The sequence below is a fragment of the Gobio gobio genome (genome assembly GCF_949357685.1).
Source record: "Gobio gobio genome assembly, chromosome: 9".
In the NCBI taxonomy this organism is placed as follows: domain Eukaryota; kingdom Metazoa; phylum Chordata; class Actinopteri; order Cypriniformes; family Gobionidae; genus Gobio; species Gobio gobio.
In genome coordinates this window covers 43,691,555-43,835,733 of record NC_137115.1, presented here as the reverse complement: position 1 = coordinate 43,835,733, position 144,179 = coordinate 43,691,555, and the positions used below count along the sequence as shown (strand labels likewise).

General features: G+C 39.5%; 4 protein-coding genes across 7 annotated transcripts; 1 reads left to right on the top strand and 3 right to left on the bottom strand.

The window, feature by feature from the left end:
* Positions 1-28,960: 28,960 nt before the first annotated feature.
* On the bottom strand, positions 28,961-36,543 carry cUnh15orf61 (chromosome Un C15orf61 homolog). Of its 2 annotated transcripts, XR_013817169.1 has the most exons (4): positions 35,909-36,543; positions 35,718-35,824; positions 34,022-34,107; positions 28,961-30,122 (listed from the first exon to the last, which is right to left on the bottom strand). XR_013817169.1 is itself a non-coding variant. In XM_079825116.1 (3 exons), the coding sequence occupies exons 1-3, from the start codon at positions 36,249-36,251 to the stop codon at positions 30,051-30,053; spliced, it is 522 nt and encodes a 173-aa protein (XP_079681242.1). In that variant the 5' UTR covers positions 36,252-36,536; the 3' UTR covers positions 29,405-30,050. The 2 variants fall into 2 exon arrangements, 1 of the variants encoding a protein (XP_079681242.1); XM_079825116.1 differs by lacking the exon at positions 34,022-34,107 and having other exon boundaries at positions 29,405-30,122; positions 35,909-36,536.
* Positions 36,544-36,594: 51 nt separating this feature from the next.
* iqch (IQ motif containing H) lies at positions 36,595-74,603 on the bottom strand. 2 transcript variants are annotated; one of them, XM_079825113.1, is made up of 21 exons: positions 74,468-74,603; positions 74,193-74,315; positions 73,757-73,860; positions 73,601-73,676; positions 73,396-73,515; positions 70,751-70,868; positions 69,632-69,724; positions 68,464-68,651; positions 67,097-67,648; positions 61,666-61,732; positions 61,142-61,225; positions 60,884-61,062; positions 55,567-55,839; positions 55,302-55,496; positions 48,878-48,998; positions 47,838-48,124; positions 43,842-44,012; positions 40,729-40,854; positions 40,579-40,640; positions 40,060-40,168; positions 36,595-37,322 (listed from the first exon to the last, which is right to left on the bottom strand). In XM_079825113.1, exons 1-21 carry the CDS (start codon positions 74,516-74,518, stop codon positions 37,176-37,178), a joined length of 3,246 nt encoding a protein of 1,081 aa, XP_079681239.1. In that variant the 5' UTR covers positions 74,519-74,603; the 3' UTR covers positions 36,595-37,175. The 2 variants fall into 2 exon arrangements, with proteins under 2 accessions (XP_079681239.1, XP_079681240.1); XM_079825114.1 differs by lacking the exons at positions 73,396-73,515; positions 73,601-73,676; positions 73,757-73,860; positions 74,193-74,315; positions 74,468-74,603 and adding an exon at positions 72,295-72,755.
* A 200-nt stretch (positions 74,604-74,803) lies between these two features.
* On the top strand, positions 74,804-80,020 carry aagab (alpha and gamma adaptin binding protein). The gene is made up of 10 exons (XM_079825745.1): positions 74,804-75,011; positions 75,839-76,029; positions 76,111-76,207; positions 76,281-76,370; positions 76,446-76,529; positions 76,831-76,910; positions 77,305-77,395; positions 78,551-78,655; positions 79,231-79,280; positions 79,360-80,020. The coding sequence occupies exons 1-10, from the start codon at positions 74,918-74,920 to the stop codon at positions 79,435-79,437; spliced, it is 960 nt and encodes a 319-aa protein (XP_079681871.1). The 5' UTR covers positions 74,804-74,917; the 3' UTR covers positions 79,438-80,020.
* smad3b (SMAD family member 3b) lies at positions 79,978-103,019 on the bottom strand. Of its 2 annotated transcripts, XR_013817232.1 has the most exons (10): positions 102,574-103,019; positions 89,651-89,844; positions 89,428-89,556; positions 87,951-88,025; positions 87,809-87,859; positions 84,584-84,796; positions 84,359-84,496; positions 84,051-84,195; positions 82,164-82,720; positions 79,979-81,205 (listed from the first exon to the last, which is right to left on the bottom strand). XR_013817232.1 is itself a non-coding variant. In XM_079825743.1 (9 exons), the coding sequence occupies exons 1-9, from the start codon at positions 102,774-102,776 to the stop codon at positions 82,597-82,599; spliced, it is 1,272 nt and encodes a 423-aa protein (XP_079681869.1). In that variant the 5' UTR covers positions 102,777-103,019; the 3' UTR covers positions 79,978-82,596. The 2 variants fall into 2 exon arrangements, 1 of the variants encoding a protein (XP_079681869.1); XM_079825743.1 differs by having other exon boundaries at positions 79,978-82,720.
* Positions 103,020-144,179: the final 41,160 nt, after the last annotated feature.

Below are 144,179 nucleotides of genomic sequence, written 5' to 3'. Positions count from 1 at the left end.
ACAGCGGTCTTTCGAATCGGCTTTGGCCGCGACTCTGGAAGACTTGGCGTTAAGCTTTTCTTTGAGAAAAGAACAAAGAACGGCACTGAGGTCATTCTTAGTAAAGGGAGATTTGTGTGGAGTTTTGCCGACTGGATACGGCGAAAGTTTAATCTATCAACTAGCTCCACTTCACCTTCTTCGTTGCTCTGGTTGGTTGTAGCGCTATCCTATTGCGTGCAGAGGGAATTTGAAAGACAACCGTTTATCCCGCCCCTCGGATTGAGCCCTGCCAATGGTGTGTTCCCAGACCCAACATCTTGATGTGTGACTGGCTTGTCAGGCTATATAAGGACTGAATAAAGAAAAAGAAAGATTCAATAAGTATCTGTCAAACATTGAAAGACTGTTTAAAAAAGTTAATTAAGTTAGAGAATGCCTACGGTTTAATAATCAAGTGTGTCCACTTTGGACTGTGTGAGAAATAGACATTATACATTGGACTGTGTGAGAAATAGAAATTTAAATTATACATTCCCAAAGCTATCATATGGATTTAAAGAATTTCAAGTCATAGAGAAAACTTTATGATCCTTTATGACACATTTTGGAGCTTGACAGCCTCAGTTCTCATTCACTTTAAATATACAGAAAAGAATGGACAGGACACACTTTTCAAAAATTTGCAATCTATGAAAGAAAGTCAGCCCTATACGGGTTTGAAACGGCATGAGGGCAAGTAAATAATAACAGAAGTTTCATTTTTGGGTGAACTATCACTTTAAAGTGTTCATGTACGAGACCCCTACCAGATCTATTCACCTTATTCTATTGAGCAGATGGCAGGGAGACCATCAGTGATGAAAGCTGTCAGTGTGAGGTTAGGTTTACCTCCACCTCTCACAGGGCTCTCTGCATTATCTCTTGAACTTCTAGTCAAGGGCCTTTTAGCTCTGATGGGTTACATTTCCTATGAGCCACAATCAATACCTGTTAAGCAACACTTTCATTTCTTAATTAAATGAGGAGAGAGATATTAATTTTGAAGCGTAAGGAGCCTTATGGTGTCTGACAGTTTATAGTGATTACCCTCTTGCATGTATGCAAGCACAAAGGTAATTAGACTTCTGTCAGCACAAGATGTTTTTCCTGAGCCAAACCGATACAGCCTTTGAGCAACTACGCCATTAAGTGCTTCCGCATCTCTATGATGGCCTACTGACACTTTTTCCACCGTTTTTTCTGCCGGTCTTGTTGCCGGCACACCACTCTTTTATAGATTTTCTCAATTTTTCCACCATCATATGGCACGTTTGAGCACTTTACTTTCTGTATCGACTGAGTTATTGTAGGAAATGTATAATAACTAGGAGTCAAAGGACACGGATACATTTTGTAAAAATTCTTTCATCCCACTTTTCCGGTTAAATAGAGCCATCTTCTTATTAAATCCGAAGAAAATGACCCATGCCGCTGTGTATACCTGGTAACCTTGGGGAATGAATGGACTTGTGCAATGCAGATCTGACTGACAGCTCCTACCTACCCAGGCTCGTCTGACCCCTGCGACGGCGCTCCACTATCCTGGTCTTCCTGTATCTTATTTACAATCTAGTCTGGCCTGTAATGAAAGCTTGGCCATGCACTATTCATGGTCCACTCTAAAAGACCCTTTACTGCACTCTGAACGGCTCAGAGAAAGAGAGAGAGAGGCATATCAGCTCACCATCAGGGTATGATACCATTTGGCCTCAGGTATCAAATCGGCCACCATGCTCAGGTCAGAGCACAGCTCTGAATCTACAGTTAGGCTTCGCTTATATAAAGTATTCAGTATGAGCTACTATTAAGGATCCCTCCAAAGACAATAAAGCATCCGCAGTTTCAATTACAGCAAAGCCGTAATGTTGGCTATGTCTAAAAGCATCTTTCCTTTTACCTTTTCACAGCTTCTCTTGGGCTTTAATTACAGAGTAAGAAAGTGATTAAACAGCCACATCACCAACAATGGAAGTGTCAGGCTTCAAAATATCTTTGTCTCGAGCAGCTGGTGCGCATATAGTAGGTGCGTGATTGTATGCGCACGTCAAAATAAAAGAAGAAAAAAAACTTGCACACTTGTTATGGCCTTGTAATGACACGGCCAGGAAAAATGCAGGTTTAAAGCCCCATAGACCAGTGGTGTGAATTATATTCCAAAAAGGCAATATAGGGCCATATCCCAGATGCCCTATTCTGATACAAATAACTGCATGCAAGCACAACCCTCAGAGTGCTTTGTGTTTTACATCACAGGCAACAAGCACAGGGGTACAAAAACAAATTATAGCCCAGTCAAATGGCAACAGGGGTGAGCTCAGCCAGCGTCATAGAAAATACAGTACATCTGGCTCGATGTCAAGGTCTGACCTACTCAGGTATGCCACTCTCTGGAGGATCGTATGAATACAGAAACAAACTCACACGCAGTCACAGAAAACGTTTATGATGTTACAGAATTATTATACAAATATAATAAAATGTAAATTTATTTAATATACATTTAAAATAATATCAAAGAGATAGTCATTCCAAAGCAGTATGCATTTCTTTCTTCTGCAGGACAGAAAAGAAGCATGGTATGAAGAATGTTGGCAATCAAACAGTTTCAGGTCCCGTTGACTTCCATTGTATTTTCTGTCCATACAATTGAAGTCTACGGAAACCGAAACTTGGGCTACCGACATTCTTCAAAATATCTTCTTTTATGTTCCACAGAAGAAAGAAAGTCATAGAGGTTTGGAGTGACGTGAGGGTTATGTGGGTGGACTTTCCCTTTAAAATACTAAATACAATATATGTATAACAATAAGGAATATTCCAGGTTCGCTCGCTGCAATTAAAATGAAAATGTTGTCGTTACTTACTCACCTTCAAATTGTTCTAAACCTGTATGAGTTTCTTTCTTCTGTTGAACACAAAAGATGTTTTAAAAAATGTTGGTAATCAAACAGTTGACGTTAGCCATTGACGACTTCCATAGTAGGAAAAAAAGTAAATGGCTACCGTCAACTATTTGATTACCAACATTCTTTAAAGGGGTCATGAACTGGCTTTTATTTTGTATGCTGTTGTCTGAGGTCAACTTATGACGTTCGCATGGTTTTTACATTCAAAAACATCATAATGAATAAGTAATAGGCTATTTTGTACCCTGGTTTTGAGCCTCTCTCATGGAACGCTCAGTTTTTATGGGCGTGCCGCACTGAAGACTTGGAAGTAAACGCCCACGACTATGATTGGATAAGCTTTGCATATTATAATGAGCTTCGGCTCCCCCGTGAGTACACGTGAGGAATTGTTTTGAAAGCGTGTGGGAAAACGGCAACCGGAATGATTCGCCAAAAGGGCATCAAACACAAGGATTTATCTCTCATCCACCCGCAATTCTGTTATTTTTTTATTACTTGGCCCGCCCGATCGGTGGACATAACCGCGAACCGTGCATCACTAACACACACACACACACACGCACTCAATAGCCTCACTGCAGAGTCAGACAAATCAGCATAAACAAAACTTCCGGGATTGTATTTTTCCTTCAAATATCAAGTCAAGAGAGGTAACAACGCACATCAAGAAAGGAATTTTATTTCACTATTTAAGAGGCCGGTGATACGTTTTGGTAGCCCGTCTGGAAAACACATAGCCCCGGGACGTTGGGCTTTGCGAGCCCTGGCCCATACATGTCCGAGTCTGATCACGAATCGCAGGACAATGAACCAACAACACCTCAAATAAAGGATTCTCCAGCCTGTGACAGTGTGCTAAGTTATGTTCAGTTAGACACGTACACATAATCAATAGATATCAAACGATCTGTAACAATGCAATACTGTCACATGTAAAAAACTTTTTTTTACTCACATAAGTGTGTTGCTTCATTCATTCATGTGATCTCATCCTGTCTGCAAATCTAGTCTCTTGTTTACAAACGAATCTGTGGTGAAATGAAGGAACAAACGCGCAATGTCTTACCCACGTGGATCTTCATTAAAAATAAAGTTCATCCATGCATTCATAATATTGGAATCTGAACGAAGCTTATGCAGCATGTTTATTTCTTGGAAGTTCAATAAGGTTTACCTCCACGTAGGCCTATGTTATTTTTGGTACATTTCTTGCACGAGTCGGTGGGCGGGGCTACAGAATCAGGCGTTCTTCTTCTTCTGTCGAGGTGGTGTTTCAGGTGAGGTGACGTCACAGCCTGGCACATTCTGAGATCGAGCGTTTGTTAGGCCTGGTGTAAATAAAAGCCTTTATTTGACTAACAAGGACGTTTTCAACTCCGAAACTTACAGGATATTCTTATATCATGATTAACTTTTATATATCAAAGACTAAATGAAAAGTTGATTTCTCAATTCATGATCCCTTTAAAACACATTTTGTGTTTAACAGAAGAAAGAAATTCATACAGGTTTGGAACAATATGAGGGTGAGAAAGTGATGACAACATTTTCATTTCTGGGTGAACTATCCCTTTAAAGGTCCCATGGCATGGCATTTTTCTATTATTTTATAATGTTTCCTGAGGTGTACTTATATTGTTAGTATGACTTTTACATCATAAAATGTCATAATTTAGAAATAAAAGGCATTTTTTCTATACTGCTGTTTGTCCTGTGGCTGAATGCCCTGCTTCAAGAGGCGTGTCTGCTGTGAGACTTCAGTAAAAACGCCCACTGTTGTGATTGGCTGACATCTTTGCATTTTAAATGAGCGGAGGGGGGCGTGGTTTAACGAGGCACGAGCAGGCACGAGCTGCTGCCAGAGAGACGATGGACCTGAGTTCACTTCACATCAGTTCTCAGCATGTCTGAACTGTTGTAGTTACAGCATATACTTCAGGTTATTAGTCTATTTCTAGTCGGAGGGACTGTCACTCATGTCAGAAAGTTAGTAACTTTAGTAAATTATGGATCTGACTGGAGACGCGAACCGTTTAGAACGATTCAGTCCGATTTGGTGAACTGATTCAGTTCACTAAAAAGAACTGGTTCAAAAGAAAGATCGTTCGCGAACCGGACATCACTAATGTACCAGAGACGGAGCTCAGCGATTGCTAACAAAGTTATTTATAGTAACTACTGAGTTATGAGAGCGCTGTCTGTCAGCGTGAGTTTATTGTGTTTGTATATGAGAGTTCTGAATAAACACGAGTCCCAGTCACACAGAGTCCGTCTTCATCATTATTACCAACTTTGTAACACATGCAAAGTACCATTACAGCTGTCGAGATGAACAAGTTAAAAGTAAGTGTTGATAATAGCATTCTTTTTTTAAATAAAATAAAAGCGTCAGTGACGTTGAGTACACAGCGCAAACAAAGACACAACAGCAGTAATCGAATGTAATCCAGTTTATTGTGGGGCTAGGCTGGCTAGCCCGAATATGCTCACGCTTACCCCCCTTCTGCTTAATCTCACGCCGCGTTTGGTGCCTCCGCTGTGGGCCAGATGCAGTACTGGGGGTCGGGGATGTTGAAGGCCACCGGCCAGTGCAGCCCGAGCTTCGGCGTGTGTGAGGTTGATGTTGAGCAGAAACTCATGACTGTATGCACATTTTAGAACCGATAGACGCGACGAGGACGTACAAAAACACTGACTCACAAGATAGAAAACACGAAAACACCGCTCTGTCGGGAGAGAGAGAAGCCGCATTGTGTGCACGAATAATAAATAATTAGCTACACATCAGAAATCACTGATCACAGATCAGAAGGAACTGAAAAAAGACTTCTGTTTTCATTTGTACATCCAAACACTGAGAAACTGCCAGCATTCACTCGTTGACAACACATGATCTCTCGAGCGTTTGCATGGGCGTGCCAGATTCTCTGGGTGGAGGAAAAGGAGGTAACCGTTCCTGCTTGGACGTCAAACCAGGAGACTTCAGGATTGGCTCGTCTGGCCTGTCATTTTCTCAAAGGCAGAGAGAGACAGCCAGAACTCGGGTTTACACCGATCAACATTTCTATCCACTTGGGGACAATATTCAGGCTAGGGGAACTCATATTAATGTTGAAAAACCTCATAAAATGAAAATTTCATGCCATGGGACCTTTAAGTTACAGCACTCGTAGCATAAAACACAAATGAATTTCAACTTGTGTTATTTTTTTTTATCATAAAAGCAAAAATCTGGCTTACAATGAAAGTGAATGGTGCCAAAATTGTCAGTTTCACTAGTACAGCATGTAAACAGTATGCATATTAACATGACTTTATTGTGGAAAAATGCCTACTAACATAACTAGTTATAACCAATTTAAAAATTTGCTGTGATAACTAAAAGAACTAAAACGGTTTAACAGGGACATTCCTTCTTTTAAATCTTCCAAAAAATGACCTTGTATTTATATATAAAGAAAACAAGGTTTGAAATATTTTTTGTATATTATGCCACAAATGCTGTCATTTGAGATGAACTATTAAATCCTTTTCAGCACCATTATTTTCATATAAAATCGGTGAAATTTCATGGCAGCATGTTTCAATGAAAAAAAACTAAAACATAATAAAATCACACGAATCACTGCTTGGAAAGCAAGGCATTGCAGCTTTAAATGAGACAGGGCTATTTCTCACTGCCATAAAGGGACAGTGCTGTGTTGTATGGATTTTCTGTAGAGTTCAATTGAGTGAGAAGTTGTTTGGCTTGCAGTATTGACTTTCCCTGAATGCAGGCTAGTCAGGTGCTTCTGCTCATCTCCAATTATGCTGTCATAAAAAGACCACAGTGCAATAGTGAGCTATGGTGGCAGGTCAACGACATTAAGCAGCGAGCAGAAATCCCTAAAGGTTAATTTTTCATTAATAGACGACTGGTCCGTCATGTCTTACGATTGCTCTGATATTGTTCATGGTAAGGAGGGTAATCAATAATTTTAATCGGAATAAAGCGATTTGGATTGCCGAGATTCAGATGGCAGGGCCAGACGTGACATATAAAGTTATTAGGGTGTGAACACTGTTGATAATAGAGAAGGATGATCTGACCAAACTAAATCTGTGCATGTCAGGAAATGTGCTCATCCCTCAAACTCAAAATCAATATAAGAAAGGCTCTGCTTGGAAATCAGAGAGAGAATTTGATAAGCATTTCACTTATAGGCTGCGTCTTTTGGGTAAAGTTGCAAATCTGTGAATGCTGTGTAAAAGATACACAGACATAAAATTATTTTAAAATTATTGAAAAATAAATTCAATAAAAAAAATTTAAATGAATAAATGTAAAAGTATAAATTGCATTTTATTCGAACAGATGCAAATGCATGACTATAGATATACTTTATTATGACTATAGATATACGGTCTATAAGAAAAACATAGCAGTCATTGGAGGCCTGTAAATTTACTGCATTTAAAGGGATAGTCCACCCAAAAATTCTGTGATCATTTACTCACCCTCAAGTTGTTCCAAACCTGTATGAATTTCTTTCTTCTGCCGAACACAAAAGAAGATATTTGGAAAAATATTGGCAACCAAACAGTTGATTGGCCCCATTTTTTTCTTTTCCATACTATGGAAGTCAATGTGGCCCATCAACTGTTTGGTTACCCACATTCTTCAAAATATCTTCTTTTGTGTTCAGCAGAAGAAAGAAATTCATACAGGTTTGGAACAAATGATCACAGAATTTTCATTTTTGGTGAACTATCCCTTTAAGTATTTTTTTCTGCATATTCAAAAACAATACAGTATAGCATTAAAAATGAACTTAATAAATGTCCATTCCGTATTTGTTTTAAATGATGGATGGTCACTATAAGAAAGGCAATGTAGTGTACTTTAATTGTAAGCCTTTTAACTAAGTTTACCGTTTAGATTACCGATTACCATTTGGAAATACTAAAAATCCATTTTATCTAGCTCTTGCAGACCACATATCTAGACAGAACAAGTCAAATGCAAAGAAAATGCCCACTACACAGCTAAGTGAAAAATAAGAGAGTGTGACATATTACATGAGCACAGACAGCCAATAACAAACCCAATACACCACCGTGTTCCCGTTTCTACCGCCGCATCCTCCCCTGTGTGTCAGATGTATCAAATAACCTATATCAATAAATCTCTTCAAGGTATGAGGTGGAAGCTATTTGCTTGCCCATCGATAGCTGATTTTACCAGAGGATAATCATTTTTTTTCTCCCAGTGGCCTGGCCTGATATTAAGTCGATATCTGCTGTCAGAGTTCATTTCGGCAACAGAGGCAGGACAGATTGTGGCTTGGGAGAGTAGTGACGAGCCTTATCTGATGTTTTACGCAATTTATTTGATGCGTGGGTTCAACAACAACAACAACATAATAAAACTGTCTATCGGCCTTACTAACTGTATTAGTAAAAACAGTAATAATATATAAACATAACAATATGCAAAAACTCTGGGACATATCAGCCCAGCTTGTGTGCACGTGTGAGACAATTCACATCGCCAATCAGTCAAGATAAAGATCTCCCCTCAGCAGCATGAAAGGGGAAGTGAAAAGCGCTAGAGAGAAAAATCAATAAGGAACCACTCATTGAGGAGGCCACATGTGTGTCACTGTCAATAGGAGTTAATAGGCCTGGGTCCATCTCGGCAGACTGGCCCGGCTCAGGCTCACTGCTACCCCCTCCATCACCTCATACTGACAACTTAATACATACTGATAGACTGACTGCTTAATGCCACACCAGCCTTAGCATCTAATAAACAGGCTTGTTTAATAGGCCAGCATTAAGAGACAATGAACAAAAGACGATGCATTTTAGATTAAGGGCACCCTCCTGAAAGTGCAAAAGGTGTAAACAAAAGGGTAATTTGATATAGGTGCTTCTTCAATACACAGATCGGAGGATGTTGTTTATCGCATGCTAGCTTGATCAATTTCAATAAGACCTTATAGCCAAGAGTAGGTTGACCTCCAAAGCAGCACAGAGCAAATGGATCTCCGAGCTGCCGTTATGAAATCTAAATTTAATGCCATTTGTCCAAACAGAAGATAAATGGTAAAAAATTAGCTTGTTAATTGGGGTCTGCGGGTCACATTGTTTGGTCCAGTTACACATTCTCCCCCTCATTAACACCCATTAAGACCTCATTTAAGGGGATCTAATTTTTTAATTGATTCTGGTTTAATTAATTTGTAATTAAAGAGGACCTCAGGAGAAGTTCTGCAAATTTTATGGCCCTTTGAAAAATTACATGTAGGCAGAGTGAGAGTCCCTGAGTTATAATAATATGAATGAAAAATTGTGCACTGATGGGAAATTCGAAATGGAAACAGAGCGGAGCGGAAAATAACATCAAATACCTATAAGGTTCATGATTTAAAAATCTTTATATGCCTAAAATACATATGTAACATGCACAATCGATACTTTTACCACATTTAATCTTGATTAGGGTAAATTTATAATTTTTACTATTTCAAGTTGCATAAATTAACAAGTTACTGACACATCAGTTGTGGTAAACGGAAGCTCAACTGCTGGGGCAGTCGTAACCCAATGGTTAGAGAGTCGGACTTGTAACCCGAAGGTTGCGCGTTCGAGTCTCAGGTCCGGCAGGAATTGTCGGTGGGGGGAATGAATAACCAGTGCTCTCCTCCACCCTCAATACCACGACTGAGGTGAGACCCTTGAGCAAGGCACCAAACCCCCAACTGCTCCCCGGACGCCGCAGCAATATGGCTGCCCTGTGTGTCCGGGGAGCAGTTGGCAGTTGAGCAGTTGGCGCACACACACACAGTTACTGTGTGTGTGTGTGCACTTGGAGGGGTTAAATGCAGAGCACAACACACGTCACTTCACTTCACTTAACTCAAGCCTGTCGCTTGACATGCAAGAACCAATGAGGTTCATTCTGGTGTTATGCAGCACATTTGAGCTTCAGCAAGAACCAATGAAGTTCATTCTCGTGTTACGCAGCACGTTTGAGCTTCAGCAAGAACCAATGAGGTTCATTCTCGTGTTACGCAGCACGTTTGAGCTTCCGCAAGAACCAATGAGGTTCATTCTTGTGTTACGCAGCACGTTTGAGCTTCCTCAAGAACCAATGAGGTTAATTCTCGTGTAACGCAGCACATTTGAGCTTCTGCAAGAACCAATGAGGTTCATTCTCATGTTACGCAGCACGTTTGAGCTTCAGCAAGACCCAATGAGGTTCATTCTCATGTTACGCAGCACGTTTGCGCTTCAGCAAGAACCAATGAGGTTCATTCTTGTGTTACGCAGCACGTTTGAGCTTCCTCAAGAACCAATGAGGTTAATTCTCGTGTAACGCAGCACGTTTGAGCTTCTGCAAGAACCAATGAGGTTCATTCTTGTGTTACGCAGCACGTTTGAGCTTCCTCAAGAACCAATGAGGTTCATTCTCGTGTTACGCAGCACCCTTGAGCTTCCTCAAGAACCTGCTGATCAATGTTTATATGTGAATAAAAGACTAAATTCAATCTGTTCATCATATAAAGCGATCGAGTGTCTTCAGAAAATTTGGACTAAACCGCTCAATTCATATGGACACTTTTTACGATCTCTTTATGAACTTTTTGTCAAAGTGTCTCAGATCATCTGTGTACCGAAGATAAATGATGAACGAAGTCTAACGGGTTTGGAACGACATGAGAGTGAATAATTAATGTAATTTTTAAAAACATTTTTGGGTGAACTATCCCTTTAAGGTAAATGGACTGCATTTATATAGCGCTTTCAACAGACTCATGGCCATCCAAAGCGCTTTACATCTTGCCTCACATTCACCCATTCACACACCGACGGCGGTGGCAGCCATGCAAGGCGCCATCCAGCTCGTCGGGAGCAGCTGGGGTTAGGTGTCTTGCTCATGGACACCTCGACACTTGGTCAGGTGGAACCGGGGATTGAACCACCAACCTTCCGGTTTGTAGACAACATACATGAACCACTGAGCCACTGCCGCCCTATGTACATAAACGAGCAATCGTATAACTATCATTAATAAATAATGTTGACGTCAAAGAGTCAAGTACTGTTTGCACTGAAGCACTTCACTTCAACTGAAGCACAACGCAGCAATTCCTACGAATGAAATATCCAACAACAGAAAGACAAATGTCATAATGTGTTAATGCCTATACACATTCAAAATCACATTCCTTTCCCTTCAATAAGCATACAGAATGAGAAAAGCAGGTTTAAACTGAAAAGCAAATGTGAACAACACAAACCAAACATCTGTTGCAATCTCCTTGCTTCAGGTCAGAAACATAAAGAGGAAAGGAGATCTATACATTTTTAATGGAACATAGAAATGTATAAATAGAGAATGGTAAGTGTGAAGTCCTGGCTCCAATTGACATTTCAATAAGTAGAACACAGCGTTACCGATCCATTCCCAACTTTCCTGAAACAATTATTGAGATGGTACCTTCAGGCCATGTGTGCTCGGCCTCCCTGGAGCCCCAGTGGCTGAAACAGTAATTGACTAAATTGTAGAACACATCGGGGCCATTTACTGTACAAATGTGCTGAAAATGAATCGTTTAAAAAGAAATGAGGGTGACTCTCAAATTAGCAGGGAAAATGATTGAGATGTGGCTCAGGGAATTAGGAAACATGATTTAGAGGTCTGCTAGAGCCTGTGTGTGAGTGTGTGTGTATGCCAGAGAGAGAGAGAGAGAGAGAGAGAGAGAGAGAGAGCTAGAGCGGGCCGTTTTACACACCACACGGGTCTGACTCGTATTTAAACACTGCAGCAGCACTCACACACACCTGACCTGTGCTTAAGCAATACACCATCATGATAATCATCTAGTGAGCACACTGTCAGCTTAGACTGGATTGATAGATTCAGAAATGTATTCCACAAGCCTAATCAACTGCTGTCAAAGTTGCATTTGACCCCGACTCACAACACAGAATTTTTTTCCGTCTAAAACAATAATGCATTTGACCTCAATCATAACTGCAAATCCCATGACACCTTGTCACTTCTTGCTAATACATAATTTGTGCATAATTTCTACCAGCTGGGGAGAGACCGCTACCTAAAAACGTTTACCGCCACCTGAGATATTTCATCCACTCATTTGAAAAAAGCTTAAAACAGTCAACGACAACAAAGGGCAGAGTCACAGATCAAAGGACACAGCCCAAGATTGGTTTCAATGTCAACTGCTGCGAGGTGTTACAAAGTGATCTTAGCTACACATTACAGAGTGTACCCATTTCCTAAGAACAATTCCGATAAATTACACAGTGTGGTAAAGGCGCTGACAGATTTGATTGATTGTCCTGCAGCCAGTGTTGATTTTTGCTTCTTGTCTTTTTTTCCTCCAGCTCCCAGCGTTCTTTATTTCTTAATCATCCCTCACAGTTCTCTGCCAATTAACTGTAGATTTGTGCTCCTTGGTGGCCTGTAGATCTATGTGTAATGGTGTGTTTATGATGAGCACTCTGGCATTTTGGACTGCTAGCCAGATGAAACTACTGTCTCATTATGGATATCCCTAGGTAGTTCATGGTAAACATAAATGCACATTAATCTACATGCACATACTGTATATACATACACAACTATACATGTAGATATACAGAGCTAATACATAAGAACAGGGACTGATCTAAAAGAGACAGTATAACTTTATCTAGCTGTGTTGGGGAAGCTTCTTTAAAACATAATTTGAAGTAGTTTAACTATCCTCTTGGGACCCAGGAAGGATTTTTTAATTTAGTATTTTTTCATGTCATTACATTGTTTAGAGCATAACATTTTTGAAAAATTATATTTTATTCATATGTTATGATATGTCCTCTGTAGTTGACACCAGGACTTAAAAAATAAAACGACATAAAAATTGCATCTATAGGCAAAAACAATGGGATTTATTTTTAATTCACCAATCAATTTGTTTCAGGATTTTTTTTTAAACAAACTTTGTTTAAAGATGATTCTGAACTATGTTATGAAAGATATAACGGAATGCATTGATATACCATTTTACTTTATGCAATATGTGGGTAAAATGGCCATACTTGGATTTTCCCATTCAATACAATGTATCTATACACTGCATCTAATTTGCATATTAATGTGTTCTTGGTGCAATGTAATGAAAATAGAAGTGTAATAATGGGAGTAATAATTGGCATCATTTTCATAAAAATATCTAATATTTCATAGGAATATTGATATGTAATTTATTTCCCTATCACTTGTTGTGTCTCCAAAATGCTTGATAAACATGATTTAAGTCCTGGCGTCCACTATAGTGGACATTTATGAAATCAATGCCCTGTTTTGTAACAGAAAGTCATATTTTGAATAGAAACCCCATAACATTTTCCTGAGATGTTGATTTATAACAAACAATTTGAAAATTAATAATTTCAATTATAATTACAAAATATTATCATATTTCCATAAGAGTGCTAAACATTAAAGGGTTTGTTCACCCAAAAATGAAAATTCTGTCATTAATTACTTACCCTCATGTCGTTCGACACCCGTAAGATTTCGGAACACAAATGAAGATATTTTAGTTGAAATCCGATGGCTCAGAAAGGCCTCCATTGGCACAATGCACGGTACACTCTCAAAACCCATAAAAGGTACTAAAAAACTATTCTCGTCGCTTCATAAAGTTATTGTAGAACCACTGTAGCGAGATGGACTTTGTAACGACGTCTTTAGTACCTTTTATGGGTCTTGAGAGTGTACAGTTCATTGTGCCAATGGAGGCCTTTCTGAGCCATCGGATTTCAACTAAAATATCTTCATTTGTGTTCCGAAGATGAACGGAGGTCTTACGGGTGTCGAACGACATGAGGGTAATTAATGACAGAATTTTCATTTTTGGGTGAACTAACCCTTTGATGTCGGCCGTTTTTAAAGACCAATAAGAAGTTGTTGTCCTGGTGAAACCTCCAAAGATTTGGTATCTCTGCAAAGCCCTGAATGTGCTCTTAACAGGACATCCGGAGATGGATGATGTCAAACTGTGACATGTATGATGTCAGAGAAATTCACTCAAATATAATGTCCACTACAGTGGACAAAAGTCTATACCGGGTTCAAGAAGGCTTTACAACCACACTTGTGTTTTGAATGCTGCAAGCAATAAATATAAAGCTAATTATATAAGAGTAATCAAAGGGGCTTTATGTACACTATAAAAGGATCAAATGTATAATTTAGAGGTGAATTTCATACATTTAGAGATGTATTTTCCTCAATTAGGGTGAAAGTAACACATTTGAACAGGTGAATGTATGCTACAACAAAGCACTCCGATTTACATAACAGAATCACAAACGTGGTAGGACAGGCACTAAAAAAAGTAAATCAGTTAATTTACATGAATCATCTAAACCAGTGGTTCCCCACAAGGGGGCCATCATTAAATTATATATTTTTTATATTAATTAAAACTTGATTAAAATATTTAACACCAAAAAAAAAAAAGATTTAAACCGAACTCATGTTTCTTTTTTTCCCACTCAACTATTATTTTTTTTAAAAACAATACAGAATCAGGATCTTAAATGACAGAATCACAAACATGAATCATGTTTAATTAATATACCAACACTCCCAGTTTCTGTTAAATAAGTAACTTTAAAAACACAAACCATTTCACTAGATTTAATCTGAATTTCCAATGAGAGAGAACCATCCAAACAAACCAATTCATATTTATTCAATACTATCCAACTATTCAATGACAGAATTTCTTCTCAGTCAGCATATTCATTTTGAACGGGTACATCTATGCCAACATCCCAGGTTACTGTACATAACCGAGTTAGTGGGAACTCGAATCAGTCAATTATTTACAAGCATCCCCCAAAAAATCGATTCAGTAAAATGAATTGGACTTTCATTACAAAGAGAGAGACAGAGGACCATTTAGGTGTGTCTGATTATTCCTTCAGCTCAGACATTAAAAACAGCCATGTACTACCTTTGAAAAATCATTGCTACTTTTATTGGTTACTCCCCAACACTAGTACCTAGCATGTCACTCCGGCGTTCAAAATGTTGACCAATTTAAGTCTATCAGTGATGGAGCCGCCCCTGGCTATTTACAGCAATGTTCACGTAATCTTTCTTTAATGGAAAATTTGCTGCTTATCGATCTACACTTTGCAATGCCTGCCAGCCACACTCCAATTATGACAGCTGTCAAAAGCATTCAAGGGCTCTCCATACACCTGATGTGGTCACGGCACGCTGTTTACTTACTACAGATCATCTGATCTGTTTATTTTGATGTGATACAGCTATACTCTTAAAAATCAAGTTGTTTTGGCATTAATAGTTCCATGAAGAACCTTTAACATCCATGGAAACTTTCTAATACACAAAAGGCTCTTTAGATTATAAAAAGTTCTTCATACTAAGGGAACATTTAAAAGATGAAAAGATAAAAAAAAAATTTTTATGCATTTTGGCCATTCATTTACATGACAATCCTTTGAAAACCTTTGAAAACAGATTTCTAAGTGTAAGTTTTTGAAAAAAATACTGTTATCGTCTCCATGTAAATACAGCATAATACACTGTTTTTAGTCATTTTTGCGGATCTGTGCGAATAGGGATCATTTTGACAACATTGTCGTCTGTACATGAAAAATGCAAAGGAAAAACGTTTCCATTTTTAATGCATCGTTGTCATACCCTAAGAAAAAGATGGTTCTTTTAAGAACTGTCCACTGAAAGGTTCTTTGGGGAACCAAAAAAATGGCTTTTAGAGTGTTTACTAGTATCAGGAATCCATCTAGAGTAAAATTTGTGAAGGAAAAAAAAAACCTGTGTATGTGTTTTCGGCGTTAACTCCAGGCCAGAGCTGTGGTTCGCTGGCCGTGGCTATTAGGTGCTGTGATTTGCTATTCCGATCGCGCTCTCTTTACAGCCCATTTCCTCTCCACACAATAACATAAAAGACCATTTTTGTTCAATATCAAAGACTCCAACCGAATAATCACAAGGGTGAAACTGTAACTATTTTACAGGTACCTCTGGGATATCCCCACACAACAGGGGTGTCAAAATCAGCGCAGAGAAAAGTTTCTGCAGGGCAAAGCCTGTTTTGGCATTTGTTCCAACATCTGCCTATAATTACTTAATTATCCCAATCAGTTACCAGCTTTGACATTAACATTTTGCCAAATGCTAAATCATAGCCGAAAGTTGCCCTGTTCTATGCTGCCGTGGTTTTAAAACGGATCATGAAAAATGCATAGATGATAATGTACATGGATACTTAACTAATTGAGCCAATTAAGGTAGGAGAATTGGTTTGAATGAGAGCAGGGGAGACAGTGCCCTAAAGGAACCCGCTCTGACATCTCTGATATACTGCCGTGACTTTCGCTAGTCAGTCATTCAAGCCCCGGGTCATATTTCGGCAGACAAAAGAACTTGCCCTCCATCTAATGGCTTGGTTAAAATCAACATAAAAGCAAGCAGCATGTCTTTAAATAAAACAGAGAACTTCTTCAGGCCTTTCTTCAGGCACGCATGCACTATGAGCTTAAGAGATATACATGGTGTAAAAGCGGAGAGTCATTTTCACTAAAAAGTTGTCTAAAGTACTCGATGGATGGATGGATGGATGGATAGACAAATGATGGATGAACAGAAGGATAGATGGCTGGATGGATGGATGATAGACGGATGAACAAATGAATGAACGATAGATGTATAAATAGATAGATAGACGGATAGACAGACGGAAAGATAGACAGACAGGACGATAGATAGATGGATGGATGGATGGATGAACGATAGATAGATCATGGATGGATGGAAAGATAGACAGATGGATAGATAGAGTGATGGATAGATGATAGATAGATAAATCTTGGATGGATGGACAGATGGATAGACGGATAGATGGATGGATGGATGGACGGATGGATAGATAGAGCAATGTATGTACGGATGGATGGATAGACAGAACGATAGATAGACAGACAAATGATGGATGGGCAGAAGGATAGATGGATGGATGGATGATGGATGGATGGAAGATAGATAGACAGACAAACAGACAGACGATAGAGGGACAGAATGATAGATAGATAGATAGACAGATAGATGATAGACAGATAGATGATGGATGGATGAGAGATAGACGGAGGAACAAATGAACAAACGATAGAGATAGATATATAAATAGATAGACGGATAGACAGATAGAAAGATAGATAGACAGACGGAAAGATAGATAGACAGAACGGTAGATCATGGATGGATGGAAAGATAGACAGACGGATAGATGGATAGATAGACAGAACGATGGATAGATGATAGATAGACAAATCTTGGATGGATGGACAGATGGATAGATGGACGAATGATAGATGGATGGATGGACGGATGGATGATAGATAGAACGATGTATGTACGGATGTATGGATAGACAGAACGATAGATAGACAGATGGATGGATGATAGATAGACAGACAGACAAACAGACAGATGATAGAGGGACAGAATGATAGATGGATAGACAGATAGATGATGGATGGATGGAGAGATGGACAGAGGAACAAATGAACGAACGATAGAGATAGATATATAAATAGATAGATAGACAGATAGACAGACGGAAAGATAGAAAGACAGAACGATAGATAGATGGATGGATGGATGGATGGATGGATGGATGGATGGATGGATGAACGATAGATAGATCTTGGATGGATGGAAAGATAGACAGACGGATAGATAGACAGAATGATGGATAGATGATAGATAGACAAATCTTGGATGGATGGACAGATGGATAGACGCATAGATGGATGAATGATAGATGGATGGATGGATGGATGGATAGATAGACAGAACGATAGATAGACAGATGGATGGATGATGGATAGACCGACTGATAGATGGATAGACAGACGGATAATCAGATGGATGGATAGAAAGAAAAAATTAAAATATGATCAATTACTTAAACTACCATTGGATCTAAAATGAAAAAACAAAACAAAAAAACAATCACCAATTTACCGGAGAAATACAAAAGAAAAGCACAGGCAATATTCACGCTGAATATGCAAGAACATGGATCTGCAAAGGGCCTTGATGCAGAAACACAAAGTCATTGGAGACCCGAGAAGAGATGAACGATTTGGTTGGATTGAGAAACAACACCCTCTAAAAATCCAAATCTGTGAAAATCACCAGATCCCCTCCCCTCCAGCTCCCCCTCAAAAAAGACATATTGGAGCCCTACGGTTGTGATTTCCTTCCTGCTATAGATGCATAAATAAACATAGAAATAAATACACAGAGGACACAGGCTGTGAGTGGCTGGCCAAGTGGGGCAGCTGTTATTAAAAGGGCTATTTATCACTGTCACCCTGCTCAGGTTTCATCCCTATCTGCCCGCCAGCGTTGTCACTAGGCCGCACAGGAACAATGAGGCTCATCCAACCAGACCTAGCCCCACTATTTGAACCCACACAAGCACAAACATATACATAGACTCTCTTTCTTATACATATGCCAAAACTCGAAATGCAGGCTTGCATGAAGGGCTTCATGGCTAGTGCGATGATATGAAATGAACATATGCAATCTATATCTGTCGTAACACACCAAAAAGACCCATTTCAGATCCCCTCCCTCGCACATCTGCGCCTTTTATTTTACGCTCTGTTGACTTATCGATTATGGCAACAATTACCCACTAATCTCTGCAGGTTGTGTTAAGTGAATTCCCCCTTTGTTGGACAATAACTAAACAAGGATGCTGTATAAATGCCTACCTCGTTGCCTGAGGGTTCAGGTCTGCACCCTTCCAATCACATCATTACATTTACATATAGGTAATAAATTAGCAGCCGTGAGACTCCACCCCTCAATTACTTTATCCCTGAAGAGGGACCATGATAGAAGTACACTTGGCTTTTCAGGTCAAGCTTTCATTCTGTTTAATATCCTCATAGACACTAGTGAGCCACACCATTGATTTAAATGTACAGGGTGGTTGTAACTTTTAAATTTTTTAGAGGGATGCGAAGCCAGATGTATCACTGAAGCTGCATATACACAAAAGGTCATTTGCTCCCTAATTTCAATCGATAACACTCGTTTTTCAGGTCTTTAATATTGGGGTTATCAATAAATGGCTCCATTTGGTGGATCTATAGAAAATGAATGCCCACTGCAAAAAATGCTTTTCTTACTTAGTATTTTTGTCTTGTTTTCAGTCCAAATATCTAAAAAAATCTTACATTAAGAAGCATTTACTAGACAAGCAAAAGTTTTTGTCTTGCTTTTGCTTAAAATAAGCAAAATAATCTGCCAATGGGGTAAGCAAAATAATCTTAATTCAAACAGAAAACAAGATTATTTTGCTTACCCCATTGGCAGATTATTTTGCTTACTCAAAATTAAGGAAGTTTTTGCTTAATTTCCTTAATTTTGAGTTATTTCCCCCCAAAACACTTTTTTTGGGGGGGAAATAACTCAAAATTAAGGAAATTAAGCAAAAACTTCCTTAATTTTGAGCCCCCCCCCCCCCAAAAAAAAAAAAAGTTTTGGGGGGAAATAACTCAAAATTTAGTTTTTGCTTAAAATAAGCAAAATAATCTGCCAATGGGGTAAGCAAAATAATCTTGTTTCTGTTTGAATTAAGATTATTTTGCTTACCCCATTGGCAGATTATTTTGCTTATTTTAAGCAAAAACAAGACCAAAAATTTTGCTTGTCTAGTAAATGCTTCTTAATGTAAGATTTTTTAGATATTTGGACTGAACACAAGACAAAAATACTAAGTAAGAAAAGTATTTTCCATGCCTGAGATTTCAAAAAGAAACAACACTGTGCACAGATGTAGAAACTTACTTAAAGGAACACTTCAATTTTTTTGAAAATAGGCTCTTTTTCCAACTCCCCTAGAGTTAAACAGTTGAGTTTTACCGTTTTCGAATCCATTCAGCTGATCTCCAGGTCTGGCAGTAGCACTTTTAGCATAGCTTAGCATAGATCATTGAATCAGATTAGACCGTTAGCATCTCACTCAAAAAATTAACAAAAAGTTTCAATATTTTGCAGATTTAAACCGTGACTCTTTCCGACAGAAAATGATAAGTTTCGATTTTTCAAACAATACTCTCATTCCTGCATATTAATGCTCAAACTCTCAAATGCTGCAGTACCATGGGTGCAGCAGGCGCAATGATATTACGGCAGCAAAGTTCCTCGATTATTACGCAAGAATGAGAGTATAGTTCCTAGCCATATCGGCCTAGAAAATCACAACGTTTCATTTTCCGTCGGTCTTAGTACACGATGTAACTACAAAAGATTTAAGTTTTAAATAGGAAAAATATTGAAACTCTTTGGTCATTTTTGAGCGAGATGCTAACGGTCTAATCAGATTCAATGATCTATGCTAAGCTATGCTAAAAGTGCTACCGCCAGACCCAGAGATCGGCTGAATGGATTCGAAAACTTTAATGTATTGTTCTCATAATTACTAACATTAACTTTTTTCCATTTCCATTTTTCCATTCTCAAGTGATAATATGCATTATGCATAGCATTTTAAAATTAAAATCACATTTGTAGATGTGCATGAATAAAATAATATTCATTATTATAAATAAAATAATAATTAAGAATCACTAATTAAACAAACAAACAAAAAATATTGTATGTTAATGTCTAATTGCAATGGCCAAAATGGAAGGGGAAAAAAGTAAGCATCCCAAGCTCTTTTGTCCTGGATAGTCACAGTCTGCGTCACCTTCATTCATGAAGCTGCTGGACTGTGTAAAGCTTAATCAAGTGCTTGCTTAACCAACTCAATCCTCCTTAATTCCTATTAATTTAGCATAATAGCAATCCTCTCATCTGGAATTAGCGACAGCCCAGCAGAAACCCTTCGGTCTCTGTGGAGCAGCAAACAGTCCAGCCAGCACATTCACATCCAATTGGATATGTATGTACATACAAGTGTGTAGATGAAAATGGTTAAAATTCATAACCCTTGCATAAGACCCCCATCAAGTCTGCTTTACACCTGTATTACATTTTCCTCTTCAATCAGCAGCTTTTGGGTCGAGCGTACGACTCGCACTTCCCATGAGAAGCAGAAAGCCATTACAGAGAGCCAGGGCTCATTTGCAGAAAGATTGGAGATCTAACATCACATTTGAGAAAAAAAAAAGAGAATGAGTATCAAAGTGGATAACAGGAATGATTTATTTCACTTTCTTTCCTCCACGTTTTTTTCCTTTGTAAAAGATTGCTTTTTGCTGCTTGCTCTCTGAAAAAGTGTATTTAAAGTGGATTTCACTGAATGCAACTATGAGAGCTGCGTTGGCTAGGCACGATTCATGCGGTAACTATAAGAATGCATGTATTGGAATGTATAGAAAGCAGATACACGCATATTTCTAAGAGGAATGAAACTTAATCTTGACCTTTAGAAGATGCCAGGGGGAGAAAGTGTGCCCTTGAAACATCAGTACTTTGGCGATACACATTCTAGAGTTGAATCAGTGTAAATAAGTATAACCTACATTATAGGGCTGCAACGACGCGTCGACTACGAAAATACGTCGACGTGCGTGAAATGCGTCGACGCGTCGGCGGCACATTATTTACGTTCTAGAATGGAACAGAAGATCTAGAATAATGGCAGCTTCTGCTCCTGGGCATAGTGAAAATGATCATTTATCATATAAAGCCAGACCGCGACATTCAAAAGTGTGGGAGTACTTTAAACAGAAGCCGAATAAAACTGTGCTTTGTTCGCTCGTAACGCCGGTTTCACACTGCGCGCGGTGTCAGAGCAGGAGCTGTGCGCGTGGAGAGCGGGAGCTTTCACACTGCCAATCAGTGTTGCCAAGTCCCGTTTTTTCCGCGGAATTGGGCTACTTCTACACTGTTGCCGCGGGCTGTGTCTCATGTCCGCGGGTTGAAGCGATCCCAACTATGTGATATTTAGCCCCGGGAATTAGAATTTTAGCAGGCATCCCTGCAAAAAAAACCCCCACATATTTAACCCCCCGAACGCGATGTTTACCGGAGAACCTCCCCGAAACGCGATTGGGCTTGTTTTGGGCTAGTTTTGAGTAACGAATGGGTGGGTTTTGTTGTGAAAACCTGGCAACCCTGCTGCCAGTGTTCTCTCGCGCAGCTGAACCGTGGCGCGTGTATTGCAACCCTATAATTGCAACAGACGGTCACATTTTCCGGTGTTTTTCTCAGACCCCATGTACGTCTCGTGCTTTTATTTATTATGGGCTGCATATATCTCCTGTTAATGCGACCTGGTTCCCCTCTGTCCCAAACACATATGCATAATAACATGCTGTATATAGGTAGTTTGCATGATTAAAGTAACATTAAAGTTAAGATATGCCTCTAGCTTTAATCATTTAAATATGTCTTTGAAGTTTGGGCAAAAACTTCTGGCAGCTTTAGTCGTTGTTTATGCACATGTATCTTCAAAATAGACGACTAGTTATACTATATTAAAACTATGCTGAAAGCTCCTGTATGTGAACCTTTTGCAGATAAATACAAGTGCATTTTCGTTTACTATTGACACAAATCAATAAGTAAATCATACTCAACTACTATAGTAAACAACTTTTCCTAATTAGGCCTACTCTGTATACATTTTATGATGAATAGTATCATTATATATTATGTTTAAAAAGCTTCTTGTGTTCATACATTTCATTATAAAATGGCATACTATGTACACTACCCTTCCTGACAAACAATTAAAATTGTCATCATTCAATGATTTCATGTTAAAATAATATACAAATTCACTACCCTCTTTGAAATACAATAATCAGTAAAAAAGAATCATAAGATTAATCCGGAAAAATAATCGTTAGATTAGTGGACTAATCGAAAAAAATAATCGTTAGATTAGTCGACAGAAAAAATAATCGTTAGTTGCAGCTCTACTACATTAAAAAAACAAGTAAGTGGCTGCACAAAAACAAGCTTTACAACATTCAAGGCCCGTTCACATCAAGAACGATAACTATAAAGAAAATAGCTGCAAGAAGCAATTATCGGGGCCAAGCACAAAGAACACAATAAGCCATGCCAACATGGCTGGGAGCATCAGACCAACTACAACAATGAGCAAGCAAAGACATATTAAAGATGATTTTAGGCAGCATGCGTGAAAAATCAAATACAATCATTAGTAATGTGATTTAATGGTTTATCACGGCTGACCAATAGGTGGCGCTCTTACAAAACTGATGTGGTGCAAAGTTTGGTATCAAAGTGCCAAAGCATTGCAGAGATACAGCCTCCGAGTCATTTTACTCAGTACTCAAGAGTATTATAATAAGTTATTAGCATTTTTGTACATTTCATTATAACTTTTGATCACAAGGTGGCGGTGCTCCGACACTTTTGAGTACTCTCAGGGCATGGTGCCGAAGACACATACCGAGGTTTGTAATGCTACGCTGATGCGTTCATAAAATATAGCATTTTACGACAAAATTCAAAATGGCTGATGCCCAAAAATGGCAGATATTTGTCATGTTTGGCCAAACCCTTCAGAAGTTATAAGCAAAAATGTCGATTTTTCATATCTCCTGGCCACTAGGTGGAACTGCGCCGAATATGTGCAGGTAGTCGGGTCATGGTTGTCATAACACACCAAGTTTGGTCAGAATACGAAGATATAGCCTAGCGTTCATTTTGGCGGACACTTCGTCAAATACATTCGCACGTTATTCGAGAGCAGTTTGACGAATCAACTTGAATTCCATAACTTTTTGTCGGCATGGTCTGAAGATGATCTGATTAAATTTTTGTGAAAATCGGGCAACGGCCTAGGAAAAAAATACTTTTGCTTCTAGCCCTTAGGGTTCAAAAGTTATTAGCATAAACGTGAGTGCAAATGTGGACAGTTGGTGGCGCTAGAGGGATTGAGCTAGAGATTCCAAATTTGCTATGGTGAATGTTCAGACTGCCCTCTATCTGTGTGACAAATTTGATAACTTTCCAACAAGTGGTTCAATGGGCTGCCATGGACTCCAAGAGCGGAAGAAGAAGAAGAATAATAATAGGAAGGCCAACGATTACAATAGGTGCCTACGCACCTTCAGTGCTTGGTCCCTAATAACTATATTAGCGTCCACCTAAGCGGATGCTTGTCTGTCACTTTAAAAGCTTGAGCTCGTTACAGCAGGATAGATTCTGATTGGCTGTCAATGTTTTTATCGTTCATCAGCTGCCCAAAAAAACGTTCTTAACGTTATTCCAACGATATTGTTTCTCTGTTTCGTTTTCATTACAGCTGTGGTGTGAACTCTGCTATTGTTTAATGTTGAGAACAATTTTTAGAACTCGTCCTTGGTGTGAACGGGCCTTCATACTAACTTATTTTAAACATAAACAAGTCGTAGCACTTCAGGTTTCTTAAACTGGCAGACTCCTCCAATAAAACTACAACAGTATCTGAATGCAGAATCAAAAACAAAGCATTAGTTCAGAATATTGTAATAATGCTCTTCTGAAGAACAGATATGATGTAGCCTGTGGCAACAAGGGCATCGCTGCACCCTGGCAGGGGGTAAAAGACAAACTTGGGGCGGGGGGGAGGGGGCCGTCTGGTTTTTAATGACCCAAAACTTTAAATACTGCATAATATATAATAAAATGGAGAGTTCATTTAACTCTCACAATAATTCATGGAGACACCATTAGTATCCATTATTCTTAATGTCAACACTGTAAACAGTAAATATGAGCGAGGCATCTTCCAAGCTCCAAGGGAGAAGCAAAAGCGAAGTTGTAATCAGCTCGAAGGAGAACCAAAAACAATGCATTAAGCTAAATGTTCGAAAATATATCAAAACAGAAAGCATGAATTCAGACGGGATACATTTACACACGGATGTGTCAGTCGGATGATGAGCCATTACCATAAAGCACGTTGCTATCACGCATTCATAAATAACATCATCTGCACTGCGCACTTCAAATGAACAACTTTTTAACGAACTTCTGCATTAATTAACGTTGCATTTATTTAAACACGAACTAAAGAGCGCTTCAGAGACGGCCTTGAGGAATTGTTCTACGCGAATCGTGAATCACTTGCCTGAATCCAGACTTGAAAGGGTCAGTGCCTCGCATGAGTGACAGCCGCTGGAACCACCTGCAGCCTGTAGCTGAAGCAATACTGATTGGCACAGTGGGCATGCTGCCTTTCAGCTGGCCTTTAGAGAAAGAGGGGGAAAAAAAGATGCAGAGAGAAAAAAGAAGAACGGAAAATAAAATAGAAATATACAGCCACTTGTCATCCCTTCCAATCTGCTTAGTAATGAGAAGGCTTTCCCCTCTGGGTAAAAAGATCTGCTTTAATAGATTTTTAATGGCTTTTTCCCCTCTCTATAAGAATCACTCTCAGCACCCAATAGCATGTGAAAAAAGCATCAAGTAATAATTCCAGCCTCAGTGGTGTGAGGTCAGCAATTATAATACACAGAAATCACTAAGGCTTTGACAATTGCACTAAATCCATTTTCATTTTTCACTCTGATAATGCTATGCTCACATGATGCAATAAGGGAAATCTCCATTAAAATACACTTACTATCAAAGGCTATATAGGGAAGACCAGGGATGGTTGTAACACTGGGTCAGTTGTAAGAGCAAAACTTGGAAATTACAGGGATGAAATAACTATCATACACGACCATCTTCCTCCTGAGCTGACAACGTTTCACTTCTTGATTCTAATTTGATCAGGTTAATGCATATTAAATGACAAACTTGAGTCATCTGAATACGATTCGTGTTTAATTTGATATAGCATTTACTCAAAACCATCACCTACTGTAAATGTAAAACACACTCACACATGTTTTATGGAGACTGTAAGTATAGTTTTTTTTTACTGTACTGTATATCCCCTAACACTAACCCCACCCATCACACAGTACTTTTTTATGGATTTTTACATTTTCAAAAAAACTCATTCTGTATGATTTATAAGCTTGTTTCCTCATGGGGAGCAAAACATTTCCCCACAAGGTCCAAATTTACTGGTATTCCTTTTTTTGTGGGGACATTTGGTCCCTATAAAGTAGGGAATAGCAGTACCACACACACGTCTAGTTCGCTATCTTTGTGGGGACTCTCCATAGATGTAATAATTTTTTTTATACAGTACAAACAGTATATTTTATCCCTCTACACTAACCTTACCCTAAAACCTACCCACCGACTTTCTGCTTTTTTACATGATCAAAAAACATAATTTAGTCTGATTTATAAGCTTGTTTCTTCATGGGAATCAAAAACACAAAAAAATGTCCCCACATGGTCAAAATTCACTGGTATTACTATTTTTGTGGGGAGATTTGGTCCCTATAAAGTAGGGAATACCAGGCCCACACACACACACCTGGTTCGCTATCTTTGTGGGGACTCTCCATAGACGTTTTATACTGTACAATCTGTATATTATATCCCCTTACTCTAACCCTACCCCTAAACCAACCCATCACACAAAACTTTCTGCATTTTTACATTTTCAAAAAACTCATTCTGTATGATTTATAAAGCTTGTTTCCTCATGGGGACCTCAATTTAGGTCCCCACAGTGACACGAGTCCCCATGAGTCAGTGTGCATTCAGGTTGAAGTCCCCACCGGGATAGAAAACCATTGAACACACACATACGTTGGGTTTCCATGTTTTATGGGGAATTTCCATAGGCGAAATGGTTTTTATACAGTACAAACTGTATATTTTATCCCTCCACACTAACCTTACCCTAAAACCTACCCATCACAGAAATTTTTTGCACATTTTCAAAAAACATAATTTAGTCTGATTTATAAGGTTGGTTCTTCATGGGAAGCAAAAAAATGTCCACAGAAGGTCAAAATTTTGTGGTATTAGAATTACTTTATTTGCGAGGACCCTTTTGGTCTCCATAACGTTGGGAATACCGAGTGGAATCTCATTTCCAACTCAACGACTCCCGGCGGATGTGGCAGGGACTGAGGAAGACGTTGGGAAGACCGAGTGGAATCTCATTTCCAACTCAACGACTCCCGGCGGATGTGGCAGGGACTGAGGACCATCTGTGCTTTTGGAACTAAATCCTCTGCAGAGGTGAGAGCTGATCCGTTGCTGGTGAACGAGTTAAACTCTTTCTACGCTCGCTTTGATGGTAATCGCGGCAGCGCGACTCCGGCGAGTGACGCGTCAGAGAGAGTCCCTCAGAGCAGCAACAGTCACGTGATCTCTGTCACGGAGGACGAGGTTCGGAGGGCACTCAAACGTGTGGATGTCAGGAAAGCTGCTGGGCCGGATGGTATTTCAGGTCGTGTTCTGCGGTCCTGTGCTGATCAGCTCGCAGGGCTCTTTACATCCATATTTAACGAGTCCCTTGCTACATCTGTTGTCCCCACCTCCTTCAAACGATCCTCCATCATCCCTGTACCTAAGATCAGTAAACCCTCTTGCCTAAATGACTATCGTCCAGTGGCTCTCACATCTTTAGTCATGAAGGTCTTTGAGAGACTTATTAAAAACAACATTTGCTCCTCCATTCCTGACACTTTGGACCCTCTTCAGTTTGCCTATCGTCCCAATAGATCGACTGAAGATGCCATCTCTCACGTCCTTCACTCCTGCCTCACTCACATCGACAGCAAAAGTGGGAACTATGTCAGGCTGCTATTTATTGACTATAGCTCAGCCTTTAACACCATAGTTCCCATTAAGCTAACACACAAACTCCTGGATCTAGGCCTGAATTCTTCTCTCTGCCTCTGGATTGAAGATTTCCTCACTGGCAGACCCCAGGCGGTGAGAGTAGGCCAGTTCACCTCCACCTCCATCACCCTGAGTGTTGGAGCTCCACAGGGCTGTGTGCTGAGTCCCCTGCTCTACTCTCTCTACACCCATGACTGTTTGTCCACACACCGCTCCACCTCTATCATCAAGTTTGCTGATGATACTGTTGTCCTGGGTCTCATCTCCAACAACAATGAGACGGCATACTTGGACGAAGTGGAGCAACTGACATCATGGTGCCAGGACAACTGTCTCTCTCTGAATGTTAACAAGACCAAAGAACTGATTGTGGACTTCAGGAAGAGACAGCATCGGTCATACTCCCCTCTCATGATCAGCGGGACACCGGTAGAAAGAGTGAGTGAGCAGCTTCAAATACCTGGGTGTGAACATCTCCGAGGATCTGACCTGGACTACACACATCCAGACACAGGTGAAAAAAGCCAGGCAAAGACTGTACCACCTGCGCCAGCTGAGGAAATTCAGGGTTTCACCAGCCATCCTGAAAACTTTCTATCGAGGGGCGATAGAAAGTGTCCTGACTCAGTGCATCACAGCGTGGTACGGGAACAGCACCAGTCACGACTGCAAAGCCCTGCAAAGAGTGGTGCGCTTATCCGAGCGCATCTCAGGCTCAGCTCTCCCGTCTCTGCAGGACATCTACACCAAACGCTGCAGAGGTAGAGCTACTAAAATCATCAGAGACATTAATCACCCTGCAAACTCTCACTTCACCCTGCTGCCATCTGGTAAGCGCTTCCGTAGCCTGATGGCAAAGACTGAAAGACTCAGGAGGAGTTTCTTCCCCCAGGCCATCAGACTCCTGAACTCAGTCACGTGACTTCACTTCACCCCGCACACGCATAAACATCCAGTTTAAACATTAACATCCACATACTGCCATTGCACTGCACTTTACGTTCCTATTGTTACTGTGTAACAACCTGTAATAACCTGTTTGCACATCATACTCCTGTTTGCACATTATACTCCATTTGCAATTATACCTATTGCATGCACATCATACTTCTCTATATATAAATATATATATATATTTTATGTTAACCACTTATTTTTAAGTCTACAGTTTCTCACTTATCATATCCACTTATTTTATATTTTTATTTTTATCTTATTTCCTATTTTTATCTTACTTGATTTATTTATAACTGTACTTATGTTAATACTTTTTATTCTAATTTTATTCTATTTCTATTTTAATTTCCCCTTGTGTTCTTGTAACTGTTATTTGCACTGTCCATGGAGCGGACCTGTTTACATTTCACTGCCAGTTGTATATTGTGTATATAACTGTGTATGTGACAAATAAAACTCTTGAATCTTGAATATCAGGACCACACACACACACACACACACACACACACACACACACACACACACACACACACACACACACACACACACACACACACACACACACACACACACACACACACACACACGTTTGTAACACTACCAGCCATTTATTTCAAATGACCTCACAAAATTAAGTTGTTAGACACTTTTTGAATTTTTACCCCATGTTTATGTATATTTTATTACTTATGCAGTTCAATTTTTTTTTTTTTTTATAAAATAATATTTTCCTTTATAATTTTTTTTGTTGTTGAAAAAGTTCAATGCATTTAGAAATGTAAACTGGCCATGTTTTCCAATAGTGGTACAACAACAGCACTCTTTGTATATTGACATTATTTTACACAGTTTATAAGTGAAACGTTTCAAAACAACTTTAATTTGCTGCAGACAAAAATGTGGGGAAACTATTTTGGGGAGGCACAGTTCAACACAAATGAAGCAAAAAAAAAAAAACGGAGTAAGAGAAAGCGTTACCACCATCCACTTCCCTTTACCATATATTGTAGACTTAATACAAAGATATTTCAACGTGAAACTAGATGTGGGCTTAAATAATGCAAAAAGAGCAACTGACAAAAATATAAACAAATATTATTATTATAAGAGATTCACATGCTGGTTTCATTAAGAGATGAAATGACACTCTTAATAGTGATCCTAAGTGATTATAAGAAAATCATTTTCCTCGCTAAAATGAATTTAATCAGAATTCAGGACTGCAGCCAATACTGTAATATCACGAGACACAAATGCAATTAATACATTGGCAGATTTGTGACATTCTTGAAGATGTCCTCATGAATGTGATTCAGTGAGCCGTAATTGCTTACCTTGGTTTGTCACCATCATTTAATGACTTATGACAACAGAAGTTCAATTCCAAACCTATTTGTCTCAGCACCTCCGCTGACACGAGGATCCCGGCATACCTGGAACAGATGACACAAACCGTGATGCAGCTGACATTCCCCTGCTGATGGAGGCACAGGAGCCTGTAGTTGGTCTGGGAGCTCAATGATAACCTTCACAGAATTAGCTGCAGGGGTTATTCATACAATAATTGTTTCTGCCAAACCCATACATCTCCATGTCATCCAAAAATTAATGTGATTTTTCTTGCTAAATAATAGATTATGCGCCACGTAGCTCTGATTTCCCCCCTCATATCACAATCAAATCCAGCTTTTCACAATTTCATTAGTTACCTAAGATGTAAATAGTGTTTGTATTTAAAGATTTCAACTTGGTCTCCTTTATTTGCATGTAATTGAACTTGTTAATACAAGTGCTTAATCCGTCGTTGATTAGTACCTTATATTCAAGAGAGGGTAATTTAGACCTCCAATTACAAACACGAGTCTTGATTGCACGGCCCTTAAAACAAGGCACTGATCTCTTAACATGGCACCGTTAAATTTTCCGTTACTTTACAGTAGCCAATTTGCTGCTCCGTTATCCTAGACCGTTGACCGAGGTGAGGTGTAAGCGATAAGCACCCGCTCAGACTAATGTCGTCTCCTGTGGCTTGGCACCACACTCGTGGACCAGACCGAAAACAGGAACACCGCGACATCGGCTCGAGTTTCTCAGGGCTCGCGTCAGCCTGTCAAAGCCACAAAGGCCTGGCCTGTCACCACGCTGGGACACTCTACTCCTCCTCCAGGTCCGCTACAGTATCAGCGATGAGGAAAAGGTCAAAGAGTCAATGAGGAATTAAGGCATGCTTGCCTGAGCATTCCCCATGCAGCAGTTCAACACTCAAAGATGAAAAGGAAGAGCCAGCCGTTCAGGCTAATAGTGCTGATCAGATTTCGCTGGGTGTCTAAATGATTTCCATTAAGGCCAATTAGCCCCCTTCACTGATGATGTAATATAGGGGCTGCATGCCTGTATGCACCGATGAGGCATAACATTAGGACCACTGATAGGTGAAGTGAATAACACTGATTATCTCTTCATCACGCGCCTGTTAGTGGGTGGGATATATTAGGCAGCAAGTGAACATTTGTTCAAAGTTGATGTGTTAGAAGCAGGAAAAATGGGCAAGCGTAAGGATTTGAGCGAATTTGACAAGGGCCAAATTGGCATGGCTAGACGACCGGGTCAGAGCATTTCCAAAATTGCAGCTCTTGTGGGGTGTTCCCGGTCTGCAGTGGTCAGTGTCTATCAAAAGTGGTCCAAGGAAGGAACCGTGGTGAACTGGTGACAGGGTCAAGGCTCATTGATGCACGTGGGGTGCGAAGGCTGGCCTGTGTAGTCCGATCAAACAGACGAGCTACTTTAGCTCAAATTGCTCAAGAAGTTAATGCTGGTTCTGATAGAAAGGTGTCAGAATACACAGTGCATCGCAGTTTGTTGCGTATGGGGCTGCATATCCGTAGTCCAGTCAGGATGCCGAACTGCCGAAAGAGCCAACAGTGGGCACGTGAGCATCAGAACTGGACCACAGAGCAATGGAAGAAGGTGTCCTGGGGTCCGTTCTTCGTACCTCGCTTAATACATCTGAGATGATTTGACAGTTCCCAGATCTTTTAATCGTGATAACTGATGTCTGGCTAATTCGGTTCTTCAAACGAATTTGTGGATTGGAATAAAATGTCTGGATTAATGTCTAAAATTACTGCGTGTTCTTGTGTTCCCTGAAGAGGGCAGATGTATCGATACTCGAAACCACGATCAACAACGATTGGCTGCCGGCAAGACAGCAACGTAATGACATCATAAAATTAAAAAAGCCACCTGGCAAAAAACTTGACAAATTACACAAAAAAAAAAAAACATGAATATCTGGACCTTGATAAGGAAACAGCTAAATGACCAAACCAACATAAAAGTTATAATAGATAAATGATAAAAAAAATTTTTTTAAACATGATTCCCAATTATTTATATTCACGATTTTATAAGTATTTGTACACCCTTTACATTTTTATTTCAATGTTGTAATTCAATTTTTAATTAAATTTGAAGCAGATTTTTAAAAAGTTTTTTTAAGGGTCAAGATCAAATTATCTGCATCCCCTGCGCTGCATCAAGCCACTCCCATAATATCCGTGATCACTCAAATTAAGGCACGGCTCAGATTGACGTTACAGCATGTGTGTAAGACTCCAATAAAATTATAAAGTAATTATTCTATCAAAAATAAATCGCTCAATCAAGTGGCTGTGTCTGTAGTATTAAGGCCTGTTCACACCGGGACGATTTTCGCACGCGTTTATCGCCGACGTTTAACGCCTCGGGACTAAACAATGGGCGCCAATGTGAGTGTTCACACCGACGCGCAAAACGCCAGGCGTAAAAGCGTCATTTTTAAAAAAAACGCCTCGGGTTCGTTTTTTTATTTTGACGCGGCGCGTAAAAAACTGGCCGACCAATGAGATCGGCGCTTTTGTTCACGTGCCTGGAGCTGCTGAAGTGACAGTAAAACACGACTTGGTGGCGCTCAAGCACAAAACGGTCTTGCCGAGCACGCATTGATACGACGAATAAGTAGTAAGTAGACAAAGAAGAAGATGAACTGCTAATGCTGCTTGCCAGTTAGCAAAAAGTGTGTGAATGGTTTTGTCCATATACATAATATGTCTATGGTTTTGGCAAGCACGTAAATACTGTCTCTCTTCTCCTTCTGTGTGACAAGCGAGTGTCAGAGGCTTAAAGTGCCGCAGCACCATCTTGTGTACCGGGAGCGCATTGACTGAATGTGCACGTTCACTCGGCGCAGCGCCAGTGAAAATCGCTTGGGTGTGAACCAAGCCTGTAGTGCTTCAGTCAGAAATTGAAGCTTTCGCGCCTCGATCGCCCCCCGGTGGCCGGTCCCAGTATAGCTCCTAAACCCCGCCTCTCCATGTATTAGAATGGGCGCGAGACACACTAAACAATTTAATTACACTTCAAATAATTGTTTCCTAAAGATGGTTTCTGTCATTTTAGGCAGTTTTTATTACAATAATTTCATTTCAAGTGTTCGTTTTTTAAATAAGTTTAGTTTTAGTGAGTTATTTGATGCTATAAAAACGAGGGGTGTGACGTCATGATTGACAGCTGAGATTGACGGGTTCTCTGAATGAACTTGTCACTGAGGCACTAACGGACTTTTTTCTGGATTTTTGGGAGGAGATTGGAGCTTTAGCTTTAATTTCTACACTTCCATAACTGTTTATTTCACACCAACATAATGAATTGTTCTGCATCTGCGAGAGTGTGGGCGGGCTTTTGATAATCGCGCCTCTACTTCCTGTTCTCTACTGCGCAACTCCGGTCCCGAGATCGCTACTGCGCAGACTCGGTCCCAAGATGTCAGCGCCGTGAGCGGGCCTATGAAAGCTTCAACTTTGGTCAGTGGAAGTCAATGGAGTCGCGTCGTCCATATTTTTTTACGGTCTATGGTGTGAACACTCAAGACGCGCCGAAAAACGGCACGAAAAACGCTGGCGATAAGCGCGCGCGATATTCGTCCCGGTGTGTACAGGCCTTTATACACAACATTATAATATTATATACATTCTCATATACAGATATAACATTTTTATATTATTATTATTTAAAAGTATTATTATTGCCCCTGGTTCAGTAATGAACTCTTGTAAGAAAGTAGCAGTGGCTGGGACAGATTTTAAGTATCACCTCAAGATGCAATCTAATCCTGTTTACATGAAATAAGCTGCTCCCGAGCAGGTTTAAGTTTACGGACCTGTTGCTATGACAGCAAGTCCGGGATGAGCGTCGAAGAACCAAATAATCCAAGATCATGCCAAATCGTCAACAATCAAATCCAGCTAACTGACTAACAGACCCCTGATCTGTTACTTTGACATGTTCCACCTACCTTAGCATTGTTGCAGACCATGTACACCCTTTCATGGAAACGGTATTCCCTTGTGACTATGGCCTCTTTCAGCAGGATAATGTGCCCTGCCACAAAGCAAAAATGGTTCAGGAATGGTTTGAGGAGCACGAGTTTGAGGCGTTGAGGCATTCCCCAGATCTCAATCCAATCGAGCATCTATGGGATGTGCTGAACAAACAAGTCCGATCCATGGAGGCCCCACCTCGCAACTTACAGGACTTAAAGGATCTGCCGCTAACATCTTGTTCAGATACCACAGCACATGTTCAGGGGTCTAGTGGAGTCCGTGCCTCAACAGGTCAGGGCTGTTTTGGCACCAAAAGGGGGACCAACACAACATAATGTTATGCCTGATTGGTGTATATATTCTGGGAACGAGGAGCACTTTTACGTCATTTGTGTTCAAATATGATGAAATTCTTCATAAGGGCTATTGGCAATTCAATAAAGCCCTGATGGTTTGAACGGCCATTATTCTTACAAGATTTAGTCATCAGACAATGGCTCATTCTAATCAAAATCACTCGGAATTAAGATTAGCAAGACAAGAGCCAAGAGGTCCATTGATTTGCATGTAATACATGATATTATTACATTGCTGCTGCTACTAAGCGAGAAGGCGGCAAGGCCAGAAAATCGAGGCCTCTGATTAATGTGCCCAGCAGAAAGCTTTGAGAAGTCTAGAGGATCAATATGGTAGTTTGTCAAAGCCGATCTCGGAGGTAATGTGACGAAAGATCCTGCACAAGAGAGCTAGCGTCAGCAAAGCACATTATCAGAAATCAAAGCATCCGAGAATGACAGGGGGAGGGGGTTAGGGTGGGCTCTGAACGAAGGCCACACTTCCTCTATTGTAATTAAAAACCATTTTATCAGACCTGTCCTCCAAACAATCCCTCTTGCTTCCTATTGACATTATGCCAGGCAGGGCGTGGGCTCTAATTTGACTTTAAATAAATGAGCTGAAGGTATTTAAAATTCTGCATTAGCTTTAGGGAGGAAAACAAGTGGGAAAACAAGGAGTTGCATAGCTTGTAAACTTCAAATACAAGATGCATCACAATAATGCCTAATAATCCTGATAATGGCATAATGATCCGCATCCCATGTTTGACAAAACCAGTAAATCCATTTTTTTTTTTAATGAGGAAAATGTGGAAATGTCAAATTGCAAAGTAAGCTGCCAATAAAGAAGAGAGACACAATAACCAATTTGATAAATAATGATAAAAGACATGTTATTAAGTATATGCCTGTACAGATGTTCTTGAACAATCTGGTCAAACTTTTAATCAGTGGTTCTGAATTTTGCTTCTCAATTATTATATTTTTTTATGGTCTTTTATCATTTATGTGACTGGCTATTTAAATGGCTTCACTTATTACTCTTGATATATCTTGCTTAGTTAAGGCAAATAATATTGAGCAATATGTTTTATTTTGTTTTTAAATGTTTTTAGTTATTAATCTGATTAATATATATTAATACAAATTGTGTACTGAAGAGAAAACTACAAAGTTGAAAATTAGTAATTTTATTTTTTGTGCAAAAGTGCATTCTAGGCCATTTGCATACATTTTCAGAAATTCTGTATAACAAATATTGGCCTGTGAAACAAGTCATTTTTAAATACTGTACAGTGTGTCTCTTATATTAGAACTGAGCGCCCTCCACCTCCTTGTATGCAAAGTAAACTGTGACAGGTCCTGCAGACGTCTGAACAGTCTCGGTCACACCAACTACCATCCATGAGCCCAAGCCATATGCCAAGCATGGGATACCTTAAAGAAAGAGACGGAAAACATATAAGAAATGTCTTCACAGAGTTTTCAGAAATATCAGATAAAACATGTATGTAAACTGACCAAGATTGATGACTTTCAATGCACCAAAAAACATGTTTTCAAACTCCAGGTTCTGTGGAGGGGCTTTGGTGCAGTGGTATTTGATGAAAGGGAAAGCACCGGTTCTGAGGATGTGGTAGTTCGCTCCCTGCACCTGCCAGTTGAAGTTGGAAAGACCGAACTGGTCGTTGATGACGTCACGGTAGCGCACGCAGAATGAAGTCCAAGGCGGGAGCGCGCGCTGTGCGAGGTGACATGTTAATACTTCAGAGGCGACAGGGCGAAGAGCTTTATTCCCAAATGTGCTGGGGAACAAAGCCACTTTAAGGAAGCCGCTGTGGATTCTCCGCAGAATTTCTGTCATCGCTGAGTAAACCCTAACGTCTCATGCTCGTGACAGCTTGTTTACAAAGCCACGAGATATAAAGAGCGTCAAACCCCAGCAGCGTTGTGACCTTTAGTCAGCTCAAATACAAAACTAGAATCCTAGTCCCGGTTCGGGTGTCAGTGGAGGTTACACAACTTACCGGAGCGCCTTTAAAACTCGTCTGACAAACATTTACATTGCTACTTGGACGAAAGTACGATTAATCTGTTGGTTTTCGCAGGAATTGAACTAGCCTTCAGTGGTACGATAAATATCGTCCCCGGGAAGAAACAACCAAGCGCTTTTTTGTTCCTATTTGCTTTAGCGTAGACACTGCAGTACATAGTATGAATCTTTATTCTCATGCACACTTATTGCCATTCATAATTGGAATTACACATACAATACAAAATAGTAATAGCATTAGTTATAATATTAGGTGTACAATATATATAGTACATTATGTAAAATATATATAGTACATTATGTAGCCTATATTCATTATGCACATTTTTTTTTAATCCAAAACTGATTATTTTAATCCAATTAAAAAATAAATTTGTAGATGCATTTAAAGAAGAATTAATGCATAGTTATGTTTTGTGTCCCTGGAACATAATTCAGGTCTGAACGAACAACTTTCCCCAGTTGTAGTCTCAACCTATGATTAAGAGCTAGGAAATGTCATGAATGGCACATATGACTTAAATGTATGCTGTTCACATTGTTAATCTTTACAAACTAAACAAAAAAGATTGCACAACATTTTAGATCACTATAACAATGTGACCTAAAAAGGTCATAGACAAAATGTTATTGTATGTTAACCACAATACAGCTATAACAGTCCTATAGAAATGTTTGTTGACAGCAACTATGCTGTAACTGAATGCGCAAATGCTATTGTATGATAGGGTATAACTATGTTGATTTATTTGGGGTTGATCTGTGAGGTTTATGGGGTGATAACTGTTCACTTCCGACTGCAGGAATCTCCTTTTCTTCATGAGATGTGGTTTGGTTTTGTATGGTCATGCCCAGGACCTCCTCGATGTCCTTGATAAGGTCCTTATAAAAGCAAACAATAGCAGACATTCAGTATATGTCTGACTACAGATCTTAACATCTAAACACTGAACAGTTAATGAGAAATCCTTTATCAAATTAAGTAACAGTGTGTCGAATACAGCAATTCAGCAAGTGTCAAAGAATCTCCAATTCACTCACAATGTCCACAGTGTACTACGTTTGTATTATGACTTCAGCTGCAGAAAATGGCCAGATATAAAGACTTGACTTTAATAAATGAATACCTTGTGTTTTGTATAAGATGTTAGTATGAAAGAATTAAAAAAAAATTGAGATTGAGATTGAGCAAAAGCTCAGTTGCTTCAAGTTCACTTCTCTTTACCTCAAAATGTGAAACCTTGGCATAATGCTAGTATAATAATACATTTTTGTATTTTCGTATTTTTGTGCAAACAACCCTTTTTTCACTACATTTGTATGGCCTAGTCTATTCATCATTTGCCAATGGTAATATGCTGACAATTGTTGTATCCGCACTCAATTTTCGTTATTTTTGTTCATTATTTAATTGTCAGTTTGTTTTTTGTCTTTGTAAAGCGACTCAAACAAGTTCAAAAAATATGGTGAAACTGTACAAATAACTTGTGATTTCTGTCCTAGTTTGTAGATACATGACCTGGGGTGCGTTTCCCCTACAACAACGTTTCTCACTGCGTAACTACCATAGAACGTTGCATCGTTGAAGAAATCAACTAGCTAGTCACGACTGTTTCCCGAAACCGTATTGTCGCAAATCTGACGTTCAACCACGTTGGTTAATGATGTCACGCATGTGGTGGAGTAAAAAACGCTTTTAATGAATTATTTTGAGATCGAATTCATGCTAGATTTTTTGCTTCAAAACCTGAGGACTAATTCTTATTTTGCTTTATTTCCAGATTCAATCATAGGCTTGTTCTTACGTACTAGAGCACGTCCGCACATGCGCACTCTTCAAAAAGGTGCTTTAAATCTCTTGACAAACTAAAAGACATTAATGACATTTGTATGTATTCTAAATAAAATATATAGATTGTACTGAATGTCAGCTTGCTTATTTTGCTCAAGATAAGGATTTATTAAGTCCACATGTCATGCAAACAAGAAACTATGCTTCTAACCACAGGTCGAGAGCAGTCCTTCCAACCGCTCAAGTTTGCGATGCTGTTTGCGAATGTTCGTTGGAACTATGGTTTCGGGAAACACGACTCTTGAACTATGTTGATAACGACCATAGTTGGCTAACAATGCTTTTGGGAAACGCACCCCTGAATGTGAAACATCTGAATAGTGTTTTGTTGATGACTAAAGTGAAGCGGAGAATATACCATTAGCATATGGGCTTTTTAGTTCACCCAAAAATGACAATTCTGTCCTTAATTACTCTGAAAACCTGAAAGACCTTAGTTCATCTTCGGAACACAAATTAAAGGAATACACCGACTTTTTAGGACTTTAGCTTATTCACTGTATCCCCCAGAGTTAGATAAGTCAATACATACCATTCTCAGTGCCATAACTGTCTGACGCACCCACCGCTAGCCTAGCTTAGCACAAAGACTGGAGGTAAATGGCTCCAGCTAGCCTACTGGTCAATAAGTGACAAAATAACACCAACGTTTTCCTATTTACATGTTGTGATGTGTATAGTTACATCGTGTACTAAGACCGACGGAAAATGAAAAGTTGCGATTTTCTAGACCGATATGGTTAGGAACTATTCTCTCATTCCTGTGTAATGATCAAGGAACTTTGCTGCCATACCATTGCTGCAGTAATATCAATGATATTACACAGTGCCTGAAAATAGGCTTACTTCCGTCAGCATAACCAACGTGACAACCTGCTTGCACAGAAAGCGTGCTGGGGACTATTTTCAGGCGCTGCGTTATATCATTGCGCCGGTGCACCCATGGTACGGCAGCAAAGTTCCTTGATTATTACGCAGGAATGAGAGAATAGTTCCTAACCATATCGGCCTAGAAAATCGCAACTTTTTATTTTCCGTCGGTCTTAGTACCCGATGTAACTATACACATCACAACATGTAAATAGGAAAATGTTGGCGTTATTTTGTCACTTATTGAGCAGTAGGCTAGCTGGAGCCGTTTACCTCCAATCTTTGTGCTAAGCTAGGCTAGCGGTGGGTGCATCAGACAGACTTTTATGGCATGCACGGAGATGAGAATGGTATGTATTGACTTATCTAACTCTGGGGGACACGGTGAATAAGCCCCAAAAAGTCAGCGTGTTCTTTAAGATATTTTTGATGAAATCCGAGAGGCTTCTGAACCATCTATAGGCAGCAATGTCATTGCAACTTTCAAAGGCTCAGAAAGGTATTAAAGACATTGTTAAAATAGTCCATTTGACTACAGTGGTTCAACCTTGATGTTATGAAGCGACGAGAATTGTGCGCAAAAACAAAACAAAAGTAACGACTTTATTCAACAATTTCTTCTAGTCTGTGTTAGACTCCTACACTGTTCACATAGTAAACATAGTGCAGCGCTTCCGGGTTCTACGGCAGAACGCCGCCTCATTATTGGCCAGCTCCTGTGTTAGCATCACACGCATGCGTCGTGGTGCTCACGTGAACAGCGGAACCTGAAAGCGCTCCACTGTGTTTACTACGACAACAGCGTGGGAGTCTGACAGACAATTTTTATTTCATCAAACATTTCTTCATTTGTGTTCCGAAGATGAACGAAGATCTTAGAAAAACATACCCGCATACCTTAAAATTGTTTGTTCCTTGCATATTTGGAGCTGATATTTCCTGATGAATAACTGACAGGTTGTGAGCAAAGGTCAGCAGTGCTCCCTGGAGATTCTCCGAGATTGTTCTGTTAACGACACACAGAAACAAACGAGCTTACTAATGATCCCCCAGAACCATCATCAGAGAAAAACAAAAAAACAATCACCTTGTTTGGCTGTGGGGCTGTAAGGAGCTTAATGAGAACTCTCAGCCTTAAAGAGTGTGCTATTCTTTAGGGAGAAATGAGGAAGGCAAGCAGGGCTTCAATGTGATAGGTATAGGATTTATGTGATGAATGCCTTTAATTCAACTTGGCTGTATTTTGTGCGCTGACACATTTCAGGTTGAGGTATTCACTGCATAATGTTTAATCTGCTCTTGGGAGTGTGCTCAAGGTATAGATATATCTCTAATGGTAATGGGGACAGAGGAAGGGAAAACAGAGCTGGAAAAAGATAAGGGTAATGCGTCTGCCTGCTTCATGTGGGAACTCACAGCATGCCAAGACTTCTTCTATCTCTGCTGTCATGGAGGGCGAACACGGTGCCTTGCCTTGCCTGAAACATTAGCAGAAGCATATAAAAACACTTGCTCTGCAATCAAAGAACTCCAGTTGTATTATTGGGACGCAAGCAGAGGGTTTACCTTGACATCGTAGCCTATGCCCTGCGCTTTGCACATCAGAAAAAATGTGCTGTAATATACCAAAGAAAGATTGGTGTGAAGAAGTCGGGTGCACATCACTGCAAAGCGGCTGGTCACGGAGGTTTGCTGAGAAGAGCACATACGCACAGAGAGTTAGACAAGTAATTGCATGTGATTTTGTTGCCAAAAATTTGACCAGTACATCTAAATGATAAATTGACCTCTCGGGGAAAGCAATAACAGCCACGCTAGAAACAAATAGAAGAGATTCAAAAGCCCACATGGAGAACGGGGCATTAGTCTCACAGTCATATAGGGCACTGGGGAGACCTGGGAGAGTCCTGTGTTATTAGGTTATACCGCCACAGAAAACAAAAAGGTTTCCTCTAAAACCCAACAATGCTCACAGACACGGCAGATAAAAGATGTGTCTAAAAGAACGCCACAGGAGCGGATTAGTTAAGAGTGGCAGGACTCGCAGGACTCGTAGCGGGCATGAGGCATATTCTCGGTGACAGATATGAAGCGGAGGGTAAAGCCCTTGCACGGTGTGTGGGGCATGAGTAATTCCCTTCTATGGAGCTCTGTTTTCAGCTGTCAGACACACTATCCTCAAACAACAATAAAAAGCTTTTCCTGCAGGGTTTTAATTGTGTTTGTAATATTCTAGGCCTAAATGATGGCCAAAGCCAGAGCCATTAAGACAGGCAGGCGGGAGCCGGGCGATATGAGGACATACAAACTAAATGAATGTTTGATAAAATAATACAAGTCGCAGATTAACAAGCGTAAACTCCGGTTTGCCGCTAATAAAGGAACTCTATTGTTTAGGGGCTGGCATCAGGTTGATGAGGTGCTCAGGCATGCATACACATGCATAATGAATATGGTATGCATTATTTATGGGCTGATTATTTAGACTCATCTATCAAAATGATAATGAATTCAGCTTCTTCTAAACACCAATCAGGTCGGAAGCGTAATTACAGCGTTTAGTTGTATTTAACCAAAATAAAACAACAAAGCTTAGCTGGATCAATCTTTATGGATGCAGTGATTTATCGGGATAATATCCAACAGAGGACTCTTATTGCTCTTTGGTCCAGTCTCAAGGAACACATTCTGGATAATGGCATTCTTGTGCTTTAAAGAGCTGAAAGCATCCCAAAGAGTTCAGGGCATTAACCTTTAAAGTGATAGTTCACCCCAAAAATTAAATTCTGTCATCATTTACTCACCCTTGTGACCCAATATGACTTTCTTTCTACTGCGGAACATAAAACGATTGTTATTTATAGCAGGATGTACAAGCTGCCCTTTTCCATGTAATGAAAGTGAATGGTGACCACGGCTGTCCAGCAAGATTTTCAAGGCAAGACTTTCAGTGAATAATGACTTCAATTTCAGTCTTTTCCTCAAACTATCCTACGGCTTAAGGAGATTTGGAATAAAACACACAAGTTGCAGTTAAAGAGTTGGATTCTTATGCTAAACATGGCCAAAATTTTAAATAAAAAAAACATATGACAGAGTATTTCTGTGCCAAATACAAGTTTTTTTTCGAGTATGGCCATGTACGTCATAAATGGCGGAATTCCTTGTATGGGCACTTCTCCCGGATGAGCATGTGCGCACATCAACCAGAGCGAGAGCAAGAGCATGTCAATCATTGAGCTTCATTCGGGTTACGGAAGCAGTCAGCAGCGCTGTCATTTTGTTTTTAGACCACAAAATCAACAATGTCACTAAGAAATGTGTTTTTGGTTCTGAGGGAAAGAAAACCTTGTTCAGCTTCCCAAATAATCCTGCGTTAAGGAAACAGTTTGTATTTCCGGAGCAGCAACGGAGTTCTGCAAGTGTGTTTGTTTGTTCCCGGTCATGAGTTGAAACCGCAGGTGGTGAGTGAAACTGCATCAAATGTCTGTGTTTTGTTGGCAAACGGCACGCAAGTGCATATAATGTAAACAACACAAACGTATAGTGAATCGAAAGCTATCCGGGGATAATGCCATGATGTATTGGCAGAAACTGTGTGTGTTATGTACCCTTTAAGGTTACACTTTATTTAAAGGTATCCGTATTACAGTGTAAGTATACATTTAAGTACTGAGTAATAATAATTAACTACATGTACTTACTATAGGGTTACAATTAGGATTATGGTTAGTTGCATGTAACTATGCACAATTGATAGTAATTACTGTAATAACTACATATGTAACGTGTAACAAGGACACTGAAAAATAAAGTGTTACCAAAATTAAAATGCATTGGATGCATTAAATCGATCAAAAAGACAGTAAAGACGTTTATCATTACAAAATAACCAATTTCAAATAAATGCTGTTCGTTTGAACTCTATTCATCAAAGACACAAACTATTAAGTGGCACAACTGTACATTGATAATAATAAGAAATGGTTCTTAAGCACAAAATCAGCATATTAGAATGATTTCTGAAGTATCATGTGACTGAAGATTTGGCGTAATGTAGCTTTGGCGAACATAAGAATCTTCTTTCAAAAAATTAAGTCAGGGGGGCTTGATTTTCCTCATATTGTGGCAAAATAAATTTTTATCCCAAAAATCATTAGGATATTAAGTAAAGACCATGTTCCATGAAGATATTTTGTACATTTCCTACCGTAAATATATCACAAATGTATTATTATTAGTAATATGCGTTGCTAAGGACTTCATTTGGACAACTTTAAAGTCTCAATATTCTCAATATTTCGATTTTTTTGCACCCTCAGATTTCAGATTTTGAAAACATTGTATCTCGGCCAAATATAGTCCTATCCTAACAAACCATACATCAATGGAAACGTATTTATACAGCTTTCATGTGATGTATAAATCTAAATTTAAAAAAATTGACACTTATGCTGCGCGTAGGGCACAAAGGGGGGGCACCACAGGAAAATGCTCTCAAACACCCCCAACTTTTTTTACATTTTTTTTTTATCTCTGAGGTTATTACTAAATAAAGTCTTGAATATCTGATAAATGTTTTAATACCATATTTCAAATCCAGTATATAACAATCACATCATCCTAATGCCAATAGAGAGAGTGGATATTTTACTTGAAATAGAGATAGAGATTCTTACAACTTTGCTCTTTACTCCTGCATGGCGTACGGAAGACTTCACATCTCTGACTATTGGAGAAGCCTCTAATTTGCTGGTGTGGCAGTCCAGCGTCCCCCTCGTCATCATCAGCATCAGCTGGGTCATGGCCAGCTGGTTACTGTAGCCCAGGTCCAGATCAATAGCCCATACCTAAATACAGTACAAACCAGCACACACAGACAAGTCAGGAGATCAAACACATAAATCAATTCAATTATTTTCAGCCAATAAGTAGACAATGACAAACATTTCAAAACAAACATACAGATGAACAATCAGAGCTCAGATTTAACAGGCATTGTGTGTGAATGAGAGAGAGATAGAGAGAGAGAGCGAGAGAGAGAGAGAGACAGAGAGAGACATACTGTGTGTAAAGCCCAACTGGAGACTCTTCACATCTGTATGGTTAATGGCATCATTATAAGGATATTAAGGGGTCAGGCCCAGTCGTGGCCTTATGCTTAAACAGGGCTAATTTTCCCTGATAATAATCTAATAGCTATGCCCTCTCTTCAAAAAGTGGCAAATAAATCACCACTGAAGGAGTTGTTAATAACTAAGTGGCAGTTGGCTGACTCTCCTGTCGTCCCTATTTGTCAACCTAAACGCTGCTGCCAGCAAATGCAAATGGTGGCCCGGCTGCTGAAATCACTTTCTGATCACGGTATTGTACTCAACGTTCACACGCTCAAATATACAGTGCACTGAATCATCATCTTACATCGGCTTTAATTCAATTGCAAGCACAAATGAATTTCAGTATATAATAACTAAAAAGAGAGAAAATAAAGGTTTTTTTTTCTGTTGATTTTGTCCAGAAAAATATTCATTTGTGTTTTTAGCTATATAAGAGAAAATTACCTTTACCTTAATCTTTTGCTTGCAAAAGTAGTTAATTCAAAATGTGAGTTTTAAAGCTCTTTAAAAACCCTGTCTGAAATAAGCCCATGTAAAGGAATCAAGTAAAGCAATGACCTTTGAAAACAGGACTCAGGACTATAGAGCTGAATTCATCCAGTAGTCAGTGCCTCCTGTCCATACTTAATACCTGTGCTTGTGGGATAGGTGGGACCATTTAGCCAGTCGGTAGAATCAGCCAAGCCTGCTTCATTGTCAACCTCAACAAAGGCGCTTGATATATACGCCCAGATTGTACCTGTCTTCTATAGCCCCTTCACTTTCATTAAAAACTGCAATCTTGCAGCTGAGCCTCCCTCCGCACACAATGTGAGGCAAGCCTGCAAGGGCAAACACATGCGACCCACCTCTCCCCCACACATACAAAAAATACAGACTGCTTTTAGCAACAGGTTTGAATGTAAATTGATGTTTAAATAGAGACAGGTTAGCACTAGTCTGGCAGATCTGTCTGCCTCTGTGCCAGGAGAGATGGGACAGTGATGTTTGGATTTATCCGCCTGAATTCCTTTTGTCGCTTTTAATTGTGTGTGCAGTTTATTCTCAGTAAGACACGCTGAATAAAATTCATCCCGTGCCTCTGTGAATTCACAATATAGAGAATCCTGGTGCTATTCAATCAGAAGAATGCAGGAATTACTTTCATTTGCAGGACTAAAAGCCATTCTATTGGGAGTGTATATGATATTCAAGTGTGAAATTTTCTGTGGAAAAGTACATTCCACCTCGATGAGTAATTTATCTAAAAAAAAAGCTGCCGTTCTCTGCCTTCCAAAGTCAATCATCTATTTTAAAATCACAGCATGCCAACTGAGTCGATGATTAAAACAGCAGTATATGAGATTCATTTGAAAATATGTCTGTTCTATAGCATTTCATACTAGAGTGATACTGTGTTAAGTAAACGTCATAAGCTATTTTTCTGAGCCCTAACATTTCAAGCACATACATGAGTGATTAGAACTCTAAGATTTGGCTTACACCAAAACGTCCGTCCATCTCCATACTGGCCCTCCAACATTAAGAACAACTGAGACGAGGTCTTCTTTTTGAAATAGTGATAGATATAGTGAATTCAATGCGAGTGTGTTCTGCCACCCTCTAGTGGCAGTGGAAATTGTATCGCTAAAAGAACAATGTGACAAGACATATTTCCATCTTAGGCCTGCCAGCAAGGATCATTGATAAAAATCACAGTACTCTAATTAATTATGCATCATGTTGCCTAGTTATATAATCACTTCTTTGCTCACTAATCATTTGCACTATGTACAACATTTCCACAGGGGATATTAACATTCCATGACTTAATAAACAGACCCAAATTTAGAAACACAAGTTTTGAAAAATGACTAAATCAATATCTAACACAGTAAGGTCAGTGAGGTCAAAGCCATTTAATTTTTTCCACATTAGACTTAAATTTATTTTAATGTATCCCCTCCCTTTTCCCCCACAGAGATTTTTCAGTTGTCATGTCATTTGGCAGAGATGCAAAGCAAACCATTCACGGTCTAAAACGCAAGGAATGCTAGTTAGCCTCCTACTGTTAGGGGTGGCTCTGCACTGTAAAAAAAAGGTTTATTTAGGTAACCTTAAAAACGAGCATCATGAGGTCTAAATTAACTGTTTACAGCCTTGCTACATTAGCTTATGCAGTCCACAAATGAGGTATAAAAAGCTTTAGATTACGGCATAGTACATAATCCCTAAAATCTACTCAATGTGGTGTCCTAATGTATTTTTATAATGTAGAAATTGAAAAAAAGAAGGGGAAATCTTGCAAATAACCAAGCCAAAATGTTCTATTTCTATTTACTGTGCTAGAGAAAACACCACTTTGTTCAGTCTGTCTTCGACAGTGACCAAGAACCCCAACGTCTGAGGAAAAGACACTCCAGCCTGACCTCCTGTCTGACACCAGTACATAGCTGGGGTGTTGTAAGGTCAGGGGGCAAGGCCTTAAAAGGCGAATTAGTTTATTGACACAATAAGACCTGACAGTTTATTAGATAGCCTTTTGGCACATTAGCCACCCGTCATTGTCTCATCTGTACAGCTCCTGAGGGGAACCCAGGAGTGATCTTAATATCAAGAGCCCCGGGCCAATAGATTGAACCTTCACACTATCTATATTCTAAGGTGAGAACAGTGTTACGGGCTCTGACAGAACAGTGCCACATGTCAGATCCCATATCATTTTCAACAGCTTCTTAACATGGCAGGTTCTGTTTTCATAGAGCTGTAAAACACACCACTGACATTTAAGGGTCAATTTGTTTCTGAGCGAGCTTGTTTGATGAAAGATAGATAGAGCTGAGTGCTTCCATTGTTTTTGTATCTCAAATGGTAGCAATACAAACGTTGCGGGTTTGATTCCAAAAAACTCTACTAAAATATAAATTCTAATAAAAAATGTCTTCCAAATTCTTTGGATAAAAGTGTCTAAGAAATGCAGAAATGTACTAATACTGTACAATGAATGGAAATGTCATACCTATACATTTAACCTAAACCATATCGATAATCATACTCAATTGTATATTAATGTGACTACTTTATTATGCTTCATATCTGTAAAGTATAAAAAATATAAAAAAATTAAATATATATAAAATATACACTACCATTCAATTAAAAAAAAGTCTCTTATGTTCACCAAGGCTGCATTTTTTTTATCTGAAATACAGCAAATATAAATATATATTAAATGTATATATAACATTTCTATTATGAAATATTATATTAATACAGTTAATTAAAATAACTGTTTTTGATTTTAATACATTTTAAAATGTATTTTATGTCACATGATCCCAAAAAACATTCTAATATGGTAATTCAGTGCTCAAGAAAAATATATTTTATTTCAAATAATTTTTTTGTAATGTACATTTTTGCATTACACATTTTTTGTAATGTAAAAAAAAAAAGCATCCTTCCTGAATAAAAGTATTCTTACTCTAAATCTTCCTGACCCCAAACCTTTGAACGGTAGTGTACATATAAAGTGTTTTATATTGAGAAGTGTTTTAAAGACTGTGTTTGTTCTCTAACCTGCTGCTCCAGGTTGCTGGGATCCAGAAAGGTGACTAGATCTACGGAGAGGTGGCCCATGATGGAGCGCCGTTGACAGGCCTGACCTATACGATTGCAGATAGAGTGCAGGACATCAGGGCAGATGGAGGACTGGGGTACAGTGCAGCCCACCACTTCCAACCCACTCAGCCCACGCAGTTGATCTCCACAGGACAGCATGTGTACATCTCCACCCGGCTCCACCAGAAGATCCACCGTCAGACATGTCACACTATCAGAAGGAGGGAAGGCTTCTATCACTCCACCTGGGAAGGAAATGGATAAACTCTCAAAAATAAAGCTTCTTTATTGGCATTTGTGGGTGCATGAAGAACCTTTGACATCCATGGAAACTTTCCATGGCACAAAAGGTTTTTATAGTGGAAAAAAGTTCTTTAGATTATTAATAAGTTCCTCACACCAAAGGTGTGTCCCAATTTACGTATTTACAGTATGCACTATTCTATGCCGTTTTGTAGTATAAATAGTGCAAGTAGTGTGTTCACACAGAAAATTCCAAAAAGAAAAAGCACTTTAAATACCAGAATGATGAACATCATTAACCAAAAAACAAAGGCTGCATCCGAAATAGCATACTTCCTACAGTATGTGACAAAAGAAGTATGTCCGAATTCACAGTACTCATAAAAGAGTAGGCAAAAAGTACCCGGATGACCTACTTCCGGCGAGATTGTGAAGTCTGCATATGATGGACACTTTACTATCCCATGAGGCCACGGAAGATGATTTATGAATGGCAGTGAAGTGACGTAATTGACACTGCTAGGTCACACGATAATGATAACATGGCGAACATAGTACGTCCGGATTACATTTATACTACACACATTCGTACTATATAAAACATACTTTTTTAGCGGTTGTGAAGTAATTACTACAAAATAAGTACCTATTCAATTTCGGACGCAGCCAAAGTGTTGGAATGTAAGAAGGTGCAAAGAAAAAGAGAAAGCATCTCAAGGAAGATCTGACAGGTTAGAGGTACTTTGCAAACATACCTTCCCTAAGGAAGTGTTCTAAGAAACAGGTCCATGTGGTATAGCAGGATGTGTTGGCCGGCCGGGCATGGGACGCCAGAAGATGAGGAACTTCCTCTAAGAACTTGATCATCACGGGCTCCTGCACCAAAAATAAAAGATAAAAGCAAAGTCAGTCGTGCTGAAAATCCTCTAAGCTCCACAGAGCAACCTAAATAAAACTAATATCTCAACCTTTACGCCATTAAGCAATTTCTGACCATGGCGTCTGGGTCTGATGTAAAAAAAACGTATAGCACTACATAGTGTCGATACCCCTGATGAAGCAGTAACTACTGAAGTGTGTCTTAATTTGACATGCCTTACAAAAGCACAGAAGGTGGTTGTGTATGGGGGTGGGGGACTTTGATTGACAGCCCATTGCCACGGCATCACAGTAGTCTAATAGCTTTAACTGAAGGCAATAGTAACTGCACCTGTCCCCAATAAGAACTGACACATGCTGGCAGATAAATACCTATGCAAGCCAATCGATCAAGAGATCAATCAGGGTCTGTTTCTGATCAATACGGCCCTTGTTTCTGTAACTAGAAAACACCATAATGGCTTTGACACTTAATTATGTTGTTAATTGCAATGTTTGACTTTCCAGGAGCGCCTCTTAAAACCTGTTGGTTAGTAAGAGAAAGAATTTCACCTTAAGGACCTCTCAAAACTGAGAAGAATGGACGGAGCACTTAATAACTGCCACCACAAGCACATTATATACATCCTTTATGCGCTTACAACTGCAATGAGATGTATAGATTAGAATATAGTTTCTACTTAAGCAAACATAAAAGGGTAAAGATTAAAGAATCTCTTTGGTGTGAAACTATTTCATGAAAGATCCTTTTGTATTTTAAGCGCATATAATAAGTCAATAAGTCATGTTCTACGACCTTGAGAAGTGCAGGTTATGCTCTAGAAGATGGTAAAGATGAATACGTTTTTGATCTTTATTAAGTCTTTATCCTTTTCAAGTACATTTATAATGTTCAAATGTCACCACTGACATCACCGAAGAAGTTTCAAAACGGGAAGATTCGATGCCGTTGATATTCAAGTCATGAAACAGCCATCATCATATTCAAGTACCAGAAGAGCCAGGGTCAATCGCTGCGCAGTGATTTCACCCCCGACACAAGCCATAAAGCACACAATGGTGCGGCAAAAAGTGTAAGGAAACGGCCTTCGTTCCCCGCGAAAGAGCAGGCGCGCTCTGAGAATTTGCCAATGCACTTCACACAAACAGCGGGGAGGGAAAGAAAGCGAGAGGGAATCATTTTTGTCATTCTTTATTTGGACTTAAACTGCGAACTGTACTGTGAGAGAGGATTCGGGCCTTGCTTGGCTTCCACATAAAGATGAGCTATTTGAAAAAAATAAAATAAAATAAATGTCTCCTGTGTGCTTTGATTGCTGTTTGATCTCTACATTAGGAAGAGCGACATTGCAGTTGCAAGCATATTCAACAGCATACCTCCTAAGAGGGACTTTTAATAATTTACTAATTTTCATGTCATTACAAACATTTCAAACAAACGTTTTTTTGTTTTTTTTTGTCCACACAATGACATTCAGTCGTGTCCAATGTTGTTTTGGACCCCATTAACTTTCATTATATGTAAAACATTCTTCAAATATTTTCTTTATTTAATAATAGTACTTCGCATTAGCCATCTGATACAACTTTCCTATATGTCAGATGTTAGACATACAAAACGATAGTGATGATATCAGGTAAGTCGACATTTTGAATGGGTTTGAAAATGCCTGGTTATGAACACATTTGTGGATTACTTCCCAAATGCAACATTAACCAAAGGGGAACACAGAAAGTGTCATTACATTCAAAATCGAATAAAATAAACGTGGTACAACACGTAATCCCACATGCATTGAATAAAATAAGTAGGAGACAATCTGTCTATCTGTTGATGCTATTAGTATAATGCTCCCTCGTGTCTAATGACCCATGTGCTGGCAGAACGTGCATGTTTGTAATGTGTAAAGTGTTGCGTGTACGGGTCCACCCAGCCGTTGAATAGAGTGAGATCCGCATGTCTTTAACCCATCTTCTCTGAATAGCTGTGAGGCTCGCCCCAGGCTGGAACACCCCTCGGGGTGTGGGCCTCCCGAACACATTGCAAACATCACACAGTCTTTCTTTACACTGCCTCTAGGTCTGTTTTCACACTTATCTTTGTGGCTTTTCCTCTATAGGACCACATGGGTTCTGGTTTTCTTCCCCCTGCATTAGAAGAGGCTCCTTACACAATCAACAATTAAACAATGTGCACACAGTAAATAGGGTAAATAGAGGGGGAGCTCACCATAGACCCGGGCTTGACAGGGGGAAAATTAAAGGATGCATTATACTACAAACAGCTCCCTAGAGAAGCAAAACAGCATTTAAACTCCTATGACTCCCATAACTAAAGCCAAACACAAACTTAAGTGAAGCCACTGAGCACTGATAATTGCGTTCTGATAATTACAAAACCATAATATTTTTTCTCAGAGGATAGCGGCCCTTCAAAAGCACGTTTTAAAAAAATTCATTGCAAATATGCAGCAGACATCATACATACTAATTTTTTGTACTTAAAGAACAAAAGGCAATATTTATCCTTTATTACCCACTGCAATTAAAACATTGCACTGATAAATCTCCTCTGTAATATTTCCGCATTTGCTGCTGAATTTATTAGCTTAGAGTAATAAAGATAAAATGCAATGAGCATAACAAAAATATAAATAAAACGAATGACATGCAAATACGCGACCGTAAACAGAACAGTGAGCATTTAGCAAAATTCAGGCATGAGGGGCGCTGCACAACGGCACAATTGCCACTAAAAGTGTGAATACAGATTTGTAGAAAATGAATGACACGCTGAAATAACCTCTGTGCTCTCCATTCTGTTAGCAGAGCTTGCCATTGATTAAAAAGGTTGAAGAGGTAGAATAAAGGCCCGTACTGGCTTCCATATGGCCTAGAAGCCCTAAGGGTGCAGGCCAGCTCATCAGGCCCCAGCTCCCTCTCCTCTCACTGGGACCCCAGCTGGTGAAGAGCCCCCCATTTAAAGCTCCTTCACCGCCATCACCATAATGGAGCTTGGCTGGGCCTCAACCGCTTACCTCTGTAATTAACAGCGCCAATGCCACCACAATTACAGCCCCAGATTCCTCTCTCGGCCTCAGTGTGAATTAGGGACTGAGCTAATAGCTTGGAGGTTGGACACGCGGCCTCCTATTGCCCCCGGGACAGAAGGTTACAATAAAAGGCTGGAATTATAAAAAAAAGAAACTAGGTCTGATTTTGCACACAGCCGCGTATGATGATAACCCTGTAATTAGTTTATACAAAGCTCACGGTGTAATGGCAAAACACTGTATTTAAATCAAGGGCCAAATTGTAAGCATATGATGCAGGAGAGGGTTATGAACATGATTACAGGCGGATAAAACTGTTGTGTTTTAAAGCACACAACAGAGTGTTGAATACATCACATTTGAATTAGAATACATAAATATGCTAAAATTCTAATGACTCATTATTCATTTCCCATGAATTTGAGTCATAAGCACTCTCCAGACAAATCATGATGATGGCAACAAAGTTTGGCCTTGGTCAGTAATGAAAGGCTTGCCATTGAGACAAGGGTGCGTTTTGTACAGCGTATAAATATAAAAAACAGGCAAAGCAGAAATTCTAATGAACAGCGCTAGTGACTGAAGTGTAGCTGCATTTGCAAAATAAGAGAAATGGCACATTTCATTTTGCATTTAAAAACAAGCCACTTGATACTTCTAAATTGCTACTTTTGCACAATAGGCACGCACTCATGCAGACTGTGCATTTGAATGGTCTAACTGCGTTTAGGACAAATCAGAACAAATGTTCTCTGATTTTTTTTTCTTTTTAAAGGCAAAATCACTGGCATGTACCCTGCCTTGAAATGTTTAGTATTATCACTATTGTATTTGGGTTTTATTAAACACAATGCTAACGTACTACGGTATTTTAGAACTGAAATAGTAAAATTTCATTTAAATAAAATGTAAAATGGGATCCAATATGAGCAGTATAAATGATCCTGGTGAAAATAATTAAATTAAACATAATTAAAATAATAAATAATAATATAATATAAATAAAAAATGTAATAATCCAATTGTATAACTGAAGGTTTATTTAAAGTTAAAGGATTAGATCCCTTTAAAATTAATGAATTTACTCACCCCCATCTCATTCAAGATGTTCATGTCTTTCCTTCTTCAGTCGAAAAGAAATTTAGTTTTTTTGAGGAAAACATTCCATGATTTTTTCTTCATATAATGTATTTCAATGGCAACCAACGAATTGAAGGTCCAAATTAATGCGGTTTCAAAGGGCTTCAGAGGCTCTGCGCGATCCCAGCCGAGTAATAGGGTCTTATCTAGGGAAACCATCTGTCATTTTTTTTGTTAACAACTGTTTATTAAGTTACCATACAAATCTCGATGCATACGCGAAGTTGAGAGTTCCATAAGTCATTTAAAAAAAAAAAACTAAAACATTTATATACTTTTTCTCTTCAAATGCATTGTTCTTCTTCACTGCGTATGACGTCATCACGTCAGAAAGGTCACGTCTGTGGCGTAGGTGTACATATCTATGGATGGAAGTACCGACCCAGTGCCGAAAAACTTTGTCCGACATTGTTTTTTTACCTATATTTTTGTAAAGGGCATTTGATTTAGTGTTTGCACGTTCGTTTTAACACTGGGTCGGTACTTCCACATATGTCACGGCCGCGACCTTTCCGACATGATGACATCATATGCAGTGAAGAATAACAACACCCAAGTTGCGCATTTGAGGTTAAAAAGAAAATGAAAATGACAGATGGTTTCGCTAGATAAGACCCTATTCCTCAGCTGGGATCGAGCCTTTGAAGCCCATCGAAGCCCTTTGAAACTGCATTGATTTGGACCTTAGAAAACCATTATGTGGAGAAAAATCCTGAAATGTTTCCCTCAAAAAACCCAATTTCTTTTTGACTGAAGAAAGAAAGACATGAACATCTTGGATGAGATGGGGGTGAGTAAATTATCAGGTAATTTTTATTTTCAACTGAACTAATCCTTTAATTAAATTAAAGGAGGGGGGGGGGCTGCTGTTTCATGCATAATGAGCTTTTTACACTGTTAAAGACTTGGATTCCTCTCCTTAAACATGGACAAAGTTATTTTTTAAAAAGTTGGAAGTTTGTTTACTCCTTCCAGTTTCTCATAAGTTTAGAAAAGTTTTCTTTCCGAGTATGGGTCCATCTGACGTCAGATAGGGCGGAATGTCCTTGTACGGGCCGTATGGGCTCTTCTCCCAGAAGGACGCGTGTGACTAGAGCGAGAGAGCAAACGCGAAAGTATAAACAAGGCTTTAGGAAAGCCGGCTGCGCGCTGCAGTCACAGGACTTCACGAAATCAACAATGTCACCAAAGAAGTGTGTTTTTGGTTGTCAGGGCAAGACAACCCTACACAGCTTCCCAAAGAACCCAGCGTTAATGGGACAGTGGATGGAGTTTGTTTTTCCGGAGCAGCAACGGAGTTGTACAAGTGTTTTTGTTTGTTCCCTGAATTTCGGCGAAGATGGTTTATAAACAAGGTACAGTTCAACTCCGGATTTGTAGCTTGTCTAATGCTGAAAGATGGAGCGGCCCCAGCGATTAAGGTTCACGCCGTATGTTGGAAGCAGGCGGTGAGTAAAACTGATTCAAATGTCTTTGTGTTGTTAAGCTATCGACTCGTTCATTCAAATGCGCCACTATTCCATTGTTTTTCTATGTAAACACGCACTGGTCTGACGTGCAAAATCATTCCGCTTGCTACTGCTAACATTAAATCGCATACAGTCCATAAACCAAATTATGTCCTCATAAACCATGAGTAAACACACAAAAATGTTGTAAAACTCGTAAGCATGACAAGCCGCTAAGCAAGTAGGCATATATAAATTCCTCCTACTGTAGTAGTTGCTGCTTCTCCTGTTCAATTTCAGCCTCTAGATCTGATTGTGGATCATTTATGTATGGCTAAATCTGGTTGATCTCAATGGTTTATTTAGGATAAAGTTTTTTTTCCACGTTTAAGGATGTCAGAGCTTTCAAACGCTCTCAACGCAATAGCTGCGCGCGCTCGTCATTCTTTAGCTCCGCCCACACGGTACGCCCCCAGCCGCTGGGTTTTTTTCCGGAAAGACTCGGTACATCCTATCTTTCTTTTACAAATATAATAAAACTAAAGACTTTTCAGAGATATGAAAGATGCAATGCTACTCTATAGGTACTCAAGATTGACATGAGATTGACTGAAACTGAGTGTTTCAGTTTCTCCCCATTAAAATGAAAGCAGTCTTACCCTTACTTGAGGCAGTGACATTTTCCACTGTTTAGGCCCATGGCGGCTAAACTCCTGCTGTGCCCATTTGCGGCATTTTAGGTTGCAGACATCACAATAAGCCGTTCCTCGTCCACCCACTTCGCTATCTATCTTGAAGAGCCATCGATGGACTTCCATGTGTTCTGTCATCAACTGGGCCAGACCTTCATAAAGCTGGAAGAGAGACATATGAATGACTCTTAATATTATAAATATATTATTGACGGACGGATGGCACACTCACCTGCTCCAAGGTGTATATATCCCACTTTCCTGGAGGCATATCGACTCCAGCGCAACTGAAGATCCTTCTTCCTCCGGATTTAGTGCCGTATAGCTGGGCCACCGCAGGCTCTGTGCCCAAAAGAGGAACTTCGAGCTCATCTGCCACAGCCAGTTCATCAATGTGGGTGACTCCGCCGATCATGTAGGCCTGCTTCCCCTGGATCAAATTCTTGATGCGCTTTAGTGTTCGTGGGCTGTACTTCAGGAGCGAAGCTAGACACATGTTTCGGGTCTAAAAGAGGAATATAATGCACGTTGTCAATTTGAAGAGCACAAAAGCTGCAGAATTAATGCTGTATAAGGATAATACATTACGAAAATAAATGTTTATTATGTATCTTTCCTACACAAAGGTGAACTCTCAGAGGTCTTTGTGTACATAAATAACTGTCCTTTCCACTCCAGCTCTAAGGTCTTACCCCTCCCTTTGTTTATGGCTGTAATTTATGAACGAGCACAAACACATTGGACCCATTACATGCAGCCGGAGGGGTCATGACCTCTCCTGTACTCCAACACGTTAAATTGATAAAGGAGAGTCAGGGGAGGGCCGTGCACCTCTTCAGCCTCTTGTCTTTACTATGTGCTTAGTGATGGGCTCCATGGGGAAAGCACTAATTACTCCACATCTGTATGTTTGATCCAAGCAGAATTGTCCCGTCTGTCATTGGCACGCCACGCTGGCAGCAATGGCTAACAGAGATTTATCCTGCTGACACGTCTGGCAGAGTTTACACACGGAGAGGAATCGACAGGGAAGAGGCAGCGCGTGCCACTCCTGCACTATGCGGCAATAAATAACAGAGGCGCGTTGTGTGACACATGCAGGCAGTCAGACCTATCTATCTATCTATCTATCTATCTATCTATCTATCTATCTATCTATCTATCTATCTATCTATCTATCTATCTATCTATCTATCTATCTATCTATCTATCTATCTATCTATCTATCTATCTATCTATCTATCTATCTATCTATCTATCAATCAATCTATCTATCTATCGTTCTGTGTCTTTCTATCTATCCATCTATCGTCTGTCTACCCTTCCATCCATCCATCCATCCATCCATCCATCCATCCATCCATCCATCCATCCATCCATCCATCCATCCATCCATCCATCCATCCATCCATCCATCCATCCATCCATCCATCCATCTATCTATCTATCTATCTATCTATCTATCTATCTATCTATCTATCTATCTATCTATCTATCTATCTATCTATCTATCTATCTATCTATCTATCTATCTATCTATCTGTCTGTCTATCTGTCTGTCTATCTGTCTGTCTATCTTTCTGTGTCTTTCTATCTATCCATCTATTGTCTGTTTACCCTTCCATCCATCCATCCATCCATCCATCCATCCATCCATCCATCCATCCATCCATCCATCTGTCTATCCATCCATCTATCCATCTGTCTATCCATCCATCCATCCATCCATCCATCCATCCATCCATCCATCCATCCATCCATCCATCCATCCATCCATCCATCCATCTATCTATCTATCTATCTATCTATCTATCTATCTATCTATCTATCTATCTATCTATCTATCTATCTATCTATCTATCTATCTATCTATCTATCTATCTATCTATCTGTCTGTCTATCTGTCTGTCTATCTGTCTGTCTATCTTTCTGTGTCTTTCTATCTATCCATCTATTGTCTGTTTACCCTTCCATCCATCCATCCATCCATCCATCTGTCTATCCATCCATCTATCCATCTGTCTATCCATCCATCCATCCATCCATCCATCCATCCATCCATCCATCCACCCACCCACCTGTCCGTCCGTCCGTCCGTCCATCCATCCATCCATCCATCCATCCATCCATCCATCCATCCATCCATCCATCCATCCATCCATCCATCCATCCATCCATCCATCTATCTATCTATCTATCTATCTATCTATCTATCTATCTATCTATCTATCTATCTATCTATCATTCTGTGTCTTTCTATCCATCCATCCATCCATCCATCCATCCATCCATCCACCCGTCCGTCCATCCATCCGTCCGTCCATCCATCCATCCATCCATCCATCCATCCATCCATCCATCCATCCATCCATCCATCCATCTGTCTATCCATCCATCTATCCATCTGTCTATCCATCCATCCATCCATCCACCCACCCACCTGTCCGTCCATCCATCCATCCATCCATCCATCCATCCATCCATCCATCCATCCATCCATCCATCCATCCATCCATCCATCCATCCATCCATCCATCCATCCATCCATCTATCTATCTATCTATCTATCTATCTATCTATCTATCTATCTATCTATCTATCTATCATTCTGTGTCTTTCTATCCATCCATCCATCCATCCACCCGTCCGTCCATCCATCCATCCATCCATCCATCCATCCATCCATCCATCCATCCATCCATCCATCCATCCATCCATCCAACTATCTATCTATCTATCTATCTATCTATCTATCTATCTATCTATCTATCTATCTATCTATCTATCTATCTATCTATCTATCTATCTATCTATCTATCTATCTATCTATCTATCTATCTATCTATCTATCTATCTATCTATCTATCTATCTATCTATCTGTCTGTCTATCTGTCTGTCTATCTGTCTGTCTATCTTTCTGTGTCTTTCTATCTATCCATCTATTGTCTGTTTACCCTTCCATCCATCCATCCATCCATCCATCTGTCTATCCATCCATCTATCCATCTGTCTATCCATCCATCCATCCATCCATCCATCCATCCATCCATCCATCCATCCACCCACCCACCCACCCGTCCGTCCGTCCGTCCGTCCGTCCGTCCATCCATCCATCCATCCATCCATCCATCCATCCATCCATCCATCCATCTATCTATCTATCTATCTATCTATCTATCTATCTATCTATCTATCTATCTATCTATCTATCTATCATTCTGTGTCTTTCTATCCATCCATCCATCCATCCATCCATCCATCCATCCACCCGTCCGTCCATCCATCCGTCCGTCCATCCATCCATCCATCCATCCATCCATCCATCCATCCATCCATCCATCCATCCATCCATCCATCCATCCATCCATCCATCTGTCTATCCATCCATCTATCCATCTGTCTATCCATCCATCCATCCATCCACCCACCCACCTGTCCGTCCATCCATCCATCCATCCATCCATCCATCCATCCATCCATCCATCCATCCATCCATCCATCCATCCATCCATCCATCCATCCATCCATCCATCCATCCATCCATCCATCCATCCATCCATCCATCCATCCATCTATCTATCTATCTATCTATCTATCTATCTATCTATCTATCTATCATTCTGTGTCTTTCTATCCATCCATCCATCCATCCACCCGTCCGTCCGTCCATCCATCCATCCATCCATCCATCCATCCATCCATCCATCCATCCATCCATCCATCCATCCATCCATCCATCCATCCATCCAACTATCTATCTATCTATCTATCTATCTATCTATCTATCTATCTATCTATCTATCTATCTATCTATCTATCTATCTATCTATCTATCTATCTATCTATCTATCTATCTATCTATCTATCTATCTATCAATCTATCGTTCTGTGTCTTTCTATCTATCCATCTATCGTCTGTCTACCCTTCCATCCATCCATCCATCCATCCATCCATCCATCCATCCATCCATCCATCCATCCATCCATCCATCCATCCATCCATCCATCCATCCATCCATCCATCCATCCATCCATCCATCTATCTATCTATCTATCTATCTATCTATCTATCTATCTATCTATCTATCTATCTATCTATCTATCTATCTGTCTGTCTATCTGTCTGTCTATCTTTCTGTGTCTTTCTATCTATCCATCTATTGTCTGTTTACCCTTCCATCCATCCATCCATCCATCCATCCATCCATCCATCCATCCATCTGTCTATCCATCCATCTATCCATCTGTCTATCCATCTGTCTATCCATCCATCCATCCATCCATCCATCCATCCATCCATCCATCCATCCATCCATCCATCCATCCATCCATCTATCTATCTATCTATCTATCTATCTATCTATCTATCTATCTATCTATCTATCTATCTATCTATCTATCTATCTATCTATCTATCTATCTATCTATCTATCTATCTATCTATCTATCTATCTATCTATCTATCTATCTATGCAAATATTAATCCAGAGGTCATTGCATTACAGTTTTTCTCAGTCGCTTTGGTACATTTCTCGAATCATCCTCGACATTTGCAAAACAGTAAGTCCATATCTCAAAACAATTCGTACAAATAGCAAAACACCATGGATTACCTGCAAAAGCCAGTCTCTTGCTCAAAATCCTTAGTTCATCTCTCAAAAGTAAATATCTGTGTCAATGAACAGGTCCTTGTGTCATTGTGTATGAATAAGACAGTCAAATTGCTTAGTCATGTTGTCAATATAACTGTACTCTGGTTCTGAAGTAAATATGGCTAAAATTTTGATGACAATTATTGTAAATTGTAGGTTACACCTTTGTGTATGTGGGAGTTTGAATGCAAGAGACTGGACAATATTCACATTTATGCTTTTACTGTTTGTACTGTAATTTGTTGACAGACCATGTCATTGCGATACAGAAAGGAAAAGACAGCACTGCATAGCACAAAGAACCCCCCCCCCCAGAAAAACAAAAGTAGAAATGTGAACGTCTAACGGAAATGTATAGAAATATGCTTGACATTTTATGACAACTTGTTCAACCATTTTGCATGTAAAGACTTATGCTATGAACTAATGCCTAAATGTTGTGGGGGGTAAGACTATTCAACAGAGACACATTATAATATATTTTGATCAACATGACATAAGCAACTGATAATGTAGGAAACAGCAGAGAATTGTACATAATCATTTGCATGGATGTACACAAGCATTTGTAACTTCCAAGAAATGAGAAACTGCTTTTTGATGTGCACAAGTGACACAATGATGTGAAGATTGAACAGGTAGCTTTGAGAATTTCAGTTCTGATCTGAGAAATGTACCAAAGCGACTGAGAAAAACTGTAAGAGTATGCAGGGTGCCTCTGTCACCCTCTACAGGTGAGAAATAACACAACAAATTCTTCTATGAAAATTATTTACAAATTTATGTTCACCACCATACTTCAGAAATCACTTTTTGAGCGGAGACAAAAGATCTGTGTATGAACACCAAGGTTTGAGTGCGTGTGTGTGTTTGTGTGTGTGTGTGGTGCACCATACTGAAAAATACTCCATTGCTTCTGGCATGAGGATGGTGAAGCGTTTGGCACAGAGGGACTCAGGCGCAGAAGCGTCACCCAGCTCAATGGCTGTCTGCAGGCCCAGCAGGTGAGTGTAGTACTGGAGAACATCCTCTCCCAGACACACCGGAGACACATAGATGACCTCGACGTTTTCATCTGTGTGTGACAGTACCGTGTTCGCTTTCATGTGTCTTCTGTCAATCCAATTTGATTGCGTCATGGTTAAAACCCTTACCTCTGATGTCACATAGTCGCCCCATCTGGGTATTCTGAAGTACATCAAATCCCCTGAGACTGAGTCGCTGATGCTGGGAATATCCTGGCAAACAAATGAAAATGATTTGAAATGACATTTTAAACATTTTACCAATACGTTAATGACTCTATTCTAAGTCAGGACACTCGGAATCCTCAAAAAGACTGCTAGAAATGAATCTCTATAATGAAATGATTAAATGCAAGCGAACTAACAGAGCGAGGCAATAAAAACAATAGGGTTCAACTTCTTAATTATCTGAGCTCACACAGGCCTCTCCTCAGCCACCCCCAGTGCAAAAATCACACTCCATCTGCTGGTGATTACAATTCACACTCTTACAATTTCATCTCAATAGCCAGTGCAGGTCTCAATGACAAGTTTTGGATAAATACATTTGTGTTTTTTTGTTACCTTTTCTGCAGGTACACCTAAATACATTTATTTTTCCCTTAAAAATATTATGTGACCGGCAGCCATCATAACAGATGCAAAGGAATTACCCAATGATGGGACGTGGATGATAGTCCTTTTGGCGGAGGTGATGTGTTTCCAGTTGGCTGCCAGACTCTGTGAATCACAGACAGCAGAGAATAAAGAGAATAAAAGTGATCAGTGACAGTCAGCACCCAGCAGCACATGGATTTATCATGTTGTCGGCCCACCGATGGCAGCAAAGTGAGGAAATTATGCTTGTCTTTCTCCCAGGGTCTCATGGAGACAAACCAAGCATAAATCACATTAATTAAATCAGCTAAGTGCATACTTAGAAACATCTTCCCTCTATTAATTCAATTAGCAGGCTACATGAAGCTTTCTGCCAGGGGAAGATTAAGGCTTAATTAAAAGGATGTGAGTGTTTAAAGGGTGGAAACATACACAAGCTTGTGTCTCCTCTCACAGTGAGTGACGGTGAGGATAAATGAACATGTGGGCACTAATTAAGAGACATGCTAGATTCATAAAGATGTTATAGGAATGACAGCACAGATGAAACATCTGTTCTGACAAATAAAAACTTAATCTAAACGTGAGCTTGTGCTATCGAAATTACTCTTTGTATAAGCACCTTTGCATTGAAAGTTCAATTCTTTCCAGCGCTACATTGATAAAACATGTTCTTTACAGGCGCGTTTTCACATTTTTGTTAAACAGCCTAATTTTATACAACACTTTAGTGAGCATGTAAAACAAGTAAGGAAAAACCAAAGAGTTTCCCAGAGAACTTCTTGTGAGACTGCTCTTTCTTATGCCACAGATTCAGGATCCGCCTTTCATAAGATCTGACCAATGACAGTGTTGGATTACAAATTTATACATGGTTATATCTAGGTTCCAATGTAATAGAATATAACTGAAAACATTATCTATATTTGTGTTTTACATTTTGAAGTAAACTTGAGGAAATTCTAAGGAGATTACGTCAGGCTGTGTAAGTGGTTGAGACATATAGGGCCCTATCTTGCACCCAGCGCAATTGACTTTGTACACCGACGCATGTGTCATTCCTATTTTGCACCCTTGCACGCTTTTCCCTCCACAGAAGCACGTCGCTAAACTAGTGAATGCACTTGCGCTCCCTGGGCGGTTCAGCGCAAAAAAGGAGGCGTGTTCCGGCGCAAACAATCCCTGGTGCTATTTTGCTGTTCCATTAAACAATTGCGCCACTGACCAGAAAAAACCTAGTCTAAAGTCAGTGGCGCGTTGCGCGTTGTTCATTATGCTATTTTAAGGGCGCATGCTTGACCATAATGTATAGCGTGCACAACGCGCATACACTTTGCTCATGTAATCTACACAGATGCAACAGTTATTTTTGCAAATCATAAATTGTTACACTAAAAAAATATTAACACATGAGATGACGGAAATCATTGTGGTGTGCCACGAAGATGTGAAAAAATAGGCATAAATCTAGCTTACAAATGATTCAGGCTAATTGTAATAATTAAGGATAAGACCTGTTTGCCCAATAGTGGCAAGACATATATGTATATAAGGACATCTGACAAATTGGTTTGTCCGTCAAGAACCAGGAAAAAAAATCGACTGAAAAACTGAAAAAACTGAAAGACTGAAAAAAAAAAAGACTGTGAAATCACCTTTACCATAATGTACAACATTACAACTTCACTTCTCTGTCTTTCACTGCTCTTACAAGAACATCAGTCTCCTCGGCTGTGAACCGCTCCTGGCGTGCGCCTGGTAAATACGCCATAATAATAGCAATCCATAATGGAACTTGCGCACCTGCTTTTAAAGGGAATGTTGGATGACGCTCGGATTGGTTTATTCACGTTACGCCCAAACCACACCTATGAATAATGAAGCTACTTCAGACCAACCCATTTTAGATTTGCGCCGGGCGCAAGAGCCATTTATCCCGCCGGGAAAATAGCAACAGCGCCGAGACCCGCCCACAAAGTTACTTGCGGTTCGCGCTTTGACACTTGCGTTTCAGATCGTTAAAATAGGGCCCTAAGTCTTTTGTCTTTATGCACTTCCTGACTATTTACCATGACAAGTTTAGAGCAATACTGCCTGAGTGATTGGATTAGCATCTATGCATTTGAATGGCACTGTTATGCTGATTGAATTATGGCTGATGAGACAGGAATGTTTGGGGTGTGTCCCTATTTTGAATGTCTCCTCCCCAGCTGTATAATCCCTCCCCTTGAAATGTAGATAAATTGCATTATCTTGTACTGTTAAATCAGACTGTTTTCGGACGACTTGCAGCACAGAGAGTTCTCATTAAAAGAATCACTTCTGTTTGATCCCGACGTCTCCTGGTCTCTACTTCAAGAAACAACAGAAGTTCACAACAACAGCTTGAGTAAAGAACTGGTCACACCAAGAACAATAACTAATTATACAGTGTTTATAATAATAATATAATAATAATTATAAATAATTCTAAATAACAAGGAGGCAGCATGGTTGTGTGATTTACTTTTATACAACAATAAACAAGAACAGGAATGGCGAACTCCGGTCATGGAGAGCTATAGTCCTGCAGAGTTTTGCTTCAACCCTATTCAAACACACCTGAACAAGTTAGGCCCTGTCCCAAATGGCACCCTAAACCCTCACGGTCTTCCTCTGAGTCTGCACTTTCACAACGTAATGCCGCTTTGACTGCCGGGAAGAAGTCCACTGCGTAGCTCGCACCAGTGCGGGCTCGGCAGAAGTGCGCATCGAGGGCCCATATCGACCTCAGGGGGGGGCGCTCGCGAGCACCCTTCTGAGACCTAAAATGACAACTGGGACACCCTGCGGTCTCATGGACTTAACGGACACCTTTGTAAGTCCACAAGACCGAAAGTGCACATGAAGTGTGCCATTTGGGACAGGGTCAACTTAGTCAAGGTCTGAAGGAATACTAGGAAGCTACAGGCAGGTGAGCTTTATCTGGGTTGGAGCTGAACTCTACCGGACTGAGGCTCTCCAGGACCGGAGTTCGCCACCCCTGCACAAGAAGTTAATATAAGGTAACATTTCAGTTACTTTTTTTCAAACAAAGGCAAAGCAGAACATCTGCAACACTGATTCAGTGTTTTGAATAAATTGGATTAATGAATGAGTCAATTAACTCTTTAAAAAATGGTAAATGGACTGCATTTATATAGCGCTTTCAACAGACCCATGGCCATCCAGCACTTTACATATTGCCTCACATTCACCCATTCATACACCAACGGCGGTGTCAGCCATGCAAGGCACCATCCAGCTCGTTAGGAGCAGCTGGGGTTAGGTGGAACCGGGGAATGAACCACCAACCTTCCGGTTTGTAGACAACCTACATGAACCACTGAGCCACTGCCGCCCCCAAAGTTGCAAATAAATCAGTGTTTTTAAAGGGGTCATGAACTGGCTTTTATTTTTTTATACTGTTGTATGAGGTCAACTTATGACGTTTGCGTGGTTTTTACATTCAAAAACATCATAATGAATAAGTAATAGGCTATTTTCTTCCCTGGTTTTGAGCCTCTCTCATGGAACACTCTATACTTTTTATGGGCGTGCCGCACTGAAGACTTGGAAGTAAACGCACGCCCACTGCTATGATTGGATAAGCTTTGCATATTATAATGAGCTTCAGCTCCCCCGTGAGTACACGTGAGGAATTGTTTTGAAAGCGTGTGGGAAAACTGCAACCGGAATGATTCACCTACAGGGCTCGCAAAATGTCTTTATCAAACAAACACAATGATTTATCTCTCATCCACCCGCAATTAATTGGAATGTTATTTTTTATTACCGCGAACCGTGCATCACTAACACACACACGCACGCATGAGCCTCACTGCAGAGTCAGACAAATCAGCATAATCAAAACTTCAGTGATTGTATTTTTCCTTCAAATATTAAGTCAAGAGAGTGAACAACGCACATCAAGACAGGAATGTTATTTCACTATTTAAGAGGCCGGTGATACGTTTTGGTAGCCCGTCTGGAAAACACATAGCCCCGGGACGTTGGGCTTTGCGAGCCCTGACCCATACATGTCCGAGTCTGATCACAAATCGCAGCACAATGAACCAACAACACCTCAAATAAAGGATTCTCCAGCCTGTGACAGTGTGCTAAGTTATGTTCAGTTAGACACGTACACATAATCAATAGATAACAAACGATCTGTAACAATCCAATACTGTCACATATAAAAAACTTTTTTTACTCACATAAGTGTGTTGCTTCATTCATTCTTGTAATCTCATCCTGTCTGCAAATACAGTCTCTTGTTTACAAACGAATCCGTGGTGAAATGAAGGAACAAACGCGCAATGTCTTCCCCACGTGAGCTGGATATTCATTAAAAATAAAGTTCATCCATGCATTCATAATATTGGAATCCGAATTAAGCTTATGCAGCATGTTTATTGCTTGGGAGTTCGATCCGGTTTAGCTCCACGTAGGCCTATGTTATTTATCTATAACATGTCATGCACAAATCGGTAGGTGGGGCTACAAAATCAGGCGTTCGTCTTCTTCAGTTAAGGCGGTGTTTCACAACACTCTGATGTCACAGGGAGGCATATTTCCAGATCAAGCGTTTGCCGGGCCTGGTGTCAATAAAAGCTTTTCTTTGACTAACAAGGAAGTTTTCAGCTCTGAAACTTACAAGATATTCTTATATTACCATGACCTTTTATATATCAAAAGCTCAAGGGAAAGCTGATTTCTCAATTCATGACCCCTTTAAATTAATTGGTTGTATAATGACCCACAAATAAGAACAGTTGTTTCTTTTCTGAATGAATCACCATTTTTAAAAGAATTGGTTGAATGAAAGATTCACTCATAGAGGCAATTGTTTTGTTACTGAATTAACCAATTGGTTGAACAATTGATTGACTCACTAATAATAAAGACAGCTCCTCCACCTGAATATGCATACTTCCTTATTATATACTAGGCAAAAAAAAAGTATCTGAAATAATAGTATGTCTGAATTTGTAGTATTCATAAAACAGTAGGTGAAAAGTACCCGCATACCCTACTACTTCTGCCGAGATTCTGAAGTTCTCATCCAATAGACACTTTACTATCCCATTATGCCACGGTAAAGTTGTTGTTAATGGCAATGAACACATGACAAAGCCAACATGGCGGATGTAGTAGGTCCAGATTTCATTTATGTTATACACATTCCAGATTGTCAGTCTGCACATGAGGTATTACATTTGATGAGGAACAAAGTATGAGGAACAAGTATGAATGTGTATAACACACTTGTTCCTCATCAAATGTAATACCTCATGTACAGACTGACAATCTGAAATGTGCAAAAGACAAGCGTAGTGAATCTAGCAATACAAACAATGAAAAGTCCCCCTGTTAAAATGTTATATCAATGCTTTTGAAAAGCTGTTCTACCGATCAAATTTGAGGACCAGAACTAACTGTTGTATAAATGTGTATATGATTTACCTCTGCCCGGATGCGGTAGTTTTCCAGTTGGCGGAGACGTGAGGCCTGCAGACTCTTCTTCAAATGGCCCAGTTTGGCACGTTTCAGCAGAGACATGGTAATAATTTGCGCCGCCCATTTGGGCCTGAGTTGGAGCAGGTAGGCGGTACGGGCAGAGTAACACCTCCAGCAGGTCTGGATGCGCACAGCCGCTGCCTGATGCCCCCCGTTGCCTTTGTAGCGCTGGCCGGGCTGACACATCAGATCCCATACCTCATCCCTGTTCTCCAGCACTGAGAGTAGCTTCTCCAAATGGGTGCCCCAGCCCCTGCAGCCTATCCAGTTGAGCTCACTGCTTTGCATGCAAGCTGCCAGCCTTTCTCCGCACACTCGCGCCAATGGCACTGCAAAGTCCAGTAACATCTGCTGCAGCTGGTCCAGAGCCTCTTCAATTGCACCCCAGCACAGACAGTACTGCTTTTTAAACCTACTGTAGTCAGGAGCGTCCGGGTCAATCTGACCCTCAACGACGGTGAAAGGATATTTGCTGACAGCAGCTGGCACTGGAATGCTCTAAGAAGAGAGAAATGCATATTATATAAAGGCAAAAGGTTATTGTAATTAATAAAAAAAGGGATTAAGAAAGCTATAGATGTGTCCCAATTTGGGTACGTATGCACCTCTATGCCATTTTGTAGTATAAATAGTGTGCATAGTGCATTCACACTAAAAATTCCAAAAAGGAAAAGTACACTTCAAATACCTGAATGATGCAGTTAATTAACCGAAAAAAATGAAGTGTGGAATGTTGGACACTTCATGCAACTCAAATGGCTAACAGACTCCAATGTTGAAGGACAAAATAACCTTTAGAATTCATACACTAGACGGTTGAGTACATAGTGCATAGTATAAAGTGTGTAGTGTATATTATGTCATTTGGGACAACTTTTGTCATAAAAACTGTCTGACATATAAATAAATAAAAAAACAAAATAAAATCCACTGAATAGAAAGCAACTGTAAAAGCTTATTTTCATAAATCCGAAAGCTTGCAGAGGGTGACCATTTCAAATCATTGCCTATATCTGCCCCAAAGCTATTCCTGACACATTTAACATTACATGGGGGGTAAAAGGTCACTTTACACAGAAAAGGAAAATTGATTATCAGTCAGTAAGCGTTCATGACCAGATTTCATGTTTAGTATGTGTTCACATGCAAAAAACAGCATAAAATAACAGTACTTTTGAGAAACAAACGATTATTAGAAACAAAAGACACATAGTGGGTATGGAAAATGAGCTGTTTGTTACCTCAGCGAGCAGAGCACACTATATATCCTTGTCATAAATGACTTTATGCACCTCTGTACAAATAAATAATACCTGCAGGTTAAGTGGGGTGAGTCGGGCTAACCCATGAGTCAGTAGTCTGTTGTCAGAGCTTCCAGAAGCAGCTGAAGGAGGGGGAGCGCGCATGGTCCTGAATGTTGGACTCTCGCTTGCTGATCTTCCAAGAGCCATTCCGTCTCTGGTAACATCCATCTCCCGTTTGCAAGCATTTTCTGACTCATCTATCATTAACCAGATAAGAAGTACACATAGAGGTATAATATATATATATATATATATATATATTCCGTGTTCTTTTAAGTAAGTAATGTGTTACAATCTTGCATTACTCTCTAAAAAGTAACTAATTGCATTACTTAGTTACTTTTTATGAAAAGTAATGTGTTACTTTTGCGTTACTTTTTCTCACCAAAATAAATTCATAAATAATTCATATTTTTGGCAAATGTAAAGGCCCTTTCAACCCAAAAGTGAAATGAATAAACCTCAGGCTGAAGGAAGAAGAAGAAAGTTCAACGCTTACTTCAGCAATAAAAAAAAATTAAACACACATATGATGTTTATCTAAAGTCATATTTTCTTATTAGCAAGGTTGAATTGGATCATCAATTGTCAACAGCAAAGACATTGGTTAATAAAGTGAGTTTTTGTGTAATTTAACATTTAAGTATTGCAGGTTTGCGTAATATTCTGAGTTTGTATTTCTTTGTTTTTATTCATTTTGAGGAATACTGAACCTGTTTTTGTGAGATGAGTAAATGCATCCTCACAACTACAATAACCATCATGTTCACACAGCGCACACAACACCTCTGTAACACAACTTGCATTACTAATTTGAAAAAGTAAATCAGATATTTTGCTGTAAATTTATAAGTAATGCACTACTTTACTAGTTACTTGAAAAAGGTAATCTGATTACATAACTTGCGTTACTTGTAATGTGTTACCCCCAACACTGTATATTTCAAAGAGTACTAAATGGATGACTGACACTTAACATAAGATATCACAGATATCACAATCAAGTGTTAATTGAACAAAAAAAAATTTTTTTTTTTATTTTCCCTATGAATGTAGATTGTGGGGATCCAATACACAAAAAAAGATTTTTTTGGATGCATAAAAAATTGACCTTCTAACTTTAAATGTAGGCCGCAAGTGTGTAATGACATTATGGAAATAGAATGACCCAACTTACTTTGGCCACTGTCCTCTCTCTGGAGCACATGGACAGCTTTGGGCTGTGGTGGAGTTTGCACTGAAGAGAGGTCAGCTGCAGAGGGTTGCAGCGCTGGAATGAATGAAAAACCAAACAAGTCTCATTACAATCTGCACAGAGGACCTGTACACAAATATTTCAGGGTTTGTGACTGCAACATATTACTCATGAACACAAAAAGAGGGCACAAACAAACAAATGTATGCGAACATGCATATATTACCATTCAAAAGTTTGGGTTCAGTAAGATTTTTTTTTCTTTTAAATGAAGTAATACTTTCATAAAGGCCACATTAAATTAATCAAAAGTGACAGTAAAGACTTTTACTGTTACAAAAAAAAAATCTATTTAAAATAAATGCTGCTCTTTTGAACATTTATTCATAAATGAATCTTTGAGAAAATCAAGGTTTGAACAAAAATATTACGCAGTACAACTGTTTTTAAAGGAACACTCCAGTATTTTTGAAAATAGGCTCATTTTCCAACTTCCCCAGAGTTAAACAGTTGAGTTTTACCATTTTCGAATACCATTTTCATTATCCGTCTGTCTTAGTACACAATGTAACTACAGAAGAGTCAAGTTTTAAATAGGAAAATATCAAAACTCTTTGGTCATTTTTGAGCGAGATGCTAACGGTCTAATCAGACTCAATGATCTATGCTAAGCTATGCTAAAAGTGCTACCGCCATACCCAGAGATCGGCTGAATGGATTCAAAAACGGTAAAACTCAACTGTTTAACTCTAGGGGAGTCTATTCGCTATTTTCAAAAATAGTGGAGTATAACTTTAACATTGATGATAATAAGAAATATTTCTTAAGCACCACATCAGCATATTAGAATGATTAAAGAAAATAATGCCTGCTGAAAAATCAGCTTTGCCATTACAGGAATAAGCTACATTTTAAAATATATTAGAAAACTCTAAATTCTATTTATACTTCACAATATTACAAATTTTACTATACTTTTAATCAAATAAATTCAGCTGGCGAGCATAAAAGACCTCTTTCAAAAACATTGAAAAACAAAAGACTTTTGAACAGTAGTGTTTGTATGAAGAAATATCAGTTGTTTTCAGCAGAAGTTTATACCTGCATTTGTGTGCTCGCATTCGGGTAGTGATTTGGGGTGTAGTTGTTTAGGCAGACCTCCGTGTGTTGTGGCGAAATTCCCTAAAGCTGGGCCAGTGACCACTCTTTGAGTCCCAACCTAGAAAAACCAAGGCAAGCACATTTTCCTTATATAAATGTACACTATACTCTTTCTAACCCTTGTGGTTCACCTAAGCTATAATATAAGTATTTTAAAGAGCTTTACCCAGAAAATCTGTCATGATTTATTTCACTGTACTTGATGATTTAAATTCATAATTTAGCATTCAAATCATATCTGGATATTTAAGTTTGGTGTGTTACAATCAGTTAAGATAAACATGGTCACCATTCACTTTCATCAACAGGGTAAATGGTGACAGAATTCTTCAAGCTTCAAAGAACTAGTAATGGGAATGTCTTCAAAAGGCAATAAAACATTTTCCAAATATGGAGGAATTACTGAGCCCCGAATGATAGCTCTGTGGTCAAAGGTCAGAGGTATTGAAAGTGACAGAACAAAGGGTATTAACCTACTGCCCCGTCTCACTGGGCCAAAAAGACCTGCCTGCAGGCTCTAAAGCCACCATTCACCCAATCCTAGAAGAAGAGAGAGAGGGAGCATACTTCGCTCAGTAACTTGCTCATGGAGAATGCTATTAGCTTCGGGTCACCGATCAGATTTTTCCCTCCAAACAAAACTTTGTTGTAAAAGGCTGAAAGACGACTATCCATTAATCAGGCTGGTGGCAGCTTGTAGGTGTCAAGAAATATGGTTTCTCTTTCTCTCTGTTCCGTTGGCTGTAGCGAATCACAAGTGCGTGCACATTTGCGAGAGAGAGCGCGGTGATGTTGTGTGATTACAACCAACAGATTTTCTGCATTCATTAAAATAAAGCTGGAGCTAAAATACAGGCAGTTAATGACATTGTAAACTGGCCAATAAGCCCCCTTCCCTGAAGCAATCAATCACATGCTGGCAATGCTTTCTGGATACTTTGAGCACGGCTCGGTTTATTTGTCTCGCACCTTCCCTCAAATGAACAGCTGTTTGAAATCTTCTAGAATTAAATTCCATCAGAGCAATGCCTAAAATGCTCGTACCTCCTCATTATCATATAATAGTTCACGAATCAAATGAAAGTCGTGCTCCGCATTCCACAATAAAATGGGCTGCAATAATTAGGATTTTCGCAATAGTCATATAGCGACTAATATAATTCATCATTAATTTTTACAATCATTTTGATAAAAACAAGCACCAAAAGTCACAGATTACTCCCGAGGACACATAATGTCACTTCAAAAGACAAAAAGCCCAATAAAAACGCGTTATCTACCGACAATTTATAGCCTATAAAAGCCAGATCAACTTTTTTGGTGTAAAAAAAAATGCGACGAGTAGGACGTGCATTAATCATAGCACACAAAACAGCATCAAAGAAGAAGGTCGGTCACTTCCTCATTGCCGACAAACATATAATGGAGAGCACACTGAGAGTTTGTCAAGTTGTGGGCACATGCCAGACAGAGCCCTTCTGTACTTTCCTCATCCTGCTGTTCCGGATTCTCCCCCTGATGTTCTCTGGCCTGTCTGTTGTCACACCACTGAGCTCCCTGACAAACCACGAGCACCAGCCAGGTGTTTGGAGTGGTTTTGAGGCTCGCAGCTGTTTAAGTGGTACAAGGGGACATTTAAAAAAAACCAAACAGTGGGAGCTCCTTTGGAGACTCAGCGGAGAAGTAGCCGACAGCATAGAGGTATTGACGCAGCAGGCAGAGCGCCAGCGAGTGCCAGTTGGGTAAGCCACGGCTGTCTTATTGGCATGCGGGAACAGGTACCAGTGCCTGTCCTGAGACAGCTGTAAAGCAGCAGCCCATACAACTGCAATCAGGCGGTGGCCGTCCTCAGAAGAATGCTGATGTGCCGCAATCTGCGTCTGTCTGCTTTCGGCAGCCAAGTCTCATACCTTCTTCTCAACAACATGACAGCCTCCTCACGAGTGACAGGCAGAGGATGCCGGAGATAGAGGAAGAACCGCAGCGGAAAGCAGAAGGGGGGGAAACAGAGCACCAAAACAAATGGTGACCTTTCGAAAGATTAATTTGTTTACCAACAGACAGATTTAGCTGTCACTGCCAAACCAGGTGACCTTCAAATCCGCATCTCCTGTTTGAAAGCAAAGTGACTGGAGTCATCTATTATTACATGCCAGTCACATCATTTCTTTTCGTGAGGCTCGTGTGACAGACGCTGGTGTTAAGGCAACAGTCAACACTGGCCGCCATATAATCAACACAATCAATAAGCCTTAATCATAAAAGCTGCTGGATTCTAATGCAGCCACACATGTGAAGGAACGAGAACACTATAGTATTAAAGGGATAAATCTCCCAAAAAATAAACTTCTGTCATAATTTACTCATCCTCATGTCATTCCAAACCTCTATGACTTTCTGTCTTCTGTGGAACAGAACACAATATATTCTGAAAAATGTCTCAGCAAGTTTTTTTTCTTCTGTACTATGTCAATGGTCACAAAAAACAATAATCTTCAAAATATCTTTAAAAAAGTCAGTAAATGATGACAGATTTTTTAAGGGAGATTTTATAAAAAATAAAATCATTCCTGTCAGAAACTCACACTGTCCCTGTTTCTCTTGTGCAGGTGTGGAAACTGAATCCCATAATTTTGTTGCATGAGCTCCTTGTTCTTTGGGTGAGAAGGATTATTGAGGAGACGTGTGATAAATGCTGACTTGTGCTGAGTGGGAGATAGAAACATAGAGTACAGAATAAACATATTTTTTGGTTTATCAAATGTCATGAATAAGTGTAAAGATGGAAACCTTTTCCCCAGGGGATGGACCAGAAATCTGGATTCTCTGAGGACGTGCATTAGGTATTGTCTCGTAGGTTGGCTGCCTATAAAAACGTAATTTTAGATTTCATGCAATTTTACATTATGTAATTGAAATATTGAAATTGAAAGTTTTTTTAAATACCATTTAACAAGCTTAGCAGGGGCAATTTTCTTTTCAGGCTCTTCAATACACGGTAGAGTCAAAACCTGATTATTAATGGTTTTCAGATAATATTCTGCTTGCCTCTATGATGAATCAATAAACAGATATCATATTTACACACAGTCATTATTCATTCATGCTTAACACATCCACATTTCACATATTTTTGTGTTTTATCTCATGAATCTTACAAGCCAGGTACTGAGATTTCAATTAGGTTAAAATAAAATAATAATAAAATGTAATGAAAATTTAATTAAATATAGTTGTATTTATTTTGCAATTTTATAAACCCACCCCACGCACACACTATTCGACAATACAGAAATTTGGTACTGTATGCTGTGTATTTAGGATATACAGACCTCAACTATATAGAAATATTCTAGTCAAGTCAAAGTCGTGATTTCTATACCCTTATTCCATTTTCTGTCCTGCTAATGGCTGTATCCAAAGCTTGAATGTCCAAAACCTCCCCGTCCTGTTGCACAGTCATTCGAACGAGATTCTTTTTTAGTTGTCTCAAATCATCCTGCACCTAAGACACGAGAAAATTCACAAGAATATAGTCTTACAAACGTAACTATGTCATATTCAATCATATAATGTAACTAGCATAGCTTAAAAGTTTGCATATTTAACACTTAAAAAGTTGTCAAGCCTTCGTTTATTATAGTAACTGCACATTACCTGTACTAAAACATGCCCAACTTCATCCTTATTTTTAAGGACTTCGGCCATATCTCAACTAAATCACTCATTTAGGTTTTCAAGACACATTTAAGTACAAGTCAATCTTTTTCTCAACAAACGTCTGGCTGTAACTATGGCAACAACACGACGCGTATGACATTACATTCTCTGTGAGAAACACGGTCAGGCAGTTTTATTTTTATTGCTAGAATTTTGTTATTTAGTAGTGTGTATCAATGACTGACTTGCGATTTTTCTAAAGCTCTTCACCGAAAAGCCGCTTTGCTATAACTCTTAAAGTAAACTTTAGATTTTCTTTTCCACACACGCGCAGACACGGAAGTAAGTTGAGGTTAGAGGTGAAAGGTTTCCTGGAGGAGGTTGACAGCTGTTGCTAACGTGCTAACTTTAAGTAGGACCTGTTTTTAAGTGTCTAAAACGCTTAAGATGGCAGATGATCAAGGAGATGAAGTACCTACTCTGCCGTGTATCTTGGTCACAAGTTGTGATTCCAGCTTTAAAGAAGAGGAGCTCATTAGACGTGAGTACAAGGGGGAAATGTATCCTAGACTCGTTAGCTTCGCAGCTATGCTAACGTTAGCTGTCAACAAGAAACGTCCATCGTGGTGTCTAATAACATATCAAAACGCGATAACTGTTTAATTATTAATTGCATGAAATATATTGTGCGTTAATGTATTGTGTAACTATAGCATAACACAGTATTTTTTGTAAAGATTACCCAACTGTCATCTTATAAATGTACATCTGGTTTTTTGCTCATTTCATGTAACATGCAGTCTTTGGTTAAATTACTTTCTTTACACGTTTGTCTCTCATATTGGGTTTCTACAAATACCTTGCATCTTAGATATTTGATAAAACATCATAGAACGGGACAATATGTGTGAATAATTTCTGGTATTTACAAATATTCTTGATACAGTGCTACACTTACATAATAAGTGTGCAATATATAGCCTGATACATTGTGCATCACTGTGAAACATAATACATGTTTACACTGAGCATTTATAAGATCCTGTAAAATTGGGTGTGTAAGGTTTATTCTTGTCTGATGTTTATAATGTGTATTCTAATAATAATGATCTATCTATCTATCTATCTATCTATCTATCTATCTATCTATCTATCTATCTATCTATCTATCTATCTATCTATCTATCTATCTATCTATCTATCTATCGTTAGTGCTTCACTTTTAGTACATTTAAATAAAAAAAATTGATTTCTTGTATCCAGTTTTTGTTTGTTTTGGGTTTTTTTTTTTGTCCAACAGGCGGCAGTGTTGGGCATCTTTTGAAATACACTCTTGGCCAATAACAGTTTTGTCTGTATTTATTCCAGAAATCTTGGGCTCAGAATCACTGCCACAAGCTACCAAAATAGAGGAAAGAGTTTCTTGGTTTCCATGGACAATTAACAACAAATACTACACAGCAAACGTCAGTCTATGTGTTGTTTCAAGCAAATTCGACATGAATGCAGAGGTTGCCCGCTCTATGCAAGCATTCATCGTTTATTTTGACAGCAAAACTGTGAGTGATAAACCTATTGGTTATTTGAAAAATTCGCCATTCTATGCAAGTGGCCTTGATTCACCTCTTTATGTATTTCAGAAAGACGGCCTTAACAATGTCAACTCCTGGTTATCAGTGGTGGAGGAACTTGCTCCGGAAGTGCTGATCCTAGTGTGTGACCATGTGTGTGACAGCGGTGAGTGTGTGTTTGGTATTGTTCATTGTTCAGTAGTTTTTTTGCTAAGTTTGGTGTGAATATACCATTGCAGGTGTTAGCAGACAGGAAGCCCAGCAATGGTGTCTGGCTCACGCATTTGAATTAGTAGAGCTCAACCCTCAAGATATACCTGACGAAGATGGTGAGAGAGAAGACATAGTAAAGTCGTGATTATGCACAAAAATTGTTTTGTTTACAGTCTTTGTGTATCCCGTAGATGACTTCCCAGAGTCTACTGGAATAAAAAGAATCCTGCAGGCCCTCAACGCCAACGTGTGGTCCAGTGTCGAGATGAAAGATGGTGAGATTGTATTGCCCTAATGCAAAATGTACAATGTCAAGTCACCTTTATTTTTATAGCACTTCATACAATAGAAATAGTTTCAAAACAGCTTCACAGTAATAAACAGAATTAATGATGCAAACTTCATTAAACATGAGACAATTTCTGCTGTAAATCAGCTCACATTATTCAGTTCAATTTCGTGTATAAAGATCATTCATTATGAAATGCCAATGCCATCTACAACAAACCATATTCGCAGGTTTATTCTAAGCAATGTTAATTAACTTTTCTTTTGATGATCATTTATTCCCCTCAGAACATAATCAGGGATTTGGGCTAATGAGCAGCCTGGTGGCTTCTCATCACAACACCCCACGGCCCAGTCAAGAGACACTGGTTAGTCTTTTTTTAAATGTTCTACTATTTAAAATATGTAGATGAACACTATTTAGCTTTGTCTGAGTATGTTAGAGTCTTAAAGGGATAGTTCACCCAAAATAGAAAATAATTTACTCACCCTCAAGTTGTTCCAAACCTGTATGGATTTCTTTCTTCTGCCGAACACAAAGGAAGATATTTTAAGGAATATGGGTTATCAAACAGTTGATGGGAAAAGTTTTGGGGGTTTTTTCATCCGAGGGAGTTCAATGTTTCTGACATTCTTCAAAATATCATACAAATATTCATACAATTTTGGAACAACTTTAGGGTGAATACATGATGACAGAGTATTCATTTTTGGGTGAAAGGTCATCTCGTTGTAACAGGCTATTTGTTCCCCTTTTGCTAGTCCTCTCATTCCCCATCCAACAGTACAGATGAAGGCACTGAGAGCCAGAGAGCAGAGAATAACCAGAATAATACAGTAGACACAGCAGTTGGTATGTACTTTTGCTAAAGGCTATATATTTATATACTAGGGGTGGCACGGTACACAAAACCCACGGTTCGGTTCGTATCACGGTTTTAGGGTCACGGTTTTCGGTTCTGTACTGTTGTTGTTTTTTCTTTTAATCGTTAACACTCCAGAAATTTACTTCAGCATATGATGTATAGCTTAATTATTCACAATTTAGGATACAGTGTTAAAAAAAAATGGTTATATCATGTAGAAGTTCATTCCTTACTGGCTGTCTCCAGCTTACGCTGTCTACCGAGTCTGACACATTGGCGTAACATTTTTATGTTAATCATGTCAATTTTGATCAGAACAATGCACTGATTAACATGAAAAATAACAAATTTCACCATTAAATCATGTAGTGAAGGATTCTGTGTGTTTCACAATCACTTTATGACATAACTTCAAAGGCCTGTTTAGATTATTAAAACTAGAAGCATATCTTAACTTTAATGTTACATTTATCATGTGAACTACTTATATACAACATGTTATATGCATGTGTGTTTGGGACAGAGGGGAACGGTCGCATTTGCAGCAGATATATGCTGCCAATCATAAATCAAAGCACGAGACAGACAGGGGTCGGAGGAGAACACCGGAAAATGTGACAGAATGGACAATATTCGTCTGTATTTGCAATACACGAGCCGCGGTTCAGCTGCGCGAGACAAACGCTGCCAGTGTGTGAATGCACAACGGGCGCGCACGGCTCCCGCTCTCCATACGCACTGCTTCTGCCCTGCAATACAACCCTGGCGCATCCTCCAACTCCGGGCAGCCTTCCTTATCTTCCCACTTGCCATTTCTATACGCTCCACTTTTACTGTCTTTTACTTCTTTTACTGTATGTCCACACACACCTCTTATTTCGCACAAAAAGGAAACCCACTGTCTAATGTAACATACGGGCACGAGGCTCATGCGTCGAACCGTGCGACACACATGCTCCGAACCGAGACAAGCGAGCCGAACGGTTCGGATGTTTTTTCATGTACCTTGCCACCTCTATTATATACTCTGATTTTATACTCATTTTTGAGGTAAATTATTGTTAAAAATGTAACATATGAAGCTATTTTTTTTAATGTATTTCTGTTCAGTGTTTAATGAAATATTTGCCAATCTGTCACAGATCCCATGATTGACATAGATATCCAAGAGTTGGCTAATCTAACAGCTGGGGATGCGGATGTGGAGAATTTTGAACGACTCTTTACAAAATTGAAAGAGATGAAAGGTTAAAAAGACTTTTGACTCAATAAACTCCTAATTACTGCTTATTTATAGTTAGTAAGGTAGTTGTTAAATTTAGGTATTGGATAGGATTAAGGGATGTAGAAAATGGCCATGCAGAATAAGGCATTAATATGTGCTTAATAAGTACTAATAAACAGCCAATATCCTAGTAATATGCATGCTAATAAGCAACTTAATAGTGAGAATTGGACCCAAAAACTAAAGCTCACCAAGGCTGCATTTATTTGATCAAAAATAGTTAAAAACAGTAATATTGTGAAATATTATTACGATTTAAAATAACAGTTTTCTGTTTTACATAAAATTTTCAGCAGCCATTACTCCAGTCAGATTTGGTGCTTAGAAGCATTTTTTTAAAATTATTATTATTGTCAATGTTGTATGAATAATGAATGTATGATTTTTTATCAATTTAATTGGTTCTGGCAAAATAAAAGCAGTAATTTCTTTTTTCTACTTAATGATCTCAAATTATATATATATATATATAAAATTTAAATTCAATTGAAGTCCTGTTTTTTATAAATAGTATTCACTATTTGGATTTTCTTGTAGACAAGGCCTCTTCGTTGCCACATGAACAGAGGAAAGTACATGCAGAGAAGGTAATATTATCTTATTAACACGAATGCTAATACTTTAAAAATGTGAAACTTGAACTAACTGTAGATTAACCTCAATCAGGTTGCAAAAGCATTCTGGATGGCTATTGGTGGAGACCAAGATGAGATTGACGGCTTGTCATCAGGGGAGGAGAGTTAATCTTGACCAGCAGCTTCCACTGTTGATACTCATCCGACCCTTCAAACCCCGTCATCCCAAATCTGCCCAGCCCTGTCCCGCCCGAGAAACCAAGATCCGGCATGAGGAACATGCAAGAATGTGGACAAAAACAGCAACTGAGATTTTCTGCTGTTACTATAATATAAACGTCCAACACCTCAATCAGGCAGTACAGAGTCATTATGGGCTTTTGGCTTTAAACATTGTAATCTCTGAGCCATTGAATGGGTTGCAGGGGGCAAGATTGTTATCTTGTCTGCTCTCTGGTAGTTTCGGTGCAAGCCACATTCAAGGATGAAGCCTATGGTTCTGTCAAGAGTTGTTGTAAATCATATGACAGATGAGCTGACAAAAATGGATTGTTTTAAACGTATTTTCTTGATATAAGTCACAATTACGGACTATGCTTGAGCATGTCATTAGCTCTTCATCAATTAAAAGAATCATCTGTCAAATCAATTTAATGTTCTTTTGTTTTGTTTGGAAATAAATTTGACATGCAAAAACTGAAACAACGATGCTCTTAAAACATTTTATTATTAAAACGTACATAACAAAAGTCAATATAACAGTGAATGCAAGAAAAGTGAAGTCTTTGTGACTGTACGTTACAGAAAAGCAAAAGGGAAATTCAGGGAAAACAAGACTTAAGCACCAGTTTAAGAATATGAATGAATTTTCTGACACTATAAGACAAAGAATGTTGTATTTGCTTTCAAATCAAAAGTGCAAGAAAAGAAACGGGATAAAAGCAATATTCCAGCAAACGGGACAAGTCTAAATAATATCAACAGTCCACTTTCAATCCTTTGGCCCTGTTGAGTCACAGACGAAGAGCTGGCAAGATTCAGAGCTAAAGACAGCTTGGGGGACTCGAACACAAGCATCAGTCGTTCCATGAAAAATCCATTTGATTTTCAAAATCAAACGGATTGTCAGGATTTTCATGAGCAATGATTCAGTGCTTATTCCTTGAGATACCAGACATCACCCAATGAGAAACACGATTATGGACTGCTAAGTTCTGACCATGCATTGAGCTAGTTGTTAAATGTCAGTACTAACAAAGTCAGGGATTTAAATAACCTGAAGAGCAAAATGTACGCATAAAAATCTAGCCATTTATACTATTCTCTTGTGAAATCAATCTTTATGTAAAAAATACAAGCTTTCCAAGAGCTGCCAGCAGTACTTGCCCTCCATTTTTCTGTGGAAAATAACTATATTGTATAAATACAATAGTGCCAATTTTTTTTACCCACTCAAAAATCACTGTAAAATAGTCTAGTATGTAGAGATATGAAATGAAATGCTGTTATGTGAATTCACAAGCTCAAAAATCATTTTAATGGATTGACAGTCCGGAGTCTAAAACATCCCTTTCATTCACCAGTCATACACAGAAGAGAATCAATGAAATCAAGCGAATATTTAAAAGAGAACATTGATGAATAATGCTGCGGTCATATCTACCATTGTTTGGCAATTTTTTTCCTATTGAAATTAAATAAAATCCATATGATTGGGAATTTGCACAAGATTTCCCTCACAACAGGTTCAAGTTGGTCACATTGATTCGCTCGTGAAAGTGACTTATGTGTGAGCAGTGCTTCATATATTTATCACTTTTATCCAAATCCTATCATACTAGACCAGTGAAATATTGCTACCCTTTTTACCACCTAATAAAATGTTCGCTAATTAGCATATTAATGTCAAGACCACATAAATGTGATTGTGGCCACACCTTAAAGGCCCGTTCACACCAACGAACCATAACTATAAAGATAACGATAAATATATAGTACTAAAATCGTTCTCAGTATTAAAGAATAGCAGAGTCCACGCCACAGCTAAAACGATAACGGCACAGAGAACCGATATTGTTGGCATCACTTTCATAACGGATTTTATCCTGCGGATTAACGATAAAAACATCGACAGCCAATCAGAATCCGTTCTCCTGTAACGAGCTCGAGCATTTAAAGCGGCAGACAAGCATGTGCTAAGTGCTTAGAATGAACAGAACGATATCGTCTGCTGGTGGTGTGGACGTTATCTTTATAGCTATCTTTCTTGGTGTGAACGGGCCTTAAGAGTGTCCATTTGTCCTAAAAATCAATGTATAATATGACAGTAATGGCCACCTGCAGATGTGGGCGGTAAATACTTTACTTAATCTTAATTACAATACTCTGGGGCAGCAGTAAAAATATACTTTCGCAATCTCCATTCGGTTTATTATGCAAAAATATTTTTTACAAAAACGTCTTTGCTGAGCAAAATTCAAACGGTAACCATCAAGTTCAAGAAATATGGCACTATTAGCGTTTGTCATTGACAAATTTCCAATGCTATTTTCTTGTTCACACCATCATTGGGTTGTAAAAACAAGTGCTTTTCATAATCAAGGCATAGTAACTTTTTTTTAAAAATAATTTTCCATTTCCTGTCAGAAGTATAACCTGGTCGACCGTGCATTTGAGACAGCAATCGCAATCACATTGTATTGACCTGTCCAGTGCAGTGCAATTTACTTGAGCACAACTACACACAAAAAACTAGACAAAGCTGCCCAAAGCGCTAGCTTCAGGCTAACATACTGTAACAGTTCACACAAGACCCCTTCACTGAAGGTGGTGGAAACAAAACACTCTTCTCTGAAGGCTTGTCTGGTGCCGCACTAAATCGCCAGAAATGTCTACTATAGGCCCCCTATGAGGACATTTATGATTTTGAGCAATCATATTATGAGCCCATGATTCTAATACCTTAAGATCAATTCAAATGCATGATACACTTCTTGATCGAAACAAAAAATTACAGAATCATAATTTCATTATCACATTTAAATTCACAATGAGGAAAATGCCTCATTTTAAACTCATCACACTGAGGAAATATCAGCCATGTTCCATGAGTGTCATTGTTCAAAGTGCTTCAACTGTACGTGTCCGTTTTTGCCCAAACATTGGGATCTGTAATTGATAAAGTGAAACTGAGGAGTCCTGCAGGTGTTTGTCTCCCCCGCCCCTTGATTCTGCTTTTTTTGTATGCTTGGCATTAAGCAGCAATAGAGGGTGGGTCCTGAATGTCATTAAATGGTTATGGTTACTTGAAATGAGCTGAGGGTTCGTCCTATGACACGCTAGAGCAGCGGAGGTTTGGAGAGCCCATCTGAGTGAGCACCTTGTCCAGCCATTGCAGGGGGCCGTTGAGATGCAGCTCTATCCAGCAGGGGGTGCTGGTCACTGTCTGCCGCCTGCAGGAAGGAGAATCTGGGTCAGTAATGTGTTTCCATGCCTGCCAAGCATTTTTAACACACTACAGAGCAGCTAGGAATAACCGTTTTACATAATCAAGGGCAACCATTAGCTCTTTGTGTGCTACTGTCACAGAAATAAAGTGATTAAATGCCATTTGTGTGTTTTGTTTCAAACTCAGCATTTACGTGTACAGAGCAATTTTGAAAGTGGTGCAGATATAAAAAAACTAATCCCTAAGCCGGTTCTACATTTGTATAAGCAATACATTTTAATTCACATACACAAACAAATATAAAGTCATATTAAAAACACAGGAAAATACTTAATACTTAATAACTTTTCTATTTTAATATATTTTAAAATATTTATTCATGTGATGGCAAAGCTGAATTCTCAGCATCATTACTCCAATCTTCAGAGTCACATGATCCTTTAGAAATCATTCTAATATGCTGATTTCTTGCTCAAGAAACATTTCTTATTATTATAAATGTTGAAACGAGATGTGCTGCGTAATATTTTGGTGGAATCCAAGATAACATTTATTTCAGAATATTTGGATGAAAAGTGAGCTCAAAATAACAGCATTTATTTGATTTAGAAATTGTTTGTAATCGTTTGTAAGAAGGTTAGGTAGGTTAGGCTGTAATTTTGATGAATTTAATAAAATTACAAAAATAAAATAGAATCAAAGCTTTCATTTCGTAAAAAACCCCCCAAAAAAACATAATATTGACTCCAAACTTTTGAACAGTAGTATTGTTAGTAATTATGTGTGTGTGTACGTGTGTGTGTGTGTGTGTGTGTGTGTGTGTGTGTATATATATATATATATATTGTATATATATACTATATATATATATATATATATATATATATATATATATATATATATATATATATATATATATATATATATATATATTATATATTCTCTCTATATATTAAGCAGCACAACTGTTTCCAACATTGATAATATCTGAGTATCAAATCAGCATATTAGAATGATTTCTGAAAGATCATGTGACACTGAAGACTGGAGTAATAGCTGATGAAAATTCAGCTTTGCATCACAGAAATAAATTATATTTTAAAGTATATTAAAATAGAAAACCATTATTTAAAATTATAATAATATTTCACAATATTACTGTTTTTCTGTATTTTTGATCAAATAAATGCAGCCTTGATGAGCATAAGATACCTTTTTCAAAAACATTAAAATGTGTGTGTGTGTGTGTGTGTGTGTGTGTGTGTGTGTGTGTGTGTGTGTGTGTGTGTGTGTGTGTATATATCCTGTGATATATATCCTGTGTCTTAGCTTACCTGTATTCTGCCCCCCAGCCTTTGACAAAACTCATGCGAATGGTGCACATTCGGGTAAGCTGGTACACGGCCTCGAATCCTTGATTCACAGATTGGGCCAATAGAGCTGCAAATTCCTGATTATTGAAGATCTTCAGATTACAGCCTGAGAGAAAATCAGAAGTAAAAACACACAAATGTATGCTTGAGTGCTTCTATGGAACATAATGAGGAAGTCTGACACCAGAACATGCCTGAGTGACTCATAGGATGTATATATACACAGCTGCACATTCATCCAATCACAGTGTACAGACGGACTGACTCACCTGGAGGAATCTTACACACTGTGGCGGGGTGCCAGCCATACCGCTGGTTACAGTTTGGACTCTGGACGAAAATAGCACTGTCGCTCAGACACTCAGCAAACACCTCACCGCCGATGTAATACAAACGCACGCCTCGCCCTGGGGGAAAGGTTATGAAGTTTACAGATTTGGTCTATTTCAGAATCTCTAATTCTAGTATTTTTCATAGATGTAAGCTGAATGTACCAATGTGTCTGCGCGTCAGCTCCACGGCTGCGTTGCGGTTGACATTGGACAGCAGACCCAGGCAGAAGCGCTCTGCGTTAGAGGGGTCCGTGAAGCCGTCCACTGTCAGAGATGGTTGCGAGGCGTGGAAAGTCTCGCCCACACGCTGATTCAGCTCGTAGTAGGAAATCGAGCACCAAAATGCGGATTCACAATATGTTACTGGCTGCAGATCTAAAAGACATAAATGTATGAGCATGAGAGAGGATCAGACAAACAAAACAAGTGCAGAACAAAGTGTGAAAGTACAGGAAAAGCACTGGACTTTGGATTGTGGTGTAAAATCAGTGTGTAGAGATCACACTGTTGACAGAATGTGGCCCTTTGAAAACAGCAGGCTGCTCATGTAAAATTGGTTATTTGTTATTTTTATTACAGGGCCTCCTGGTGTCTCACTGCAGAGGTAGAACAACCCAGAAACAGGATATTATTATTATTACATTATCCTGGGCTGACTGAGAGGACAGAAACAAAGGCTTCTTTTATATGAGGTTTCCTTTTGCACAGCTGAGAGGCAAAGCCAAGGGACTGAGGCTTCCTAACTATTATACACAAGACAGAACAAATCTCCAACCACCATCCAGGCATGGGTTGTCTGTTAGCTTTGTCAAAATATCTCAATTCATTTTTAAAATTCATTATTTATATGTAAGCCTATTTAGTCTATTTAGACATTTACATAACTAACTGTTTACTGTATATAGGATACATTTATATGCATATGATATATAAATACATGTATACACTACCATTTAAAAACTTTTATAATATTATAGCTTATAATAAAGTATTTACAATATTACAAAAGATTTCTATTCCAAATAAATGCTGGTCTTTTGAACCTTCCATTCATCAAATAATCCTCAAAAAAAGTGTATAATGGGAAAAATGTATTATGGTTTCAACAACAAAAACATTATGCAGCTGTTTTCAACACTGATATTAATAATAAATGTTTCTTGAGCACCAGATCAGCACATTATGAAGGATCATGTGACTGGAGTAATGATGCTGAAAATTTAGCTTGGCCATCACAGGAATAAATTACACTTAAAAATATACTAAAAGACTATTTTCAATTTGATAATATTTAGCACTATCACTGTTTTACTGATAAAATAAATGTAGCTTTGGAGAGCATCAGAGACTTCTTTCAAAATCTTTAGACTGTAAACTTCCTTAAGAAATGTATCTGACTGATGTCTGCTTAACATGACCCTAAGCCAGCACCATTACATCACACTTCTTCATCTGACTAGTTGTTCAGAGAACCACCTCAAGTAGTTGATTTTGAAAATATATACACAAATACATTGTTATATGGCCAAATGATCTAAACAGCTAATGGGTATTGTAGCTATTGTAGACTAGCTTAAAGGGTTAGTTCACCCAAAAATGAAAATTCTGTCATTAATTACTCAACCTCATGTCGTTCGACACCCGTAAGACCATCTTCGGAACACAAATGAAGATATTTTTGTTGAAAGTTCATGGCTGAGAAAAGCTTTAGATAGGCCTCCATTGGCATTCAGTACATTTACACTCACAAGACCCATAAAAGGCACTTAAAACGTCGTTACAAAGTCCATCTCACCACTGTGGCTCTACAATAATTTTACGAAGCGACGACAATAGTTTTTGTGCGGCAAAAAAAAAATCTAAATAACGACTTTATTCAACCTCTTCTTGTCTTCCGTGTGTGCCTCCACGACGCATGCGCGAGAATATGACGTAGCGCCGGCGTTCGGGAATCCATGGAATGCACACTTTAGTCCCATTTGAGCACTACGCCAAGACCTAAAGCACGATCAATGTAGAATCCAACAGCTTAGACGCGGCGGGTCTTCCTCTGCTTGTAAACAAATCGCTTCTGGGTCATGTGTCCGAACGCCGGATCTGTGTCATATTCTCGCGCATGCGTCGTGGAGGCATACACGGAAGACAAGAACAAGTTGGATAAAGGTGTTATTTTGATTTTTTTTGCGCACAATACTATTGTCGTCGCATCGTAAAATTATTGTAGAGCCACTGTGGTGAGATGGACTTTGTAACAACGTTTTAAGTGCCTTTTATGGGGCTTGGGAGTGTAAATGTACTGAATGCCAATGGAGGCCTATCTGAAGCCTTTCTCAGCCATCAGCTTTCAACAAAAATATCTTCATTTGTGCTCCGAAGATGAACGGAGGTCTTACGGGTGTCGAACGACATGAGGGTGAGTAATTAATGACATAATTTTTATTTTTGGGTGAACGAACCCTTTAATGGAGATGGTACAGGATGCTGGTGACGTTACTCATCCGTTTTACAGGCAGCGACTTGTCCTAGTGTTTTCTCATGCGCTCACTGAAGCAGACTTCCATTCTCACTAATCACCTCACACAGGACCAGGCAGGAGGACCGACGTTATGGAGATAATATGTCAGAGATAATCCAGCCAGATTAAACTCCGACTCACAGTGGGGTGGAGTACTTACAGAAATCAGTCTGACTCTCCAGGGTTCCCACCACAACAAACACTTTTGAAGGAGATGATTGTTTTTATGGAACAAACCAACTACAGCCACATATGCAAAGGGAAAGGTGCAGAAAATTAAAGCCAAAGTTACCGCATTTTGCAGCAAAATGTGAAAAACTTGAAGTGTAAAATGGCTTCTACAAGATTATAATGCATATACATATACTTTCAAGTATAATACATATACTAACATTAGTATTATTTTATTAATTTGACAACTTTACTATTACTATTTTCCACATGTTAGAATAATAGTAAAGGTGTACAAACGTTTGGTAATCTATATCACTCTGACAATCTGGTAATTAGTGACATGAAGGCAAAGTATGGTAACCCATACTCGGAATATGTCCTCTGCATTTAACCCATCCAAGTTAGTGAACACACACACACTGCCGACCTTGGACAGGACACACACACCCGGATCAGTGGGCAGTAATTTTTTGCTGTGGTGCCCGGAGAGCGATTGCGAGTTAGGTGCCTTGCTCAGTAATTTCCCGCCGGTATTGAGAATCGAACCCACACATTTTGGGTTACCAGTCTGACTCTCTAATCATTAGGCCTATCTTTTTAAAGTTTACGGTCTATACGATTTTTTAATCGTATAGAAGTCTCTGATGCTCTCCAAACCTATAATACATTTACATCACTCTAACAATCTGGGATCTTACCTAGGTTGCTATTTGCAGGAGAGACAGGGTTGGGTGAAAGATTTGGGGAACCTGAAAAAAATTTAATTAGAAAATTATAAACAAATATATTCAGCTCTGGTATCTAATAGCAACTGCTTGTTTGAGATCTCAGATCTCTAACCTGTGTCCATGCTGTGGTTCATTTGGTGGTCACTGGTTTCCCCATCCTCACTTAGGTAGCCTGGAGGAGGGGTCTCTGAAACATAAATGTAGTGACGTGTTATTAAGCACCTCACCTATGTCAAATACAATACAAGACATAATTTGATCTCCCTGCAAAGCAAATATTTAAATATTCAACAGATAGTGTTGTGTTGACCATTTATTTACAGCCTTAATTATCAGGCTGAAACTGTATCAAAGCCAAAATCGTGCGGATCCAACTATAGTCTAGAATGGACTACTTGCACAACTATTTATTACAACTCAGGAGTTTCCGGTAACAGCCTTCAGCGCACCTACATACATGAGAAGAGATTTTTACTACATTTTATGGCTGTCAATTGATTAAAACAATTAATCTTGTTCTCCGCGTTAAAATGATTTTAACTGATAAAAAGGATTGGTTGTGTGCGCTGGTGCTCTTATTACAGTCTTTTAAAATATTTGAATGAATGAATGCACGGTATGTGCCTTAAATAAATTTAAAGATATTAAATATTAAACTAAACTTAAACAGTGACGCACACAGTGTAGAGGAGAATGACAGGCAACTACTTTGAATATTAGGCAAGCATTTTGGGCATGAACATATAAATTACATACAGTAAAATGATTGACAATGAAAAATGTGACTAAAATATTTCATTCAAATAAATACATGTTCGTCTCACACACTTCAGAAACGCGGTTACTAGTTTAGACGAGCACTGACACCCTGTGGTGAAATAATTGCGCATGTTCAACAGCCGCTGCTTTCTCAGATTGGCTTAGTTGGAATAAAACTTCATGTTCCCTTGAGTTTGGAATCATCAGAATATCTCTTCTCCTTTCTCTGAAGTGTCTTAAATCTTCTTGCAGACTTTTAGGGATTTTAGGTGGCATTTAGTCAACTCGGTGACTACAGCACATTCAAAATATGCATAACCAGAAATAAAGTTGTACTATTTCAAAACGGAAGTGCGTCACAAAGCTCAGTGCAAGTAGTCCATTAAAGTATGAGAAAGTTCTCTTTGTAGCATGAGCTTGGCTTTATGAAGCACTTTACTCAAATGCCACACTCCAAATGTGTCTTATAGTGAGAAGGTCTACCTGGAAAGAAGAATTCTTTCATTCAAGTCATGTGAAACACTTTTAACACCAATCGTCTTGAGCCTCAATATGCTGTTACCAGTCATGGGATCCGCACTTTGATCTCTCCTTGTGTTTTACTAACTGTATTAAGGCGCCAGACTAAACACTTTGATTTTGACAAAACAGCTTAAACTAACTGAGACACGACAAAATCAACTCAAGCAGATGTGGCTATGAACCAGCGTGTGTGTGTGTGTGTGTGTGTGTGCTAGAGTGAGTAATGTCTGTTGTGTAGTCCTGAGGGCATGTCTGGGTGAAAGTTAATGTGTGATTTTTAGAGAGAAAACAGAAAACATGTTTGTCACCCGGTATATAGTTGCTCGGAGGCTCAATGCCCGCTGGGAATATGGTGTTCTCAGGGATGGAGTAATCATCCAGCGGAGGGAAGTCTGTGGGGATGTCAGCATGCCGAGGAACGAGGACCGGAGGCAAAACTGCACACACACACAGGGGGGGACAAATTTATCCCAATAAATAACTCAAATTAGTTTCACACGAAAAATTTAATATGGAACAACTGGGTCTTACCTGGTGTCTCAACACGTTGGTAGTGGTAAGGGTTCACACACACCTCGTCCTTCTTCATGTAGAAAGCAAACTCGCACAAGTCTACGGCACGCAGTTCATGGTGGGACTGCAGGTCAGGCCAGCGCCACAGCCGGCAGTAGATCACATGGGGGAGGCCTTTTCTGTGAGATACCTGCAGACGGCCATCCAGAGACCTGCACATACAGTTCAGGAGACAATTAAACAACCAGTCCCATAAAAGTTCATAATTAACACAAGAACCATTCTACCTTCTTAATGGTGAGAGAACACTAAACTTACAGCATGACTAGAAAAGTCAATTCAAGAATGAATGACTCGTATGAGCTGTTTTTTTTTATCATAAAGATATTACTGGTTTGAGTCACTTGCTCACTGAATCACTAAATTCAAGAAGTTCTTCAGTGAGTCATCATTTAGTAATGTCCATTCAAACTAAGAACTGTGCTAGTAACCATTATGTTTTTATGTCATTATGTACTTGCGGCCCATGATATCTAAATATGTGTAATTACAAAGTGTTGTTGTAATAAACAGTACTCTAATTAAAAAGAAATACATAGAAATATATATACGAGCCAAAATATGCTAAGGGGTAGTAATGGAACAACAGTTTTAACAAGTGATATTTCACTATTATTTACAACAGGATCTGCATTTTAATGGATTTAAATAAAATATTTTTGTTAAGAGACAATAAAAACAATAGGGCTGTAATATCCCGGTCGATTACCGTAGTCGATTACTGGTCGATACGTTCTGGCTCGACTAAAATTCTGATTGGTCGTTTTTTTGCCGCGTTCATTTCATTAATTTTGCTGCGCCGCGTTCATTTAATCAGGTGGAAAGCACTAATTACTAATGGGGGTGTTTTCAGAGCACCCCTGTTTCACAGGTAACAGAGCACCCCCAGAACACCCCCATTGTTTCCACTTCTTTTCGATTAGCCCAACCCACTGGAGAAGAGCGACAGATTGAAGAAGGCTAGTTTTCTGTAACTTATATTATTTATTTAATTGTGAGTGTTTTTTCTGCTCTTGATCTGGCTTGTTTAATAAATATTCCTTTTTTATTAAAGTGGACGTGCCTTTTGTGTTTACGAGTAAAAGCTTTAAGTTAATAGTCTATTCGTGTCTCAGCCGCGAAGCTGAGCTGAGCTCATATGTTTGAGCTGCACAGAGCGGCTGAAATTATACTGTCTGTCAGTTATTATAATACATATGACAAAAACAATTGTCTAAATTATGTTGCATATTCCACAAAAGTTCTTGTGATGATATGTAGTTGACAACATAGTACTATATTTTAGGAAATCATAGGCTATGATATTGCGCAGGTGCACTTGATGTGACGCTGTCAGAGCCGTCAGACTCATTTCAGTGCAAAATAATCAGCTCAAAAACTATTTAATATACTGCAAATAGCCTTCTAGTTTTTTATGTTTATTTATAATTCATTTATGCAGACAACAAGGCTACCAAATACTGCGCACAGTGCGCAGCTTATTCATTTAACGTTTTTTTTCCTAACGTCATTATTAGTCGATTTTTAGTCGAAAATTTCAGGACTTCAGTCGACCAAGATTTTCTTTGGTTGATTACAGCCCTAAAAAACAACTATGTGTGTCAAAACCACTCCTTTCCTGGTCCAAAGTCAACGAATCTGCGAGAGCTGAATGTAACATTTTTGCTATCACTTCACTGAATACTTGCCAACTAAGAAATAAATAATTATTACCTCACGATCTATCTGTTTACAATTCCACATCATTTGAATATTACAACATCGATGTCTGTCAAAAAATAACATGCACAATACACAATAGTATTTTTACTGTACGAGAAGCAGAGGTCCAATGAGTACCCAAATTTCCTGAAAAACCCACACTACCAGATGTTTTGACTACGTCATCGCTTTCCAAGAAGAGGGGAAAAGTGGCAGCCTAAGCGGCTTCAATATGCTGTCTGTCAGAGACGATAACGTACGTAATACATAAAGCACGCAAGTATAAATTTGTTTGTTACTCGCTGAAATTGAATCAGGGAACTGAGTGAAATACTTCACACTGCATGCTAAAGAGAATAAATGCCAATTCAATTGAAAAACTTTGTCAGGTTAGTGAACATCGTTCAACGTGTTGGTTTTCACAGACATTTTTTATGTACAAACTACGCATTCTGATTCTGACATTCCTTATTTAAATAATTTCAAACATTTTCTATTTTTCATAATTTTGGCAATAGATGAACTATTAAATGAGTGATCTTGAGATGAGTCCCTGTAGTCATCCAATTTGACTCTCATATACTGATGTAATATATATTATCAACTTGAAAGGTGATTTTTATACATTGTAGTACTATCGTTGAGCACTATCTTCTGAGTTGTTTAAAGGATTAAGGCAATCATCAAAGTTTGATAAAAATATTGCTTGATTTTCAAATAAAAGATGATACATTTTTACATGATTTGTTACATTTAATTACCCCAAGCAGATTTTTATATTTTTTATAAAGAAAAATATGTAAATAAATAGTAATGTTTTTGTTTAGTTAATTATTAAAGGGGGGCGATGGAATGGTTAATGGTTTGTAACAGATTCATTAAATTAGTATAATAGTATAATAATTGCATATGCTAAAAAACATTCAGTTAAAATGTTTCTAAAACATAATGTGCCTTATTACACTAATGTACAACGTAATTAAAGTGAAAGCCCTATAAATCTTGCCCTGTGAGTCTTTTAATAGCCTTGCACTTGCATTTTTTGCAGAAGTCGGGATATTCGAATGGTGCAAGAGAGACCCTTTTAGTGGAAAGTGAATCAGGCCTTATTTTCATACAGGGGGGAGAGGTCACCGGCTGTGAGAAGAGAAAGCCGCAGAGAAAGCATGAATCATCCTCATACTATTGTGGTCTATGCACCATGACAGCCGTTGCTAATGAATTTCATCACAATAATGCATTTTCACCCTACATCGGGATTATCCTAATTCGTTAAAAAGCTCAGGCTCAGAGGACTGACAGAAGATGAACAGAGAAAGTGAGTGAGTGAATTTAGAGGAAGTACATGGCTTGAGTTCAGAACGAGGGGAAAGACAGCGTGGCAGAGCAGACACCGAGACGAGCGCCTGCACACTTTTCCAATGTAATGTTTGCCTAGTCATTCAACTATGCACCAGCAGCATGAATGCCAGCATTCTGCACTAGAAATGTTTGTATTTGCCAGACAGGCAAATACAGACATTTATGTAATATGTATGTACATTTAGCTTTAACCCAATAGCACTTAAAAGTAGTGGTCGACTACATTATTTAGCCACTCTTGTCATTCCAAAATGGAATGTTATATTTCTTTCCATGGAGCACAAAAGGAGAATATGAAGAATCTTTACACAGAAGTTCATAGGTGGACCACATCTGTCAAGCTCTAGGAATTACAACAACACTGCACAACCATCACAACTCTTCTGAAGCAATATGTTAGTTTTGTGTGAAATTTAAGTAACTGCAAATCTTGCCCTCGACTGTAGCTTTAAAAATGGAGCCTTTCATTGGATTGCATCAGGTTGGATGCCAATTACATCATTAAACCATATTGGAGAACTAGAGAAGGGAAGATTTTACATAAAGTAACATTTCAGGATATTTGGAGTCTAGTCACTAGAAACTCTATAAGCTGCCTGATTACTTTTCAAAAAATGCTCTTGCGTATCACAGGGAAAATAACAGCGTGCCTTTTTTGGGTGAACTATTCCTTTAATTCGCTCTTTCATCATCTACACCAAAATCCCATTTAAAGAAATAAGTCAGCAAACTGCATATGGCTTGAATGCAACATCGGGGCAAGGCACAAAAAGCTGTTGACCAGACCCTCTGTGAGTTTGCGACCTGACAAAGAGAAGACAGATTATCCCATTGTCTGACTCAGTCCACGGAGACAAAGCAAAGTCCCGGAGTCTCCCACAGCCACCGCCACAGCTCAGCTGAAAACAGACACACAATTCCAATTCCTTCTGTTCAAGTCATTCTGACCTCCAGACTGACCTGAAAGTCACACACTAGAACTCATTCACCCTTCTGTCAAAGCCAAGAGCAGCCTTTTCTGTCCCACCCCCTCCTGTACACACACTGCCTCTCTAAAATCAACACTGGCGTCATACACAACAACAACATGACTAAAACCAGAAATCAACACGGCAAATAAAACGGGAGTTTTAAATCAAAAAATGGAACCAGAGAGAGTTGAGGAGGGAAGACAGGTAGTGTCTCACCAGTAACCTCAGAGCTTCCTCTTCGAGCAGCAGTGTTTGTTGTTCTCCCACATAGGCCTATCTCACACAATTCGCATCTGTGGAGTCACACTGAATCCATTAGTCATCATCATGGCCCCTAACTTGACCTCAATTCTAACCTGTTTTGCCACGGAACTTTTTATGCTGCCGACTACTCCATTTAAGGAAATTATTGTACTGTACTTGTTTCTGTTTGCAATAGCCATGTGCGGTAACATGGCTCCCCGCTATCTGCTCACATGCTCTGATAACAATAGGACTATTCATTATTTGGATAACTGGTCAAAAAATAAATCTGTTAAATCTGATTCTGTTTCATAGAACTAAATAAAGAATAATATATTTATATTTAATATTAATACATTTTCTGTCCAATTTTAGTGTGCTACTTTCGATAAAGGTGTGGTTATTTTATTTTATTGGCTTGTATTTTTTAAATTCAGTATCATTAAAACAATTGAATTTCATTATAAAGTGTAATATTAATACAATTATACGGAAAAAAAACTTTTTAAATAAGAAATAAATAACTTTAAAAAAGCATTTTTTGTCAAATTTTTCAGCCAAGTGTTTCGGTTTCACCCAGAATTTTCATTTCAGTGCTTCCCTACTTAGGACCTGTTTATACTAGTGCGTTTTTGTAGCCTGGATGCCAGCTGCCCACAACATCTGAGGTCGGGAAGTTTGGTCTGGACTTGATTCGTTGTGGAGCAACTATGCTCGTACCAGAGCTGTTCGGACCAATCAAATTGTCAGGGCGGGCTTTATACGATGATAGACAGATGATCAACAGTAACGTAATCATCCACGTCGCCAAAGAGCGCTTGGGTTGAATTCGTTCTAATCCTAAACAGAGAACTTATTCATAAATGCATTCACCTTCACTATATCTCTCAAAAATGATGATCGTGATCGTGACGTGTTGGTAATATAAGTACTCTGTGTATCCTTAAATTCATCTTCTTCTTCTACTTCTTCCAGCGTGTGTGCAGTTGAGTTCTGTTGACAACTATGCGTCGCTCCGTTGCTCTGATTGGTTGTAGGTCTATCGAATTGAGTGCAGAGGCATTTTTTTTCCTGGTTTGGTTGAAACACACCCCATAATCACAGCCCAATGGAGCAGTATCAGAATCATATTCTGACTAGAATCTGAGTATGACGACGTCAGGCTAGCGTTTTCGTTTTAAAATGCATAACTTTTGCTACGGTTACGTTTGGTGTCAACACTACTCCGGAGACTTTTGGAAACACTGCAGACCCTGTTTTATTTGAAAACTCCGGGGATGCGTTTCAGTGTGGACGGACCAAAACTGATAGTGCTTCCCAATTTGCATAATATCCATCCTAAATACATTCACATTTATTAATTTAGCGGACGCTTTTATCCAAAGCGACTTACAACTGAGGAATACTGGAAGCGATCCGTCATGAAGAGGCAAAAATACTACGTTTTGGACATTGCTTAGGGTAGCATAAGCTAGAATAGGGAGGGCATAGAGAAAACAACTTTTTTTTTTTTTTTTTTAAGATGAGGTTAAGTGCTCACGGAGGAGATTTGTTTTTTTTAATGTTGTAAGCGATTCTGCATTCCGGATGGAGGTGGGGAGATCATCCCACCAGCAAGGAACAGTGAACGAAAAGGTTCTGGAAAGGGATTTCATGCCTCTCTGTGGTGGTACCACGAGCCGGTGCTCATTTGCTGAACGAAGGCTTTTGGTGGGGATGTAGACTCGTAGGAGCGAGTCGAAGTATGCGGGTGCTGAGCTTGTGGTGGATCTGTAAGCAAGCATCAACGCCTTGAACTTGATGCGAGCAGCGAGTGGTAGCCAGTGCAGAGAGCTGAAGAGAGGTGTGACATGGGCCCTTTTGGGCTCGTTGAAGACAAGACGTGCCGCTGCATTCTGAATCATTTGAAGCATCTTGATCGCACACGATGGAAGTCCAGCCAGAAGCGCATTGCAGTAGTCAAGCCTAGAATTGACCAGGGCCTAAAAAACAACTGGCAGATCAACGCGCTACAACATTTCAGTTTATGGTGACAGGATGCATGTAACTAAGCGACAGAGCGTCCATTAAAGATGATAAAGTAGCACTGTATGTCCCAAAGGTTGCCTACTCTTCTGCTACACACTCAAAAGTATCTACTTTTTCTTCACAAAAAGAGTACATTCTTTTAGGGCGTAGTATAAGTAGGCGAATTGGGACGTAGCATGAGACTTTTGAAAGTGAAGGTGTGGCTGCCCACATTCGCTCCCTGATTCGTCAAGGCCATATCATATGACTATTACACTACCGGAACACAACAATAACAGACCAGAGCCGTCTCTCTCTACGGTTCTGTAACAGACCAGCCTCGATGACCGTATAAACAATAACATGTCAGCTTTGCTGACTTTGTTGTCCTTTTTAGCAGCCATTGTGCAGTTAAACTCTACATTTTGTAATTCTGCAGCAGCCTACATGTGCAAAAAGCAAGCTATTATTAGAGCAATCGGCAACTGTTTACACTTGTACTTGCATGCCCAGTGCATGAATGGTCATGTTACGTGTAGTGTGGACGGAGATCGTTTCTGAAATGCAGTGGAAACGGCAGTATGGATGAGGATCGTTTTCATTTTAAAACGACGTGTTAAAACGAAAATGCACTAGTGTAAAACAGGGCCTTAGTATTAAACTTCGAAACCTGTCCATAGCATTTGTGATATGAAAATGAGAAAAAACAAAACATTTTTTTGTTAAATATAACTAGACGCTTAATAATAATCACAAATTATGGACAGAAAATTACTTGAGGATGGGTTCTTTTGATTTATTTTTATTAATTTTGATTTATTAAATTTTTATTATATTTGTATTATTTCTGAAAGATCATGTGACACTGAAGAATTGAGTAATAGCTGCTGAACATTCAGCTTTGACATCACAGGAATAAAATGTTTTAAAATATATTCAAATAGAAAACTGTAATTAAAACTTAAATTGTAATAATATTTCATAATAGCATTATTTGTTTTTTTAAATAAACGCAGTCTTGGTGAGCATAAGAGACATTCAATTCAATATTATAAACAATTTTTATTAATGATTTAATTAAATATTTAAATTATTGAGTATATTTTTAATTTAATATTTAAATATTAAACTATTTACTTTTTAATATTTTATTTATTAATTTATTGGAATGCATAAACATAAATCAGGGATGAACACTGAAACGTCTTGCCTAAGTATAAAACTTCGAAGCTTGTCCATAGCATTTGTGCTATGAAAATGAGAAAAAAACAAAACAAAAAGAAATATTATTAAGCTACTTAACATTCAGCTTTGACATAACAGGAATATATATATATTTAAATATATTTAAATAGAAAACAGATATTTTAAATTGTAATAAAATTTCATAATATTACTGTTTGCACTGTATTTTTTGCAAATAAATGCAGCCATGGTGAGCATAAGAGAATTCAATAACATAAAATTATATTTAATTAAGTATTTAGATTATTTATTACATTATGTATTTAATATTTCATTTATTAATTTATTGGAATGCGTAAACATAACTCAGGGATGAACACTGAATGAACAGTCCAGTGATTTTGAGTTACCTAGATGTTTTATAAAGTCATGAATTTAGACAAACTCAGATATTAAAAGCTCTATAATAAAAGCCATTTTCAGCAGTTAGCATGTCACTTTGGTTAGTGGCTCTCAGAATATCTGTGCTCTGTTTGAATAAGCGTGTGGAGCAGGAAGTAGTGTAACCTCAGAAACTTAGAGAAGCCTGTGAGCAGGTGATGATTTCCTGCTCTTTTTCTGTTGCACACATGTGCAGTCTTCCCTTTGACGCCCAGCTGGCCACTAATGCAGAGAAGATTTCATCCAGAAGAACAGAAATCAAATCCGTGTAGGGAGCATCAGGACCTCACAGATTGTATGTCTCAGCTGAGTATATTCAAACCAGCTTAACGCCAACCTTTTACACTCAACCGCAATCCAGAGAACAACCCACGCCCTTCACAGACCTTACACTGCATTCTTGATCTCTGAATAACCATGCCACATAGTGTGTTAAATAAACACACTCTCGGCTGTGTTTACAGTACAGAGAAAGTCTGTCTGAGTTCGGGTGTGAGACATCCATGCAGGTGAATGTTTTGAATGCTGTTTTGTGGGTGTTTGCTTATTTTATACAGGAGATGTAAAAAAATGAAAGATGACACAGTAGTTTGGAGGTTTGCTTGACGAGCAGTGAAGACAAGGGAAGAGATGCAACAGAGAAGCATACACATTAATTTCCTGTGTGAAAGCTCCTTTAAGGGGCAGGATGTATGTGGTCAAACTGTTGAACTTAACAACACAGGCGCTCATGTCAGGCACAGCCCTCAATTTTCATGATCCTGACGTGCTTTTTATAAAAGTCGCTCTTGTCCCTGACAATGCACATACTGCCTAAGTGACAAATTTCGCCTATGTAGGCGATTGTAGACCATGAAAAGAGGTTGAAAATAAAACTTCAAATTCACTGAAGGACTAGCCTACATTGAACGTGACGTTCATGTAGGATAAACAAAGCAGGGCCGCAACATTCTCCAAAACAGACAGTGGACTAGAAACATCTGTCGCAGTCTGCAAAAGGGCTGCATTTATGATTTAGGCCATTAAAAAATCTCAAATTATGTTACGTAATGATTCAATCCATTATAGACAACTGTTCAAAAATGAAACTTTAAATGGACTTACTTGAGAACAGGCCATGTGTTTTTTTTTTTTTATTGAACGTAACCAACGTTAGGCTAGGCAGGCGATTAATGAAACGTGCAAATAAGGCTAGGCATATTACACATTTTTGGACAGGAAAACAAGTCGATCAACATTTTCGGGGTCCAGAGCAGAGCGTTTTTTATTCACTATATGTCCAGCTGTTGAGAAGACGTGCTCTGACCGCACTGATGTCCCAGGGACACTCGGGTACTTCATTGCCAGCTGCGCAAAGTGGGGGTATTTCGTACTTCCAATCTTCCACCATAAAAGCGGGTCGCTTTTGTTAAATCCATCTTTTTTATTTGTTTAATTTGTTTAAAATTAATAGTGTATATATTTGGTTAAATTGATTCCCGATTTTCGTTTTCGAAACTTGTATTGTTTGATCAGTGACAGCCCTAAGTGGAATTAACACCTAATTGGAGTTCAAGAGATCGGAACTCACTTTCAATGCCATAGACAGTGTAAATGCAAAGAAAACCTTTAACTCGCCATTGATGGAATTTTCCATAATATATGACGCAACACTTTCCTGCCATTGACATATTTTTTCCCGGCAATCCGTGTTTTCACTGTTATACGGTAGAGGGCGATATTACGCATCTCCTGAGAGAGTACGGAATTTCTGGATCAAAACACAAGCGAAGAATCAGCAGAAACAAGTGATAAAAGCATTGCTTATGTACATGTAAAATAATGTGATTATCAAACATTATCAACATCAAAACTGCCAAACGTTACTGAATGAAATGTTCACCCATGAAGAGGTACAGGACTGTGAAGCTTTGGGGGTGTTGATGGATGTCATCTACATCTGTCATCTGTTTTGATAATCGTTCTGGATTCGCTCCGGACGTAGTCTTTGTGATTTTCTCAGCTTTTTTATTCAAAATGTTGCTTTTTTAAATGAATCTTACCCACATTCAAGTGTTAATAAACTAAAGTATGAAGCTAGAATAAACCCTGATTTGATCGGACAAATATTTGTGTAGTCACAAATAATAATATTGATACTGACATATTGTGAGAATCATTTTGGTACACTAGATGACATCAAACACATGAATTAAAAGCCTCAAAGCCTTTGTGCTGGAGTAATTCCTGAACTTTAAATGGAGGGATGCGTGAGGAAACCAAAAGCCAAACGGGAAGAAGGCGAACAAGAAAATCTCCCAGTGGGATGCCAGTGGTAAGCAGCAAGCACAGCGAGACGATTAAGCAATTCCAGCTGACCTTCCATAATCTGTGATCTCTAAACATGGAGAACAACTGGAAGATGAGATAAGATAAGAATCGATGCAGAATTTGTGGAATTCTCGGCTCTTATCGACACAGATGGTAAGGTATGCACTTACGTGCTCAAGGATGTAACCCAAGGCTCAAATGCCGCGTGCTGATATCACCTCTATTTATTAACACTATGTTAGTCACCAGGGGAATCCCACAGAGATTTCTTGACCTGATTCTGAACCATTCATCTGTTTACACAGACCTGTATGGACTGAAAATGTTCTTAACATGGCTTTTTGACATTATTTGTAGGACTGGGAAACTAGTCAGATTATATTTTCAATTACTGAAAATAATTGGATTCCAATAATTATGAAAACAAGATAATCAAGACAATACAATTACTATGGCGCATTCTGTTTCACAATGATTTCAGTTATTATATGTAATTATAGTATATAAATTATATTTAAAAGAAAGGACAGTTCAATAAATACATGACATTTCTTAACTCGATGAGTAAAATAACAGTGATTATTAATTTGCTTAATCAAGCAGCCGTATTTATTAATAACAAACAAAGCTAGTTTTCTAACCCGAGATAAACTTTTACTTCAAAATCCCGTGCCACCTTAAAGGGTTAGTTTTAGACTTCTAATTCATAACCAGTGTTTTGTTTTGCTCTATCCTCTGCGCGTCTGCATTCGTCAATACGCATGCATCAAGGGTTCAAGGGTCAAGGGTTACTCTTTTAGCGCAAGTCGACTTGCGTACAGCTGACAGACGGAAGCTAGTTATTTTAGTCTATAAAGTTTTAAATATGGATATTTTTCTTACACAAACGTGCCACAGTTATATGATGGATAGATGCACTTTTATGGACTTCAAAAATGACCCAACAAGTCACTGCCATTATAAAGCTTGGAAGAGCCAGGACATTTTTTATATAACTCCAATTTTATTTATTTCTACACCTGGGATGACTTGAGGGTCTAATTTTAATTTTTGGGTTAACTAACCCTTTAATGTACAAAGAAAGCTATTAGTAAGCCATTTGTGGGTTGATTTCCCTAAAAACTGCTGTTTATTCTGATGTTTATCTGAGAATACCGACCAGTCGAGACTCTAGACAATAACATTGACTCAACCAATGGCATGAGTGTGGGCGAGACTATCTGTTTGTCTGACCAATAACATACAGAGGGAGTGGTACGAGAAACATGTTTGATAATCCTTTTTTTCATCAAAATAAATGATGCATTAAATGCCATTGGACTACACCTATGTGAAGCATTTTTTTTTTCAATTAGAAATCTCAATATGATTTTTCAAATGTATCTTGCTATTAATGGATCTAAATTATTGAATGAAAATTACATGTAATCTCCATACAACTTGATTTCATCAAGTTAAAAATATGCATATCGCTGTTCTCAACTGCCACACAGGCTTTGCGTTTTCATCTGTAGGGCTACTAATTCTCCAAATCCTTTTACCCATGACAAAATGTCCTGAGTACAATTGGATAGAACTACCACAGTGGTTATGATATAACAAGCTTTACTCTCCTCCATCACCACCATCTAGGGCACAGGGCACTGCACACTGATTTACTGACACATTTGATAACGCTATCAGTGTATGGACGATGTACTTTAGAGTAACACTAAAAGAAACAAAACAACAGGTAATTTACCCAATAACATTAAAATTACATAAGGGCCACCACATCCTCTACTTGCAAATTGCTTTGATAGTATTTACTTCACCACTGGCTAAATATTTACTGAATGGTGTTACTTCAACATTAATTCATTTAAGTTTGAAACTGCAAATCCAGCAGTCCAGCTCTCAAAATGTATATTTGTAAAAAAGCCTCAGTCTGCCCCAGATATCACAGACTGTTATATAACAGCTTAGCTTGGCACACAGAGGTGTTTGGCATTTTATTCACTAGTTCGAGCCTGAACATTTAACTTTATCGTAGCCGCTTAAACTGTCTGTCTGTTATGAATATAGATGGGTGAGGTTTATGGCCATCAATATAAGCTTTCAAAACCAACTCAACAGTTAAAAGTAAGGAATATTTCTCACCATAGTCATCAATTCTGGCTAGCTAACAAGTGCTTGTATGAATGCTAGCAATCTGAAACTGGTAAATATGAGAACTTCTAAACCAAAAATATGTTTCTTCTCTCGATACTGTGTCAAACGAGATATGACACTGAAAAGCAACTAACGTTACGCAAAGCAATAATTGCTTTAGCAAGCTAACGTTAGCCAACGACGCGTTCACTTCAGTGTAACTTCAAGAAATTAACGATAGATGGTTTACTGACAAACAAACGCCATAAACTGCTGACAGAAGCACTCAACGATTTAACAATTTAAGCAATATAAGAAAAGCCTGTTAAGGGAGAATACCCGCTGGCTTTCGCTAGTTAGCAGCGTTAGCCTCTCAGTTATTGGTTGTATATGGATGTATCTGGAAAAAACGAGTGAGCTGTGTCTACATAGACACCTTTTTTGGGAACCGAATTTGCTTTCAGAATGGCAGAATGCCTACCATCTGGGTAGGCAGCTCACTATGTTTTAAACACAGCCTACAGTGTGTACCTCGGTATAGTGATGCATTTGGTGTTGATATTCTGGGTGGTGATGGCCTTCTCCAACTCCTCCAGCTGTCCTGTCTTCTTCAACTTCTTCACCAGACTCTTCACTGCCTTCTCACACCATTTCTCCTCCTGTCCGTTCTGCTCGCCCTTCTTCCAGCCCAGAAGTCTCTTTACAATCGGTGGCGTGAAAGGCAGTATAGACATCTTTAGTAAATCAACAACAGCTCTAAATGTATTCCTTATCAGGGGACTACAAGGTTCTATGCTTTTTAAAAACGTAGCGTCGATGGACCTGTTAAATGGCCAGATCAAAAAGAACAGAAGGGGGTTTTATGCCCATTAGAGTCACTTTGCCGGATAATGAGCGATGTTCAGCCCCTCATGTCTGTGGAAAGTGAACAGCAGCACACAGATGAAATCCGGCGAGACGCAGCGCTGTCTGGACCCGCCCCTCCTCCTCCTCCTCTTTAGTTTAGAGCTTTAGACTTTAGGGATTTTGGAAATAAAAACAACTAACACTTTATTTTACAGTGTCCATGTTGCATATGTTACATGTACTTACCATAGTAATAACAGTAAATTATGCATAATTACATGCAACTAACCCTCAACCAAACCCTAATCCTACCCTAACCCTATAGTAAGTACATATTGTTACTAAATATTTCTCGGTACTTAAATATATGATTACACAGTAACAATGACACCTTAAAATAAGGTTTAACCAAACATTCACACACATATGTGTTTAACATTCATTCATTCATTCATTCATTCATTAGGAAAAAACACGATATAATACATTTTAGTGTCAGTTTTAAAATTATTTTTAAAATGTAGGCCTATTTATTATATTATATTACACTCACCTAAAGGATTATTAGGAACACCTGTTCAATTTCTCATTAATGCAATTATGTAATCAACCAATCACATGGCAGTTGCTTCAATGCATTTAGGGGTGTGGTCCTGGTCAAGACAATCTCCTGAACTCCAAACTGAATGTCAGAATGGGAAAGAAAGGTGATTTAAGCAATTTTGAGCGTGGCATGGTTGTTGGTGCCAGACGGGCCGGTCTGAGTATTTCACAATCTGCTCAGTTACTGGGATTTTCACGCACAACCATTTCTAGGGTTTACAAAGAATGGTGTGAAAAGGGAAAAACATCCAGTATGCGGCAGTCCTGTGGGCGAAAATGCCTTGTTGATGCTAGAGGTCAGAGGAGAATGGGCCGACTGATTCAAGCTGATAGAAGAGCAACTTTGACTGAAATAACCACTCGTTACAACCGAGGTATGCAGCAAAGCATTTGTGAAGCCACAACACGCACAACCTTGAGAGGGATGGGCTACAACAGCAGAAGACCCGACCGGGTACCACTCATCTCCACTACAAATAGGAAAAAGAGGCCACAATTTGCACGAGCTCACCAAAATTGGACAGTTGAAGACTGGAAAAATGTTGCCTGGTCTGATGAGTCTCAATTTCTGTTGAGACATTCAGATGGTAGAGTCAGAATTTGACGTAAACAAAATGAGAACATGGATCCATCATGCCTTACCACTATGCAGGCTGGTGGTGGTGGTGTAATGGTGTGGGGGATGTTTTCTTGGCACACTTTAGGCCCCTTAGTGCCAATTGGGCATTGTTTAAATGCCAAGGCCTACCTGAGCATTGTTTCTGATCATGTCCATCCCTTTATGACCACCATGTACCCATCCTCTGATGGCTACTTCCAGCAGGATAATGCACCATGTCACAAAGCTTGAATCATTTCAAATTGGTTTCTTGAACATGACAATGAGTTCACTGCACTAAAATGGCCCCCACAGTCACCAGATCTCAACCCAATAGAGCAGGGGTTTTCAAACCTGTCCTGGAGGACCCCCAGCCCTGCACATTTTGTATGTCTCCCATATTTGACACACCCACTTCAGGTCTTGCAGTGTCTAATAATGACCTCATTAGTTGAATCAGGTGTGTTAGATGAGGGAGACTTACAAAATGTGCAGGGCTGGGGGTCCTCCAGGACAGGTTTGAAAACCCCTGCAATAGAGCATCTTTGGGATGTGGTGGAACGGGATCTTCGTGCCCTGGATGCGCATCCCACAAATCTCCATCAACTGCAAGATGCTATCCTATCAATATGGGCCAACATTTCTAAAGAATGCTTCCAGCACCTTGTTGAATCAATGCCACGTAGAATTAAGGCAGTTCTGAAGGCGAAAGGGGGTCAAACACAGTATTAGTATGGTGTTCCTAATAATTCTTTTGGTGAGTGAATATTTAGTGCTGTCAAATTGATTGACGACGATTAATCACATCTAACAAAAGTTTTTGTTTACATAATTGTATATCTAATATTAATATATACACACATATAGGCTATATGTGTGTATATATTAATATTAGATATATATATATATATATATATACATGTCGCGTGCATACTGTATATACACACACATACATATATATTTATACACACACACACACACACACACACACACACAAACACACACACACACACACACACACACACACACACACACACACACACACACACACACACACACACACACACACACACACACACACACACACACACACACACACACACACACACACACACACACACACACACACACACACGTATGTACAGTATATATACACAGACACACAAATGTATATACAGACACACACGTAAACAAAACCTTTTGTTAGATGCGATTAATTGTGATTAATCGTTTTGACAGCACTAATTATATTATATTATAGTACTGGCAGTTCTACATAATATTAAGATTATTTGTATTTTAATCATCTTGTAAAGAAAACGTTTAGTGTGGGTGGAAATATTATTCTTCAAAACTGCCTAAATATAACTTTTACCAAATAAAGATTGCCTAGCTTGGATTTTTAATAATCTTCATTGCATGTTGATTGTATTTTATTGTTTATTTTATTATCCTATTATTAAATTATTTTATTATTTTTAGTTGTGTTTAAGCTATTTTTTAGTTTATGCATTTAGTTTTATAAGTTGAAGCAACATGCCTTGCATTTAACGCAATTTCATTAAATTCCATAAATATGCTATTTTAAGTTGCAACACAAATCAAACTGATCGAATGAATGGATGCTGGAAAAAAAGCGCTTTTTGAGACATCATTATTTGGAAGTGAAGTTCTGGCTCAATGGTTCTGGACTCCCGACGGGGGTGGGAGGGGGCAGGGCCTGAGACACCAGCAGTCCTGTGTGCACTTGCATACATATTCAGGCCTGTTGCAGCTTGCCCTCGGCAGGCACATACTGGGAATGTCCCGAATCAGTTCACGTTCATTCAGGAGAAGGCTGACAATTCAGGCCAGCTGGAGGGAGTACAAGGGCTTTGAGTCTCTGTCCGACACTCTCCTCTGTGATACAATAGTCAAGACAGTTGCCCAAAACGGATAACAAAAATATGACCAATTCTATCACAATAAATACTTAGATAACACCTGTTCCAATAAATCAAAAAACTGTAGCTGGGAATCCCATAATTCTTTCAACATTTATTGAGTAGGTCAAATATTAAGCAAGAATTCCCTGAAAACACATGCCTTATCACCCAGTGAAACAAAAACACTCTTTTTTTTTAAAGCCATGTCCTATGAGAGCAACGTGCAATCTGGCACAGTAAAGAGAAATGGCATGTTGGTTGCCCCAGCATGTGAAGTGTTGACACATTCCGGGTTTTACAACCCACAATGTAAGGTCCTAAAATAGTGGACCCCTCTCAGGCTAAACCTTTGATCCCCCCAATAAAAGTGATTTAATTTCACCTTGAATGCATCCTGTGGAAATTGTTAAGGTGACTGGGGTGTGGGTATTTTGATCTGTTTGTGGGCTGTTATTCATACAGTATGTACTGAATACCATCCCCCTCCCCCAGCACTTATGATATAAATAACTCTACCCAGAGGCCCATACTGATAGTCCCCTTTTCCTTTTATCTATTTTTATCTTACCATCAATGGATACCATGTAATAATTTCATGCTGGGCTCTGGCATGGTTTCATACCTCTTCAATCAGGTCTAAAGAGAAACTCTGGTCAAATGATTCTCTCTGTTTCAGTATAGCCACAAGATGGAAACAATATGATTGTTAATAAAAAAAATCCCATACTAACCTTTTCTGTGCAATGTTGTATCCAATTTTACAGCTTCAATGCCATGACAACGTAACACCTAAATCCTAAAACAACCATCTTTACAGCTCAAATAATATCATACGTTTTAATAGAAGAATTAATTTTTTTTGTACTATGTGCTGCAAAAATATTCCTTCAAAAATTGTCCACATTCACCTCCAATGTAAGTACCTCACAGTAACCTCGATTTTGGCCTCTTTTGGAGAAAACAAGGTGAGTCAAGAATAATTGTTGTGGTAAAATCAGCATTATGCCACAAATGCTGTCGACTGAGCATACCTGGGCTGCGTCCGCAATCGCATACTCTCTTATTTTGAATAAGTAATTACTTCATGACCGCTAAAAAAGCACATTCCATGAGTGTGAATTTAATCTGGACGTACTACATTCTCCATGTTGTCATTATCATGTGACCTACCAGAGTCAGTTATGTTCATAAATCCTCCCCTGTGGCCTCATGGGATAGTAAAGGGTCCATCGTATGCACACTTCAGAATCAGTAATCCAGGTGCTTTTTGCCTACTCTTTGATGAGTACTGTGAATTCGGGCACCCTTCTTTTGTCATCTATTATAGTATAGGGAAGTATGCGATTTCAGATGCAGTCCTGGTGTCATGATTACGGTCTTGTGTTTTCCTGTCCTGTTGTGGACTCTTAGGGTATGTTTACATGACAATAATGTACTAAAAACAGACGCCAACGTTGTCAAAATGTTCCCAGTTCACACGGATCTGCGAAAATTACTAAAAAGGCTTTGGGCCCGATCATACACCCGGCGCAATGCAAAGCCAGTGGTTTTTGCTAGTTTCAGCCCAACGCAGTTATCATTTTCATGTCCAGCGCCACGTTATTTAAACAGCAGATGCACTTGAGCCCATTTTTTCGCCCATGGGCGTGCTGGTCTGAAAACAAGGCATGTTCAGGCGCATTGTTGGCGCGTTGCTATTTTGAGGCAGTAGAAAACGACTGCCATTGGCCAACAAAAACCTGGTCTAAAGTCAATAGCGCTGTATTTTTTGTGTTATTTAAAGGGTGCGTTAGTAATATGCGCCTATAGCCAGTGCACACAACGCACGTACCATCTGCTTATTACACACAGGGACATGCAGCAGCACACAAACATTTAAAATTTTTAAAATAAAAAATTCCTCTCTGGAGAAGCGTTCAGTCTTTTTCCGCTTGCAAATTCCGCCATGTAAATAGTGAATCCGCCATGGTGCAAGCGCAACTGGCTTTTAAAGGGAATGGAAGATGAGACTCTTATTGGTTTATTGCACTTACGCCCAAAACACACCCATGACTCATTTAGAGACTAGGTAAAACGTTTTTTGACCATGCGCCTGGCGCGCTGTCGTTAAACTAGCAAAAGTGGATTCGGACACGCCCAAAGTGCACATGTATGGCATGCTAATGTGCTCAGATCGCTCTGTATTATTCATGCCAGGTCAGTAGTTGGCGATGTCACTTTGTCAAGAAACACCCCGCAAACACGTAATACACTTGTGTATACACACGTTTTTGATGTTTACATGGAGACGGTAAAGGAATAATTTTCAAAACCTTGCGCTTTGATAACCGTTGAAAAGGTTTTCTGTTTTCAGTTGAAAACGGGGTCGTATAAACATACCCTTATTTTGAAGTATAGTTTTGTTCCTATTGTTTCTGTGTTTAGTTCCTGTTTCCTTTGTTCCATTCTCCATTTGTAGAAGCGTTCCCCTTCATGAAGGGCCCTTCCACAGGTCCATTAGCGAAGGGAACATTCAATGGTCACTTCAAGAAAGTAATTTAATAATTTATGGTAATGTTCTGCCCTTCGGAGTGAGTAGGGCATATGGATGCTCACTTTGGATTGGCACTTGCCCATTATCTGCCTTATTAGTTTCTATAGTTACCCTTGTTTGTTCCTATAGCAACTAATCACCGTCACACGTGCCTTGTTAGCCCTTGTTATCTTGTTTGTTTCCCTGTCAGTCTTGGTGTAACATGTAGATGGTCTGCGTTCTTTTGTTCCTTGTGTTCCCTAGATATTTGTGTTCCTTAGCTCCTATAGTTCTTTGTTTATGTTTTGTTTGTTTGCAATAATAAATTAAAAATATTACTGTATTTTTGATCAAATAAATGCCATCTTGGTGAGTAAAAAAAAAACCCAAATCTTACTAACCCCAATATTTTTAATTGTAATTTAGGATTTACTGAGTCAGGCTAAAAAAGTATTCCAGGTGTAACGATAGCAGCCGTAGAGCAGATCTATGTGCAGGATTTATTTATTTAAAAAACATTTTAAAAAATAATAATTTTATAAAACATTTGGGGGGCAGTAAAAAAAATTTTCAGCAAGATTTTTATAAAGTCTCTTATACTCACCAAGGTGGCATTTATTTGATCAAAAATACGGTAAAATTGTAATATGAGAAAAATTATTACAATTGAAAACAACTGTTGCCTACTTTAATATCTTTGAAAATTTAATTTATTCCTGTGATGTCAAAGCTGAATTTTCAGCATCATTACTCCAGTCTTCAGTGTCACATGATCCTTCAGAAATCATTCTAATATGCTGATTTTCATTAATATCAATGTTGAAAATAGTTGAGCTGCTTAATACTTTTGGGGAAACCATGATGCATTTTTCCTGTATATGTTGATGAATAGAAAGTTCTAAAGACCAGCATTTATTTGAAATAGAAATTTTTTTTGTGACATGTATTTACTGTCTTTTGCATTTACTTTGTATTTGTAGCCTATTTACTGACTTTTGGTCAATTTAATGCATCACTCTGCTAAATTAAAGCACTAATATATATATATATATATATATATATATATATATATATATATATATTGATTAATAGTGATGAATCACATCCAAAATAAAAGTGTGTTTACATAATATATGTGTATAATTATTATTATATTGTATGTATTTATGTATTTAAAAATATTTATATATATATTGGCCTATGTTACTGACCGCAAACGTTTGAACAGTAGTGTAGTTTTATTGCATCTGAAAAGAACTCTTGGTAACATCAAGTTCATGTGTTTTTGGGGACTGTGAGGAGGAAGCAGCGTGTGCTGCCATGTGCCGTCTGCTTCAGCCCGCACAAGCCCAGCACCTGTTTCCACCCCAGGGACTTCACCGGGACAGCTGGTACGGAGTGTGGACAGAGTGTCAGTGTGTATGTGTGTGAGTTGGGGGCAGATGGGCCGAGGCCGAGCAGGATGGGAGAACGGCAGAGTCTCAGGTCCATGGCCAGAGTGAAAGATAGCTGTGGACAAAAGGCAGAGTGGATGGCCGAATGAGAAATGACCGCAGACAATCCGATGGATAACAATGGTATTGTGCCGGACTCCACACTGGGTATATGGGAAGCAGTCCGGATTTGAGGGGGAGTGGGAGGATCAGCTGGACTTTACACAATGGTGTGAATAGGAGGGGGCAAAGGATTATGGGGCTTTTGTGTAACCACAATAAAACTTAATAACACTGATGGAAACCTAAAAGTGATTGTGTGCTTAACTGCGAACAATTAGATTAGAGGTTTTTTTTTTGACATCCATAGATATATTTATATATCAGTTAGTAGCCAAGTGGGTTTAAAATACCAAGGAAATGTGTACCATAGTTTGTTTTTTTAATACTGAAGGATATACAGGTTTTAATGGATGGGTAAGCAGGGCTCCACTTCAGACTTATAACTGCAGACCATATGCACCAGTCGCACCAAACAAAATCTGGGGCAGCATCAGTTTTGTCTGAGCTGTCCCCCACCCACACCCCCATCCCATATCATTCTCCCCTGACCCCGTAATAAACCCCTCAGACACACTCTTCCATCATACACACTGCCCATCTGATCATCTGTATTCCAAAATACCATTTACTTATTTCCTCACAGACTCATCGATAAAGCTTTCAGCTTTCTGCTGTCTGACTTTACATAAACTAGAAATATAACCCAATGGTAACCTGATATTAATCCGTTTAATACCTATTTTACTTTTAATTAAGCTGTTTTTCTTTTCATTGCAACACCGTTGACTATTGTAGACAGAAAAAGAGAGATTTTAGTTGGCCTAAATCTTATGTTCCATTTACAGTGATATTTGTGTTTTATGTGATTCATTAAAAGCACTTAATATGCTACTTTTAGCAAACCTCTACAAATATATCACGTATAAAGATATTAAGAGCTGGAAACTCTAAGGATTAAAACTCCATTTATGTAAGTCATCCTGTTGCAAAGCAATGTTAATGAAGGGCTGTATTTTTAAAAATAGCAATATGTCTCTCCCTAGTGGTCAATTAAAATATTGCGATATTTTCTTATTTTTCATGAAAAACATATTATATTTGAGTTTTTCCAACAAGAAAACCATACTATTATGAAGTATTAAAATATATATTGTTGTTTTTTCTTTAATGTAAACGTTTAATTTACATACTGTTCAAAAGTTTAGAGTGAGTAAATTTTTATTTTAAAGAAGTCAAAACTTTTATTCACCAAGGATGCATTAAATTGATAAAAAGTGACAAAAAATACATTGATATAAACATTTTTATTTCAAATAAATGATATTTCTTTTCATTAAAGAATTCTGAAAAAAATGTAGCCTATATCAGTTTCCACAAAAATAGCATGCAGCACAACTGTTTTGAACATTGATAATAATAAGAACGTTTACTTGAGCACTAAATCAGAATATTAGAATCATTTCTGAAAGATAAATATGCTGACACTGAAGTCTGGTGTAATGATGCCAATAATTCAGCAATAAATAAACATTTTAAATAGATTAAAATAAAAAGCTCTTAATTTAAATAATGTGTAATAATATATAACAATATTGGAATTTTTACTGAATTTTTGATTCAATTTAATTCCTTCAAAAAAAATTCAAATGCTAACTAAATTGATAAAAAGATCAATACAAATTTTGTGTCACACTACACTTAGGCCTGCATAAGCTGCATGCTTTACACAAAAAGATCACGAGTTGCTTATAACTGTGAGCAGTTACTCATAAACCTATTATACCTACTATACTGCCCTTTTCATACATTAAACAGATATAAACCTACTTAGAGGGATAGTTCACCCAAAAATGAAAATGATCTCATAATTTACTCACCCTCAAGCCATAGGTGTATATGACATTCTTTTTTCAGTCGAATACAATCGGAGTTATATAAAAAATGTCTTGGCTCTTCCAAGCTTTATAATGGCAGTGAATGGCAGCCCAAAATTTGAAGCCCCAAAAAGTGCATCCATCAATCATAAAAGTAATCTATACGGCTCCAGAGGGTTACTAAAGGCCTTCTGAAGTGAATCGATGGGTTTGTGTAAGAAAAATATCCATATTTAAAACTTTATAAAGTAAAATATCTAGCTTCCAGCGGACCGCCTTCCGTATTCAACTTACGGAAAAAGCAGTTCAAAACGCTTACACTCTAAAAAAAAAAAGGTTCTATATGGCACCAAAAATGGTTCTTGGCTCGTAATCATAGGGGAACCTTTTTTAGTGCTATATAGCACCAATTTTGGTTCTTCAGAGGTTCTTCAGCGGTTCTTTGACTAAGGTGCTATATAGCACCTCTGAAGAACCGCTGAAGAACCACTGAAGCACCATAATTTTTTTTTTAGAGTGTACGGTCGACGTCATCGCTGTGCCATGCTTTTTTCAGAAGTTGAATACGGAAGGCGGTCTGCCGGAAGCTATAGATATTTTACTATATAACGTGTTTAATATTGATATCTTTCTTACAAAAACCCAACGATTCGCTTCAGAAGGCCTTTATTAACCCCCCGGAGCTGTATGGATTACTTTTATAATGGATGGATACACTTTTTGGGCTGCACTATAATGCTTGGAAGAGTCAGGACATTTTTTAATATAACTCTGATTGTGTTCGTCTGAAAGAATGTCATATACACCAGGATGGCTTGAAGGTGAGTAAATCATAGGGTAATTTAAATTTTTGGGTGAACTATCCCTTTAAATAAGCTTTCACAATCAACCAATCGATACACTCTCAGTCAGAGCCTTTTAACTCCGGAATGATTTTTTTTCCTCCCCAGTAATTAGCCAAACATAATCGCTAACTGAAGCCCTACTGACAGCTCAGCCTTCTATTTCTTTTGATTACGTGCCGAATACTATTTTGAATTATGTTAGTAGGAGGAAAATGTACCCTATAGAGACCCATGATCTAGGCCTACTTTCACACAGTGTAGCCTATATAAAGCTCGAGTGCTGAACCGCATTTAATTCACGAGCCAGTGTGCCTCTCTCTGGGGACATTTTAAACCTAACACCACTATTCAGATGTTAATTGTCAATGATCATGCCTATCCATCTCCAGAACAGGCCCTTTCACACTGTAATATCCCAGGAGGAGACGGAAGGATAGGAATCATGTTAATGCGTGCATCAGCTTACGCTTTATGGTAAATGAGCACATGACAGACAGTGCATGTACCTTCAGGCAAGAGAAGAGACTTATGGGCGTCAATGACATTTACCATCGCTGAGCCATCGGAAAACACCAAACACTGTGATGCAATAAGACACGTATGCTGACACACACACACACACACACATAGGCTATACAAAATTACCCAACTAACCTAATCATTGTGAAATTACTTTGAGTGCAATCAACCCCACCTCATCCCCCTATCATCCCATGCTAGGAGCCACTGTTTCCATATGCATGAAATTGCCAACGTTAAAGTGGGTTATGAAATGGGGGTAATGCTGTGGATAATTCCACTGCACACCCAGTAATGTTTTTTTCCATTAAATTAGGGCCTGTCTCCTTACTGAAGTGGCTGTGCCTTACAGCAAGACGCTTGTAAATTGCCATTTACGGATAATTAAGCATTCCTCATGAACATTAAAACATGCTTATTTTGGAGGGGCAGTGGCTGGGGACGTCTCCTCGTGTGGTGACTAATGTCTCTGTGGTGTGAACGCAGAGCTTCTTCATGGATCATAGTTGCCGGAGGGCTGCAATAACAACCCCCCCCCCCCCCCCCCCCCAAAAAAACAACAACACGGATTGTGTAATTGTGTGTCCTGCCTTTGACTAACTATTCGATTATTGGCAAATAGCCTGTCACCGCAGGTTTAGATTTGACTCTAAATGGCAAAGCAAAAGTAAACCATCATTTCGCTTTAAGATCAAGTTATGGAAACAACAACTTTCTAAATGGTGATGTCGGTGCAAATAAAAAAACATTACAGAAGAAAAAAACCATTGTTAAACAATCCCTTAAGCTATCACTACACTTTTACCCTCTCGTTTTATATCTTTCATAAGCTTTTTTTCTGCCTCACTGGCTTGGAGAGATATTCGGATGCAGCAGTGCATCAATAATCATTATTTTCAAAAAAAATTAATTGATATGTAAATTGGTCAGCCACAATAAGACACATTATAGCGGTTGATTGCTATACAAAAGAGCCACGAATGCATTGTTCCCCTAATCTGATTGATTTCTAAAGCTTCAGGCAAAGTAATAAAAATACTATTGCAATAAAAAGACCAATACTATTTTATGGTTTAATAAACACAATGGATGTAAATTGCTTTGCTTTCGTTCCTATTGCATATCGAAATGGGTTTTGGAGTCTATAAAGTATACCAGACTAATTATAGCTTGCCCTGCTGGTAGTAGTGATGGGTTTAATCTAGTCTTTGAATCAATAATATCTCCTCTTTGGTTAACTGAGAAGTTATTTACAAAGCGAGTCGCTTTCGAAAATATAGATTTTCTAAGCTTATTTAATTTTTACATCCACTTTCTTCTTTTAATGCTGCCCGAGGAGCCGCTCTTGGAGTACATTAATTGACTTTTTATGAGCGCATTTGTTCCTCTTCCCCGCTGAAAGGGAGGGTGATGACCTTTTGATGCTCGGCCCACCACCGTTATCCTCTTTACGCTGCTTTATGGGCGGTTTGCATTTGCCTTCATCTCTCTCCTCTGGCAGAGCAATGAGCAGTCAATGGTATTTCCTGACATGATATGTGCCTGCGAGCGTGTAGTTACATGAGAGCCTGTGTGTGTGAGAGCATATGTGTTTGCATGTAGGGGTCAAAGGTTGAACTACGGTGCCTGGAGGAAAGCAGCTCGAGGTTGAGAGCACTTTAACTGGTTATTGCAACTCTACTGTTTATTTTAGCAAGAGACCTGTAAAACTCAGCAATGATGTATGTGGATTTAGCGATGTGGTGTTAGATTTTGCGACAGGGGGAGAAGTCGAGAAGGAGAAATGGATTTTTCTCCATTTCAAGCTATTTTCCTGTTTGTTAGATTTTGCATAAACGTTAGAACGGGCTTGTGTGTGAGCTTGTTCTGTCTCATTACACACAGACTGCATAGCTGTGATGGCTGTATGCTCTCGGTTCCATATGTAAACCATTTCCCCCCCTTAAAAGCCCAAAAGCCTGGCCTCATTAGCGCAGCCTTTATGACACGGCTCTACCTAAATGCCACAGATTTTTCCATTCCCGTGCTCAGCCCAAATACACACTGGCAAACCAAAAACTCACAATGCGTAGCAAGACAGAGGCAATAAATTCAAATACACATTGTGTATGAACAACATGAACGGCCAATATTGCTTTACACTCTCAGTGTATACATATTTATAATTAATATTATGCATATTTTGCTATATATATATATATACACTGTCAAACAGTTAATTGCAATTAATTGCATACAAAATAAAAGTTTGTGCCTACATAATATATGTGTGTGCACTGTGTATAATTATTATGTATAGATAAATACACACACATGCATGTATGTATTTAAGAAAACTTTGTTATATTTATATATAAAATATGTATATATATATATATATATATAAAATATAAATGATATAAATATATATACAGTACTGTATATATATGCAAATATTTCTTAAATATATATGTGTATTTATCTATACATAAGAATGTGTATTTATCTATACATAATAATTATACACTGTGCACACACACACATATATTATGTAAGCACAAACTTTATTTTGGATGCAATTAATCGCGATTAATTGTTTGTCAGCCCTGCTGTTCAAAAGTTTCGGGTCAGTACGATAAAAAAAAAAAAAAAGTGAAATATTAAAAGTTTTCTATTTGAATATATAATAAAAATTCATTTATTCCTGTGATGGCAGATGGCAAAGCTGAATTTTTAGCATCATTACTCCAGTCTTCAGTGTCACATGATCCTTCAGAAATCATTCTAATATGATGATTTAGTGCTCAAGAAACATTTCTTAGTACCATTAAATTATTATTATTTTTGTGGGAACCATGATACTTTTTTTCAGAATTATGTGTACTAAGGTAAAAAGAACAGCATTTATTTGGAATATAATTTTTTTGTATTATAAATGTCTTAACTGCCACTTTCAATTTATTTAATGTGTCCTTGCTGAATAAAAATATACATTTCATTAACAAAAAAACGATAGGAAAAACCACTGGAATGTCACCTATTCAGTAGAAATTACAATACCTCTAATGGAAACACAATGAAGATATCACTTTCGTAAAAAGGGGACTGCATGAACTGTGCTAAACCACCAGAAGGTGGGGATAAAATCTCCTTTTAAAGTTAATTCCCAGCAGGATCGATGAGCACCAGTTCTACAAATGTGCCTTCAAAAGAGGGAGCTATGGTACTCTGGTAACATGTGTCAGTAATGAAACGTCCCCAATGCGATGCGTGTTAGCCACTGACTCACAATAAACACAACACAGAGTGCCACCTCAGCACTCTTCTGCTCTAAATCTTTTTCCATCTATAAATGAAACATCAATTTTGTCCTAGATTAATGCATACACTTAATGTACATATGCATCCCTTTTCAAAACGGTAGGACGGTCCAGCCCTTCCTTCAAAAACCCACAAATGAGCAACTGAGAAACAGGAGACTACAAGAGATTGCTAAAAAGAACATAGCGAAGTAAAGAATGAGAGAAAAATACAGGCAAGTATTGTTTTATGGTTTCAGTTGATTTAAGCATTCCACTAGTTTCTTATGAACAAGGAGATGGCATTTCAGCGCTTGTTTTTCCTCTCAGAGAGTTAGACTTGAGCTCAATGTAGACCATTTTGAGAGACTTATCCGCTTTCTTCCTCCAACCGCCCTTGAACTCCACACATATGTTTCTGATAGACCTTAGCACTCCACAGCACTCCTACTCAGCCTCTCATTCAGAAAGAAATGGGGGGAGAGGGAGGATGAGGAGGGGGGTGGAGAAAAAAAGTTTCCACTGAAACACTAAACAGTTTATTTTCTCTCTGCCGTTCTCTGGGGCATGCTTTAAAGACTGCTCAATCACACGCTGATGTGCTCTCTCGGTCACACCGAGAAACAAACGAATGATTTAACTCTCCTCAAGGTCTCTCCATTCACATTTTGTTCCTCGCCTCCATCTTATTTTCACTTTCGCAGCTGAGCTCGGAACAGTTTGAGTGCAATATTTATTAATTTAACATAAACGCAAAAATAAATCGTTTTCATCAGCAGGCCTTTGTGCACAGTACCAGAGATAAATATGAAAACAGTCAAAAATTTGGACACGTTTGCTTCAATTTATGTTTCATTATTTTAAAAATTAAAACCTTTAGATTTAAAGTTCAAAAGCTTGAAATTAATCTGAATACACTAAGTATGTGTATGAAGTTCTAAAATATAAGAATATACAGTTTTGTTAACATTGATTAATACTGTAGGCTATATAGGCTACACTCACCATCACTTTATTAGGTAGACCTATTCAACTGGGTTTTACTGCAAAAATCGAATCAGCCAATCACATGGCAGCGACTCAATGCATTTAGGCATGTAGACATGATCACGACGATTGGCTGAAGTTCAAACTGAGCACCAGAATGGAAAAGAAAGGTGATTGAATTGACTTTGAACGTGGAAGACTGGTTCAAGCTGATAGAGAGAATATAATACCGATCAGGCATAACATTATGACAGGTGAAGTGAATAACACTGATTATCTCTTCATCACGGCACTTGTTAGTGGGTGGGATATATTAGGCAGCAAGTGAACATTTTATCCTTAAAGTTAATGTGTTAGAAGCAGGAAAAATGGGCAAGCGTAAGGATTTGAGTGAGTTTGACAAGGGCCAAATTGTGATGGCTAGACGACTGGGTCAGAGCATCTCCAAAACTGCAGTTCTTGTGGGGTGTTCCCCGGTCTGCAGTGGTCAGTATCTATCAAAAGTGGTTGGGTCACGGGTGGCCAAGGCCGGGTGCGTCGCTTACCTGGGGAACACATGGCACCAGGATGCACTATGCGAAGAAGCCAAGCCGGCAGAGGCAGTGTGATGCTTTGGGCAATGTTCTGCTGGGAAACCTTGGGTCCTGCCATCCATGTGGATGTTACTTTGACACGCACCTACCTAAGCATTGTTGCAGACCATGTACAACCTTTCATGAAAAAGGTATTCCCTGCTGTGGCCGCTTTCAGCAGGATAATGCGCCCTGCCACAAAGCCAAAATGGTTCAGGAATGGTTTGAGGAGCATAACAAGTTTGAGGTGTTGACTTCAAACTCCCCAGATCTCAATCCAATCGAGCATCTATGGGATGTGCCTCGATGGGTCAGGGCTGTTTTGGCAGCAAAAGGGAGACCAACACAACATTAGGAAGGATAATATATATTCCTATTTTTCTTTTTTCCAAAAATATAACTATATGTATTTATTTATAGTAAGGAATAATGAAGAACAAGTAGGTATATACAAACTTTTCACTGGCAAGTGTATTTATAATAAAACTTGAATGTGTACAAGATGTGTGGAATCACATATTTTACCAATGTTTTATGTACATGCAGTCAGAGAAGATGAATGCTTTCAAACATATATGTACCAGAAGCTGCAGCACTGGCATGCTACATCACACACACCACCCTCGCTTGTAGTATCTTATACACAAAGTAATCCTTCATGCTTAATTTCCCTTTATCCTCTATAAATCACTATTAGACATGTGCAGACAGATAGGGAAGTGTAAACACCTGTTGTGGTGCAGGTCAGAATTCAAACAGGCAGGAGAGGTGCATATGTGAGTAAGCCGGGAAAGGTAGGGCATGATAGGTTAAAAGGGGGGTGGGGGTGGAAGATGGGTCAAATTAAAACCAGCTGAGACATCTTTGCTAACAGGCTCAGCTGGAATAACTCTCTCTAAAAAGTTACTCTTTCTCTCCTGAGTGTGAGCAGATTTGCCTGTCCCAAAAGCCAGGAGGGCAAATCCTGTCTACCTTGTTCAACTCCTTAACACTGTGGCCCAGGAGCCATGCTGCTTTTACTGACATCTATGGAGAAAGAAATACACAGAGTAAGTCTTGACTATCAGCACTTCTGTTGATTCAAATGGTATGCGCCTCCCTCCTGAATAACACATCAATTATGAGCTGTCACTGGAGTTCTATTAGTTTCAATAGATTGTCTCTTATGGCTCAGATTACAGTAAACATTATTTTGGTCTAAAAAGAAGTTTGAATAAGTGCTTTTATGCAATTTCGTGACAACTGGCTCTGGCTTTCACAAATGTTCTCATCCTGGTTATATAATAAAATTTAGTAATAATTGTAAATGAAAAATTGTCATAGAATTATTATTTAATATTTTCTGTGTCTTTAATTGAACATACAAATGAAATTTTATTTTGAGTATTATTTAAAGGTAGGGTGGGGAATTTCGGAGTGGCTAGCAATAGCAAGCTAGCTTTGAAAGCATGAGATACCACCCCTTCAGAGCGTCTCCAAAGCCACGCCTCCTCCAAAATACATGAAAGCCCACAGCAGATTCAAGAAGGACCTATGCTGCGTTCCAGTTGGTTTTTATTATGCCCTTCACTTGCTAACTTCCCTCCGTCTCGTTCACTCGGATGTGCGTCATTGCTTACGTTGCATGAGTGCCCACTACTGGCGGAACCTTTGCAATGGGCTGAACTGGAACGTCCTGAGCCCTTGATCACTTGGAATCCACTATGGAGTTGATTTATTATAATTTTTTTTCCCTTACGAAATTGTTTAATGCAGCATTCTATATGTATATAGGTGTGTTTGGGTTGTTTTAAATGTTTTAAAAATAATTAAAATATCATAGTTGTTTGTGGTGGGGTAAATTGAACGTGATGTGCGGTGACGTCACATTCGTGTCGCATTGTGGTATATGAAGCTGCCTTAAGTGTACACATGAAGTAGACTCGCTCCCTCTGTCAAAATCAAGGGAGCGAGGGTCTGTCCATTTAAACTTCCCTTGTCTACTTCACTAAGTGGAACGCACTTCAAAATGGCGGCAGGGATTGCCCTGAGGGGAAGTGCTTAGGGAAGTTTGCAAGTGCGTGTCTAAAAGTGGAGCACTGGCTGCAGGCTGCAGAATTTGGGCGGGGCTGCACATGTTGCTCCGCCCCATACTTCCTCTGATTGGCTCAGTCATCAAACATTTCATAGGCAACATGATGTTCGGAGTTGTCTTCACTATAATGCATTGACAATACAACATAATTATGAAATGTTTATTCATGGTGGATGGTGTACACAAAACCTGTAGCCTACTTAACTTAAAATAGAGAAACACTAATAAAATATTACTCCAGTAAAATAGAGGTCTCTAATGTGACGAAGATAGACCTTAGAGCTCAGTCTGACATTATTATGAATTATTAGGAGTACACTTCATCTGAGGATATCATATTACTCCCGGATCTTGGATCATTTGAGCAGGACAAGACCAAATCAAGTGTTTATTGTTCACTTGACTCACTTAAGTTTAATGAAGTTTAATAGTTTGGATCAGTCGAATTCACAAATTAACAATTTGATGTTATTTGTGAACCAGTTGATTTGAAAAGAATCGTCTCAAAAGATTCGCTCACGAAAAGGAAAATAATGAGGAACCTTTAAAATAATGAGGAACCACATTTTTTTTTTCTGAAATGAAATAGAGGATAAAAGTCTGCTGCTTTAGCCTGGATGCCAGCTGAACTTAGCCCCGCCCACAACATTTGAGGTTGGGAAGTTCGGTCTGGACTTGATCCGTTGGGGACCAATTATGCTCGAACCAGAGCTGTTCGGACCAATCAAATTGTCAGGGCGGGCTTTATACGATGAGGGACAGATGATCAACAGTAACATAATCAAGCATGTCACTAAAGAGCGCTTGGGTTGAATTTGTTCTAATCCTAAACGGAGAACTTGTTCATAAATGCATTCACCTTCACTATTTATCTCAAAAACGATGATCGTGTTGGTAAGTACTCCATGTATCCTTAAATTCTTTTTACAACACCGGCAAAGATCATTTACACTCATCTTCTTCTTCTACTTCTTCCAGTGTGTGCATGCAGTTAAGTTGTGTTGACAACTATGCGTCGCTCAACACGTCACTTACTCCGTTGCTCCGTTGGTCTATCCAATTGAGTTCGGTTGAAACACACCCCATAATCACAGCCCAATGGAGCAGTATCAGACTCATATTCTGACTAGAATATGAAGTTAGCATATTCTGACTAGAAAATGAGTATGACGTCAGGCTACTGATGCTTTGCAATGTAGTGAAGAAAATAAAAAGTTTGATAAAAATTTTAATAACATGGCAGACACATTAGCCTACTGCAGTGTCCCGACATGGCTTATAAAAACCATTGACATGTTATTTAAATTAAAACGATTATATATTTTTAATTTCCTTTCTCATACTATGGTGGTATCAAGTAATTACATTTCATGAATCAGTTAATTCATAATTGATTCCTCTGAAGACCTGACCCTCCTGTTGTGTGGATAATCAACCAATACATTTACTTTTAGGCTAAAATATTGTGGGGTGGTTTGTGCGTTAGCCCAAAGACCAGCTTAATTTAACAAAACTTTTAACATTTCAGGGACATTGCGAGATAGAGGCTAATGTTTTTTCTTCTTCTGTGCATTATAATGAACACTGCACAGGTCTTCTAGTTCATATAGATTTGCAAATACATAATTTTTTTTATCATGTATGCCTATGAAAGACAATCAAGCCAATCAGAGAAGTATGGGGCGGAGCGACACGTGCAGCCCCGCCCTTTTCTGCAGGCTGCAGCCAGGTGTACTTGGAACGGGGCGGAAGATTAAAGATTAAACATGTATGCCTATGAAAGACGATCGAGTCAATCAGACTGATGACGTGTGATGTCTGCACGAGCAGGTAAAAAGACCATTAACAGGCTACAACATGGACATGGACTGGAGTTATTGTCATTCAAAACCAAAACATAAAGAAAAACAGTGTTGTTTTATAAAGATTTCTGTCTACCATCAGATTAAATGAGAGAGATAGTGGGGACATGTTGACGCTGCTCGGCCATTCACTAGTGCCACTGCTCAATGATCCAAACATAATAAATCTAACATTTCAAATATGCTAAATGCAAAGCTGTTTATGTCATTGTGTATTAGTATGTGTGTGTGTTTGTGGGTGTGTATGTCTGTGTTATGGCCCGCAGGCTGGTTTAGCTGACCTCAGTGAAAGCGAGCCTCATGACAGAAGGTCTGGCATTGTCTCTGTGCCCAGGCTGCTGTGGAGCCAGCCGGTCTGCCGGCCGCCAGCTTTGCTTGCTTATAACTGCTGAGAACATCCGATCCCCTTGGGGAGGCCAGGGAGAGAGAGAGTGAGAGAGAGAGAGAGAGAGGGAGGAGGACTCTACAGCACTCTACATTCTTTCTTCAGCCATTATCTCTTCTCTTTAGAAAAGCAACATGCATTATCCACAGTGACAACCATGTATGTGTGCATGTGTGCATTTATTTACATAGAAGTGGAAGAGTGAGCAGAGAAGGGAAATATGGAGATAAGCAGATAATCATTAAAAAATAATAGAGAAATGTTTTAATTTTTTACTCTGTCATTACACATCCAGTCTTTTACAATGATATCAATTTATTTGAAAAAATGTTCTACTTACACATTTTCTTAAAGGTAAAGTTTGAGATTTTGATGCTAAACTAAAATATTGTATATATACACAGCATAAAAAAAAGTCTCAACAAATGGTGTGAGTTTGAGGCGGGATTATTTGTTGGGTGACCAATGGAAAACGGGAAATATTTAGCGAATTCGATTGATTTCACTAGTAATTTGACATTTTAGTCCAGTCCATTTTCTTTGTTAAATTTTTTTTAGCCTATTTAATACACGAAAAGCTGCTATTAAGACTCAAGTAGCTGTTATGGCTACTGTAATTTGAGAGTTATAGGGGCCCCCCTTGTGGCCTGAGAGGAAAGAAAGAATGTATAGTAATTAAAGGGTTAGTTCACCCAAAAAATGAAAATTCTGTCATTAATTACTCACCCTCATGTCGTTCCAAACATTCTCCAGGGCTGTTAACATTTCCGCGTTATATGTCAGAATGCCTGCTTACTATTGGACACTGTTCACGTGAGCACCACAACGCATGCGTGTGATGTTGCTGCAGGGACTGACCAATGGTGAGCCGCCGTTCTGCCGTAGAACTCGGAAGCGCTGAACCACTGGAGTCACATGGACTATTTTAACGATCTTACTCCCTTTCTGGGCTTTGAAAGTTGCAATGACGTTGCTGCCTGGGTGGTTCAGAAACCGCTCTGATTTCATTAAAAAGATCTTAAAGGGTAAGTTCACCCAAAAATGTAAATAATGTAATTTATTACTCACCCTCATGCCGTTCCACACCTGTAAGACCTTCATCTTTTGAACACAAATTAAGATATTTTTGTTGAAATCTGAAGGCTCAGTGAGGCCTCCATAGGGAGCAAAGCAATTAACACTCTCAAGATCCATTAATGTACTAAAAACATTTTTAAATCAGTCCATGTGAGTACAGTGGTTCAATATTAAATATAATAAAGCAACGATAATATTTTTGGTGCGCCAAAAAAAACTAAATAACGACTTATATAGTGATAACCGATTTCAAAACACTGCTTCATGAAGCTTCAGAGTGTATCGAATCGAATCATGATTCGGATCGTGTGTCAAACCGCCAAACTGCTGAAATCAAGTAACTTTGGCGCTCCGAACCACTGAATCAAATGAAGCTTCATGCAGCAGTGTTTTGAAATCGGTTATCACTATATAAGTCGTTATTTAGTTTTTTTTGGCGCACCAAAAATATTCTCGTCGCTTTATAATATTAATATTGAACCACTGTACTCACATGGACTGATTTAAATATGTTTTAGTACATTAATGGATCTTGAGAGTGTAAATTGCTTTGCTCCCAATGGAGGCCTCACTAAGCCATCGGATTTCAACAAAAATATCTTCATTTGTGTTCCGAAGATGAACGGAGGTCTTACGGGTGTGGTACGGCAAGAGGGTGAGTAATAAATTAGGGGAGAACCGGGGCGAAAGTAACACGGGACGAAAGTAACAAAGCGATTTTCTCCGAGCCTTGACTACATTTACATTCCAAGCTATGACAGCATGTTCAGCACACAACCCTTGATGGATCTGCCAAATATCATGTGATTCCGCCATCGTTTCCCGCGGTGAGGTCCGAAATGCAGTTTTCAAGTACGGCAAGTAAATAAATGAAGCGGTACTTTTTTTCTAATTACAAGTTGTGTTTCTTGTTTCATGTGTCACAGTAATGATCAATCTACAGGTTATTTAGTGCTGTTACACACCCTGAAGGTTTGTCTTTTCAGAGTTTTTCAGTATAAAAGTAAATCGTGTTTAAATGTCAGGACTTCCTGTCGGGACGAAAGTAACACTTGTTACTTTTGTCCCGCTATTATATATATATATATATATATATATATATATATATATATATATATATATATATATATATATATATATATATATATATATATATATATATATATATATATATATATATATATATATATATATATATATATATATATATATATATATAATGCATATTATGCAAATTTAATTAAATTTTCATATTGTTCATACTGTTGAAGAAAAAACTTATCAAATAGATACAGACATTGCAAATAAAAAATATAAAATGCAAATAAAAAAAAACAATTCAAGTTTGTACTGTCATATTACATTTGAAACATTTGATGAACTTTAACATTTAAAATGAAAATGTAATTTAATATTTTTTTTGCAAAGATAAAGGACAAAATATGTTTGCAGTTACATATTAACAAGGTCACAGTCAGGTATGTTTAATAAAAACAAGAGTAGCACCAAAAAAATCTAGCTTGTATTGTTGTGTTACTTTCGTCCCACCTGATGGGGTCAAAAGTAACAATGTGTAGCTTCTGTTCAAAGTGAAATTATACTGTAGTCGTTCTACATGTACAAAATACCCCCTGCTATTGATAGACCACACTTGTGAGTTATTGACCACAGCAAAAATAAATCTCGGTCTAAAACATTATCTTTTAAAATTACGATTTTCTGAAAAATTGTACTTTCGTCCCTGCTCTCCCCTACATTATTTTCATTTTTGGGTGAACTAACACTTTAATTTGTATTCCGAAGATGAGCGAAAGTCTTACGAGTTTGGTATGACATGAGGGTGAGTAATTAATAACATAATTGTAATTTTTGGGTGAACTAACCCTTTAAGTTGTAGCTAGATGTCATGACATTTTGGGAATTGGGAAAAAAGGAAATAATACATATACATAGTTAATTATTGTAATTCATTGTTAAAATGTTTTGCATGTAGCTAACATATGTTCAAATTTGAGAGCATCCCGATCAACCTGGCATAACAATATCAGCTCAACCAATGGCACGAGTTTGGGAAGGAGCTATCTTGTATGTCTGACCAATGGAAGACCGCATGCCTATTCAGGAAACCTGAATGTTTTTGCAATTTCTCTTTGAGACAGTAGTGCCACGGGAAATTACATTACATTATACTGTCAGTGTGAATCTCATCTTTAGTTGGAGGGCTCTCTCCAAGAGCCTCATTCAGTTACGTTAATTCATCTATCACAGGACAGCCGAGTAGCCCCACACTCTGACAGAAACCAATGAGCTCTAATCGTGACCAGACGCCCTGTTAGAGCATGAAGCACTCCACACACAGTTTTGCTACTCAGTATGCAGTTGTCAGCAACTGAGGCACTTCCAGGACAGTAAAGAGCACATCTTTCATCCAGCCCTTTGCCTCATAAAAAACCTTCTTAAACAGGCCAACATGAATAAAAGTAGGCCTATTAACAAAAAGGTGAAAGAGCATGGAAAAATGTTCCAATTTTGTATTTCTAATTGCATAACATTTGGAAGGTGGCACCTTTTTTTAGCTGTATGTTCTAGAAATAGTAAGTGGATTCATTCTTGGAGTTTGGAATAAGGTTGCTATACCGGGCAGTGGAAAGTAAACACACGGAGAGATGAGAAACCTCTGCGATTTCTATGGGAAAGGACAACCGAAGTAGTACCACATCTCTGAGCGCATGGAAAAGGCTTCGGCCAAGTGGAAAAGAGGGACACATCGTGTCCGTCAGTGCGGGACCTGAGGGGGGAAAGCTTGGAAAGACAGATGAGAAGGAAGTGGGAAGTACAAGGGGAAAGAGAGACAACATGACCTAACATGAACTCAGCCAAATGTGGATGATAAACAAGGCACCGCAGCTCATTTCTGTGTCTATTTGTTTAGAATTTCTTTGTTTAGAGCGCTGTATATGGAAAAAGAAGCGCAGAGCTGTGGAAATGTTATGCTGTTGAGTAAATGAACAGTAGATGTTAATTTAGGAAGACGTATGGGATACAAGAGCCCCTTGTGAAGTAGTCTGACTTTTAAAGGTGAGGGTTTTTCCATATCTGTTCAATGTTTTCCCTTATTTGTAACCAGCCAGATCAGGAGAGGATATCAAATGAGATCTGTCATATGCTCTGCAGACCAGCAGGGTCTGTTCAGGGTAAGCCCTTTTTGTAAGAACATGATTCCACTGCCAGACATGGCCCCAAACAGAGCCGCACATCTGGGGTATCAGCTGGCCAGCAGCCCCCAAACTCTAGCCTGCTTCCCCTTCATGCTCAGTCAGTTGTAATGCCTTTGGATCTATAGCTCACAACAGAGGTCAGTGCAGGGCTCAGTGACTGATGGCTACTATCCATATCAAAGCGAGTTTAAAGCTCTTCATTGCCAACAACGGCACTCAATCAAACCAAACTTACACTTGGGCTGGTTTATACTGTAGCTTTATTTCTACCGATAATGTTACACAGATTTTTTTTAAAAAGTCAACATGAAATCAAAATTTACTTTCTAACCGCATGCTTCTGGTCCTACTCTGAACGATTCATCCGTGAACAGTGAACAGACTTGTCTGTCTTCATAATTTTGAAGCAAAATGTAGCAACTATGAAACAACCGTAAAACACTCGGCTTCACAAATTTGAATAATGTTGACCAATGGTAGCATAAATATCCTGGCAACACTTTACAACAAGGTTCCAAATAGTTCACTGCATTAGAAAACATGAGCTAACAATGAAAAATACAGAAAATAAATCTTGGCTATGTGTAATCTTAACATTTACTAATGCAAAATTAAAATCAAAAGTTAACAGACTAATAAAGCACATTAAATGTCTTGCTCATCGTTAGTTAATGCAATAATGTAACGTTATTGTAAAGTGTTACCAATATATCCAATTCCAGTAGTGATGGCCAGGCTAGGAAAACTGACCTTTTATCATTTTGTTAAAGATTTTGTAAGCATATTGCATAGTTGTGCTTGGAGTCGATTGTTTTATTTGTGATAACGCAATGAAACGTTAAATTGTGCGGACATACTTTTTGGCCAGGCTGTCTTACGAAGAAATTATGAACACATGCAAAAAACAAGAGAGAACCAACAAAATATTAATAACTGATTATGCTGTATAGTTTTGATGATCGTGTTGGTAAGTTGATTTATACTTTTTCCTGTAAGCTTTTTTTTCTATGCATATTTTTCCATAGTAATATAAAACCTGTAGCTCTAATTTGCCTCCAAATAATTTCGTCAGATAAATATATTTAGTGTTAGTATATATCTTAGTGTTTAGTTCTTCCCTCATATTTAAAACATTTGAAAATATTAAATATTTTCCTCATATTCTAACTTGAGTACCCTTCTGAAGCCTAAAATGACAAATGGGACACCCTATGGTCTTGTGGACTTAACAGACATGAGCATGCGGCCACAAGAGTGTAAGAACACATGAAGTGTGCCATTTGGGACAGGGCCTTAGATGTTCAAGATCTGCACTGTGTGAAACACTTCAAAGCAGACTTGCTGTTGTCATTGTACATCATCACTGTCTTCCATCAATGTTTTTTGGTCAGAGCTGATGAAATTATTTCATCTGCAACATTGAAAACGAGAAGCACCTTGAGCGATGGATTCAGCATATCAGTCTCTATGCTATCTGGGTGTTTATGAGGATATCTGTCAACACCACAGACATATTCCTTAGGCTACATTCAGGGTGATGAAACATGTCTTCTTTGTGTGAAACTCAACAAGTTTTTTGGTCTCTTAATAAACGTTAGTGGTATAAATATACTGAATTCATGTAAGTCTTTTAAAGGTAAATGTTTACAGTGCACATAAGTGAAATAATTAAATGATGAAACCAACCAACATGCCTTAAGCAGGGCTTCAGACAGAAAATTTGACAAGGAAGCCTTAGCACCTAAAATGAGAAAGAAACATCTTCTCTTACAGTCCATTAATCATTATTATAATTCAAGCTTGTACAAGAATAATTAATAGTATTTTTCTTTAATATTAAAAAACAGATTACCAGTATTAATTTATTACAACAAAAGTATGTGTCATGATGCATTTAGTTTCATTTTCATGGACTTTTAGTTTGTTTCTCTTCAGTTACCTGTTTCCTTTGTTCTATATGTTGCGTTCCAGTCATAGACAGTAAAAGAAATGAACACAGCGACCCCATAGGCTTCGACGGGGAAAAGTGAAGTCAATTAGAAGCACTCACTTCCTGATGGCTGAGCGTACTGCGCAGCCTCAGACTGAGCTTGACGACATAGATGTGACATGAGCAACCTGTCTGACAGTTGTACGTCTTCTAGTAGTTGTGCAAAGTGAAATCTGAATCACATTGTTGAAATATTTTGTCCCGTTGCTTTTGGCTCTCTATGGGCTCCTCCCCATGCTTCTCCCTTGACTTTATCGGACTTTATGCCTCCAAGTCCCCCCGATTGCCTCATAGACAGCAAAAGATTGCCTGCGAGCTTCTCCTCCTGTCTATACGGTAATTTCTCAACTATGCGACAGAGTCGCGTGGTTATGATGCAATCGTTAGCGTGTTTCTTTAGAAATAAACAATGGACAAATGGAGTCTTTAAACGCCTCAGATGTAAAGTTATTGGCTGTCAAAGTGACGCCAAAATGAATGGGTCAAGTCAATGGGATGCTAACAGCAGGTGATGGCTTGGTTAGCAATGGCTGCCCCTATGGAAGGTACGCCTTCCGGGTGCTGGATTACCCCCTTGGTTCCAGTTTGTTTTTATTATGCCCTTCACTTGCTAACTTCCCTCCATCTCGTTCACTCGGATGTGCGTCATTGCTTATGTTGCATAAGTGTCCACTAATGGCCGAAACTTTGCAATGGGCTGTACTGGAATGTCCTAAGCCCTTGATCACTTGGAATCCACTATGGAGTTGATTTATTATTAAATTTTTCCCCTTAGGAAATTGTTTAATGCAGCATTCTATATCTATATAGGCGTGTTTGGGTTGTTTTAAATGTTTTTAAAAATAATTAAAATATCATAGAGTTGTTTGTGGTGGGGTAAATTAAACGTGATGTGCGGTGACATCACATTCGTGTTGCATTGTGGTATATGAAGCTGCCTGAAGTGTTCACATGAAGTAGACACATGAAGGTCAAAATCAAGGGAGCGAGGGTCTGTCCATTTAAACTTCCCTCGTCCACTTCACAAAGTGAAACGCACTTCAAAATGGCGGCAGGGATTCCCAGAGGGGAAGTGCGCAAGTGCGTGTCTAAAAGTGGAGTGGAACGCAGCACTAGTTTCCCACTAAGTCATCAGTTGCATGCATATACACTCATTCAGTCATCACACCTGTTCATTATTATGTCATCATCACTCTGTATTTAAGTTCCTCTTTGTGCTCTATTTGCCCGGTATTGTGTGTCTGTGTCTACATGCTGTTACGTTGCCTGCTCTTTATCTGTGTAATATCTGAGTTTGTTTTAATTAATAAACCCTTTTTGTTATTTAAACTCTTTTTGCATCTTTATTATCATCCTCTGGACAAAGCGTGACAAATGTATACATCACAGTTCGGTTCCCTGTTTATTTTAAATTAGACAGGCCTAACCGAAAAGTGACTTGCAATTCAGGGAGGAAGTTGGTTATGCTCTGAACAATTCACTGACTGAGGGAGTTTGATTCAACCAGTTGTGAATGAATGACTCATTTAAAAAATTTAATTGGCTACATCCGAATTTGCCTACTCCCATAAGACCAAAAACGTACTCGCAATTCAGGGAGGAAGTCGCTTATGCTCTGAACAATTCACTGTTTAGCATTATCATTCCATTGACTCCCATTCATTTTGGCGTCACTTTGACAGCGAATAACTTTACATCTCAGGCATTTAAAGACTCAATTTGACCATTGTTTATTTCTAAAGAAACACGACAATGTATAAAAGGCTCCATTACCTTGTATCTTACACTACTTTTTGTAAAAATAGGCTAACGATTGCGTTATAACTAACCACGTGACTCTCTGTCGCACAGTAGAGAAATTACCGTAAAGACTCTTATAAACAGGAGGAGAAGCTTGCAGGCAATCTTTTATTGTCTATGAGGCAATTTCTTAAAATAAATAAATACTATGCAAAATGACAAACTAATTCATCAGAATACTTACCAAAAGTTGCTCCTGCTCACGCTCTCCGTCTCTGCAAGATTCGGTGATTCAGATTTCACTTTGCACAACTACTAGAAGACTTACAACTGTCAGACAGGTTGCTCACGTCACATCTACATCGTCAAGCTCAGTCTGAGGCTGCGCAGTACGCTCAGCCATCAGGAAGTGAGTGCTTCTAATGGACTTCTAATGGCACTTTTCTCCGTTGAAGTCTATGGGGTCGCTGTGTCCATTTCTTTTACTGTCTATGATAAGACATAACAGAACAATTAATCTCGATTCAGGTTCGGTTATGCTCTGAACAATTCACTAAATGAAAGAGTTTGATTCAACCAGTTGTGAATCTTTTTAATTGACTCTTTTAAAATAACTGAAAAAACTGCATCAGGAGTCATTGGCTGCATCCAAATATGCCTACTCCCATATAGCAGGTGAAAATGGTATGTGAAAAGAGTACATCTAAATTCCCAGTATTCATAAAACAGAATAGGCAAAAAGTATGCGGATGAACTACCGGTGAGAATATACACATCCATTGACACTTTACTATCCCATGATGCCATAGGAGAGGAGTTGTGAATGGTAGGGGCTGTATCCAAGATAGCATACTTCCCTACTATATAGTAGGCGAACAACAGTATGTGACAAAAGAAGTATATCTGAATTTACAGTACTCATAAAAGAGTAGGCAAAAAGTACCCGGATGACCTACTTCTTCCAGCGAGATTCCGAAGTGTGCATACGATGGACAAATTAATATCCACGAGGCCAAGGGGGAGAATTTATGATTGGCAGTGAAGCGGCATAACTTACACTGGTAGGTCACATGATAATGACAACATGGCGAATGTAGTACGTCTGGATTACATACTACGCACATTCATACTATATAGAACTGAATCCGAAATCGCCCCCTATACCCTTAAATAGGGCACTATTTGAGGGGACAGCCATTTTTAGTGGTGTCCGAAACCATAGAGTGCAAGTACCTACTCAAGAGATGTGATATGGGACGCAGCCAGTGTGAATGTTAGAAACACAACTGATGCTGGAAGGTCACATGACAATAACAAGATGCCGAATGTATGTCCGGATTACATTCATAACACACATTTATACTGTCTCAAAGAGTTTTTTTTTTAAATGCTCGCGAATTACTTTTCAAGTACCAACTCAGAGAGTATGCGATTTCAGATACAGCCATTGTTCTGCAAATTGGACATCACTACTCGTGATGTATAGCATTTGGAAGCACACAAAGGTTTCTCGATTTCTATTTAAATGTTTTTTTTTTTATTGCATTTGTGTCCATTTTAGTCACAGTCTGGGATGTGTAACAATTATATACTATAATTTGAGACTTTGGAAATGCTTTAGATGGAAATGAAGGTGCTGGCTAATTGAATTGAACTTTGAATGGAAATCTGGCTTCAGAGACCAGACCAAAAGGCAAACATAACTCTTATTGCTCTTTTTCTTAGAACCATTGTGAAATACAGCTGACGTGACATGAAATTGTACATTTTAATTACAGACAGTAAAAATACAATGGAGGAGCTGCTACTCTGAACATGTTTTAGGGAGGAAGGTAAACCTCTTATTCAGTTCCACACCACACAGGTGCCGTACACCCTGAGGAGCTTTGAAGAAGTGAGGACGTTGCTTTCGCTCCCTTTGTGTCTGTAACACACAAAAAACTCCATACACCGAGTTTAGCGGTTGTGCAATGTGCAAAACAACACAAACCACATCCTCGGGCAACGCCTGGTAGTTGAGCAGCCTTTTAGTTTTCAGCTAAACATGCAGGTCTCACTTAATCAGTCGTGTTGAATTATGCTTTTCATCTCTAATATGCCAGGGCACAGTTTAACCACTGTAAAAACCCTCCTCTCTTCATCCAAATGCCTTGGGGAGAGTAGAGCTATTTTCATGCTGTTCGAAGTCAGGATCTTGTAAATAACAAAGTGCTGGGGTGGTTTTAGAAAAAGGAGACCTTTGTTACCCACCTCTTGTCTGCCCCGACAAAGTGAAATTAAGTTATTCAGTTTCAAACCTGTGCCTGAACCAGACAGAGAGAGAAAAATCTCTTTTGTGCTCCACAGAAGAACCTCTCTCCATCCTGGTCTCTCTTTTTTTTCCTCGCATCTCCCTTTCACGCTGAACAAGGGTTGACAAGCTCTTGTCGTCCCTGGCTGGTTCTAGAAAGATCCAACAAAAGCCCCCTTGTTCCTGACTTACTCCTGTCAGACAGTGCACTTTGATATTAAAAACTCTGGAGCGAGGGAGGGAGAGTGGGGAGTGACGGAGGGAGTGAAAAGATGAAAAGGATGAAAACAAACTCCTACTGTCTCCTAAGCGGGTGTCTGTAGGTGTAACCCCATAATGGACTCACAAATATTTGTCCAGTCAAAACAAAATAAAAATGGCTCTTTGACATTTTATAAAGTGGGCTTAGTCAGCTGCGACCTATGTGTCCCTCTGCTCCGTCTCCTCATAGCAAACACCTTCTGAAACCTGCAACACTGATGCCTTTGACACATACAGAACCCGCCGGGAACTATCGCACCCTGACATCTGCACGGCCGGCACCAAAATTCCTCAAACACTATAGCACAATTGCTTCAACACTGTAACTGTGTAAATGAGGTGTCAGAAAATGATGTGGAATACAAAGTACTACACGTTATTAGTCCAAGTTGTGGAGATTGTATTTTTGTAATGCATTGATTCTTGTTTTAAATTTGGACCTTGAGTCTCCAATAAAGTCTGATGATGATGAAGCTAAGGCTAAATATAATACAGTCTTAAAAAGTGTGCCATCCAAATTCAACATGTGCTTAAAGGGATGGGGAAAGGAATAAAACTGTATGACTGTCTTTATTCTGTGGAACGCAAAAGACGATATTTAAAAAACAAAAGTGTTGTGGTTTCTTCAAAATATCTTCTTTTGAAAGAAAGTCATACAGTTTAGAATGATATGAAAATGAGATTAAGTAAATAATGACATAATTACATTTTTTGGTAAAAGTATGCCCTTAAAGGGGGGGAATTCTGTCATCATTTACTCACTCTCAAGTTCTCCCAGACCTGTGTGAACACAAAAGAAGATATTTTGAAGAATATGGGTAACGTCTCGGTTACGTATGTAACCCTCGTTCCCTGAAGGAGGGAACGGAGACGCTCCGACGAATTGGGATCTGATCTCAGAGACCAATCTACTTCGAGTGTATTAAAAACGAGCCAATCGAGATTGGCATGCGATCCACGCATTCCACGCACCGCCCCGCAGCGCGGGTATAAATAAGGAAGTGGAATGCTTGATCATTGCTTTTTTCTGCTGAGGAGCCGAACTAGTGACTCGGCCCCCTAGCGGAAGCACAGCACCTGGCGACGGGACATACGTCTCCGTTCCCTCCTTCAGGGAAGGAGGGTTACATACGTAACCGAGACGTTCCCTTTCAGTCGGTCACGTTCGACGTACGTCGGAACTGACCGACGAATTGGGATCCCTACCAAAACGCCAGGGCGCTGGACCTTCCAGCGTCCTGCTTGAGCGCACTGGACCGTCTTAGATGGTACGGAAGTCAGGGCTCCAAGCAGGGAGGTCAGTCACTGCTGTTTCTGCAAGACCCACCCAGTGTGACTATTGGATAACGCTGGGAAAGCGTGCCCGTCTCGGGAGATGGTACGCTGCGGAGCCACGTCCTTCAGTGGAAGGATTGGTGGCAGAATACGCATAAGGACTAACCTGGCAGGGTAGTGCAACATATGGCAGTCTCTGGGGTGGTTCCAACCTGGTTCCAGGGGGGAAAGAACACGCCCAGAGACGACAGAGCGGGCTCTGTCAAGGGAAAGACACGGGGCTAGCCGAGTAGGGTAGCTGGTACCGTGGAAGAATACACATATGGGGTAGCCGTGAGGGGACCGCTACATATGGAACCCAGCCTACACACACGTTTCACAAGCATACGGGTGCAGGCCTGGCATCAGACGGCCGCAACGTCTGGCACCGCAGGGGTGACGGAGGAGCTCGACAGGGTTAGCCGTTTCCGGGGAACACAACTGGAGAAAATAGACGCACGTATCCGGCCCAGAGGGCGGGAGTGGCGTTGCAAGCCGACACTTAAAGCGGGCACTTAGCGCTACTGGCCACTGGGGGCGAGGATGCGGGAAGATACCGGCTCTACACGGAGGCTATCGAATCTAGCGAATGTGTTAGGTGTCGCCCAGCCCGCAGCTCTACATATATCTGTCAGCGAGGCGCCTTGAGCCAGCGCCCAGGAAGAAGCAACACTCCTTGTTGAGTGTGCTCGCAACCCGAACGGGCAAGGCACGTCTTGGGACTGGTAAGCCAAGACGATAGCATCCACTATCCAGTGGGCTAACCTCTGCTTGGAGACAGCCTTTCCCTTCTGCTGGCGTCCGTAACAGACGAAGAGTTGCTCTGAGGTCCGAAAGCTTTGAGTCCGGTCGACGTAAGCGCGAAGAGCACGGACGGGACATAGCAAAGCCTGGGCTGGGTCTGCCTCCTCCGAAGGCAGCGCTTGCAGGTTCACTACCTGGTCCCGGAAGGGAGTGGTAGGAACCTTGGGCACGTATCCAGGCCGGGGTCTCAGGACAACGTGAGAGTTGGCCGGCCCGAATGCTAGGCACGTTTCGTTGACCGAAAGTGCATGCAGGTCCCCTACCCTCTTGATGGAGGCCAATGCGTCAGAAGCACTGTCTTCATTGACAGGATGTTAAGCTCCACAGACTGCAAAGGCTCAAAGGGAGGGCTCTGAAGTGCTCTGAACACTAGAGCCAAATCCCAAGAGGGTAACGAGTTTGGACGAGGAGGATTTAGCCTCCTCGCACCTCTGAGGAACCTGACGATTAGGTTGTGCTTTCCCAAGGACTTACCTTCGACTGCGTCGTGAAACGCCGCTATTGCTGCGACGTACACTTTGAGGGTGGAGGGAGACAGCCTTCGCTCCAGCCCATCTTGCAGGAAAGAAAGCACGACACTAACCGAACACCTTCGGGGGTCTTCCCGGTGGGAAGAGCACCATTCAACGAACAGGTTCCACTTCAAAGCGTAGAGGCGCCTCGTAGAGGGGGCTCTAGCAGAAGAGATGGTGTCCACCACTGCCTGTGGTAGACCACCTAGAACCTCCGCGTCCCGTCCAGGGACCAGACATGGAGTTTCCAGAGGTCTGGACGCGGGTGCCATAGAGTGCACCGTCCCTGAGAAAGAAGGTCCCTCCTCAGGGGAATCGGCCAAGGAGGGGCTGTCGCGAGGAGAGTTAGGTCTTCGGAACCAGGTCCGGTTGGGCCAGTAGAGCGCAACTAACAAGACCTGCTCCTCGTCCTCCCTGACCTTGCACAGGGTCTGTGCAAGAAGGCTCACTGGGGGAAACGCATATTTGCGCAGGTCCCGGGGCCAGCTGTGCGCCAGTGCCTCCGTGCCGAGGGTGCCCCCGGTCAGGGAATAGTACCACTGGCAATGGGTCGAGTCCGGAGAGGCAAACAGGTCTACCTGTGCGGCTCCGAAGAGGTCCCATATCAGCTGGACCGCCTGGGGATGGAGTCGCCACTCCCCCGGAGGTGTCGACTGGCGAGAGAGCTCGTCGGCTGTCTGGTTCAGCGCACCTGGGAAGTGAATGGCACGAAGCGACCTCAGATGCTTCTGACTCCAAAGGAGGAGGTGGCGGGCGAGTTGGAACATGCAACGGGAGCGTAGATCACCCTGACGGTTGATGTACGCAACGGCCGCAGTGCTGTCCGTACGGACCAGTACATGCTTGCCACGTAGTGGCCCCTTGAGGCGGCGCAGTGCCAAGTGTACCGCTAACAACTCGAGGCAATTGATATGCCAATGCAATTGAGGTCCCGTCCACAGACCTGAAACTGCATGCCCGTTGTACGTGGCCCCCCAGCCCGTGGAGGAGGCATCCGTGAAGAGCACAGCATGCCTGGACACTTGTTCTAAGGGCACCCCGGCCCGGAGAAACGAAGCATCAGACCATGGGCTAAAAGTTTGGCGGCAGTAAGGAGTCACTGGGACCCGGTACTGGCCGCTCTGCCACGCCCACCTCGGGACTCGGCCATGGAGCCAGTGTCGAAGCGGTCTCATATGAAGCAATCCGAGCGGCGTTACCGCGGATTCAGCAGTTCAACACCGACCGGACCCGCTCTTCCGTGAGGCGCGCAGTCTGGCTGACCGAATCCAGCTCCATACTGAGATAAGAGATCCTCTGTGTGGGACAGAGTTTGCTCTTCTCTCGGTTGACCCGAAGGCCCAACAGGCTGAGGTGACTGAGCACCATGTCCCTGTGTTCACACAACTGCTCCCGAGACTGGGCGACTATGAGTTAGTCGTCGAGATAGTTGAGGATACGAACGCCGCGTTCTCTGAGCGGAACAATGGCTGCCTCTGCGACTTTCGTGAAGACGCGAGGCGACAGGGACAGCCCGAAGGGCAGGACTTTGTACTGATATGCCTTCCCCTCGAACGCAAATCGTAGGAACGGTCTGTGTCGAGGAAGGATAGACATGAAAGTACGAATCCTTCAGGTCGATCGCTGCGAACCAATCTTGGGGACGGATGCATTCGAAGATGCGTTTCTGCGTTAGCATCCGGAACGGGAGCTTGTGCAGGGCCCGATTCAGGATACGCAGGTCCAAGATTGGCCGTAACCCACCCCCTTTCTTGGGTACAATGAAGTAGGGGCTGTAGAACCCCGCCTTCATATCGGCTGGAGGAACCGGCTCGACCGCGTCCTTCGCCAGTAGGACATCGATCTCTGACCGCAAGACCTGAGCATCGCTGCTTCGCATGGATGTGCGTCATCATTTCCAGTGCATAACAGCCCTCTCTCCGATGCAGCAATTGACATCTGTCCTCTGCCAGAGCCACAAATTAAACATTAGGTCTCCTTGTTTTAAAAGGACCAGCAATCCCATCTGTAAGCTACCAGCAGGCATGTGAAACAGTGAACGTGGCCGTCAAACTCGACGGCACACGGTGCGCTGAACGCTCAAGCCCTATGAAAAGGCAAGACGAACACTGCACCGACGTGGTCATGTTCTCATGAGAGAACATGAACCACCCACGAACAAAGTCTCGGCATGCTCATGATGCGATAGAGGAGTGGGGGCCCGAAGAGATGTACCCGGCGGGGATGCCCCACTGTAATCCTCAGGTCCACCAAAGCTTATTAGCTAAAGTAGTCCTTTTCTGATGCACCAGAAAAGAAACTAGATCAGGGAATAAGGAAAGGGACTCAACCCCATTTGAGGTTTCATAGTCTGGACCGCGCATCTAGAGAGTGCCGAGTGACGCGCTGGGTTGCCGTGGCAACCCCCGCTGTCAGCCGGCACTCGACGGCACACGGCGCGCTGAACGCTCGAGCCCTTACGAGAAAGGTGAGACGAACAACGCGCCGACGTGACCATGCTCTCCTGAGAGAGCATGGATCACCCACGAACGCAATCACACATGTTTATATGTGAGAGAGATCGTGGCCGTCAAATGAGGACAGGAAACAACCGCATCCAGAAACACACGGTTTGAATGACATCTTGAAAAAGACGCAGGGTCAAACTGTGTTGCTCTTTTAGAAAAGGAAAACCGCTCTTTCAGTGCTGAAGCACTCAGGGAGATGACCGCGGCTCACGCAGTTCAGATAGTGCAAGCCTGCGTGAGTACTCAGAAATGGAAACGCCCAGCCAACCAACAAAACCAGCTCTTTATCTCCTCTGAAGCGGCCACCCGCTGAAAAGCGCCGTCACACCCGCACTGGAACAGCAATCCTTCTCACGAGACTCGAATAACACTCTTCGTAGACACAGCAATGACGCTGTTCGGCTCCGAAAAAAAAAGCAATGATCAAGCATTCCACTTCCTTATTTATACCCGCGCTGCGGGGCGGTGCGTGGAATGCGTGGATCGCATGCCAATCTCCATTGGCTCGTTTTTAATACACTCGAAGTAGATTGGTCTCTGAGATCAGATCCCAATTCGTCGGTCAGTTCCGACGTACGTCGAACGTGACCGACTGAAAGGGAACCAAACGGTTGATGGGCCACATTGACTTCCATAGTCAGTGGGGTTATAAAAATTCTGTCAAATGATGACAGAATTTTCATTTTTGGGTGAACTATTCCTTTAATCCTAGCATGTTGACATAGACCAGTGGTTCTCAACCTTTTTGACTCAATGATCCTCCATTGTCCAACACAAATATTCAAAGGCCCCCATATTTATTGTGGTATTTCTACTGTAATTATGACAATGCTGCTTGCTTTCAAACTTTTTCATTAACAGAATTAGAGAATGATTCAAGATGTGATTTACAGATATGTGATTACAGAAAGTACAGGATTCTAGCCTGACAAGCCAGACCATCAAGATGTTGGGTCTGGAAACTCACCATTGACAGGGCTCAATCCGAGGGGCGGGATAAACGGTTGTCTTTCAAATTCCCTCTGCACGCCTTTGGATAGCGCCATGAGCGCCACAACCAACCAGAGCAAAGAAGAAACTGAAGCCGAGCTAACGTTGGTTGATAGACTTTCGCCGTATCCAGTAGGCAAAACTTCGAACATATCTTCTTTTCTTAAAAATGACTTCAGTGCCGTTCTTTATTCTTTTCTCAAAGAAAAGCTTAACTCCAAGTCTTCCAGAGTAGCAGCCAAAGCAGATTCAAAATACTGCTGTTCGTCAGCTTCTTTGTTTACGAGTAGCACGCAGAACCTCCGCAACTCTGCCGTGACGTGCCGTCATTATATTAAGTCCGCCCACCGACTCTACACACGCTGTGATTGGCCTGACCAGAGTTTTTTTTTTCCAGCTCTCAGGTCTACCGAGAGTTGATAGACTACACTCGCGGCAAATTACATTTTCTGCCACTAGGGTGCGTCTAGATTTCTAGGCTAACAGGATTCTTATTCTGTATGTTCTTCAAGAAAACAATAGTCAGTAAAGGATTCACTTAAAAATTTAAATTTCCTGATATTTTACCCACCCCCATTTCATCCAAGATGTTCATGTCTTTCTTTCTTCAGACTTCCATGGCAACCACAATGTTGAAGGTCCAAATCAATGCAGTTTCAAAGGGCTTCGAAGGGCTTCAGAGGCTCTGCGCGATCCCAGACGAGGAATAGGGTCTTATCAAGCGAAACGATCGGTCATTTTCCAAAATAATTCAAAATGAATATACTTTTTAACCTAAATTGCTCATCTCGCACTGGTCTGCGACGTGCCAATGATTGCGCAATCACGGCGTAAAGGTCACGCTAGACGTTGGCAGGACCGACCGACCCTATTCCTTGTCTGGGATCACACAGAGCCTGAAAACTGCATTGATTTGGACCTTCAACATTTTGGTTGCCATGGAAGTCCATGATGTGGAGAAAAATCCAATGTTTTCCTCAAAAAACGTAATTTCTTTTCGAATGAAGAAAGAAAGACATGAACATCTTGGATGAGATGGGGGTGAGTAAAATATCAGGACATTTTCATTTTGAAATTAACTAATCCTTAAAGGGCAAATTAAAACTTATCTGGATTTATTTTGGTTTTTAGTAATTGAATTAATTTAGATTTTTTTTTACCTCTTTTTGAATTAAAAATAAAACATATATAAACTACACGAACGTGTCCTGTTTAAATAGTGCTGAACAGTTTTGTTTTGCTGATCAGAAACTTAATTTTAGTGCATTTTAATTTAATCGCCCGTGAAGGCATTACCTCAGTATTGAATATCAAGCATTATGAACAATTGGATTTGAACAAATTTCACTTCAAAATGACATTAAGAGAATTATATTTTCTTAAATGCATTCAATTTACTTCTCAAAACCAACTATTGGTTTGACACAACGTGGGCTTCACATCAGAACAGTCACGTTACAGATGCTGGACTACCTGTTGCACAGTTGACTGGTTGTGTGAACAGCAGAGAAGCGTGTTAGCAAGACAGGCTGCACACTTTCCAAACAGCAGCAAGTCTGAACATGCAGGTCTCTCAGGAAGAATGCAGAGGCCCGCTTGTCTCCCTCTCTCTTCTCAGGCGCCTGCTTTTATACTGACTCTGGAGTAGCCTCTGGGCAGTTATTACTGCATTTATATTAATAATCTTGCTTCATTTTGTTCATACAAGCAGAAGAAAACACAGACATAAGGGGAATGCCGACAGGGACGAAATGTATGCAAACAATACATGGAAAAAAAAGAAATCATTTCAATAGCATAAGTTTTAAAAATGCAGAACACTCTTCAGATTTGCTAATATTATGTAGACCCCACATACTTTATGGTAATGTTTATTTTAATATTTATTATTATAATTTTTTTTTTGCCAATGCAAAGTTAGCTCTTGCATAGTTCACAGGTGCACTAGCGTTCCCAAAAAATTGGGGTCAGTAAAGGGCTTTTCACACTGCGCTTAACCCCGGTTTATCGTCTTTCTTAACCATGCTTTTAACCCCGGGTAAAGGAAAGTTTCAGACTTGTAATTTAGAAGCGGGGTTAGCACCGTTTTTTTTTACCCAAGGTTATGAAACCCTACTCCCTAGGGAGTATACAGTACAGTGTGCAGTACAGTGTGAAACGATGCGGTGTTAGAATGTTACAGCTAGACGCTGAGCAACAGACAACCAATCACGTGCTGTATATTTGCGTGCTTTGGGCAGTCACCAAAACACTGCGCAATGTATAGAAACAGCGTTTGGCGTTTGAGAGAAAAAATGTCAAATGCCAAAAGTATTGGGACACCCCTCCAAATCATTGAATTCAGGTGTTCCAATCACTTCCATGGCCAAAGGAGTATAAATCAAGCACCTAGTCATGCAGACGCTTCTACAAATATTTGTGAAAGAATGGATCGCTCTCAGGAGCTCATACCTGTGCAGGGATTGGGCATGGCCACTTAGTTCCTGTGAAAGGAACTATTAATGCTTCCGCATACCAAGACATTTTAGACAATTTCGTGCTCCCAGCTTTGTGGGGACAGTTTGAGGATAGCCCCTTCCTGTTCCAACATGACTGCGCACCAGTGCACAAAGACATGGATGAGGGAGTTTGGTGTGGAGGAACTTGGCCTGCACAGAATTCTGACCTCAACTCGATAGAACACTTCACGGAGACCGTGAGTCCGGCCTTCTCGTCCAACATCAGTGCCTGACTTCACAAATACGCTTCTAAAAGAATGGTCAAAAATTCCCATAAACATACTCCTAATCCTTATGGAAAGCCTTCCCAGAAGAGTTGAAGCTGTTATAGCTGCAAAGGGTGGGCCAACTCCATAATAAACCCTACGGATTATGAATGGGATGTCATTAAAGTTCATGTGCATGTAAAGGCAGGCGTCCCAAAACTTTTGGCAATATATTGTGTATTTTTAAAATAGAAAACTATAATGTTATTGTCAGATAACTCCTGCTTGCAATGTTATTTTTTACTATCATACCGCACTGGCAAGTGCAATGTTGTGTGGGTTTCGGAGCAATGTGTCTGTACACGCCGCATATTGAGCCCTAGGTTAAACCTGCTCTCTCGTACCTGCAGGGTCATTCCTAATAGGGATTCTTGGCCTTGTTAATGACTGTTTGAACATTGTCAGCGTCGTCATCCCTGACAGACTGCCGCCACTCGTACCTGCAGCCACAGGCGAGGGGAAGGGCGCTTACATAAATCTCCCCGCAGGAATCCGTGAGAACCAGGCCAGGAACATCCCACATTCATGTGACACATGACACTTATATCATCATAAGCAAGAAGTCATTTTTGCAAGAAGGTTGCAAGTTTTGCCTGGTGTACCTGTGAGTTCAATGGTATACATTCTACAGACATCAGTCTGTCCGTGAGAATGTGTGTTAGGTTTAGAAATTAAACCGCCATGGAAAGGGCCAGATGGAAACACTTCGCTGCTCCCTCTCACTTTAAGCAGGTCTGCAAAGCTCACCAATGACATGTAATATATTCCTCCAATAACCTGCCTTAACAACCTCAAGGTCTCCATCAGGCCAAGACCTGATTACAAACTCCAGACGTTTGAAATACATGTAATGCAATTATCATATGGCCAATTTTCAAAATGAAGCCAACAGTAAAGCTTCTGTCAGTAAATGCAGCACACATGAAAAACCTTCCCTTGTCAACTGTGCATTTCAGTCTCCCCCCCCCTCTTACCTTTCCCTCTCTTTCTGTCTCATTCCCTTGTCCCCCTTTCCGTCCCCCAAACCTCAGGTCTTTACTCCCAGGCGCTGACAGAAGTTAGCATTCATAGTCAATCAGTTCAGGCCTTAACAGGGCAGAGCTGACAGACAGGTCCAGATTAAGGCCTTAAACAGCCTCCAGTAGGATGGCACAAGACAAGCAGAGCAGTCAGGAGCTCCGGCAGTCTCAAAAGCTCAAAACGCAGTCAAACAAAAGAGAGAGGAATGCAAGCGGGGGCTTCGGTTACACAGCGGCTCAGGAATAAGACAGGTTATTAACACAGGGAGCTGCCAGGGCCTTTTAAAGCCTTTAGCAGAATTTTTTGTTCAAGTTTGGGGGCCCTGGGTTCCTCCGCTGAAGATATGGCTGAGTAGAGGTACACAATAAGAAGGATAAGGCCCTATCCTCACCTTCTGCTCTTTACTTTGTAAAATAATGTTCTTGACAAGGCAATAATCATCTCAGAGAGTGAAAATAGTGAAGCAATTATCCTCTTGTGCATTAAACTTATGCAGAACTTTCTAGATGTTGATTAAAATTAAGCAACAGCAAGCAAGTGTATTGATGTTGCAAATATCAAACAAGAAGTTCAAGGCGTAAGGATGTAACCTGCAGAAAGACTCACTAATCATCATATATACATACAAATGATTATGCAAGTTTATTTTCTTATATATCCAAAGTAAGGGTAATTTTCACTTAATTTTTTTTAATGAAAGTAAATATATTTGAATACACTTTTATTTATCAGGCAGGCTGAAGTATATTTGAAATCTTAATGAAACATAGTTATATGTAAACAATATGATTAAAGCACTAATTCCTAGCCAGGATGCCAGCCGAACTTAGCTCCGCCCACAACATTTGAGGTTGGGAAGTTCGGTCTGGACTTGATCCGTTGTGGAGCAACTATGCTCGAACAAGAGCTGTTCGGACCAATAAAATTGTCAGGGCGGGCTCTATACGATGATGGACAGATGATTAACAGTAACGTCACCAAAGAGTGCTTGGGTTGAATTTGTTTACTAAACTGAGAACTTGCTCGTATATGCATTACTATTTCTCTCAAAAATGATAAAAAACGACAAAAAATCGTGTTGGTTAGTACTCCGTGTATCCTTAAATTCTTTTTACAACACCGGCAATGATCGTTTACACTCATCTTCTTCTTCTACTTCTTCCAGTGTGCGTGCAGTTGAGTTCTGTTGAGACACACTAGTGACTTGTTAGTGAGCCCGTCTCCCATGCCGGCGATCTGGGTTCGAGCCCTGCACAGAGCAGGGCGAGTAGGAC

Excerpts from the sequence above, each read along its gene's own strand:
- cUnh15orf61 (XM_079825116.1), bottom strand. The coding sequence starts at position 36,251 with ATGACAGAAATTCTGCGGAGAATCCACAGCGGCTTCCTTAAAGTGGCT. Across the intron at positions 35,825-35,908 it reads ATTGAAAGTCATCAATCTTG|GTATCCCATGCTTGGCATAT; the intron begins GTCAGTTTACAT and ends TCTTTCTTTAAG. Across the intron at positions 30,123-35,717 it reads TTTACTTTGCATACAAGGAG|GTATGCCGGGATCCTCGTGT; the intron begins GTGGAGGGCGCT and ends CATCTGTTCCAG.
- iqch (XM_079825113.1), bottom strand. The coding sequence starts at position 74,518 with ATGGCCGAAGTCCTTAAAAATAAGGATGAAGTTGGGCATGTTTTAGTA. Across the intron at positions 74,316-74,467 it reads TTGGGCATGTTTTAGTACAG|GTGCAGGATGATTTGAGACA; the intron begins GTAATGTGCAGT and ends CTCGTGTCTTAG. Across the intron at positions 37,323-40,059 it reads AAGGAACAAACAATTTTAAG|GACCTTATCAAGGACATCGA; the intron begins GTATGCGGGTAT and ends TGCTTTTATAAG.
- aagab (XM_079825745.1), top strand. The coding sequence starts at position 74,918 with ATGGCAGATGATCAAGGAGATGAAGTACCTACTCTGCCGTGTATCTTG. Across the intron at positions 76,371-76,445 it reads AGATATACCTGACGAAGATG|ATGACTTCCCAGAGTCTACT; the intron begins GTGAGAGAGAAG and ends TGTATCCCGTAG. Across the intron at positions 76,530-76,830 it reads CAGTGTCGAGATGAAAGATG|AACATAATCAGGGATTTGGG; the intron begins GTGAGATTGTAT and ends TATTCCCCTCAG.
- smad3b (XM_079825743.1), bottom strand. The coding sequence starts at position 102,776 with ATGTCTATACTGCCTTTCACGCCACCGATTGTAAAGAGACTTCTGGGC. Across the intron at positions 84,497-84,583 it reads GCTGACGCGCAGACACATTG|GGCGAGGCGTGCGTTTGTAT; the intron begins GTACATTCAGCT and ends CCTTTCCCCCAG. Across the intron at positions 82,721-84,050 it reads GGCTGGGGGGCAGAATACAG|GCGGCAGACAGTGACCAGCA; the intron begins GTAAGCTAAGAC and ends TCCTTCCTGCAG.